Source organism: Mobula birostris, chromosome 4, assembly GCF_030028105.1.
Source record: "Mobula birostris isolate sMobBir1 chromosome 4, sMobBir1.hap1, whole genome shotgun sequence".
NCBI classification, from domain to species: Eukaryota; Metazoa; Chordata; class Chondrichthyes; order Myliobatiformes; family Myliobatidae; genus Mobula; species Mobula birostris.
Window position 1 is genome coordinate 177,913,620 of NC_092373.1, and position 144,179 is coordinate 178,057,798.

The following is a 144,179-nucleotide window of genomic DNA, read 5'->3' on the forward strand; positions in this document are numbered from 1 at the left end:
TCAGAATCAAGTTTATTATCACTGTTTTATATCACATGAAATTTGTTATGCTGGGCCTGTACTTGCTGGAGTTTAGAAGGATGGAGGGATCTCATTGAAGCCTATCGAATATTGAAAGGCCCAGCGGATGTGGAGAGATGTTCCCTATACTAGGACCAGAGGGCACAGCCTCAGAATACAAGGACGACTCTTTAGAACGGAGATGAGGAGGATTTTCCTTAGCAGGAGGTGGGGTGAATCTGTGGAATTCATTGCTACAAATGGCTGCAGACGCCGAGTCACTGGGTCTATTTAAAGCAGAGGTTGATAGGTTCCTGATCAGTAAGGGTGTCATAGATTACAATAGGAAGGCAGGAGAATGGGGCTGAAAGGGATAATAAATAAGCCATGTTGGATGGTGGAGCAGGTTCAATAGGTCAAATGGCCTAATTCTGCTCCTATATCGTGCGGTCTCATTTTGCGGCTGCAGTACAGGGCAAGTACATAAATTGCTATAAATTACAAAATAAATAGTGCAACGGAAAAGGAACAATGAGGCAGTGTTCATGACTATTCAGAAATCTGATGACAGATGGGAAGAAGCTGCTCCAGATGTATTGAGTGAGAGCCTTCAGGCTCCTGTAGCTCCTCCCTGACGATAGGAATGAGAAGAGGCCGTGTCCGGGAAGGTAAGCATCCTTAAGGATGGATGCTGCCTTCCTGAGGCACTCCCCCCTTGAAGATGACGATGATGGGGATAACTGTAAAGTCAAATTGTTAATTATGTCTCTCAATACAAACTCAACCCTGAATTGAGACTGTGAACATTTTGCAGTTAGTGTACTTTTGATAAATGGATAAGTTTACTGGATAATTTTGATGAAGGAGCTGTCAAGAATGAAAGCAAAAGCCACTGTGCTTTAATGCAGTGATTGAAATGTTTTATAGAACATTTCTGTTAAATTTAGAAAATTGCTTCTCAAACCTCTTCGCCAGTTACAAAATATCTTCTTTAGTCAGCCGTGGACTAACTAATGGTTTTCTCATCTCTGAGTCAGAAATTCATAGATTCAAGTCACACACCTCAAATTTAAGAACAAAAAGTCCAGGCCCACACTCCAGTACAATACTGATGGCGTGAAGGATTGTCTTTTAAATAAAATGCTAAACTAAAGGCTGATTTATACTTGTGCGTACAGGCTATGCCGTAGCCTACGCAAGTGGCCTACGCTGTTGTGAGCATTTATACTTGTGCGTTGGTGTGTCTGCATCACTCTGCAATTCACCGCCAAAACGCTAGTTGGCGGTGGGGTTTCTATGCCACCATGTTGAGTTTCTTCCTGTACTTCAAACAATGACAATTGAAACTGAAGTGCATCATGTTGGAGTTGCGTTCTGCTTCTCTCTTCTCTCTCAATTCTGAAATGGCGGAGAAGAAGAAACAACTGGAAATGCAATGCTACCAAGCGGACCAATCACAGTTGTTGCTGTCTGTGTCATCACGACGCGTAGTTACATTTTGAGGGAGGTGCGTGTTAGGCTACGGCATAGGGTTCGGCGTAGAGTACAGTGTAGGGTACGCGGCTACGCTGTACCTACGGCATACATTTGACGCAGAAGTATGAATTGGGCTTTAGTCCACATCTGTCTTTTCACATGGATTTAAAAGATCCCAGGATATTTTTTCTGCTGGACATCCTTGCTGATATTGGTACTCACTGAAACGACATTTGCGGGTTACCTGGTTACCGTGTGCAGTGGCTTTCTGCGTGTTGTCTGACTGTCACATTCACTACCACACACTGGTTGCAAAGCAGCTTGGGACGCGCAGAAAGGAACATGGAACGTTAAGTTTGGTTTTATTTTTGTCATCATACAGTACATGAAAAAATATTGTCCAGGAATATAGAACAGGATTAGGCCATTTGAATATACAGGTGTCCCCCGCTTTTCGAACGTTCACTTTGCAAAACCTCACTGTTATGAAAGTCCTACATTAGTACCCTGTTTTCACTTTCAGAAGGTGTTTTCACTGTTACGAAAAAAAAAATCAGCGCGCGATAAAAAATCAGCGCGCAATAAAAGGCAGCTCTCCTCCGGATTCTCGCTGGCATTGCTTAAACACGTGCCTGTGAGCAGCCATTTCCAAGATGAGTTCTAAGGCATCGGAAAAGCCTAAAAGAGCTCGTAAGGGTGTTACACTTAGCGTAAAACGAGACATAATTAAGCGTTTCGATCGTGGTGAATGAAGTAAGGACACCGTGAGTTTGGCTTGTGGAAGCTGACGAACATGATGTTGAAGAGGTTTTGGCATCCCATGACCAAGAACTGATAGATGAAGAGCTGATGCAATTGGAAGAAAAAAGGATAACAATCGAAACCGAATGAGTAATGATAAAGTACGACTTTAATTTTGAAAGGGTACGTCGGTTTAGGGGATATTTGCAGGATGGTTTGAGTCCTTACAAAGAACTGTGTGATAGAAAAATGCGCGAGGCTCAGCAGTCAAGCAAGACTTCCACATCAGCCACAGCAGATGACGAACCTCTACCTTTGACATCAAGGCGGGCAGTCATAGGAGAAGATGAGCTGCCTGCTCTAATGGAAAGAGACGACGATGAGATGACACCCCAGTGTCCCACCACCCCAACCCCCAGGCCACGGACAGATACCGATTCGCTGAGAATGCAGCGGTAGCTGGGAGGCACACAGCACATCTTTAAGAAAAAAGCTGAAATAAACATGCTAATTAATTAGGTGCCACCCGACACGTAATTGTCGGCCCAGATCAGAGACGACGCAATCAGAAATCGGCACTGATCTGGGCCAACAATTACATGTCGGCGGCACCTAATTAATCAGCATGTCCATTTCGGCTTTTTTCTTAAAGATGTGCTGTGTGCCTCCCGGCTACCGCTGGACCCCTGTGTGCCTCGCGGCAATGTATCGCTCAGCGGCTCAGAGCGTGGGGGCCACTGCACCACCCAAACTCCGACTCGGCCTAACACACCATCATCAGCGTGCTTGGCGCTGTCCCAATTCCGGTAAGTGATACTACACTGTACATACATTATTTCTACTTTATATCGGCTGTGTATTTTTACGTGTTATTTGGTATGATTTGGCAGCTTCAAGCTTAAAGGTTACTGGAGAGCACTTGCGCTGTGTTTTTGCCAACAGCACTTGCATGAAATTTTCTGCCGATGGCACTTACGTGAGATTTTCGCTACGGAGAACAGTTCAGTAATGATTGTGGAAAAGTATTTCTACTTTATATAGGCTGTGTATTTATCATACCATTCCTGCTTTTACTATATGTTACTGTTATTTTAGGTTTTATGTGTTATTTGGCATGATTTGGTAGGTTATTTTTGGGTCTGCGAACGCTCACAAAATTTTCCCATATAAATAAATGATAATTGCTTCTTCGCTTTACGACATTTCCGCTTACAAACCATTTCATAGGAACGTTCTACCTTCGGATGGCGGGGGAAACCTGTACCACTATATCACTTAATTACCTTAGTTGTATATCCTTTGAAAAACCTGTCTAACAAACATATTTCTTTCTCAGTAACTTGTGCTAACAGAGGGGATCTCTGTCAATTACAGCACCTTGATAGCTCAGTGGTTAGTGCGACACTGTTACGTTTCGGGGCGTTGGAGCCAGGAGTTTGGTTCTGGTGCCGTCAGTAAGGAGTTCGTACATTCTCTTCATGACCGTGTGGGTTTCCTCCAGGTGCTCTGGTTTCCTCCCACAGTCCAAAGACGTATGGATTAGTAGGTTAATTGGTCATTGTAAATTGTCCTGTGATTAGACTAGGGTTAAACAGGTGGGTTGCTGGGCATCACAGCTCGTTGAGCCAAAAGGGCCATAATGGCCTGTTCTACACTGTAACTCTAAATAAGTAATAAAAAAAATCTCCGGTCTTCTGAAGAAATCATTTCCAGAGTATAGAGTCGCTCCTGAATGCCCCAGCTCTAATTTTAAGATTAAATTTCCTCATTTTTGAATCTAAATGTAGCATTGTTATTATGAATAAGTCAGGTAACTGATTAGACGTTATGTGGACATATTGTTCGTATAAAAATTAAAGTTTTTGCATCAATCTCCATCCTAGCAAGTCGTGGCACTTAATTCAAATGTGAAGTCCTAATACTTTTGAAGACTTGTTTTAGATATAGCAAATTCTTGGGCTGCCACAACATAGAAAGGTTCATGTAACTTCTGTCGACAACTGCAATCCCCACCCCTGTCTGGTTTGGCTGGTGTTATGTGCTTAGGGGAAGCAGGAACGTTTTATAAATGCTGATGAGATTAGTTACATGTTGGTTATATCTCAAAAGCAAGTCAAGCATCTCACTGAAGATCATTATCCTGAGTACAACTTTCTTTCAGCACATAGCAAAGCAGAAATGAGGAGTGTGGGACCAATTGCCCAATACTAGTAACGTACAGCAGCCGAGTAAAACACTAAAGTCACAGGGTTCATATTCATACGCACATCAGTGGAGCATACTTCTGCCTCCCGACAGGGTGAATGCACACCGTCTTTTTTTGTCCTGGGGTCGGGGAATCAAGAATTAGTGGGCTTAGGTTTAAGGTGAGGAGGGGAGATTTAATATGTACCTGAGGGGCAACTTATTTAGCCAGATGGTGGTCCGTACATGGAATGGGCTGACAGATGTTGTCATTGAGGCAGATGCATTAACACTTAAAAGAAACTTTGATGGGGACGTAGATAGGAATGGTTTAGAGCAGGAGTTCCCAACCTTTTTTATGCCATGGACTGATACCATTAAGCAAGGACTGGGTCCGTGGACTGCAGTTTGGGAACCTCTGGTTTAGAGGGATATGGGCTAAACATGGGATGGGCCAAATATTGACTGGATGGGCTAATGGGCCTGTTACCGTGTTATGTTACTCCACAGCAGCCAGTCTGACCCGTAATGTACATGTACAGAGAACAACATAACATATTGAACAGTACAGCACAGGAACATTACCTTCAGCTCACAACGTTCTGTTGAAACTAATTCAATAAGCAATTAAACACCTAACTGGACCAATCCCTTCTGCTTGCTGCCCGTATTCCTCCATTTCTGTATATTCATGTGCTTCTGTAAGAGCCTCTTAAATACCTCTGTTGTATTTGTATCCACTACCACCCCTGGGAACGTATTCCAGGCACCCAATGCTCTCTGAATAACAAACTTGCCCCACACATCTCCTTTGAACTTAATCCCTTCACGTTAAGTATCTAATATTAGATATTTTGATCCTGCGATGATGGGTCTACTCTGTCTATGATCCTATAAACTTCTGTCAGCCTTCCCCGCATCCCAAGTTTGTCTAGTCTCTCCTTAGAGCAACACACACAAAGTGCCGGAGGAACTCAGCAGGCCAGCCAGCATCTATGGAGGGGAATAAACAGTTGATGATTTGGTCTGAGACCCTTCATCAGGACTGGCAAGGAAGGGTGCAGAAGCCAGAATAAGAAGGTGGGAGGGGAGGTGTATGAGCTAGCAGGGGCTAGGTGAGAACAGGTGAAGGAGAAGGTCGGGGGGGGTGTGGGTGAGGGGGTATGAAGTAAGAAGGTGGGAGGTGATAGGTGGATAAGGTAAAGGGTTAAAGAAGAATGAGAAGACATACTTCATGTGCATTGCTCAAGATTTCAACAATCTGCAGAATCTCTTGTGTTTATAATCTTCTTATCACACATGTACTCTAATCCAGCGGCAGTGATCAACATTTCTTCATACTTCAATGTAGGACCTGATTGCAAGTTTTATGCTTCATAGTTAATTTTACAGATGAGGGCTGTTAAGGCGTATTCTGGAGTTAGGGTGTATAGCAAATATTAATTTCAGCGGCAACCAATCTTCAGATTTGAATGTGGATTGTAGATTGAATTTAAAATGCAGCTCTGAACATGAGTCTCCCTGGAGTTGAAGACTGGGGTTGATTACAAATCAGGAAACACCCACTCTATTGATGCCTGAATCCAGAGAGGGAGAGAGAGAGAGAGAGAGAGAGAGAGAATGCAAGTTAACGTTCATTTTTGGTGTTTGGAGTGTAGGTGTGAAGAAGGAGGCATCTGAAAATTATAGGTAAGTCAAAGGAAGCTTTGTAGGTATATTGTAACTATATAATTGTCCTGTTGTTACCTTTGATCTTTAGCATATAAAAATGTCATGTAAATTGAGTCACTCTTCTTCCAAGAGTGTCTCGAATAGCTGCTTGTTTTGTTGAATAAACACTTCTATATCCACTAGCTTCAGTGACGTTGTTCATGGTACAACAAGGGCCATTGATGAGAGGCGGTAAATGCACTGAATGGGTAAAGCAGACCAACCTTCCTCTATTTTCCTGCGTCCCACTAATGGTTACAACTCTCCACTGGCTGTTAACCAGGGAGAGGTTTAGACAGATAGCCAAAATCCCAAGGCACTTCTCAAAGCAGAATAGTGTGTTCTTCCTGAGTCCTTGCCAACATTTCTTTCATAGCCCAAAACAACACAAAAACAGACTCACCTCTCAGTCAGAGGATTGTGGGTTTAAATATCATGACTTTAGCACAAAATTGTGGCTGATAATTTAATACAGTCTTTCAGAGTTACACACACAAAATGCTGGAGGAACTCAGTAAGTGAGGCAGCATCTATGCAGAGGGGGAAGGGGGAAGAGTCAATGTTTCAGGCTGAGACCCTTCATTAGGACTGGGTCATCAGAAAGGGTGTCAGCCTGAAACATCAACTCTTTATTCCTTTTCATAGATGCATGTCTGACCTGCTAAGTTTGTCCAGCAACCTGTGCCAGTTACTTTGTATTTCCAGCATCTGCCGAATCTCTTGTGTGCAGAATCTTTCTGATGAGGCATTAAACAAAACTGCCATCTGCTTACTTGTATTTCAAGGAATAGCAGGTCCGCTATCTCCATCATCAGGGCCAATAGTGATTCTACGATCATCACTACCAGAACAAATTACCTGGATGTTATCACATTGCTCTTTACAGGAACTTACTGTGGGAACTGGCTGCTGCATTTTCTACAACACAATAGTGACTATGCTGAAGAAGTACTTCGTTGGCAGTAAAGTGCTTTGGGACTTCCTGAAAGGGAAGTGAAAGCACCATATGACTTCGTTTGTGCTTTTCAGATTAACTGGCCGTTCATTTGACAGCTATTTATTACAACTTCACTGGTTGTCTAATGCAACTGGCGTGGTTATTACAGCACATATTACTGTGATTCAGAAATAATACACACCACTGCAAAAATTCTTCCTTTCTTCTCGGGTAACTTGTGACTCAGTAGGTATTTGGAAATCAATTAGGCATAAGTTGTGGAATGAGTGGCGAAATTTTCCTTTTTACCCATGGAACTTGGGTTTGAGTCCAATCCTGTCTGATATGATGTAAATTATTCTCTGTGAAGGATTCCAGATGAAATGAGCTTAAGCATTTACAGTCTGGCTCTCTAGTGGCACAAATCCAGGACATAAATGTTGTCCATAAATCACCACCCCCACTAGCAATAACTTGGCAGTTTTGGGCTGAGAGGCCAGAAGACCTGTGCAGAAACAGAAATGACTGATTTAAGTCGGGTTCAAGGTCTCCCTTTGCTTATTGATAGTAAAGCACATGGCTCCACGACCCATCCTCATTTGAATTTGGAAGGTCGGCTTATTTAAATAATCTTGCACATTTAAGAAAAAGAGTGGTGACATAAGCAGATAGATGAGCCGATGCTGGAATCTGGAGCAACAAGCAATCCGCTGAAGGGACTTAGTGGGCTCAGCAGCATCTGTAGGGGAGGGGGGAAGGGGAGGATTGACAGAAGTTCCACCCACATTTGCAAGAAACCAAAAATAATATGTTTAATATGTGTTAGCCTTTCCAGCAGCTGGTTATCCAAATGTGGGTGGAATATCTGTCAATCCCTTCCTCCCCCCACCCCTCATCTGCTGAAGTCATCACTCTTTTTTTAAGTTCACAGTATTATTTAAAACATTAGATGCTGAGAAGTGGCAGCTGAAATCCCAAATACTAGAGATCTGAGGAGATATGGAACTATAAAATAGAGGTAAGGTACTGATCAGCCAAGAACTGATTAAACAGTTGAACATTCTGAGAGGCTGAGTGGCCATATTCTGCTCCATTGTTTCATATTTGGCTCTGTGAACCAAGTGGATGGAAGGTTGGCTATGCTTCATTATCCAAGGCCTCTTCCAGTAAGGTGGTGCTATGTCATATCTGACACCAGCTGCTGGTCTAACTCAGCACAGTACTTGTCATCAGAAGCCAGGAGTTGATGTAATGCATGGCTTATGGAACCTGACAAATTAGGAGTACCAAACAATATAACATAACACAAGATAGTTTGCTACAAATATTACTTGTCAGCATTTATTGCTCAACATATTGTCAGCACGCTGGCACCGGAACAAGGCTCATCAGTTCACCTGCAACTCATTACTGAAAGCCTTGCCATACTCCCATATTCCAAGTGCCCAATCATGCATGGTCGCATTTAGTACCAATTGGATTGAAGCTGGACACGTGACAGAAATGCCGTAATGTGAATTTGCTACATAACTGTGCAATGCTACTGAATGCTTATAATTGCTGATTATGCAAATGAATTGATCAGTGATATTTAATATAGTCATTAATCAAATGTGTATTTGTTAAGGGTAGGTCATGAGTTGAATTTCCTGGAGGAAGCAAGCAACCTGGCCCATAATATTTACGGTGGTTGTTTGGCTGGGCTATCCAATCGATCCCATTTTCTTGTTTTGCCCAAGTATTCACCTTCATTGAATTTTATAGGTGGGGATTATGTAATCGAGATCTGTATAATTTAGTTACTGGGGTGACTCAAACTGTGCACAAAATGGCTTTTTGGATCTTAAAACTACCATTTAGATGCCTCATCCAAATTGGCTGGTTACTCACAAATCTGGCTTTGTTCCTGTACTCACCGCAGTTTAACCAGGGGTGACACACAGCACAGTTTAAAAAAAAAATCAATCATAGGAAATACCACAGACAAATCATAAAAACACAGAGAACTCCATGCATCCAAAACGTCGTAAATCTTTATGTAGGAACTGCTGTGATGTGGAATGCTAATACGTTTTCCTCAATTGTGATATATGAAATGTTGCATACTTACCTTTTCTCAAGTGAGTCCAAATGAAACTAGAAGTACACCGTTATTGACTGGACCTTTATCAGCATTGATGTACAGTACTGTGGGATTTTGGAGCGCAATCCAGCGTATGGTATGCTTGCCTTTATTGGTTGGGGCATTGAGCTCAAAAGACAGGAAGTGACGTTATACCTTTATAAAACTCTGCTTTGGCTGCATCTGCAATATTGTATTCGTTTCTGGCCGCCCCTGAATAGGAAGAATCTGGAGGCCTTGCAGAGTGTACAGAAGAGGTTTACCATGCGTTGCCTGAAATACAGGGAAGGTGCTACAAGGAGAGATTGGACAAGCTGGGGTTGTTTTCTCTGGAAAGGACTGAGAGGAACCTGATAAAAGTTTATAAAACTATGAGAGGCACAGATAGAGTAGACAGCTGGCATCTTTCTCCAATGGAGAAAATGTCTAATACTAGAGGGCATGCATTTAAGTTGAGAGAGAAAAGTTCAAAGGGGACATGAGGGGAAAGTTTTTTTTAAATAAACACAGAGCGATGGGTGTCTGGAATGTGCTGTATGAGGTGGTGTTTGCAAAAATGATAGAGGTGTTTAAGGAGCTCTTGAATAAACATGTGAATATGTAGAGAATGGAAGGATATGAAAATCATATAGGCTGAGAGACTAGTTTATGTCAGGAAATGTAGAGGGGACTTGACCCAAAAGTCAGAGCAGCGGAGACGATTTAATGGTGAGTGATAGCTTTAATAATAAACTGCAAAATATCAAGCCATGAAGGGCCACAAAACAAGAGAGATCAGGTACTAAACACCACAGGCAACAAGGTTCCTGAAGGCTAGGAGCAATTGGTTGAAGCTGGCTGGTTTTCTAGGTGAACAAGAACTGTGGATGAAAACTGGGTTCGAATAGGCTGCAGGTGATGAGTTGGAAATGAGTGGCAGGTGATTCCTGTTACTTGGGTGGAGACTGAGAGGTGCCTGCCAATGCAGGCCTGACTGGACACCTCCTGTGGCTGGCACCCAATGGCCTATGGTGATTTGGATGGGCCTGGTGGAACTCATTGATGAGCTATGATCCAAAATGAAACTGGATGCCACCCAAGAACTCTCCCCCATGCTGTACCCTTCCCAGTCGACCAGGTATAGAACAGCCCATCCACGACGATGTGAATCCATCAACCATTGAACCATGTACACTGGACCACCTTCCACCATCCTAGGTTCCAGAGATGCAGGTTCAGGTCCATGGGCATTAGACGTGAGTCAGGACACATAGAAGGTAGGTGTGATCCTGGGGAATGGTGACAGCTGGGGATGGTAAGTGACTGGATTGATGCAATGGGACCAGTGAACCGGGGTGATAGCTTATGAGAGTTGGTGCATAGGGGCAGATCTTGAATGTATAGCCAGACATGGTCCCCAGACTGGAGTTGTCTGGCTGGGCACCTCCAGCAGTTGGTCTGACAACAGTTGGTGCAGTTGTCCACTAGGACGGCCTTCCATGCCCTCTTCTAAGCTTCTGGCACCAGTGAACCAAAACCCTGGTGGACAGGACCTCCACCAGGGCTCCGTGGGGAACAATGGGGTGTTGGTAGCCATGAAGCACTTCAAAGGGTGACGTACCCATGGCAGAGGTGTGAAGGAGGGAGCAGAAAGCTTGCCAGAAGCAGGAGGCGAATCATGGGTCCTGTTCAGACACAATGTGCTGAGGCAAGCTGTGGAAGCGAACTACATATTGGAGAACCAGGTCCGCCATCTCAGTGACTGATGGATGCTTGGGAAGGGCAATGAAGTGGGCCACCTTGGAGAACTAGTCCACCACTGTCATCGTCGCCGTAGCCCTGATGGAAGGTGAGAAACTCATAATGAAATCCATGGTGATGTGGATTCATGGGCATTGAGGGACCAGTAGGGGCCACAAGAGCTCAGAGGGCTTCTGGTAGGAACAATTGGACATGGCACATTGAGGGCAGGCAGCAATGAACTGATGTGCATCCGTGATCATGGTAGAGCACCAGAACCACCATTGCAGAAAATTCAGAGTTCATCGTGCACCTAGTGAGGCTGGAGAGGGGTGAGGAGTATGCCCGCTGGAGTGTTTCAGAGTACATGGCTGCTGGCACGTACAGCTGGAGCAGTCTCATGCTGTAGGGTCTGGTTATGAAGGTCCCAGATGATTGGGTTGAGTATCTGAGAGGGTGGAATGATGGGCTGAGGGTCAATCTCCAGTTCAGCTGGGTCAAACTGTCATGACAGGGTCTCCTCCTGAGTGGTCTTGGAACCAGGTCGGTAGGAGATGGTGTTGAATTGCTCGAAGATGAGGGCCCAGTGAGCTTCATATGGGTCAAGATGGTGGATATGAAGCTCTGGTGGTCAGCCCAGATCAGGAAGGGCCCAATGTTTGCCATCAGCCAATGTCTCCATTCCTCCAAGGCCCACTTGATGGCAAGTAGCTCCCTGTCTCCTTTTCAAAACAGTGCTGTATGGAGTTGAACTTGTACAAGAAGAAGGCATAAGTTTGTGTCTTCTCATCTGGTCCTCACTGGGATCCATGTCAGATGCGCCCACCTCAACCACAAAAGGTCCAGAGGACTTTGGATGGTGGAGAATGGGAGCAGTGGTGAAGTGTCTCCTGAGCTCCTCAAAGGTGTGGTTTGTAGCAGCAGACCAGGTTATCCATGAGGTAGGTGGGAGGAATGGCAGTCTGGCTGTAGCTCCTGACGAAATGTTGGTAGGTGTTGGAGAAGTCCAAGAAGCGCTGCAGATGTATGAGAGAACGTAGTCTGGGCCATTCATCGATGGTGTACTTTCTCTGAGTCCATGGTTATGCCTTTGGGTGAAAGGATGTAACCCAGGAAGGAAATGACTTGGGTGTGAAGCTGACATTTTACTAACTTGCCAAACAGTTGGTTTTCGAGGAGGCACAACTGATGGACATGATAGTCATCGTCTTGGGAGGATGTTGTGAGGTAGACAAATAAATATCCGTACAACAGGATCTCGTTGATGAAGGCTTGGAAAGTGGCCAGACTGTTGGAAAGTCTGAAAGATCTCACCAAATATTTGTAATGGAAGATGTAGTGGCCATCTTCCACTCATCCGCTTGGCAGATGTGCATCGGGTTGTACGCACTTTGTAGATCTAGTTTGGTGAAGACCTGGGCCCCAGGGGGTGTTTCAAATACATTATCCATCAAGGGGAGGGTATCGGTTCTCAATGATTTTGTTGAGTTTGGGGAGTGAATGCAGGGACATTTTTCTTCTTGACAAAGAGGAATCCTGCTCAGATGAGGCCATGGTATAGCACTTTGGCAATGCAGCCATTCATGACTTGGGTCTCAGAAGTGGACAGAGATTGCAGACAAACTCAGGGAGGGGTGGTGCTCAGGAGGAGGTTGACCATGCAGTTGTGCTGTCTGTGAGGCGGAAGGGTGCTGGCCTCCCTTTTACTGAGAGCAATGGCTAAGTCGTGGTATTCCCACAGGAGACTGGTTTCCTCCGTATCCATGGATTCATGGGGTCAAATCAATTTACGTCGTTAGCAGGTGGGTCCCCAACAGAGCGTGAACCGGATGACCAGGCTCTCTGATGCTCAGGTGTGTCCTCTGGCCATCCAAGACCCCAAGAGACGTCCGTCAATGACCATGATCCAGGACAGTTGAGATGTAGACTTGGTAGTAAGTCCATGCTGCATACACAGAGACCAGTCCAGAAAATTGCCTGTTGCACCAGAATCCACAGAGCCTCCTGTGCACATAGAACTATCAGGGTGTAGAGGAGGACAGAAAGAGTGAGTTGAGCTGTGGAGTTGGAATGAGGGACCAGGGGCAGCTTATCAGATAGAAGGGCACTTGTCTGTCCCTTGTGGTGCTGTTTCCCAACACAGTGGGTGTTTGATGCGTGTGTGATTGTCTGCTCTGCGGTGAGCACACAGGTTGTTTTTCCACCAACACTCACTCTCTTGGAGCTGTCCATAATTGCATGGGCTCTGCAGACGTTTCTGTTGGGGGCCCAGCAGCCTGAAATGGTTCTGCGAACAGAACTGGCGCTCTGGCTGCTGACATGGGGGAGGCTGCTGTTCCATAAGATGTTTGTCAATATGGAGGGACAGAGTGATGAGGTTGCTGGTCATCTCCCTGGTAGACAGCTTATCTTTCAAGCACTCTGAAAGGCCCTGATGGGAATGAAACAACAGTGCTTCAGCATTTCAACCGCTCTCCATCACGGGGGTCCTGAATTCCACGGTGTAATCCAGCACCAAGCGTGAGCCTTGACACGGGCGAAGTATATGATCTGCTGCCTCCCTTGCATTTCCCGGATGGTCACAAACCTGGGGCATCTCAGCAGGGAAATCCTCATATTTGTTGCAAATGGGAGTCTTATTGACCCATTTCGCGGCAGCCCAGGTCAGAGCTCACCCAGTCAAGAGGGAGATAGCAAAGGCAATCTTGGCTTGGTCCATAAAAACATGATGGCTGGAAGTGCAAGATGCACTGGGGCAGGACGTTGTGGCATCCGTTGGGGATCAATTGAAGCGTTTGGGCATCAGAATCCGGGGCTCTGAGGGAGGAGGCTGACTGGCACAGGGTTGCTGTATTGAGACAGAGAGGTAGTTGAGAGTGTTGAGCAGATAGTCAATAGTTTCTTACTGCTTCTGGATCGTGTAGCCATGACAATGGATAACTTTTATTAGGCAAGCAAACTCTCCCGGCACAATTGCTGGTTCACTAATCCTGTCAGGAAGTGTAGAGAAGGCTTGACCCAAAAGCTGAGCTGTGGAGATGATTTAGTGGTGAGTGTTAGCTTTAACGATGATCTGCAAAATAACAGGCCACAAGGAGCCACAAAACACAAGAGAACAGGTACTAAAGGCCACAGGCAACAAGGTTACAGAAAGCCAGGAGCAACTGGTTTGGGCAGGCTGGTTCGATGAGTGAGTAAATACTGTGGAAGAGAGCTGGGTTTAAATAGACTGCAGGTGATGGGTTGGAAATGAGTGACAGGTGATTCCTGTTAGCTCTGTGCAGGCCCAACAGTTTAGTTAGATGTTTAATTGCTAGTTTAATCAGTGCAGCACAATATTGTGGACTGAAGGGCCTGTCCCAGTGCAGTACTGATCTATGTTCGATGCTCTAAATGCTAACAGCTCAGGTTCTCCTGGGACAACGCAGTTCAGCTAACTACTGATTAACTTGGTAACCCATTCGATCTGACACAAGAATCTGAAATGATTCAGGTAAAATGGCATCTGTTCTGGTGGGAATCTTGCTTCTTCTTATCCTGGCCATGGCCCAAGAAAAGAAGACAGATTTAGATTTGAGCTAAGAGAGTTTTGTCTTTATACAATACAGGCTCCAATGTAAATTTACGCGTTGCTTACAGCCTGATCCAGGGCTGGTATGGAAAGTCTGCTGCATTTGTAATATACAGTACCCTTTGTTAGCAGGCAGCACAAAAAAAAATGGGCAAGACACTGATAATTACTAACAGAATGGGACTTAGAATAACTTGAGGGAAATAAAATCAGATTTATTATCTGACTGTACGACAAGGTTTCATAATTTTAAACAAACCTTGGCATACCTCCATGCATCCTCCTCCATTTATCACCAGAGAGCAATTTATCTGCACGGCCTGAGGTAAATGTTGATTTTTATCTCATGCTGTGAGGATCCCAGCCGCATAGTGGGATGGTGTCTACAATGCCAGATCTATTTGGGCTAATCCCTTCAAGGTCAGGTTGAAGGTCAGGTAACTTGAAAGATCGTAAGCTAATACAAAGAAGACCACTCGGCCCATCTTAGCTAAACCTGCAGTAATGCCTGCATCCAGTACAGCAGGCTTTTAATTTTTAGATTATGAGAACACTCAGTCCTCTTTTATTGTCATTTAGAAATGCATACATGCATTAAGAAATGATACAATGGTTCTCCGGCGTGATATCACAGAAAACAAGACAGACCAAAGACTAACACTGACAAAACCACATAATTATACCATATAGTTATAGCAGTGCAAAGCAATACCATAATTTGATGAAGAACAGTCCATAGGCACAGTAAAAAGAAATAGTCTCAAAGTCCCCGAGTCGATCGACTCCTGAGTCCTCGATAGCGGCGGCAAAAGGGAAAAATTCCCTGCCATAAACCTCCAGGCACCATCAACTTGCCGATACCTTGGAAGTAGCCGACCACAGCCGACCCCCAGTCCATCCGTCCGAAAACTCCGAACTTCCCAGCAGCCTCTCCGATACAGCCTCCCGAGCACCATCCTCTGCCGAGCGCCTTTGACCTCTCCCCGGTCGCTGAAACACGCAAAGCTGAGGATTTCGAGGCCTTCAGCTCCAGAGATTCCAGAGATAAATTAAAAGTTATATTTTAATGTGCATTTTATCCAGTGGGACTTGGTAGGTGAGTCTCAGATAAGCAAGGATTTAATGAGATAAATAGTGGATGGTAATAAAAAAAAATAGGATAATTGAGATACCAAAATGCATTTATCTAGCATTTTCAATACTGTCAGTTGAGCTGAAGAACTTCATAGTAGGGACATAAAACAAAATTTTTTGACAAGGCAACCAAGAGCATTGATGACGACAGCATGATAGCTAAAGTCAATGAGAACTTTAGACTTTAAGACCATGAGACCATAAGACATAGGAGCAGATTAGGCCATTCAGCCCATCGAGCCTACTCCACCATTCCATCATGGCTGATTCCAAATCCCATTCAACCCCATACACCTGCCTTCTCACCATATCCTTTGATACCTTGACTGACAATGAAACAGTGAACTTCCATCTTAAATATATGCGTAGACTTGGCCTCCACCTCATTCTGTGGCAGTGCATTCCACAGATTCACTACTCTCTGGCTAAAAAGTTCTTTCTTACTTTTGTTCTAAAAGGTCACCCCTCAATTTTGAGGCTGAGGCTGTACCCTTTAGTTCTGGATATCTCCACCATTGGAAACATCCTCCCCACATCCACCCTATCTAGTCCTTTCAATATTTGTTAGGTTTCAATGAGATTTCCCCCCGCCCCCCACATTCTTCTAAATTCCTGTGAGTACAGGCTCAAAACAGCCAAACACTCCTCAAATGTTAACTCCTTCGTTCCCAGAATCATCCTTGTGAGCTTCCTTTGGACTCTCCCCAATGATAACACATCCATTCTGAGATATGAAGCCCAAAACTGTTGAAAATAATCCAAGTGCATTCTGACTAGTGTCTTATAAAGGCTCAGCAATATCTCCTTGCTTTTAAATTCTTTTCCCCTGGAAATAAATGCCAACATTGAATTTGCCTTCTTTAGACCATAAGACCATAAGTCAAAGGAGCAGAATTAGGCCATCTGGCCCATTGAGTCTGCTCCGCCATTCAATCATGGCTGATCCTTTTTTTTAAATCTCCTCCTCAACCCCAGTTCCCAGCCTTCCTCCCGTAACTATTGATGCCTTGTCCAATCAAGAACTTATCAATCTCTGCCTTAAACACACCCATTGACTTGGCCTCCACAGCTGCCTGTGGCAACAAATTCCACAAATTCACCATCCTTTGGCTAAAGAAATTTCTCCGCAGCTCTGTTTTGAAAGGGCATCCGTCTATCCTGAGGCTGTGCCCTCTTGTCCTAGACTATCCCACCACGGGAAACATCCTTTCCACATCTACTCTGTCTAGGTCTTCCGACATTCGAAAGGTTTTAATGAGATTCCCCCTCATCTTTCTGAATTCCAGTGAGTACAGACCCAGAGCTATCAAATGTTCCTCATATGATAACCCTTTCATTCCTGGAATCATCTTTGTGAACCTCCTCTGGGCCCTCTCCAATGCCAGCACATCTTTTCTAAGATGAGGGACCAAAAACTGTTCACAATACTCAAGGTGAGGCCTCACCAGTGCCTTATAAAGCCTCAGCATCACATCCCTTCTCTTGTATTCTAGACCTCTTGAAATGAATGCTAACATGGCATTTACCTTTCTCACCACCAACGCAAACTGCAAGTCAAACTTCAGGGTTTTCTGCACAAGGACTCCCAAGTCCCTCTGCATCTCAGATTCCTGGATTTTCTCCTCATTCAGAAAATAGTTCGCACATTTATTTCTACTACCAAAGTGCATGACCATGCATTTTCCAACATTGTATTTCATTTGCCACTTTCTTGCCCATTCTCCTAATCTGTTTAAGACCTTCTGCATTCTACTTGTTTCCTCAACGCTACCTGCCCCTCCACCAATCATTGTATTATCTGCAAACTTGGCAACAAAGCCATCTATTCCATCATCTAAATCACTGATATACAGCATAAAAAGAAGTGGTCCCAACACCAACCGCTGTGGAACACCACTAGTCACTGGCAGCCAACCAGAAAAGTATACTTTTATTCCCACTCGCTGCCTCTTACCAATCAGCCAATGCTCTAACCATGTTAGTAACTTTCCTGTAATACCATGGGCTCTTAACTTGGTAAGCAGCCTCATGTGTGGCACCTTGTCAAAACCCTTTTGAAAGTCCAAATATACAACATCTAGTGCATTCTCTTTATCTATCTTACTTGTAATCTCCTCAAAGACGCAGCCTATAAATAAACCTTCTGGGAGCCTTGCACGAGGACTCCTAAGTCTCTCTGCACCTCCGATATTTCAACCTTCTCCCCATTTAGATAATATTCCACACTATTGTTCCTTTTACCAAAATGCATTATCGTACATTTCCCATCACTGTATTCATTCTGCCACTTTCCTGCCCCTTCTTCCAATTTGTTTAGGTACTGCTGCAATCACATTGCTTCCTTAGCACTATCAACCCCTCCACCTCTCTATGTATCATCCACAAGCTTTGCCACAAAGCCATCAATTCCATTATCCAAATCATTGACAAACAATGTGTAAAGTAGTGGTTCCAATACTGACCCCTGAGGAACACCACTAGTCACTGGCAGCCAACCAGAAAAGACCCCTTTATTCCCGCTCACTACCTCCTGCCTGTCAGCCATTCCTCTATCCATGCCAATAATTTTTGCGTAAAACCACATGATTTTATCTCGTTAAGCAACTTCATGAGTGGTACCTTATCAAATGCCTTCTGAAAATCCGAGTAAATGACATTCACGGTCTCTCCTTTGTCCTCCCTGCTTGTTATTTCCTTGAAGAACTCTAACAGATTCGTCAGGCATGATTTCCCTTTACAGAAACCATGCTGACTTGGACTATTTAATCATTAGTCTCCAAGTACCCCGAAACCTCATCCTTAATATAGACTCCAACACTTTCCCAACCACTGAGGTTAGGCTAACTGGCCTATAATTTCCTTTCATTTGCCTTCATCCCTTCTTAAAGAGTGGAGTGATATTTGCAATCTTCCAGTCCTCCGGAAGCATGCCAGAATCAAGTGATTCTTGAAAGATCATGATCAATGCATCTGTTATCTCTTCAGCAATCTCCCTCTGGACTCTAGGATGTAGTCTATCTGGTCCAGGCGACTTATCCACCTTAAGATCTTTGTGTTTGCCGAGCACTTTTTCCTTTGTGATAGCAATGGCACTCACTCCTGCTCTCTGACACTCACGGACCTCTGGTACACTACTAGTGTCTTCCACAGTGAAGACTGATGCAAGTACCCATTAAGTTCATCTGCCATGTTCTCCATCACTACCTCACCAGCATCATTTTCCAGTGGTCCAATACCAACTCTGACTTCCCTTTTACTCTTTATATAACTGAAAAGACTTTTAGTATCTTGCTTTATATTATTGGCTGTTTTGCCCTCATAGTTCATCTTTTTCTCTTTTATAGTTGTTTTAGTTGTCTTTTGTTGGATTTTAATAGCTTCCCAATCATCCAACTTCCCACTCACTTTTGCTACTTTATATGCCCTTTCATAGAAACATAGAATCATAGAAACATAGAAAATAGGTGCAGGAGTAGGCCATTCAGCCCTTCGAGCCTGCACCGCCATTCAGTACGATCATGGCTGATCACCCATAAACAACTTTTTATAATACTGTTTACATTGTAAATGCATGCTGGTATTTACAGTGCCCATAACAAGTAATTACCACCATTGGAAGCTTTCATGTTTTATTGTTAACTCTGAATCATAGTGGACTTAATTTGGCTGTTATTTTTACACTGACCAACAGAAAAAGATTCTTTTCACATTGACACAAAACAGATCTCTACAAAGTGATCTAAATTAATTACAAATATGAAACACAAAATACTTTCCTTGGCTTTTATGCAGTACTTAACTTCCTTTGTCAGCCATGGCTGCCTACCTCTGCCATTTGAGAACTTCTTCTGTGGGACATATTTATTCTGCACCTTGTGAACTATTCTGAGAAACTTCAACCATATCTGCTCTGCCATCATCCCCACCAGTGATGTCCTCCAATCTACTTGGCAAGCTCCTCTCTCGTGCCTCTGTAATTCTCTTTATTCCATTGTGATACTGATATATGTGACTTATGCTTCTCTCTCTTAAATTGCAGTATGAATTCATTCATATTATGATCACTGCCTCCTAAGGGTTCCTTTACATTAATCTCCCTAATAAGATCTGGGTTATTATGCACCACCCAATCTAAGATAGCCTTTCCCCAAGTACGATCAAGCACAAGCTGCTCTAAAAAGCTCTCTTGTAGCCATTCAACAAATTCTCTCTCTTGTGATCCCACACAAACCTAATATTCCCGATCCCCTTTCATATTGAAGTCCCCCATTTTAATTGTATTACTACCCTTATCCATGCCTTTTCCAGCTTCCTTTGCAAACCCAGCCCCACATCTTGGCTACTATTTGGAGGCCTATATATGATTTCCATAATGGTTTTTTGACCCTTGCAGTTTCTTAACTCCACCCACAAAGATTCGATGTTCCCTGACTCTATGTCACCTCTTCCTAAACATGTAATTCCATCTCTTAGCAAAAGAGCCACACCACTGCCTGTGTTGTCCTTAAGGCATTTATTTGATTTCGTTGGGTGTACGTTTTAAATGATTTGTTGTAACTATTTTCTGGTTAAAGTTAAAGGTTGATAATTAAGTTACAGTTTAACAAAGGTAAATTCATTGTCTACGGTATATCGCGGCATGTGATGACGTCACCTCCGGTTTTTGCCGCGTCTTGTGTGTAACCTCTGGCTCGGGAAGGTGTGAAGGTGGGTGCCATGCACGCAGCATGATTGTGAAGGGCTCCGTTTCTACCCACAAAGAAACACTATAGAAGCAACGCCGTAAGTTCATAAGAATGTATTTGAAGCAAAAATATTAACGCGGTTTCTGTTAAGGAAGCGGCGGTTGGGGCGGCGTGCGTGCCGGCTTTTCAATTTCAACCATGGGGTCGGCTCAAGCCCGATGGCGGTTTGATGCGACCCCCCCCCCCCCGTGCGCTGCTCGGGGCGGCTGGAGACACTCACTAAAAGAAAAGAGAGCGTGTGGTCTCCAGAATGAAACAGACGCTGTATTTTTTTGTCAACAGTTTTCACCATACGATGTTAATGTGGAAGAGTGAACAGTAAATGGTTAACCTTACTACGACTCTGTCTTCATTGACTCCGGTTTAACTTGGTGTTTAGTCAGAGTTTCAACACACTGCACGAGAACACTACACTGCCTATGCCTTCTTGCCTGTCCTTTTGATACAAAGTATATCCTTTGATGTTATGGCCTTCTTTCAGCCATGACTCAGTGATGTCCACGTTGTATTGACCAATCTGTAATTGCACCCTGAGCTTGTCCACTTTATTCCAAGTGCTACATGCATTTAAATACAGCACCTGCAGTCCTGCGTTCTTTGCCCTTTTGAATTTTACCTCTGTGGTACAATTTAACTCTTTGCTCTTAATGCATTTGTACTCAATCATTGACTTGTCCTTCCTTACATTCATGTTACACCCATCATCCACTCATAATCCTGCTGGCTCATCCTCAGCTCTATCATACTGGTTCCCATCCCCCTGCCATATTAGACTTTGACAAGGCCTCTCATGGAAGACTAGATTGCGTGGGATCCATGGAAAGTAGTTAAGTGGATGCAAAGTTCAAAGTACATTTATTATCAAAGTATGTATACTATATACAACCTTGAGACTTGTCTCCTTACAAAAAACAAAACAAAGAAACATAATAGAACCCATTTATAAAAAGACCATCATATACCCAATGTGCAGAAGAAAACAACAAATCATGCAAACAATAAAAGCAACCAAATAACATTCAGAACTGAAGCACGAAAGTGAGTCTACTGCCATGAAGCCACTCATCACTGTAGCCAATTCAGGAGCCCAGTAGTTGCAGCCCACAGCCTCAGTTCAGTGTAGAGACGAGTAAACCTCGAGCAGAACCAGACCATCCCTTGCTTCTGGCCCCAACGCCCTGTCCTTTTCAACTTGGCCCGGTGCTTAAATTGTCCAAATCTCGGGCCATTCCTCGCTCTTGAACCTGAGCCCCACTGCTTTGATATGCTCTCGGGCCTGGGCCCCACCACCCCGATTCAGGCCTGGGCCCCACCACCCCGATTCAGGCCTGGGCCCCACCACCCCGATTCAGGCCTGGGCCCCATCACTCCGATTCGGGCCTGGGCCCCACCACCTTGATTCGGGCCTGGGCCCCACCACCCCAATTCGGGCCTGGGCCCCACCACCCCGATTCGGGCCTGGGCCCCACCACCTCGATTCGGGCCTTACACACCACACTGCAATCGTCCTGCACCTTCGAGACTTCAGTTCACACCACAAAAATGGCAGGTCATACAGGTGGTTCAAAAGCTCAACTCCAAACAAAAAGTTACAGGCTGTTGATTTCAGTGATCATATCTGAGAAAAAGTGTGATTAATACAGTAATTATTTGTTTTGTTTGCTACCAGCAAGTGGTCGTTGTACTTGACCAGCACCATCTTAAACCCGAAGATATATAACTGGCTTAATGTGGGAAGCAGACGGTGATGGAGGAAGGATGTTTTCAGAGTGGAGGCTTGTGACTAGTAGTGTGCCACAGGGATCAGTTCTGGGACCATTGTTGCTTGTTATTTATATCAACAATTCAATTGAGAATGTGCAAGGCATGATTAGTAAGTTTAGAGATGATACTAAAGGAGGTGGTATTACAGACGGTGAAAAAGGTTTCACCAGCCATTTTTATGTGTGTTGCTTGAAATTCCAGCATCTGCAGTTTTCCTCGTGTTTAAGCATTCCTATATCAGCTCGGTAAGTGAGCTGAGAAATGGGAAATGACTTTTCGATTTATATAAGTGTGAGGTGTTGTATTTTGGGAAGTCAAACAAAGATAGGTCTTACAGAATCAGAATCAGGTTTAATATATTGTGAAATTTGTTGTTTTGCAGCAATGATGCAGGGCAATACACTATAAATCACAATGGGATACAGTGTATATGTCTAAAGTAAACAAAACAAGTAGTGCATAAAGAGAGCACAAATAGTGTTCATGCATTGGCTCATTGCTCAGCCTGTTCAGGAATCTGCTGGCGGAGGAGTAGAAAGCTGAGTGTGTGTTGTCAGGCTCCCGTACCTCCTCCCTGGTGGCTGTAATAAGAAGAGAACACATCCTTGCAGACGGGGGTCCTCAATCTTTTAGATTATGAGGACACGCAGTCCTCTTTTATTGTCATTTAGTAATGCATGCATTAGGAAATGATACAATGTTCCTCCAGAATGATATTACAGAAACACAAGACAAACCAAGACTGAAAAACTGACAAAAACCACATAATTATAACATATACTTACAACAGTGCAAAGCAATACCATAATTTGATAAAGAACAGACCATGGGCACGATAAAAAAAAGTCTCAAAGTCTCTCGAAAGTCCCATCATCTCACGCAGACGGTAGAAGGAAGAGAAACTCTCTTCCTGCCATGAACCTCCAGCGCCGCAAACTTGCCGATACAGCACCCTGGAAGTACCCGACCACAGCCGACTCTTGAGTCCGTCCGAAAACTTCGAGCCTCCGACCAGCCCTCCGACACTGAGCACCAAGCACCACCTCTGCCGAGCACTTCGACCCCGGCCCCGGCAACAGGCAATAGGCAAAGCCGAGAATTTGGGGCCTTCCCCTCCGGAGATTCTCGATTGCAAGTTTTGCTAACAAGAGTACAAGGAAGATGCATGAGGATGGTGCCAGGATTTAAGGACCTGAGTTATGGAGACAGATCGGGCAGCCTAGGACTTTATTCCTCAGAACTCAGGGGTAACTTATGGATGTGTAGAAAATTATCAGGAGCAATGATGGAGTGAATGTTTACAGGTCTTTCCTAGGGAAAGCGACTGAAAAGGCTTGACATAGGTTTAACATGAGAGAGGTAAGATTCAAAAGAGATCTGAGTGGCAATTTCTTCATCCAGAGGGTGATGTGGACTGTATATGGAACTAGTTGAGGCAGGTACAATAACAACATTTTAAAGATATTTGGACTGATTTATGGATTGGAAAGGTTTATAGGGATATGGGCCAAATGCAGGCAAATGGGACTGGCTTGCTTGGCGTGGATGGGAAGGGCAGAGGTACCTGTTTCTGTGCGGTACCACACTATGGCTCTAAATTCGACCCCAGGATAGAAAAAGAAATATATGATATCATCGGAGTGGCATGATAGAGTAATGGCTAGCATAACATCACTACAGTGCCAGTGACCTGGGTTCAATTCCTGTCACTGTCTGTAAGGAGTTTGTATGTTCTCTCCGTAACCATGTGGGTTTCCTCTGGGTGCTCTGGTTTCCTCCCACATTCCATGGATTAATTGGTCACATGAGCGTAATTGGGCTGTACGAGCTGGAGGGCCAAAAAGGCCTGTTACTGTGCTGTATTTCTAAAATAAAATGAAATGCTGGAGGAACTCAGCAGGTCAGGCAGCATCCATGGGGTTGAGTAAGCAGTCAAAATATCAGGAAGAGACCCTTCATTGGGACTGGAAAAAAAAATAAGAAGCTTCTTGCTCTGAGTTTTCATCTATTTTCCCAGTCCTGAAGTAGGGCCTCAGCCTGAAATGTTGGCTGTTTATTCATTTCCATAGATGCTGCCTGACCTGCTGAGATCCTCCAGCATTTTGTGTGTTTTGCCTTGAATTTCCAGCGTCTGCAGATTTTCTTGTGTTTGTTAAAAAAATGTAACGGTAGGAGCATCTTGGAGGAGGAGTGGGATGAAGAATGGTGGAGGGATACAGGAAGGAAGTCCCGCAGCCGATGGTCAGCAAAGTTGCAGGCATCTCTGCCAATGGGAAAGCGATGAAATTAGGAATGCGGAAGAGAGAGAACGCGTGTAGAAGCTTCAGCAGCAGCAAAAGGGAAGGGGTTAGGATTAGACAGAAAGGTCAGGGTGCTAATGGGTGGACAATTAGATGACAGACACTAGGTACACAGGGTCACCCTGGAGGACTGGATGGAGGCATTCTGCAAAATGCTGGAGAAACTCAGCAGGCTGTGCAGCATCCGAGGAGGGAGAAGCAACTAACATTTCAGATCTGAGGCCCATCATCAAAACTGGAAATAGAGAATGACAACGTTAGTCCACATCGTAGGGAAAGTGAGGGAGGGTGGAATTGCCCTGAAAAGGCGCCAAAGTTGGCTGTTTGGGTGCTGTTAAATTTCTTTTTCTGTGCAATTTGTTGCTAAGGTTGTGGAGACTGGGTAATGTTCTACAATTTATCCCTCTGGAACACGTACAAGAGAGCAGACTATACAAATGAAAAGTAACGGGAAAGGTAGGTGGTGATGGGTTAGAGTGTGGAGAGGGAATCGTCATTTCTGATCAGAGAGTTTTATTTCAGATTTCCACCATTTGAGTTCATGTGATTTCCCTGCACTTCTGCTTATACTCCTCTCCTGCTTACTGATGCCCTGACTGTGTTCTCCTGACCCTGATCTTCTCCCCACCAGCTTTCATATTCAATTTGGAAACCATAGAAAAGGTGCAGAGGAGATTTACAAGGATGTTGCCTGGATTGGGGAGCATACCTTATGAGAATAGGTTGAGTGAACTCGGCCTTTTCTCCTTGGAGTGATAGAGGATGAGAGGTGTATAAGATGATGAGAGGCATTGATTGCGCGCGTAGCCAGAGGCTTTTTCCCAGGGCTGAAATGGCTAACATGAGAGGGCACAGTTTTAAGGTGCTTGGAAGTGGGTACAGAGGAGATGTCAAGGGTAAGTTTTTTTTATGCAGAGAGTGGTGAGTGCGTGGAATGGGCTGCCGACGGCGGTGGTGGAGGTGGAAACGATAGGGTATTTTAAGAGAATCCTGGATAAGTATATTGAGCTTAGAAAAATAGAGGGCTATGGGTAACCCCAGGCAATTTCTAAGGTAAGGACATATTCGGCACAGCTTTGTGGGCTGAAGGGCCTGTATTGTGCTGTAGGTTTTCTATGTTTCAGTGGATTGTTCTCCAGCATTTCCACCAGGATCCCATCACCTGGCACAGGTTCCTTGTCCTTTTCCTCTTTCTCCGTTCCAAAGGGATCATTCCCTCCAAAGCTTTTCTATCTTCACCTACCATCTTGGGGGACACTTGTGGGCAGCCCCCAGCATATCCTTGGGTGTGTTGTTTGCTAACGCAAATGATGTGTTTCACTGTATATTTCGATGTACTGAACATGTGATAAATAAATCTGGATCACCTCACTTCCTACCACTTGCCCTTACAACCACAACAGATGCATCGCCTATTTTGGCTTATCTCTTCTCTTTCCACCACCCGGAGCCATTCCAGCTTCTACCTTATAGCGTATCCATTGCTATTGACATTCAGATAAATTTTTTGCAGACCATGGGCCCTTTGAATGTTAATTGGGCCAACAACCACAGTCCACAGCTTCAAGGTAATTGCCAGAAGATCCCAAAGAGAAAGAAGCGTTGAGGTGAGACCTTTGTTTAATGCAGTAAGCTATTATGATCTAAAATGTCCTGCCTGAAAAGAGGGAGGAAGCACATTTAATAGAAACTTTTGAAAGGGGATTGAATATGCACTTGAGGGTGTGACAAATGAAGGGCTGCCCAAATAAAGCTGAGGCATGGGACTAATTGGGAATCTCTTTCAAGGAGTTAACACAAAACCGATAGACCGAATGACCTTCTTTGCTGCATGATTCTATGAGTTTATTTTTTCGAGGGTCAAATGAAAATTCAGATCTAAACAAAGGGACTTCATCATAAAAAATATTTTTAAGCACTGTAGCATGAAATGCAGGAAGGCCAAATTATCCTTTTCAGAATGGTAAAAATGGCAAGTTAGAAGTACCCAATCAATCTTACAGTGATGCCTCCGCTTTCAAAAACCGTAATAAGAATCAATGGACATATAACAAACAGCAATCATTTTCACAGAATTATTTAGACACATTGCCTAGCAACACTTAATAGAAATCTTTTTCTAGACAATGATATAGAAGCCTCTGAACTCAGGTCAGATGAAGAGGGGAACTTTGTGTCTGACACTGAAAGAATTTCACTGTCGATAGTTCTAATTAATTCTTTGAGCTCCTTTGAAGAACCTCACTTTTAGTAATGACCTCAGCCTTGTGGCCCAGACTGGCATCTATTAAATTTTGTCTGTTGGCTGGGGAAAAAAAAATCGGCTGATTTCTTAAGCAGTGTCAAACACACTGGGATGGGTCTCCAGATTCTCACATTACTTTGTGAGGATTACACCATTCTACATCGGCGGGGCCAATTAAACGTGAGCACCAGATTGAGCAGGCCAATCAGAGTAATTAGTTAAATCAGACCCTGTCGTTTGCTCGAGCTGGATGGGGAGAGGCGAAAGAAAGAAGCGTGGTGGTGTTTAGGTTGTGCTGAGATAATTAAGAGTACAATCTCTTGTGAAATCCCAAAGCAAGTACAAGAAGACAACGTTATTTAATGAGCATGACATGTGAACGTGAATAGGGTCAGTGAGTGGATATATGGTAAACAAATTTACTGATGTCACCCTCTCCCTCTTGAAATCCTTTAAACTACATTAATCAAGTGCTGAAGGGAAGAAAAGTCTGGCAGGAGTATCCAGCAGGCTCAACTTCCTCTTCCCAGGTGTAGACCGGATTCTCCACATCCTTTATGCTTCTGTTTCATGGTCAAATTAGTCAAAGAGGGACTTCCCACTGCTTTCATTCCCTTCCAAATTAAAGAAACATGATTCTTTTCTGTCCTTCCTGTCCTCAAATACAATGCCAACGTCTAGGACGCACTGTTTGAAAAGGGGACATGAAAGGTAAGGTAGAAAAGGACAGCTCCTAATGAGCAATTAGGAAATGGAGATTCCCCCCCTCTCTCCCCTGCAACCCAGCCCCCACCCTTTTTGTTTCCACTTGTTCCTTACTTACCATCTCTGCTCTTCGCTCGGGCAGCTTTATCTCATAGCTCTTCCTGCCAGTGAAGGGGTAATGCTAGCCAGTATCACACTCCCATTCAAATCCAGCCCTGTCTCCTCCAAAGACTGCTGGAGCAGCTGAATAAATGAACCGCACAGTCTCGGCTTTAGTACGGATCACCAGCCCATAACACCCAGGCCGTCAAAGGTTACAGGGAGAAAGCAGGAGATTGGGGATGAGAGAATTAGTTATGATCAAATGGCAGAGCATACTCGATGGGCAGAATGGCTACTTCTTCTCCCATGTCTTGTGGGTGCTTCACGGCTTCAGCTGCCGAATGAGAACTTGAACGTACAATAACCAACGGGGGAGCTTTGATAACTGTTGCACTTTCAATAGTCACCATGTGTCGTTGTCCTTGAGATTTGAGCCACAACACAGCAGACAACGTAGCTGGATGTGAGGTTTCACCACCGTCACTGAGCCTCGCAGAACCTTAACTCTGTTGACAGTTGGTGGTTGTTGTGGGATTTAATTCAGGGTGCAACACATTGCCAAGGGAAGTAATGGAAGCAATGTTTAAGAGGCTTTTGGACAGGCCCATGAACAGGGAGGGAATAGAGGGATATTGACCATGTGCAGGGTGCTGTGGGTGTCATTTCAGGTACATTCCCTTATTATGAAGTAGGTTTCCTTGGATCATGCTCTATTTTCCTTTCTACAGTGAAACTGTCTATTGGCAAAGATTCCTTTGTCAGTGGTGCCCTTTGCTCGCAGGTGGAACTGCACCTTCAGAGACCAGTTGTCATTTAGACCGTCTCCATGTGATGGGGAGGCTGTAGTGTGGTCCCTGACTTGTTTTCCACCAAAGACAAATATAACTCCAGATATATCTACTGTTCAGCTGCCTCACTCCACCCAGTATTTTGATAGCCAGTTTATTGCATGTGGCAAGAGGGTGGAGTTGGGTTGGAGGAGGGAGAGTGGCAAATGGGTGAGGGTCATTACTTACAGGACTCAATGTGCTTCTCAAACTGCAGCTTAGCTTTTGTTAAATTTGTTCACAGCATATGAGTATTGCTGACTATTGTTACCCAGACCATTTGGTTCTTGAATAGTTTACTCTAACCATGACAGGCATCAGTTCAGAGGTCATCACTTTAATCAGATGTGGAGTCCCAAATATGATGCAAGTTTGTATTCCAGGTTTTTGAAGTACTTCTTGACACCTTTCAAATCATTGTTGAGGACTTCAATTAGGCTTTCTTGAAGAAATCTCTGGCCAATTATCAACATATCACCTCCAGCACCAGGTGTCCTGACACACCCGACCACTGCTATACTACCATAAGGAATGGCCATCCTTCTATCCCTAGACCACAGTTCAGGAAATCTGATCATCTGGCCGTCTTCCTCCTACCTGCCTTACAGGCAGAGGCTGAACAGCAAGGCTCCAAATGTGAGGACAATGAAGAGGTGGCTCCGGGAAGCAGTGGAGTGGCTACAGGATTGCTTTGAGTTAGGGGACTGGGCCATATTCAAGGGCTCATCAGAGGATCTGAACGAATACCCCATGGTTGTCACAGACTTCATAAACTTAGTCATGGAGGAATGTGCCCTCACAAAATCACTTAGAGTCTTCCCCAACCAGACACCCTGGATGAACCAAGAGATCCGCAATCTTCTGAGGGCCAGATCAGTGGTGTTCAGGTCTGGTGACCAAGTAAAATACACAAGGTTCAAGTATGACCTCCGGAAAGACAGCTGGCATCAAACTGGCAATCCTGGACAAAGCTGGAATCACAGAAGGATACTCGAAAGCTGTGGCAGGGTTTGAATGCCATCATCTCCCACAAAGTGAAACCAAGCAACATAGGTGGCTACAAGGTTTGGCTCCCACATGAGCTCAATGCCTTTTATGCTCGCTTTGACCATCAAAACATGGAGGCACCATCACAAGCTCACACGACCACTGATGAACCTGTGATTTCAGTCTCTGAGGCCGATGTGAGAGCATCCTTCAGCAGGGTGAACCCACAGAAAGCACCTGGTCCAGATGGGGTACCTGGCCAAGTACTGAGTCCTGTGCTGATCAAATGGCTGCAGTATCTTTAACCTCTCACTTTGGCAGTCTGAGGCACCCACCTGCATCAAGCAGGCTTTAATTATACTTGAGTCGAAAAAGAACGTGGTAACTTACCTCAATGACTATCATCTGGCAGCACTTACATCCACAGTGATGAAGAGCTTTGAGAGGTTCGTGATGAAACATATAAACTCCTGCTTGAGGAACGACTTAGATCTGCTCCAATTTGCCGATGGTCACAACAGGTCCACAGCAGATGTTATTTGATTGGATCTTCACTCAACCCTGGAACTTCTGGACAGTGAAGATGCATGCGTCAGGATGCTCTTCATTGACTACAGATTGGTAAGTTCCAAGACCTGGGTCTCAATACGTTTCCTCACTTGCAGGTCGCAGTCAGTTCGGATTGACAACATCTGCTCCACAATTATCATCAGCACAGGTGCACCACAAGGCTGCGTGCTTAGCCCCCTTGCTCTTCTTGCTTTGTTCTTATGATTGTGTGGCTAAGGACAACTTCAATGCCACATTTAAGCTTGTTGACCACACCACCGTCATTGGACGAATCAAAGGTGGTGACGAATTGGCACATAGGAGGGAGATTGAAAACCTGGCTGAGTGGTAGTAACAAAAACTTCTCACTCAATGTCAGAAAGACCAAGGAGATGATTATTGACTTTAGGAGGAGGAAACCAGGGGTCCATGAGCCAGTCCTCATCGGGGATCAGAAGTGAAGAGGGTTAGCAACTTTAAATTCTTCAGACTTGTCATTTCAGAGGATCTGTCCTGCACAGAAGTGCCATTATAAAGAAAGCACTGCAGTGCTCTACTTTTTTAGAAGTCTGTGAAGATCTATTATACCTTCTAAAACTTTGACAAACTTCTGTTAATGTGTGGTGGAGAGTGTACTGACTGGCTGCATGATGGATACACCAATGTCCTTGAATGGATAAGCCTGCAAAGAGTAGAGAAAAAGCTGAGTCCATCATGGGAAAAGCCCTACCCACCACTGAGCACATCTACAAGGAGCTCTGCTGCAATACTACTGAGAACCTTCACCATCCAGGCCATGCACTGTTCTCACCGCTGCCATGAGGCAGGAGGTACAGGAGCCTTAGGACCCACACCAACAAGGTTCAGGACTTAAAGTGCTACAGTCTACACCATTAGTGAGTTGCTCGTTGGTGGAGAAACTGAAGGAGCGGAACTTGGTGCGGCTCGTGCTACAGCCTGTGTCAGAGAGGCGTCAGAAGCATCGGTGGGCGAAGGCTGTGTGCAGTCTAACAGCGAATGATCGTCTTTGTCACCTTTCTTGTGATTTCAAGACCCCGTTGGGCATTGTAAATGTGGAAGTCTGCAAGTCTGATTCCCTAATTTATTGGCAGGCAGAGGGGGAGCTTGCACCTAGAGAGGACAGACCTCAAGCTGTGATGTTGCCTGTTACAGCCGCCCAGGAGAGAGGTGTTGGAGTCGATGCACTCCACCGGAGTGACGGGGTAGTGTGGCACGGTGTCGAAGCTGGAGTCGGTGCTTCCCTGTTTGGCAGAAGACAAGCCATATTGTTTTCAACTGCAGACTGCTGCAACAATCATGGACTCAGAACTTGACTATATTTTCTTTGTGTGACTGTATTTTACTGCTGTCTTATATATGCTATATGTACCTTGTGCTGTGTGTGACTGTTGGTGCTGCATTTTGCCCCTTGGCCCCAGGGTAATGCTGTTTTGTTTGGCTGTATTCATGTGTGTTCATGGAGGGGTGAACGGCTATTAAACTTGAACAGTTATTATCCTTCAACTATCAGGCTCTTGACCAGAGGAGATAACTTCACTCAGCTTTACTCACCCCAACACTAAACTTTTCCCACAACCTATAGATTCACTTTCAAGGACCTGTCATCTCATTTTCACAATATTTATTGACTACTTATTTATTATTATTATTTTGCTTTTGTTTCTTTTGTTGTCTTTTGCACAATAGCTGTTTGTCTGTCTTGTTGTGCGTGGTTTTTCATTGATTCTATTGTGTTTCTTTGTATTTACTGTGAATGCCCACAAGAAAATGCATATCAGAGTTGTACGTGGTGACAGACATGTACTTTGCTGATAAATTTACCTTGAACTTTTGAACTTTGAAATTGCACAATAGTCATGGTGGGCTTCGGGTTCATACCTCCAGGATAATAATGGAAAACCCAAAAAAACTACAGCAGTAATTATGCTTTTCAATCTTTTCCGGTCTCCACCCTATGACAGACATTTGTCCTCTCCACTTCCTCCTGACTTTCAACATAAAACACATTTGATTTCCAACTTTTCCTACTTCTGATGGAACTTCAAATGACCGGAAACGTCAGGTCTTTTTTTTTTGATTTAGAGATACTGTACACCACAGTAGCGGGCCCTTCTGGCCCAAAGAGTCTGTGCTGCCCAATTACACCCACATGACCAATGAACCTGTCAAGCCCTATGTCTTTGGAACGTGGGAGGAAACCAGAGCACCTGGATAAACCGGGTGAATGTACAAACACCTGACAGGCAGCGGCAGAGTTGAAACTGGTCACTGGCACTGTAATAGCGTTAGGCTAATGGCTACCCTGCCCTGCCTCCCATTACTCTCTCTGAGTTCCTGCTTTCCTAGCTCCCCAGATTGTCTCTTCAGGACCTCATCCCTTTCCCTACCTACTTCATTGGGACCAATACTATTTCATAACAGAAAAAATGTCCCCATCAATTTGATTTTCCAGTACAACCTCCACCCTGCACAGATCTCCCTCCGTAGATTCTGTCTGCCCCATTGAACATTTACTGTCCTTATTTCAAAGATTTTTGCCCTTATAGATATCACCTTTACAGGCTGATGTATCTTTAACCTACGTTGCTTCGTCCTTCATGCAAGTTGCCTGTCCTACTTTGTAAGCTTCTTGTTTCTGGCCCAATATTGGTGATACTTTGCCGCTGAATTCCTGTGCTGGGAGGATCTGACCAGCTTGAAGTTACCGTATATTAAGTTGTCAGGTCTTTTTCTGAATAGCGTAAAATCAGTCCTTTCATCCAAAGACAACGTGCTTTTACAAAGAACAAAAACATTAGAATTTCTGGTTTGCAAGACAGAAATCCTTGAATGTAAAGCAGGCTGTTTGACAGCAAGGGTGGCGTGGATGGGAGCCTGCTGTGAAATTAACTATTTAAAAAAGATATCACTGCCTGTGTTTTCCTAAGGTTCTCTTTATCTTCGCTTTGGTTTAAAACAACTTGAAACTACCCAAGGAGTGGGAGGTTTGATTGAACTGAATGTAGAGACTGGTGTTTCAGTCTTCTGAATTGGGTACTGTTTGTACACAAGAGAAGTTTTTGAGCACTGTACTTCTTTAATATACAGAACACGTGGAGGTGCCAAAAGTGGTCATTCAGTTCCCATTGAAAATAATGGAGAGTGCTGAAAGCAATGTAAGGGAGTTAGTTCAGTGCTCACATTAGAACGTAGCAGGCCAGGCCAATTCACAAACAGAGATTAATTCACACAGTTTGGAACTGAAATCCTTTACCCTAGGATGTTGTTTATTTGTTTTCATCTAAAAGAATTGCAAACATTGAGAAAATTGGGGAAATTGCAGAATTATGCATATTACTTGCATTACTTAATAAGTCTGAAACACCAAAGAGCTGGTTGAAGCCTGTCAGTGGCAAGGATCAAAGACCCTCTCCTTGTCGCTGCCAAAACAGTCAATCAGGGCTCAGAGGCCTGGGAAATTCCACCCCTGCTGTCACCCCCACCTACACTGCCAAGAAGATTATACTGTGAATGTGGAACACAGTCTCTCTGCAGCAACTCTCCTTCTGCATTACTGCTTCAGGCTCCGGCTCCCAGAAGGAGCAGCAAAGGAGTGAGCAATGATTCTCTCTGAAATTTACTGGAAGGGGAAGAGACCAAGACACTGAAATGTCTTTTTCTCCTTTGGAAAACTGAATTTATTCCATAGTGGCTTACAGAGATGCCTGTTGAGAACTTCACAGAACATAGAATGCTAGGAACAGGAACATGCCCTTCGGCTCAAAGTGGTGAATCACAGTCAGCTTTATTATCACTGACATATGGTATGTTGTGAAATTTGTGGGTTTGTGGCAACAGTACAAAGCAAAACATAAAATACACAATAAGTTACAAAAAGAAATATATATTTAATTAAATAAGTAGTGCAAAAGGAGCAAAACTGGTGAGATAGTGACCATGGGTTGACTGTCAGTTCAGAAATATTCAAGAAATTAGTAACCAAGTGCCCACTAAATTAAGCCCTTCTACCTACACAATGTCCATATCCTTCCTTTCATGTACATTTACTTATTTCAGAGGCACTTGAATGTGCTTACCTCCACTACCACCTCAGGCAGCACATTCCGGACATCCACCACTCTCCGTGTTAAAAATAAACTCGCCACCTCGCACCTCCTTTGATGTCAACTCCACTCATCTTAAATGCACGCCCTCTTGTATGAAGCATTTCAACCCTGGGAGAAAGATACCAGCTGTCTTAGGACATCATTTGCTCCGCCAACATGGGAACGATGTGCAGCAAAGGCCAACTGTTTCGATAGGCCAGGATTGAGTGGATATGGAGAAGGTGTTTCCATTAATTGTCGGGTCTAGGATCTGTGTGTCCAGCATCTGGGCATAGGGATGTCTCTTTAGAACTAAGGTGAAAAGGAATGTCTTCATTCAGGGTATGGTGAATCTGTGGAATTTGTTGCCACGGAGGACAGTAGAGAGGAGCGGTCAAGCCGTTGGGTGTACTTAAGGTAGAGGTTGACAGGTCTTGATTGATAAGAAAGTTTAGTGTTATGGATAGAAGGAAGGAGAATAGGGTTGGGAAAAATAGTCAGATATGATTGAATGGGGGAGCAGGCTTGATGGGCTAAATAGCCTAATTCTGCTCCTATATCTTACGGTTTATTGTGTAATGAACCAGAAGTGATTAGAGAGATCGAGGTGAAGGAACCTTTGGGAGGCAGTGATCATAACATGATTGAGTTCACTGTGAAATTTGAGAAAGAGAAGCCGAAATCTGATGTGTCGGTATTTCAGTGGAGTAAAGGAAATTACAGTGGCATGAGAGAGGAACTGGCCAAAGTTGACTGGAAAGGGACACTGGTGGGAAGGACGGCAGAGCAGCAGTGGCTGGAGTTTATGCGAGAAGTGAGGAAGGTGCTAGACAGATATATACCAAAAAAGAGGAAATTTTCGAATGGAAAAAGGATGCAACCATGGCTGACAAGAGAAGTCAAAGCCAAAGTTAAAGCAAAGGAGAGGGCATACAAGGAAGCAAAAATTAGTGGGAAGACAGAGGATTGGGAAGTTTTTAAAAGCTTACAAAAGGAAACTAAAAAGGTTATTAAGAGGGAAAAGATGAACTATGAAAGAAAACTAGCAAATAATATCAAAGAGGATACTGAAAGCTTTTTTCCAAGTATATAAAGAGTAAAAGACAGGTGAGAGTATATATGGGACCAATAGAAAATGATGCTGGGGAAATTGTAGTGGGAGATAAGGAGATGGCGGAGGAACTGACCGAGTATTTTGCATCAGTCTTCACTAAGGAAGACATCAGCAGTATATTGGACACTCAAGGGTGTCAGAGAAGAGAAGTGTGCGCAGTCACAATTACGACAGAGAAAGTACTCCGGAAGCTGAATAGTCTAAAGGTAGATAAATCTCCCGGACTAGATGGAATGCCCCCTCGCATTCTGAAGGAAGTAGCTGTGGAGATTGCGGAGCCATTAGCAATGATCTTTCAAAAGTCAATAGATTCTGACATGGTTCCGGAGGACTGGAAGATTGCAAACGTCACTCCGCTATTTAAGAAGGGGGCAAGGAAGCAAAAAGGAAATTATAGACATGTTAGCTTGATATCGGTGGTTGGGAAGTTGTTGGAGTTGATTGTCAAGGATGAGGTTACGGAGTACCTGGAGGCATATGACAAGATAGGCAGAACTCAGCATGGTTTCCTTAAAGGAAAATCCTACCTGACAAACCTATTGCAATTTTTTGAGAAAATTACAAGTAGGCTAGACAAGGGAGATGCAGTGGATGTTGTATATTTGGATTTTCAGAAGGCCTTTGACAAGGTGCTATACATGAGGCTGCTAAACAAGATAAGAGCCCAAGGAATTATAGGAAAGTTACATTCGTGGATAGGGCGTTGGCTGATTGGCAGGAAACAGAGAGTGGGAATAAAGGGATCTTATTCTGGTTGGCTGCTGGTTACCAGTGGTGTTCCACAGGGGTCCGTGTTGGGGCCACTTCTTTTAACGTTGTACATCAATGATTTGGATTATGGAATAGATGGCTTTGTGGCTAAGTTTGCTGATGATACAAAGATAGGTGGAGGGCCCAGTAGTGCTGAGGAAACAGAGAGTCTGCAGAAAGACTTGGATAGATTGGGAGAATGAGCAAATGAAATACAAAATTGGAAAGTGTATGGTTATGCACTTCGGTAGAAGAAATAAACGGGCAGACTATTATTTAAATGGGGAGAGAATTCAAAGTTCTGAGATGCAACGTGACTTGGGAGTCCTCATGCAGGATACCCTTAAGGTTAACCTCCAGGTTGAGTCGGTGGTGAAGAAGGCGAATGCAATGTTGGCATTCATTTCTAGAGGAATAGAGTATAGGAGCAGGGATGTGATGTTGAGGCTCTATAAGGCACTGGTAAGACCTCACTTGGAGTACTGTGTGCAGTTTTGGGCTCCTTATTTAAGAAAGGATGTGCTGACGTTGGAGAGGGTTCAGAGAAGATTCACTAGAATGATTCCAGGAATGAAAGGGCTAACATATGAGGAACGTTCGTCCGCCCTTGGACTGTACTCCTTGGAGTTTAGGAGAATGATGGGAGACCTCATAGAAACATTTCAAATGTTGAAAGGCCTGGACAGATTGGATGTGGCAAAATTGTTTCCCATGGATAGGGGGAATCTAGTACGAGAGGGCATGACTTAAAGATTGAAGGGCGCCCATTCAGAACAGAGATGCGAAGAAATTTTTTTAGCCAGAGGATGGTGAATCTGTGGAATTTGTTGCCACGGGTGGCAGTGGAGGCTAAATCTCTGGCCAAGGCGGGGGAGTGGGACTAAGTGGGAGAATGGATCAGCTCATGATAAAATGGCGGAGCAGACTCGATGGATCGAATGGCTGACTTCTGCTCCTTTGTCTTATGATCTTATGGTCTAATAGGTCTAGCTCACACACAAAATATCTGGAATAAGATAGCAAGATTGTTACTACCTTTTCTCCCTTTGCCAAATAATCTCCTGGGAGAGAAAAATATATTGAAGAAGATCACTGGAGCAATTAGAAAACAAAACGCTCTTGTAAATTCCTCCCAGAGGGATCGAATGAGATAAAACAAAGACAAACTTACATTTAAAGGGAGTCTTTGCGATGGGCAATAAATGCTGGCCAACATATTGAATAGATAATAAGGACATGTATCCCCGTGAAGATGTCCAAAAGAGATTTACAACCATGAGGTACTGTTTGAGGCAACCATTCAGACATACATGCAAACATCAAATAGGAGAAGAGGAGGCCAACCTGCCCTTCAAAACTGCTCTGTTGTTTCATAAAAGCTTAGCAGTAGGTATAAAATCAAGAGGGCAAAGACTAAAACTGAGAGGTGGGAATTTTATGAGGGACCTTATAGAGGTAAGGTGCTTAGACAGAGAATGGTTGATATCTGGAATTCACCGCCAGTGGAAATGGCGGAATTAGATGAAGTTACAACGTTTAAGAGACATTTAAAAAGGCATAGTGTGGCGACCCACTTTCTACACAAGCTAATCGGCTCACAAAATAGCCCGCGCGCGGGGAGAGACTTTGTAATGCACCTCTGACGTCATTTCCGCCTGGAGAGGGCTGGAAGGGAACTGCTTAAAAGCCAGTGCTGCGAAGTTTGAATAAACGAGTCTCGAGTGCGACTTACAGACTGCGTGTCGTTATTTCTAGCTCTGTGTGTAGCACATCGCTACAATAGCAGCTTTATGCCATCTGCACAGCTTCCTTTTCTATCAATGTCAGTGACAAAGTTAATAATATCTTTGTTTCCTTTATGTTTATGTACTTTGTAGAACTGTAGTGCTATTCCTTTCTTATTGGGAAAAAATACCTGAGGACCAGTGAAGATCACTGCAGTATATCAGAGAGGGAAATCTACTAGAATGCTTCTTGGATTAGAGAGCATGTCTTATGAGGAGAGGTTGAGCAAGTCAGGGCTTTTCTCTTTGGAGCTAAGGTGAAAAAGAGGCAGCTGGATAGATGTCAACAAGATGATAGCAGAGACTTTTCCCAGGGCAGAAATAACTAATACAAGGGGTCATAATCTTAAGATGATTGGAGAAAAGTTTTTGGGGAGGATGTCGGGGGTAAGATTTTTTACACAGAGGGTAGTGGGTGTTTGGAATGCTCTGGCCGAGTGGCAGAAGCAGATACATTAGGGACACTTAATCACCTCTTACATAGACACAGGGATGATAGAAAAATGAAGGGCCACATGACAGAGAAGGGTTAGCTTGATCTTCGAGTAGGTTAAAAGGTCAGCACAACATCGTGGGCTAAAGGGCTTATACTATGCTGTAGTGTCCCATGTCCTATTACTGGTTGCATCTTTTCAATTAGAAAAATACCCGATTATATCCAGTCTCTAGATTATATTAGATTAGATTCAACTTTATTGTCATTGTGCCGAGTATAGGTACAAAGCCAATGAAATGCAGTTAGCGTCTAACCAGAAATGCAAAGAATAGTGTTATTTGCAAAATAACTGCGAATAAAAAGGAAGTGCTACAGCACACAAATGTAAAAGTACCGAGACAGTACAATATGGGTGCAAGCCCTGCAAATATGTATTACTTATGCCATAAGATTTTATTTTCCACAGTAATACTTGATGGGATGCATTAACAAATGTCTTCAGGAGCATCTGTTATTTCTTCAACGTACTGTTAATGTTAAACTTGTCTGATTATCTTAAACTTAGTAAACTAATCTGCCATACCATCTTGAATAGTAGCGTCCAATACTTTCCCTATGAAAGATGCTAAATCAGCTGACCTCTGATTCCTGTTTTAAATCTCTATTCCTCTTAATAAAGCAGCTGAATTCACTATTTTCTAATCCAGGGGTTCCAACCTTTTTAATGCCATGGACCCCTACCATTAACCAAGGGGTCTGTGGACACCAGGTTAGGAGCCCTTGTTCTAATCTAATAGAACCTTCCACAAATCAGGTCATTGACCTAAAATGTTGGTTCTGTTTTTGCTTCTCTCTTCAGGGGTGTTTCTGTGACTCTTCTGACTGGGTGTCACACTCCCACATTTATTGAAGGTGGTGATGACTCTGTCCAGTATGTTTCAATGTTTCGATGTACATGTAACAAATAAAGCTAATCTTTAAGAAGGGATGGTGTATATGGGAGACACAAGAGACTGCAGATGCTGAAATCTGGAGCAACACACAAGATGCTAGAGGAACTCAGCAGTTCAAGTAGTGTCTATGGAGGGAAATGGTCAGTTGATGTTTCAGGTTGAGATTTTGTTCAGTCCAGGTGAAGTGTCTTGACATGAAACATTGACTGTCCCTTTCCACCCATAGATGCTGCCTGATTCACTGACACAGCATATAATTTGGAAAGGAACTTGGGAGACTGTCTGTGTGGGTGTGTGGGTATGTGGAAGGGAAGAAAGGGGCTTGTTTTGCTGTCGTTGTTTTGTTGCCTGGTATGTTCTGGTTTGTTGTGTTCTGTGCTGAGCATTGTGGGTATGTAATGTAGCTGCTGGAATGTGTGACAGCACTTGTGGGCTTCCTCCATCACACGCTTAGGTTGTGCTGGTTGTTAATTTAAATGGCACATTCTACTGTATGTTTCAATGTGATAATTGAATGAATCTGATCTGAAAAGTGTGAAGTGGTGCAATTTGGAAAGTGAGACCACAACAGGACATCCCCAGTGAATGAAAGCATCCTGGGGAGTGTTGTCGAACAGACTGACTGAGGGATACAGGCACATAATTCCCGGAAAGTGGCAACACAGATGGAAAAGGTGGTGATGGATATATAAACTATGCTTACCTTGTGTATAAGAGATAGGACGTCATGTTGCAGCTCTATATATTGTTGGTGAGACTGCGCCTGGAGTACTATATGTAGGTATGGTTGCCAATTTGGAAGGATGTTATTAAGCTGGAGATGATGCAGAAGTAAGTCACAAGGATGTGGCCCAGAACGGAACTGCACAGGAAGAGTTATTGGAAGAGATGAAATAATAGATTGGGATGGTTTGCCTGGCATGATGGAGGCTGTGGGGCGACTTTACAGATGCTTACAGTCTTTTTCTCAGGATAAGGGAGTTTAAAGGTGATGAGGAAAGATTTAAAAGGCATCTGAGAGGCAAGTATTATTTTCTCTCACCAAGGTTTGGAAGCATACAGAAGGGTTTGGTTGAGTGCTGCTCAGTAAACCATGATATCTGTGCTGGGTCTGAGATCTTGATCTTCAAACACTCTTTGATTTACATCGTCAAAGGGTGTGCTGATATATTGAATATTGAAGGTGATGGTTAAAATCATTGTCAATCTCTTCATCACTGAAAGGTGAAAAGTAGTCCATCTCTTTGCACATTCTCAATGTGGACCTCAATATATGTCAGCTGCCAGCAAGAATCAATCAAATTATGTATGAAGGAATAGATACAAAGGAATTTCTTTTCTGATCACAAAATTATGGGTACCGGCTTTCCTGGGGCAAATCCCAGAGTTTGAAAAGTTTCCATCACCAAGTTTTGTAAAAGAGCCCAGAAAAGATCAGAAGATTTTGTAAACTAGCTTTATGCATGGAATAGTTAAAATGTGTGGGATATTGTCTTGGTGAATTTGCTTAAAATAGATACATATATATAGCAGGCTATCCTGCCATCTGTAAGATCTTGAAACACACCTTTATAATAGAGCCATCATTCTGCATAGACTGCCTATCACCCTGCTTGAGAAACATATTAGTATCCTTTTGATGAATAATATATTGTCAGTATTTCATTGTCCTGTTTCTAAGCAAAGATCAATTTCTATGAATTCACTTCCTCCTTTTCAGCTTTTCTTTTCAGGGTCCCTATTCCATTTACTGACAGAAATCAAAGGAGTGGCCACTGGCACAGGCTGACTTCAATCAAAATACCTCTGTAGTCTGTAAGCTTCATGCGAACCTCATTATACCTTGGTGTATATGCCAATAAGCTACGCAGTTACCTGCCTTAACCACTTCTGCTGGAAGCTCATTCCACACAGCTACCACTCTCTGAGTAAAGAAGTTCCCCCTCATGTTACCCCTAAACTTTTGCCCTCTAACTCTCAACCCATGTCCTCTTGTTTGAATCTGCCCCACTCTCAATGGAGAAAGTCTAACCACATCAACTCTATCAATCCCCCTCATAATTTTAAATACCTCTATCAAGTCCCCCCTCAACCTTCTACGCTCCAAATAATAAAGTCCTAACTTGTTCAACCTTTCTCTGTAACTTAGGAGATGAAACCCAGGCAACATTTTAGTAAACCTCCTCTGTACTCTCTCAATTTTATTAACATCTTTCCTATAATTCGGTGACCAGAACTGTACACAATACTCCAGATTTGGCCTTACCAATGCCTTATACAAATTCAACATTACATCCCAACTCCTATACTCAATGCTCTGATTAATAAAGGCCAGCAAATCAAAAGCTTTCTTCACCACCCTATCCACATGAGATTCCATCTTCAGAGCACTATGCACCATTATTTCCAAATCCCTCTGTTCTGCAGCATCCTTCAATGCCCTACCATTTACCATGTATGTCCTATTTTGATTAGTCCTACTAAAATGTAGCACCTCATATTTTTCAGCATTAAACTCCATCTGCCATCTTGCAGCCCACTCTTCTAACTGTTCTAAATCTCTCTGCAAGTTTTCAAAACCTTCCTCATCATCCACAACTCCACCTATCTTAATATCATCTGCATACTTACTCATCCAATATGCAAAAGAAGACAAACTGTACAAATGCAAAAAAGTTAATAAATAATACTGAGAACATGAGTTATAGAGTCCTTGAAAGTGAGTCCATAGGTTGTGAAATCAATTCAGAGTTGAGCTGAGTGAAGCTGGTTCAGGAGCATGATGGTTGAAGAGCAATAATTGTTCCTGAATCTGGTGGTGTGGGTTCTAAGGCTCCTACACCCCCTTCTCAATGGCAGCAGCGAGAAGAGATCATATCCTTGATGACGGATGCTTCTTTCTTGTGCTAGCATTCCTTGTAAATGTGCTCAAAGGTGGGGAGGGCTTTGCCTGTGATGGACTGGACTGTATCCACTACCTTGTGTAGGCTTTTCTGTTCATAGGCACCGGTGTTTCTGTGTCAGGCCATGATGCAACCAATCACTGTAGACCCTAGATGTTTGTCTAAGTTTCAGATAACATGCCGATCCTGTGCAAACTTCTAAGACTTCTGCTTTGTAATAGCACTTACATGCTGGTATCAGAGTAGATCCTTTGAACTGCTAACAACAAGGAACTTAAAGTTACTGACCCTTTCTGTCTCCAATCCCCTAATGTGGGCTGGCTCATGGACCTCCAATTTTTTCCTCCTGTAGTCAATAATCATCTCATTGGTTTAGCTGACACTGAGCGAGAGGTTGTCATTGTGGCACTATTCAACCAGATTTTCAGTCTCCCTCCTAAATGCCAATTTGTCAGCACCTTTGTTTTGGCCAGCATCAGAGATGCCATCAGCAAACCACTGATCTACCTAGGTTAGCTCTTCTGGTCTGCTACACATTGTGGAACATTTGTGATGTTCTACCCATGGCTTGACTCTTCCGAGCTTAAATTGAGATGGGGTCCATGCACAGGCGGGTACCTGAGTGTGAACACAGATGAACTTTGTTTGCCTGCAGAAATAACTACTGAGCCCTGGGAACTGTATGTAATTGTCACCAAAGTTTGTGGTTGCTTTAGAAACTTTCTGGTTTTCCTTCACAGCAACTGGGCCCCAGAAATGTTAGTGTCAGAGTGGTGACACGTTCAGGAAAGAAAATGTACAATGTGAAACGAGTGGAGAATAGAATCAGTTGCTCAGAACACTCTGCCTCAGCAGAGTTGTATATTAAGGGGATTAACTGAGAAAAGTCCTAGTGACGCCGTTATTTAAATAGCCAATTAAACCGCATCAGTGAATGCCTTGTTAGTTGAAACCATTATTTAATGTGAAGTAATTACAGGGTAATTATTCCCCTCAGCTATTACCCAATCTCTAACTAAATGTTACCTTGCCAGACCTGTGAGATCATATGTCTGTCCCTTGATGTGAGAAAATGTACCATATTTTGGATATACTGTATATTTCCCTCACAGTGTTTAGGAAGCGTCCTTTGTAACTTGACACAACAGGAACTAATCCTTCATAAATGGTAGTTTGATGTAAGGAAACAAAATACAGAAAAATTAAGCAGGATTGCTTACTTCAGGATATCTTTATCAGAATATACTGTGATTATTTTCTTAAATTGCATTGACTTCAAGGGATCTGTGTGAACAGCTGAGAGGATTGTAGGCATCTCCCTACCATCCATCGGGGACATTTATCAGGAGGGCTGTGTACGCAGGGCCCTTAGTATTATTAAGGATCCCACCCATCCATCCAGCATCCACTTTGATTTTCCGCCATCAGGCACGAGGCTCCCATGCATAAAAACAAGAACGGTCAGGATGAGAAACAGTTTCTCCCCCCAGGCTTCCGAACTGCCTACCGCATCATATTCAAAATGTCACCAGTTAATCTGTTCCGTACTTTAGAATATTTAAAGTTAATGCACTTTAGTTTGTTATTTATGCGTGATTCATCTGTAGATTATGTCCATACCTTCATAAATTATTATGTGCTATGTGTGTTATGTGTACTACTGCGCTTTACACCCTGGTTCGGAGAAATGTTGTCTTGTTTCTATATACATTATACGATTATATACATTATATACATGTATGTAGTTAAATGATAACAAACTTGACTTGACTTGATCTGTTTTGATTTGGACTTCATGAATGATGGAACTACTGGGCTCAGTGAACGTTGGAACAGGGGATCAAATGACATTGACTCTGGCAGTTTTGCAAAGTGCGGACAAAGGTGGCAAAACCAATTCAGAAACTAAAAGTAAAACTCAAAAGTAAACTGCTCAGAGTTAAGAAAGTTTTCAGTTTATATAGTGCCTTTCAGAGCCCTGGTGACATCCTGAAGCACCTCGGAATACTGGTCAACTGGGAAAGTGGACTCAGGAATGGCGGGTAGAATTGAACTCTGCCAAGTGAGAAGTGGCACATCTTGGAAAGTTCAACCAGGGCAGGAGGTAGGCACTGAATGACGGGGCTCCGGGAATGTTGTTGAACAGAGGGCTGGGGTACTTGTACATAATTCCCTGAGAGTAGCAACACAGGCAGGCAGAGTGGTGAAGATGCATGGAATGTTTACCTTCATTTTTTTGACACATTTAGTAGAAGAGTTGAGATGTCATGTTACATTTGTAGAAAACTTGTGTAGGTCGCACTTGGAGCATTGTGTACAGTTCTGGTCACCAGGATAGGTGTGATTAAGCTAGACAGGGTGCAGAAAGCACTCTTTAGGATATTGTCTGGATTGGAGGGCTTGAGTTTTAAAGAGAGATTAGATAAATTGAGGTTGTTTTGTCTGGAGTAAACAATGCTGAGAGGTAATATGATCAGAATCAGAATCAGATTTAATATCACCAGCATGTATTGTGAAATTTGTTAACTTTATGGCAGCAGTACAATGAAATACATGATAAATAAATATGGAGAGAAAAACACATAAAGTGCATATATGTCTATTAAAAAGTTCAGTTAAAATAAGCAGTGCAAAGTAACAGAAATAAAAAGGTAGTGAGGTAGTGTTCATGGGTTCAACGTCCATTTAGAAATTGGATGGCAGAGGGGGAGAAGCTGCTCTTCTTGGGCACTGGTATAACTGTTGCCCTTTTGAAGCAGGTGGGAATTTCCGACTGTGGCAGTGAGAGATTGGAAATGTCTTTGAATATTCCCGGCAGTTGGTTGGCACAGGTTTTCAGAGCCCTATCAGGTACCCCAGCAGGCCCTGCTGCCTTGAGAGGGTTCACCCTCTTGAAAGACAGCCTGACGCCGGCCTCCAAGACAGAGATCACAGGGTCACCAGATCCTGGGATCCTCATGGCTGTGGTTTTATTCGCACTTTCAAAGCGAGCATTGAAGGCGTTGAGCTCGTGTGGTAGTGAAGCTCCCCTGACATTCATGATGTTGATGTAGGCATATACGTGAGAGGCAGTGTTAGGGTAGACAGTGAGAATCCCATGGTGGGAGTGTCTAAAACTAGACAGCAATCAGATTCAGTTTCATTCATGTACATTGAAACATAGAGTGAAATGCATCATTTGCATTAACAACCAACACGGCCCAAGGATGCGCTGGGGGCTGCCCACAAGTATCGCCACACATTCCGGTGCCAACTCAGCATGTCCACAATGCTTGGCAGAACAAAGCAGCCCCCGGCCTCCGGGAGGTTTGCATATTCACAGACATCGGCCCTTCAGCTCTCCCAGTGGACTCGCAGATGCAGGCCTCGACTTCCAGACTTCCGACCAATCTTTGGGCTTAGATCTTCAATATTGACCCTGGAACTTGTTGATGATGATGAATGAGGAACCTGGATGAGGACCTCAAACTCCAGGCCTCATCAAGTGACCAGAAAGAGGTTTAAAAGGGATATGAAGTGTGATTTTTTCACACAAACGGTAACTGATATCTGGAATCAGAACATAAACCAAGAAGGCGGAGCTTAGGAGGGTTAATGGTGCCTAATGACGACTCCTTTGCTTGAATCTTTGGAAACAGCTCTATTTCCATCTTTAACATCTCTATTTTTCCCTTTCAGGGTTCTTTTGAAGACCCTGACCTGGAGTTACATGCTGACTATGGTTCTTTGCGTGAATGGGACCTGCTCTTGGGGTTTCATAACTGGCCGTTGTTTGGCACACCAAGGGCTCAGCCTAAGAGCTCCACTCGCCTTTGGAGGACCGAGTTTTTGTGCCTCTGGAGACAGGCGGATCAGATGTCGGTGCCTCTGCAGGAGATCGGTGTGTCATGGGAGATGGAAGATCTAAGGCTGTGTGCCCGGAGACCCGAGATCTTTGGGCACAGAGCTCGGAAAAAGCGATGCAATGGATTTTAACATCATAAATCAGCGAGTTGCTTGTTATGTCTCCCCTCTGACTGTGAAAGTGGAGATACCTCTTTCTCCCTTATTGGGGGGGGAGGAGGAGATAGAGATAGAGATAGGGAGATAGAGAGATAGAGATAGACAGACAGACGCAGACTGTGGTATGTCGAATACCGGATGAACAATGTAGCCTTTGGACTATTGCAAGTCAGGGGCAGTGCCAAGGTGGTGCTAGCTTGTGCTATAACCCCAGCAGAAATTACAATAGCACCAGCGTAGCACCACCAAGAAATTAACTGAAATTTCACATACAAATTGCAGCTGCTTTGCTTTCTCTGTATAGTTTTGAATACAGCTTGTTTCTCCAGTTGATTAATGAAACGGCGTCCCCAATTACCATAGCACCCACACAGCAATAAAGTTATAAACTCTGTCAGATCCACTCTACACTTCGTTGGTTGTCAATGTCTTTCCGTTGCTGTCCTCAGATCGGTTAAGCTGATCTACGATCACTTAAGGTGGTGATGTCACTCACTCTCACTCACGCGAGAGATTGATAATATACATCCAGGTGCAAATCCATGGTCTTGCGAGAGTAACGGATGCCACACACACGCACACACACGTTGTGCTAGCCTGTGCACCTGGCGCGTGCATTATTTTGGCCGGCGTGAAAAATGGATCGATTTTTAGTGAGAAAATGACCTCATCCAGAGGAATCAGTGGTGTCTCAACCTGAGCCTGTCTTAATTGAAAGTGACATGCAGAAAGAAGTAAGTGGGGATGGGGACGACGGCAGTTCATCGAAGGAGTGTGAGGGCGAAGTAGAGGAACAAGAAATGGAGCGGGATTCGGAAGAGAATGTGGATGAAGCTGCTCTTAGTGCTAGTGGGAATACTGTTAACGCTGTTAGCCAGCAGCCTGAGGAAGGATCCCGTCGGTCAGCATTGAAAAAGTACCCTTCGCAACAGTTTGGCAATCAGCAAAGAAGTTTTATTTGTGGCTGGTTTGACTGACTGGAATATTTGATCACGAAAGATACTACGTTCTGCTTTGCATGCAGGCGTTTACTGTGTGGAGGACATGGGTTCCATTCTGAGTCTACCTTCACTGTCACCGGTTACTGCAACTGGCGTAAAGCTACAACATCTTTCAAAACCCACCATCTAAGTGCAGCTCATAATTTTGCTATGCAGGCACGGGCCGAATTCAGATTGAGAAAACAAGACGGTTCAAGATTGGGAAATATGCTTGACAAAGGACAAGCACAGATTGTCCAAGAGAATCGTGAGTATATGAGAGCTGTGATTGAGTCTCTAGCAAGGACAGACAGTGAATGACACAGTGGAATTTCTAGCTCCAATGGCTCCAATGAGACCCTACCGTGATGCATTTATAGATTTATACAAACTAATCTGCATATCACTGACTCTACCTGTGACATCTGCCTCATGCAAACAGAGTTTCTCTTGCCTCAGACGCCTCAAAAACTACCTAAAGAATAGCAGTGGCGATGCTCGGAACAGCAACTTGGCCCTGTTGGCCATAAACAGCCAGAGGACCAAAGCACTTGACATCCAGAAAATCATTGATGCTTTCGCCACCAATCACAACAACAGACAGATTGTGCTTCTCTGAAAACAGCAATGGTGAGTGCAGTTGATTTCTTTTTAAAATTTGGGCCGAGACTAATGCTGATTATTATTATATTTTGTGGTGGATACCCCATAGTCCTTATGTTTCCTGCAAATCCTAAACTATTACATTTACTGCTATTAAGTCTACTGGTTTTGCTTAGACTTCCAAGTGGTGGTTGTGTTGATTTTTGTTTTAAATTCAGTAGCCGAATTAATTGAGGTATTGCATGGTCAGAGTATAATTTGTCCAACTCCTGGTAAAGCCTTGCATCTGTCATTTGCCTGATTTGACTTTAATAACAGTGTATCTTTTGGCATTTTCTGTCTATGTAATGCGAATAGCAGTGGACATTGTGGGTTAGTCTTGTGTTTTTCAGTTGAAAAGCACGCATTTGATGCTGATTGCGGGATTGGTGCGTGGTTCACGTTGTGCGCTGTGGGTCGGATGCTCTGTTGGTTTGTTTGTGCTCTGTGTAGCCCGGGTTGTCTCCGATGCTGTTGACACTGTCACAGTTCACTTCTATATTATATTTATCAATTGCTGTTGCTTGTGAATCAACAGAGGCATTTATAGTAGGCACATAATGCTTGAAACTGACTTTTGAACGCCACGCGTCTGGCCTTGCGAATACATATTACCATACGGTACATCCCTCAGCACCATCACTGAATAATTCAGCCCCACTGTAGCACCAGCAAGAAAAAAATCTCTGGCGCCATCACTGCTGCAAGTCTGTGTCTTTGTTGTTGCCTTGCTCATACTTGAGTGCTCGGTGGTGGGTGCCAATGCTTTTTTTTGCTGGGGGGGGGTGTTGTTGTTTGCTGCCACTTATGCGCGGCAGGGAGAGGAGCTGGTGGGCACTTTGGGGTTCTAACATTTAACAGTCACTCATTCTTTGGGGCACTCCTCTGTTTTCGTGGATGGTTGCGAAGAAAAAGCATTTCAGGATGTATATTGTATACATTTCTCTGACATTAAATGTACCTTTGAAACCTTTGAATGAGCTACCAGAATCAGGAAGAGTAACAAAGTTTACGAGACTTGAATGAGCCAGGCGCAGGGATGGTGGGCTGAAGGGCTTGTTTCTGATTTGTACCACACAATGACTCTAAAGTTGTCTATTTGTGTGTAAATAATATGTAAAGAAGCATAAAGGATCAGGGAAACCTGATAATGTTGCATACAAGTGTGACGTGAAATTTCTTCATTGTTTGTGATTTCCAGCAGAAATCTTGTCCATTTCTGTGGTCACATGACCTCCTGAAAAGCTCTGGACAGTTTCTGTGTGTTCCGTCTCTGCTAACCCATGAGCTTGGATCCTCAGTGCTATTACTGACTCCCTATTACTGTACTTCAGAGAGCAAAACGCCCCGAGCTCTGTTATTACAGCCTTTCTTCATGTTGACCTAGGCCTGGTGGCTTAAACCATAGACAATAGATTCCCCTTCCAGAACCTTGTTTCTGTAGTGTGTGTGGTCCTCCTTTCCTTTTATTAAATGGCTGACAAGGTATATTGAATATCGTGTGCACAGATGCCAACAACAGCCTTCAGAGACTTTCCAGCTATTTTGCTCTGACATATGTTTTTGAGTAGAAACAGGAGGCAGATGCTTTGCTGAAGCTTGATGGTCAAGCTGTTGAGGATGTTTCATCTGATGTCAATGTCAGTAGCACAGCTAAATATCTAGTAAGAGTACCTGAGACATTCAGCCCTGATGTCAGGTATTGTCATCAGGTATCTCAGGTAGAGTCTTGGCCCAAAACATTGACTGGTCGCTCTTTTCCATAGATGCTGCCTGACCTGCTGAGTTCCTCCAGCATTTTGTGTGTGGCGCTTTGGATTTTCAGCATCTGCTGGTTTTCTTGTGCTCAGGTGTTGCCTGTGGTCTGTGACCACATGTGTTCCCGCCAGTTTCCTACTACACCACACACTTGTGCATTAGTATATTAAGTCGCCACAGTAAAGTTCTCTTATTGCAGAGGTGAATGGTAGAATAGGGGGGTGAGTTGATAGGGAGTTGAATAATTGTTGCCCTCAAAAATTTCTATAGATGTGCTGTGGAGAGCATTCTAACTGGCTGCATCACTGTCTAGAACAGGAGTGGTGGGGTGGGGGTTACTGCACAGGATCGATGTAAACTGCAGAGAGTTGTAAAATCAGTCATCTCCATCACGAGCACTAGCCTCCAGGATATCTTCACGGAGTGATGCCTCAAAAAGGTGACGTCTATCATTAAGGACCCCATCACCCAGGTCATGTTCTCATTGTTACCGTCAGGAAGGAGGTGCAGAAGCCTGAAGGTACACATTGAGCGATTTAGGAGCAGCTTCTTCCTCTCTGCCATCCAATTTCTGAATGGACATTGAACCCTTGGACACCAACCCACTACTTTTTTATTTCTTCTTTTGCACTTCTTTAATTTAACTATTTTATATATACTTACTGCAATTCACAGTTTTTTTAACCATTATTATGTTTTGCATTGCTGCAAAGGCAACAAATTTCACGATATATGCCGGTGATGTTAAACCTGAGTTCGATTCTGAATAGAATAGGATTAATTGGCTTCAGGGGGGTGGTGCAGGGGGTGATACATTACTGTTTGTCATCTATATCAACAATTTGCGTAAGAGTGGACACGCTATGACTATTAAGTTTGCAGATGCCACTAAAGTACAAGGTATAGTGAGCAGTAAGGTAGGTTATCAAAAGGTTATGGATCAGCTGAGCAAGTGAGCCGAGGAATTGCAAATGGAGCTGAAGTGAAATCAAGGTAGGACTTGTTATGGCCCTGAGGATTGTTGTAGAACAGAGGAACCTGGGAGTACAAGTACACAGTTTCCTGAAAGTGGAGTCACGGGTAGACAGGATGGTGAAAAGGCTTTTGGCACACTGACCTTCATCAGTCAGGACACCGAAGATAGGAGTTGGGAGGTCATAATGTGGTTCTACAAGTTGGTGGAATGGCTACGCTTGGCGTTATGGTTGCCCTGCAATAGGATTGATGTTATTAAACTGGAAAGAGTACAGGAAAGATTTACAAGGATGCTGCTGGGACTTGAGGGACTGAATTATAAGGAAAGGTTGGACATGCTGGGACTTTATTCCTTAGAGTATAGGAGATGGAGAGACATTGATGTGTGGATAGCCAGAGGCTTTCTCCCAGGGCTGAAATGGCTAACATGAGGGGAGATCGTTTTAAGGTGCTTGGGAGTAGGTACAGAGGGGATGTCAGGGGTAAGTTTTTCACACAGAGAGTGGTGGGTGCATGGAATGCACTGCCAGCGATGGTGGTGGAGGTGGATACAACAGGGTCTTTTAAGAGACTCTTAGATAGGTACATGGAGCTTAGGTGAATAGAGGGCTATGCGGTAGGGTAATTCTAGGCAATTTCTAGAGTAGGTTACATGGTCAGCACAACATTGTGGGCCGAAGGGCCTGTAATGTGCTGTAGAATCCTATGTGCTATGTTCTATGAGAGCACAGATAGGGTGAATGTACTCAGTCTTTTCCCCAGGGTTGGGGAATAAAGAACTAGAAGGAATAAGTTTAAGGTGAGAGGAGAAAGATCTAATAATAACTCGAGAGGCACTTTTTAAAAAAAAGAGTGATACGTATGTGGAACGAAATGTCCAAGGAAGTGGTTGAAGCACGTACAATAACAACTTTTAAAAGACAGTTGGACAGGTGCTGTATATGGATAGTGAATCAAATGCTAACCAGTGGGACTACTTTGGGTCAACATGGACCATTTGGGCTGAAGAGCCTGTTTGTTCCGTCTAACTCTGACTCCCACGTAGGACGAATGTAAATGGGTGGTTGTTAGTTGCAGTAGACTTGCTGGACCCAAGGCCTGTTTCTGAGCTGTATCTCTCACTCTCTGACAATGACCTTCACCTGAGCCTTCATCCAGCAGCTCTTACAAACAGCTACATAGCAAAAGAAGACTGCAGATATAACTAACACAGCATTTACAAGAACATTTACAGTTTATAAAGTAGTCAGTCAGGGGAAGTTGAGACCAAAGTTGAGAGGTTGTTACTGATTTCTAAACTGCTGAAGTTAATGAGACGAAAGCTAGTAATTGATTTATTATTGTTACATGTACCAAAATAAACTGAAAAACGTTTTGCGTGCCATCCAGTCAGATAATTTCACAACAGAAGTACGTTGAAGTAGTACAAAGGAAAAAACAATGACAGAATGCATTATATTGAACATTCTGTATATACGGTATGTATAGCAAAATATATGGTACCAGAGAAAGTGCAGAGCAGGACATTACGGTACAAGGGCCACGAAGAGGTGGATTATGAGGTCAAGAGTTCACCTTCACTTTGCCAGTAAATCCATGATGAGTAAATCATCCCGAATGAGTAATTCCATGTTGGTTTGTCCTGGGGTTGGTGCTGCTAAATGGAGCATTTGTGTCTGAAATTCAGTTCCACTAAACTCGATGGAGATGAGTCGGAATCAGAATCAGAATCAGGTTTAATATCACCAGCATATGTCGTGAAATTTGTTGCCTTTGTGGCTGCAGTACAATGCAATACATAGTAATAAAAAACCTGTGAGTTACAGTAAACATATATATAAATTAAGTAGAAAGAAGTAGTGAGGTCATGTTCATGGGTTCAATGTCCATTCAGAAATCGGATGGCAGAGAAGCTGTCCCTGCATCACTGAGTACTTCAGGCTCCTGTACCTCCTTCCTGATGGTAGCAGTGAGAACAAGGCATGACCTGGGCAATGGGGTCCTTAATGGAGGACGTCGTCTTTTTGAGGCATCGCCCCTTGAAGATGTTCTTGATACTACAGAGACCAGTGCCCATGAAGGAACTGATGAAGTTTATGACTCTCTGAAGCTTATTTTGATCCTGTGCAGTAGCACCCCACCCCCCATACCAGGTGGTGATGCATCCAGCCAGAATGCTCTCCACAACACATCTATAGACATTTGCGAGTTTCTTTGGTGACGCACCAAATCTCCTCAAACTTCCAATGAAATAGAATATTTGTTGTTCCTGTTTTGTAGCTGCATCAATATGTTGGATCCAGGTTAGGTCCTCAGAGATATTGACACCATGGATCTTGAACTTTGGGATGAGAGTACATTCCAAAGATGACTCTTCGTTTTAAGTTGGGCAATATTGATAATTGACCCTATAAAATAAAATGGAGTAACCATGTCTCAATTTTATACGCAGAATTTAATGTCAAAAAATATTGGAACAGAGTCACTAATCCCCTGGTATGTGGCTGTTAGACCCAATGGCCAAAAGAGCCTGTTTCCACACTCCGTGTTTTCCCAGCTTTCCAACATATCCCTTCTGTGCTGTTTCTGTCAGCTTGTCCTGAGTTCCCATTTTGCACAGCCGAGTCTTATTTTAGTTTCAAAGAATATCTCCTGCTTCGCCATGCCCTCTTCTCATTGCTGCCAGCAGGGAAGAGGTACAGGAGCCTGAAATACACACTTAATGTTTTAGGAGCAGCTTCCTGAGCTGGCTGGTGGTGTAGTGGCATCAGCACTGGATTCAAGACAGATAGTCCTGAGTTCAAACCCCAGCAGGGTCACATCGCAGTATCTGTGTATCTGGAAGAAAGGCCTGGCAACCTGCTTCTGTATCTTGCCATAAGAACCCTATGAGGTCAGACACGTGAAAAACAATAATCTTTCTTTTTATGGAGCTTGGAAAAATAGGGGGCTATGGGTAACCCTAGGTAATTTCTAAAGTAAGTACATGTTCGGCACAGCATTGTGGGCCGAAGGGCCTGCATTGTGCTGTAGGTTTTCTATGTTTCTTCCTCTCTGCCATCCAATTTCTGAATGGACCATTAACCCATGAACACTACCTCACCCTTTTTTGCTCTATTTTTGCACTACTTTGTATTTCTTTTTGTAACTTGTAGCAATTTTTTATGTATTGTATGTTGCCGCAAAACACCAAATTTCACGACATTGGCACATGATTGATTAGAAAAATAGAGAGCTATGTGGGACCGAAGGATTACATTGATCCTAGAATAGGTTAAAAGATTGGCCCAACATCAGGGCTTTAGGGGCTGGACTGTGCTGTAATGTTTGAACTTTTAAGACTTACACTCAGTGGCCACTTTATTAGCTACACCTAGTTATTAATCAGCCAATCATGTGGCGGCAGCTCAATGCATAAAAGCATGCAGACATGGTCAAGAGGTTCAGTTGCTATTTAGGGCAAACATCAGAACAAACGCACTGAGATACTGTAGTGTGCTGCCGCCTCACACAGTGCACAGTGTGACTGTGGGTCTCTGGGCACAGTGAGAATGGGGAGAAAATGTGATATTAGTGACTTTGACTGTGGAATGATTGGTGGTGCCAGATAGGGTGGTTTGAGTATCTCAGTCACTGCTGATCTCCTGGGATTTTCACACACAACAGTTTTGAGAGTTTACAGGAAATGGAGTGAAAACCAAAAACCATCACATTGAATGGGCTACAGAAGCAGAAGACCACATTGGGTTCTAGTCCTTATTAAAGTGGAAACTGAACATGAGACAGTGATAATAAAACCTGATTTTGATTCTGATTCAAAATGCTTTTGCAAATTTGCAAACTCACTCAGTTAATTTATTCATCAGAGTAATTTGCACATCCCCACATCAATGCTAGAGTACTGAATTGTGGATCACTGACACTCATTTACTCATCTAGACATAAGAGTTTCAAGTAGTCAACACAACTTGTGTTTGTAACATTTGAACTTCAACTGAACTATAGCACGCTATAAACAGTGTTATGAGGCACAGCCGTGTGTCACGGGGTCTTAAGGTTAAAGAAACCCAATAAACTTGAGGGAGTGAAAATAAGAACAAAGATAAAAAGCAAATGCTGATAACCTGAAAAAAAAATCAGAAAATGTTGAAAACACTTGGCGGGTCAGGCAGCATCTGTGGAAAGAAAAATTGATCACCTTCCAGGTTGAGATCCTTCTGCAGAACTGGGAGGGAAAGAAAGCTAATTAGATTGCAGTAGCAGAGAAAGTGAGGAACACATGAGCAGAACAACGGAAATATCTCTGATAGGTTGAGACCAAATGAGCTTATATACAGTTAGAATCAGATTATGCCTTTTTTTGTGTGTTATCTATGGGAAATGTACTGTCTGGTGTTCTTTTGTGTTGGTCTTGTCTTGTCCTCGCCTCCGTGGGGTAAGTCTGGCCATCTTGCTGTTGTCCCGCAGGGGGTCATGTCTTGTCTTGTCTTGTCCTCGCCTCCGTGGGGTAAGTCTGGCCATCTTGCTGTTGTCCCGCAGGGGGTTATGTCTTGTCTTGTCTTGTCCTTGTCTCCGTGGGGTAAGTCAGGCCGTCTTGCCATTGCCCTGTGGGGGGTCATGAGTCCCGGCCCTATGTCCTGTACCCAAGGAGGGGTCCCGGCTCTCTGTTCTGTGTGTGAGCCCGGCCCTATGTCCTGTACCCAAGGAGGAGTCCCGACTCTGTGTATGTGTCCATGGTTTCATGTGCCTGCTCTCCCAAGACCGAGGCTCTGTGTTCCCATGTTCCTCCTCTCCCTAGCCCATGTCATGTCCTTGCCTGGTTCTGGGGTCTGAGCCCGAGGCAAGACCCAGGTGCTGGGTCCTTGCCCAGTCTCTGGCTCGGAGTCCATACCATAGCCTCTTCATGTCTCCTCTAGTTCTGGGATCCAATTCCGAGTCCTGGCCCAGATCCCTAGTCCCAGCCTAGTCGTAGTCCTGAGTCCTTGTCCAGTTTGCTTTTCCCGCTTCTGCTTTGCTCTCCTGGTATCAAACAATAAACCTCAATTTAATTAACCTCACAAGATGTGTCTTGCATTTGGATCCACCCTTGCTCCCAATGTCTCCCATTGTGACACTCCCTTATTCAAGAAAGGGAGTAGAGATAGTCTAGGAAATTATAGACCAGTGAGTCTTACTTCAGTGGTTGGTAAGTTAATGGAGAAGATCCTGAGAGGCAGGATTTATGAACATTTGGAGAGGTATGATATGATTAGGAATAGTCAGCATGGCTTTGTCAAGCACAGGTCGTGCCTTACGAACCTGATTGAATTTTCTGAGGATGTGACTAAACACATTGATGAAGAAAGAGCAGTAGATGTAGTGTATATGGATTTCAACAAGGCATTTGATAAGGTACCCCTTGCCAGGCTTATTGAGAAAGTAAGGAGGCATGGGATCCAAGGGGCACATTGCTTTGTGGCTCCAGAACTGGCTTGTCCACAGAAAACAAAGAGTGGTTGTAGATGGGTCATATTCTGCGTGGAGGTTGGTCACTAGTGGTGTGCCTCAGGGACCTTTACTCTTTGTGATTTTTATAAATGACCTGGATGAGGAAGTGGAGGGATGGGATAGTAAATTTGCTGATGACACAAATGTTGGGGGTGTTGTGGATAGTGTGGAGGGCTGTCAGAGGTTACAGCGGGACACTGATAGGATGCAAAACTGGGCTGAGAAATGGCAGATGGAGTTCAACCCAGATAAGTGTGAGGTGGTTCATTTTGGTAGGTCAAATATGATGGCAGAATATAGCATTAATGGTAAGACTCCTGGCAGTGCGGAGGATCAGAGGGATCCTGGGGTCTGAGTCTATAGGTTGACTCTGCGCAGATTGACTCTGTGGTTAAGAAGGCCTACGGTGTATTGGCCTTCATCAATCGTGGAATTGAATTTAGGAGCTGAGAGGTAATGTTGCAGCTATCTGGGACCCTGGTCAGACCCCACTTGGAGAACTGTGCACAGTACTGGTCTCACTACAGGAAGGATGTGGAAACCATAGAAAGGGTGCAGAGGAGATTTACAAGGATGTTGCCTGGATTGGGAAGCATGCCTTATAAGAACAGGTTGAGTGAACTCGGCCTTTTCTCCTTGGAGTGATGGAGGATGAGAGGTGACCTGATAGAGGTGTATAAGATGATGAGAGGCATTGATCGTGTGGATAGTCAGAGGCTTTTTCCCAGGGCTGAAATGGCTGCCACAAGAGAGCACAGGTTTAAGGTGCTTGGAAGTAGGTACAGAGGAGATGTCAGGGGTAAGTTTTTTACTCAGAGAGCGGTGAGTGCATGGAATAGGCTGCCGGCAATGGTGGTGGAGGTGGATACGATAGGGTCTTTTAAGAGACTTTTGGAAAGGTACATGTGGCTTAGAAAAATAGAGGGCAATGGGTAACCCTAGTAATTTCTATGGTAGGGACATATTCCGGTAGGGACATAACTTTGTGGGCCAAAGGGCCTGTATTGTGCTGTAGGTTTTCTATGTTTCTACGTTTCATATTTAAAATATTTAAATGAGGAACCCTTGCCCGTCCACACGTATCTCACCTTTCCTTTCCTGCAGACTTACATCTTCCTCAATCCTCTATGGGTTGAGATAGAATAGATTTCTCAGAATGGAATTTTGAATTCTATCCCCCACCAACTCCTCGTCCACACCCAAACACCCTTCAACACCTGCCACGCAGTGTTGTAACGTAACTCTCGTGACTGCATCAGATCTCCCAAAACAGACATCAACTATTGGCCATTTTAAGTATCTCCAATCACATCGTTACCTTGATGAGTCAGAATCAGAATCAGCTTTATTTTCACCGACGTGTTGCGAAATTTGTTGTTTTGTAGCAGCAGTACAATGCAATATATTAAAAAATCATATAAATTCCAAGAATATATTTTAAAAATTGTACAAAAAAAGATCAAAATAGTGAGGTAGAGTTCATGGACCATTCGGAAATCTGGTGGTGAAGGAGAATAAACTGCTCCTAAAACATTCAGTGAGCATCTCCAGATTCCTCTTTCCTAAACCCATGAATACCACCTCACTACTTTTTAAAATTTCTGCTTTTGCATTACTTATTTTAATTTAACTATTTAATATACATAAATGTACTTACTGCAGTTCAGATTTTTTCCCTATATTTATTATCTATTGCATTGTACTGCTGCCACAACGCTATCAAATTTCACGACATATGCCGTTGATATGAATCTGATTCTGATTCTGAAAGGGCACGTGCAGGACGGTAAGGGTCCTTCATAATGGACGCTGCCTTCTCAATGGAGCCGGCTGAGCTGACAACCCTTTACAGCTTTTTCCCGATCCTGTGCATTGGCGCCTTCATGACAGTGATGTCCTCAGGTAAAATGTTACTTGATAGACATTGTGAGTTATTTCCTTGTGTTGAGGGTGCTGTAATAACGCATGTCATTGTCAATTCTTGGCAGGAACCTATGGGATTAAAATTACTCCGTTTACTTTCTCAACCCAGAGTTGGTGGTTCCAATTTGAGGCCATACTACTGCACCATTGGGTCTACTCTTCCATAGTGAACATTGCTGTGTCTGGATTTAATTGCAGTGGGGTGAGTTGTGCTGGAAACTGTAATGGCAGTCCCTTAGGATGGCTGTCACCTCCAACGTCCTCCTCAGTTGCAATAAGCCCACCGACGGTTCAGAAGAACCGATCCTGGGACCCACTCGGAGGCTCTACCCTTTATATCATCTTCCTGCAACGGCCCCAGTCAGAAGGCCTGTGGAAGGAAAATTAACTCATCAGCACGGCCTCCCACTGGCGGCTCCATTCTCAGCTGACAGGCTTGTTATAGAGTTATAAATATCAGCAGTGAACGAGCTGCAAAGCCAAGCGGTCCTTTGATTCAAGCCAGAGATATCCAGTCAGCAGGCAAAGCCTCACCACACAAGCTTCATTCTCACAAACGTTTACTTCAAATGTAACCTTAACGGGTCAAATCTGTTTTGCTTCTGCTAGGTGGAAAGGTGAGAGTTTAACCTGAAATTATTAAACCATGCTAATTCTGAGCCATAAAACGTCAAATCAGAGAATAATTGTCTGATCAAAATAATCCAGCAAAAATGATCCATCTGCCTTTGCTCTGAATGAGTATTCTGGGCTGGAGAGCCGAGGCACAGGCTGATGTTATGACAGGTTTGTATGACTTGTATGACCACTGCACAAATTAGTGAAAGCAGGAGTCAGAATTGTAGACCTACCTCATGCACGATGATGAAAGACCTGTGTGAATTCTCAGCCTATGGAATGTCTTGAATTTAACGGGGTGGTTTTAGAGTCAGAGAGACGTACAACATGCATCTGCACTGGCATCAGGCATCTTCACTAATCCCATCTTTCAGTTCTCAGTCTGTTGTCTTCTATGTATTAGTTTTTCAAGTGCTCATCAAAATGCACTCAGTGGCCACTTTATTAGGTACCTCCTATACCTCATCAAATAGCCACTGAGAGTATGTTCGTGGTCTTCTGCTGCTGTAGCCCATCCACTTCGTTTCAACGTTTTGTGCATTCGGAGATGCTCTTCTGCAAGCCACCATTGTAACAAGAGAATTACTTTGAATTGCTGTTGCCTTCCTGTCAGCTTTAACTAGTCTGGCCATTCTCCTCTGGCCTATCTCATTAACAAGGCATTCTCACTCCCAGACTGCTTCTCACAGGATGATCCTTCCGTTTTCACACCAGTCCTCTGTAATCTCTAGAGGCTGTTGTGCACGAACATCCCTGGAGATCCGCCGTTTCTGAGACACTCAAGCCATCCTGTTTGGCACCAACAATCATTCCACAGTCAAAGTCACTTTGATCACGTTTCTTCCCCATTCTGACGTTTGGTCTGAACAACAACTGAATCTTGTGACCGTGCCTGTATGCGTTTATGAGTTGCTGCCACGTGACTGGGTGATTAGATATTTGCATTAACGAGCAGGTGCACAGGTGTGCCTAATTTTGTGGCCACTAAGTGTATTTCTTAAATGTTGTGAGGGTCTCCACCGTTCCCTCAGGCAGTGTGTTCCAGATTTCAAGGAGTTCATTAAGTCCCCTTTAAATCTCCTACCTTTTAACTTAGACTGCTTGTTTTTGGAGTACAGGGCACTGTGATCATGTGACACTCAGGAAAAGTAATGCAATATGTATATAACTGTTTTTGAAGAGACAACATCGGCAATGTCTTTCTTCAAGACAAATCAGAGAAACTATTACCATAGAAACCATAGAAAACTACAGCACAGAAACAAGCCTTTTGGCCCTTCTTGGCTGTGCCGAACCATTTTCTGCCTAGTCCCACTGACCTGCACACGGACCATATCCCTCCATACACCTCCCATCCATGTATCTGTCCAATTTATTCTTAAATGTTAAAAAAGAACCCACATTTACCACCTCATCTGGCAGCTCATTCCATACTCCCACCACTCTCTGTGTGAAGAAGCCCCCCTAATGTTCCCGTTAAACTTTTCCCCCCTCACCCTTAACCCATGTCCTTTGGTTTCTTTCTCCCCTTGCCTCAGTGGAAAAAGCCTGCTTGCATTCACTCTGTCTATACCCGTCATAATTTTATATACCTCTATCAAATCTCCCCTCATTCTTCTATGCTCCAGGGAATGAAGTCCTAACCTATTCAACCTTTCTCTGTAACTGAGTTTCTCAAGTCCTGGCAACATCCTTGTAAACCTTCTCTGCACTCTTTCAACCTTATTTATATCCTTCCTGTAATTTGGTGACCAAAACTGAACGCAATACTCCAGATTCGGACTCACCAATGCCTTATACAACCTCATCATAACATTCCAGCTCTTATACTCAATACTTTGATTAATAAAGGCCAATGTACCAAAAGCTCTCTTTACGACCCTATCTACCTGTGACGCCACTTTTAGGGAATTTTGTATCTGTATTCCCAGATCCCTCTGTTCTACTGCACTCCTCAGTGCCTTACCATTAACCCTATATGTTCTACGTTGGTTTGTCCTTCCAACGTGCAATACCTCACACTTGTCTGCATTAAACTCCATCTGCCATTTTTCAGCCCATTTTTCCAGCTGGTCCAAGTCCCTCTGCAGGCTCTGAAAACCTTCCTCGCTGTCTACTACACCTCCAATCTTTGTATCATCAGCAAATTTGCTGATCCAATTTACCACATTATCATCCAGATCATTGATATAGATGACAAATAACAATGGACCCAGCACTGATCCCTGTGGCACACCACTAGTCACAGGCCTCCACTCGGAGAAGCAATTCTCTACTACCACTCTTTGGCTTCTTCCATTGAGCCAATGTCTAATCCAATTTACCACCTCTCCATGTATACCTAGCGACTGAATTTTCCTAACTAACCTCCCATGCGGGACCTTGTCAAAGGCCTTACTGAAGTCCATGTAGACAATATCCACTGCCTTCCCTTCATCCACTTTCCTGGTAACCTCCTCAAAAAACTCCAACAGATTGGTTAAACATGACCTACCACCCACAAAGCCATGTTGACTCTCCCTAATAAGTCCCTGTCTATCCAAATGCTTGTAGATTCTGTCTCTTAGTACTCCCTCCAATAACTTACCTACTACCGACGTTAAACTCACTGGCCTATAATTTCCCGGATTACTTTTCGATCCTTTTTTAAACAACGGAACAACATGAGCCACTCTCCAATCCTCCGGCACCTCACCTGTAGACAGCATTATTATTATCACCCGTATTGTTACTTCATTAATGTTGGGGCGGACCGACTGTAGCCTGCAGTCAGTGAACGATACAACGTGAAATTGAACTGAATTAAACTAAAATGAACATTCCTACACTGGTTTGCTGTTATATATATTCTGTGTTTTCTGCTCAATTTTGGCCATTGTGTGATTTGTTCTTTTTTTTTGCACGTTAGATGTTTGATGTTTTCTTTGAACAGGTTCCAAGGTGTCTCTTTGTTTCTTGGCTGTTTGTGGAAAGACAGATCTTAGGGTTCTATACTGCAGACATGCTTTGATAAAAAAATGTACTTTGAATCTCTTGAATCTTTGAATGTCAGGTATACTGAGATACAGTTGTGAGGTATGGAATTGGGAGAAATGTACATAAATGCCAACATTGAGTTGGGGTTTCACTTTAAGGGGCTGCTGTGATGTGATGACGTTATTATGTGAAGATTTTTAGCAGCTTTTGTGCTTAGATTTTGGAGATCAATAAAATGTGTTACGGGTTTCATTAAACATAAAATGCCTCACTTTGTTTTATTTGTGAAAACCTACACAGTGAAGTGCGTTTGTTTGTATGCCATCAACACAGATCATTCCACACATAAGTATGATGAATACTGAGATGGAAGACAATGCATAATATAACGTAATAGTTACAGGGAAAATGCAGTGCATGTGGACAATAAGATGCAAGGACCACTGCAAGGCAGACTGGGAGATGAACAATTTACCTTTTAGCATTGGTGATGCCCATTCAAGAATCAGATAACAGCAGGATAACGGCTGTCTTTCAGCCGGCTGCTCTGTGCTCTTTTGTGCCTTCTTCCGGACGGAAGTGGTGGGGGAGTGGGGTGGAGAAGAGAGTATGACTAGGGGAGGAGGGGTCTTTGATTATGTTGTCTGTTTTCCTAAGGCAGCGGGAAGTGTATGGCAAGTCAACGGAGGGAGGCTGGATTGTGTGATGGACTGGGTTGTGTTCATAGCCCTCTGCAGTCTGTTGTTCTCTTGGACAGAGCAATTGCCGCACCAAACTTTCTCTAGCGTTTACTGGAGTTTTCATTGAGAATTTCTGATAATGGTTCAGGCTGACATCCTTTCAACAGCACTAATGGTCAGAGATCTGAAATATTATTTTTTCTCCTCTCCACAATGGTTTTCCACCCTTTTCCATTTTTATTTGGGATTTCCAGAAACTGCAATATTTGCTTTTGTTTCCAATTAATTATGCACTTTCTCCTATTTCTACCTGCTCCACACTTTCTTTGCTTCCTTTCTCGTCCCATTAGCGTCCGTTTTTGTCACTTCACGTCTCTTGCTTCTCACAAGTTAGCCGACCTCCTTTATCTCTCATCCCCTCCCCACCTCTTTTCCTGCATCTACTACCCAGTTGATATGCAACATTATCAATATTCTGAGGAAGTGTCATTATTTCTGTTTCTATCATTGCGGATATTGCCTGTCCAGCTTTTCTGGTCATTGTATGTAGAATCCGGCTACTTTCTAAAGGGTACATTAAAACCACAAGTTATGCATGGCTAGGTTTAATGTACTTATTCATTACAGAGATACGAGAGTGCCATGTGGTCTTACCTGACCCCACCCCACTGACTCCCCACTACACGTACTCCTGCATATGAAGGATTTTAACCCGTCACTCTGACATCTTGTCAGAACACTGCCAAATAATTCACACATCACTCTGTTGGTAATACTTTCTTGACTGCAAATGTTGCTCATGTGGATTTAATGGAAAGCTGTATCCAAGAATGTGTCCGTCTAACCCGTCTGTGCAGTCCCTGCTGCTGCTCTGACACATTCCTGAATGCAACTATGTTTTTACTTGAATACAGATCGCTGAGGACTGCAAGGATGCCTTTTGCAAATTATGCATTATTTTCCATTAGTGCCAAATATAGAACATAGAATAATACAGCACAGTACAGGCACTTCGGCCCACAATGTTGTGCCGACCCTCAAACCCTGTCTCCCATATAAGCCTCCACCTTAAATTCCTCCATATACCTGTCTAGTAGTCTCTTAAATTTCACTCGTGTATCTGCCTCCACCACTGACTCAGGCAGTGCATTCCACGCACCAACCACTCTCTGAGTAAAAAACCTTCCTCTGATATCCCCCTTGAACTTCCCACCCCTTACCTTAAAGCCATGTCCTTTTGTATTGAGCAGTTGTGCCCTGGGGAAGAGGCGCTGGCTATCCACTCTATCTATTCCTCTTATTATCTTGTACACCTCTATCATGTCTCCTCTCATCCTCCTTCTCTCCAAAGAGTAAAGCCCTTGCTCCCTTAACCTCTGATCATAATGCATACTTTCTAAACCAGGCAGCATCCTGGTAAATCTCCTCTGTACCCTTTCCAATGCTTCCACATCCTTCCGATAGTGAGGTGACCAGAACTGGACACAGTACACCAAGTGTGGCCTAACCAGAGTTTTATAGAGCTGCATCATTACATCGCGACTCTTAAACTCTATCCCTCGACTTATGAAAGCTAACACCCCATAAGCTTTCTTAACTACCCTATCCACCTGTGAGGCAACTTTCAGGGATCTGTGGACATAAATATTTTCTACAACATAAAAAGGCGAGAAGGAAGAGCGGTGGACATTGAAGGATGGCATTCATTGTAGTTTTCCTAAGTTATCAGAGAGCTAAACGAACAGAAAGGTTAACTGTTTTTCTTTTTTTGACTCACCCATTCATCTTGAAATTTCATACAGTTCGCTGACTGAGTGACAGATGACCTGGCTAATTAACAACCCCCTCTTCACTTATTGGGCCATTCTATTTCAGATTCCGCTTGTTGTAGGTGATGGTATCAAGATCCAATTCAGGGTCTTGAGAACAACAGTACTTTCTTTCCCCTTTTCTCCTTTCCCTTTGGGCAGAAAGTACAAAAACTTGAAAGCACGTACTACTAGGCTGAAGGACAAAGTTTATCCCACTATTATAAGACCCATGAATGGGCACCTCATATGATAAAGATGAATACTTAACCTCCCAGTTCACCCCAATATAACTCTTGCACCTTGTCTCTCTTGACTGTGCTTTCTCTGAAACCGTGAGACTATATTCTGCATTCTATTTTCCATCTTACTACGTTGATGTGGGGTGTGGATGAAGATATGTCTCTACCAAAGGAGGTGTTAGGTGCTTCTTCTCTCTGCTAGCCTGCAGGTCACCCTTAGTCAAGGTGTAGCACCTGCCTAGCCCCCCTGATCAGGGTCTCATTAAGCCATGGGAGCAGGTGGTGGATGGTCGTATGAGTCGTGGAAACGTATCACAAGTCCAGTGATACCCGGTAGACAATTTCTGAAGAGTCATACGCACAAAATGCTGGAGGAACTCAGCAGACCAGAGTCGCCGTTGCGGGCCGAGACTCTTCACCAGTCATGTTCACTCTTTTCCACAGATGCTGCCTGACCTGCATTTTGTGTGTGTTTCTCATAACTCTCTGGAGAGTATTGGTGATGGCTGGGGGGTGGTCACCTGTCCTGTAAAGACACTGTCCAGAAGAAGGCAATGGCAATTCATTTCTGTAGAAAAATTTGCCTAGGACAATCAGGCCAACCGTGACCACCCATGTCATATGACACGGCATATAATGATGAAGATGAAGACCTCAATGCACTGATGTACGATGTATGGAGTGTCTGTCTGGATGGGATGCAAACAAAAATTTATAGAATATAGAACATAAAAATCTACAGAACATTACAGGTCCTTCAGCCAACCATGTATTCTACTCTAGAAATTGCCTAGAATCTCCCAACTGTACAGCCCTCTATTTTTCTAAGCTCCATGTACCTATCTAAAAGTCTCTTAAAAGACCCTATTGTATCTGCCTTTACCACTGTCGCTGGCAGAGCATTCCACGCACCCACCACTCTCCGTGTGAAAAATTTACCTCTGATATCTCCCTTGTGCCTACTTCCAAGCACCTTAAAGCAATGACCCCTTGTGTTAGCCATTTCAGCCCTGGGGGAAAAGCCTCTGGCTAGCCACACGATCAATGCCTCTCATCATATTATACACCTCTATCAGGTCACCTCTCATCCTCTGTTGCTCCAAGGAGAAAAGGCTGAGTTTGCTCAACCTGTTTTCATAAGGTATGCTCCCCAAATCCAGGCAACATCCTTGTAGATCTCCTCTGCACTTTCTCTATCACAGTATCTTGGTATATGTGACAATAATAAATGAATAATAATAAAAACACTAATTTGCAATGGAAGAGAAACTGCTGGAATTCACATGATATAAAATTGTTGGACTCAAGTGTTGAGCAATGAAGTGGAGCTGCTTATACTGAGCTGCTATTCAAAACTGTAGGAAGTTGAGGACTTGGTGTACAGTGAGGGACACATTCCTCTTCCATAAACCCTTCCCATACAACGTCTTGTGAGAATCAGAATCAGAATCAGGTTTATTATCACCGGCATGTTACGTGAAATTTGTTAACTTGGCAGCATCAGTTCAATGCAATACATAATTTAGCTGAGAGAAAAAAAACATAATAGTAATAAATAAACCAGTAAATCAATTACATATATTGAATAGATTTTTTAAAATGTGCAAAAACAGAAATACTGTGTATTTTAAAAAAAGTCAGGTAGTGTTCAAAGCTTCAATATGCCTTTAGAAATCAGATAGCGGAGGGGAAGAAGCTGAGTGTGTGCCTTCAGGCTTCTGTACCTCCTATCTGATGGTAACAGTGAGAAAAGGGCATGCCCTGGGTGCTGGATGTCCTTAATAATGGACGCTACCTTTCTGAGACACTGCTCCCTAAAGATGTCCTGGCTACTTTGTAGGCTAGTACCCAAGATGGAGCTGACTAGACTTACAACCATCTGCAGCTTCTTTCGGTCCTGTGCAGTAACCTTTCCATACCAGACAGTGATGCAGCCTGTCAGAATGCTCTCCACGGTACAAATATAGAAGTTTTTGAGTGTACTTGTTGACATGCCAAATCTCTTCAAACTCCTAATAAGTATAACCGTTGTCTTAACTTCTTTATAACTACATCATTATTTTTGGACCAGGTTAGATCAGATCTTGACACCCAGGAACTTGAAGCTGCTCACTCTCTCCACTTCTGATCCCTCTCTGAGCATTTATATGTGTTCCTTCATCTTACCCTTCCGGAAGTCCACAATCAGCTCTTTCTTCTTACTGACGTTGAGTGCCAGGTTGTTGCTGCAGCACCACTAAACTAGTTGGCATATCTCACTCCTGTATGTCCTCTCATCACCACCTGAGACTCTACCAACAGTGGTTGTATCGTCAGCAAATTTATAGATGGTATTTGAGCTATGCCTAGCCACACAGCCATGTGCATATAGAGAGTAGTGCAGTGGGCTAAGCACACACCCCTGAGGTACGCTAGTGTTGATTGTCAGTGAGGACGAGATGTTATCACGAATCCACACAGACCGTGGTCTTCCAGTTAGGAAGTTGAGGATCCAATTGCAGAGGGGGGTAGAGAGGCCCAGAGTCTGCAGCTTCTTCAACAGATGACACAGAGGTGCAGAAGTTAGCACTGCTGCCTCACAGTTCTAATGACCTGTGTTTGATCCTGACCCAGCAATGCATTGAATTTGCATGTTATCCCCATGGCAGTTTGCATTTCCTCCGGGTGCTCTGCCTTCCTCCCAGATTCCAAAGACATGCTGATAGGTTTATTGCTATGGCAACTGGCTCCTAGTTTAAATGGATGTCATTTGTGAATCAGGACGAATTGACAGACATGTAATAGAGGAGAGGTTACAGAGGCTGGAGGATGGGGGGAATTAGGGGGTGAAATGAAAAGGATGAGATTGTTTTGCTAGAAGCTGTCTCAAGCTTGTTTAGACCTTCTATGTTGTAATAAGTGATTCAGTAACGTGTGCAGGACATGTAAACCTTTCCTTCCTTTCATTTAATTCCAAGTGAAGCAATGATTTACCTATGTTTCTTTCCATTCACTGTGCTGTATTCAATGCCCTTAGTGTGGTGTCATCTACGCTGATGAGACCAGAAACAAACTGGATGTCTGCTTTGTTAAATAGCTTCCTTCCAAGTTCTCACTTCCAGCTGAGAGCCTGTTTGCCAGTCACTTGGGTCTCTCTCCCACCTCTACTCTGCCTTGTTCCAATGAAGCTGAGTATAGGCTGGAGGAATGACTCCCATCTTCCAGTGAGGCACATTGCAGCTCCCACCCGAATACAACTCCTCCCGTTTGTCCTGGCACTCAGATTGATCAAGGCTGATCTGCACTTTTCTTGACGTCTATCCCAAGTAAACGTCTTTTCATCTCATTCTCAAGCACGTTGATGGGAAGAGAGGATTTGCAAATTCTAGACTGCTCTTTGAAGGGACCATAAGACATATGAGTAGGATCAGGCCATTTGGCCCTTTGAGTTTGCACTGTCATTCAGTCATGGCCAATTTATTTTCCCTTTCTATCTCATTCTCCTGCCTTCTCCTAAACTTTTGATGCCGTTATTAATCAAGAATCTATCAACCTCCACTTTAAATATACCCAATGACTTGGCCTCCACTGGCATCTGTGGCAATGAATTCCACAGATTCACCACCTTCTAGCTAAGGAAATTCCTCATCTCTGTTCTAAAGGGATGTCCTTCCATTCTGAGGCTGTGCCCTCTGATGGTAGGCCCTCCCACTATTAGAAGCATTCTCTTTATGTCCACTCTATCTAGGCTTTCAATATTTGGTAGGTTTAATTGAGATCTCCCCACATTCTTCTAAACTGAAATGAGAAAAGGCCCAGAGTCAACAAACACTCCTCTTATGTTAACTCTTTCATTCCCAGTATCTTTCTTGTAATCCTGCTCTGGACTTCACCAATGCCAGCCAATTCCTTTTTAGCCACAGGGTCCAAAACTGTTCACAATGCTCCATGATCTGATCAATGCTTTATGAAGTCTCAGCATTACATTGTTGCTTTTATATTCTAGTCCTCTAGTGAGGGGAAAGCAATTCAGATTTCTCTTAACCATAACAACATAACACATAAGAGAAGAATTAGGCCATTTGGTCCATCGAGTCTGCTCCGCCATTCAATCATGGATGATCCTTTTCTTCCCCTCCTCAGCCCCACTCCCCGGCATTCTCCTTGTAACCTTTGGTCCCATGTCCAATCAAGAACCTACCAAACTCTGCCTTAAATACACCCAACAGCCTGACCTCCACTGCCGCCCGTGGTAACAAATTCCACAAATTTACCACCCTCTGGCTAAAGAAATTTCTCCTCATCTCTGTTTTAAATTGATGCTCCTCTCTCCTGAGGCTGTGCCATCTTGTCCTAGACTCTCCCACCATGGGAAACATCCTTTCCACATCTACTCTCTATAGGCTTTTCAACATTCGAAAGGTTTCAATGAGATTGTGACTCATCCTTCTAAATTCCAGTGAGTACAAATTCAAAGCTATCAACTGTTCCTCATATGATAACCCTTTCATTCCTGCAATCATCTTTGTGAACCTCCTCTGGATCCTCTCCAATACCAGCACATCTTTTCTAAGATGAGGAACCCAAAACTGTTCACAATCCTCAAGGTGAGGCCTCACCAGTGCCTTAAAGCCTCAGCATTATATCCCTGCTCTTGTATTCTAGACCCCTTGAAATGAATGCTAATATTGCATTTGCCTTCCTCACCACCGACTCTACCTGCAAGTTAACCCTTAGGGTGTTCTGCACAAGGACTCCCAAGTCCCTCTGCATCTCAGATTTTTGGATTTTCTCCCCATTTAGAAAATAGTCTGCACATTTATTTCTACTACCAAAGTGCATGACCATACATTTTCCAACATTGTATTTCATTTGCCACTTTCTTGCCCATTCTCCTAATCTGTCTAAGTCCTTCCGCAGCCTACCTGTTTCCTCAACACTACCTGCTCCTCCACCAATTTTTGTGTCATCTGCAAACTATCTACTCCATCACCTACATCATTGATATAAAAAGAAGTGGTCCCAACACCGACCCCTGTGGAACACCACTAGTCACTGGCAGCCAAGCAGACAAGGATCCTTTTATTCCCACTCGCTGCCTCCTAGTAATCAGCCAATGTTCTAGCCATGCCAGTAACTTTCCTGTAATACTCTTAACTTGGTTAGCTGCATCATGTGTGGGAGCTTGTCAAAGGCCTTTTGAAACTCCAAATATATAACATCCAGTGCATCCCTTTATCTATCCTACTTGTAATCTCCTCAAAGAATTCCAACAAGTTTGTCAGGCAAGATGTTCCCTTAAGGAAACCATGCTGATTTTGTCTTTACTTGTCCTGTGTCAGCAAGTACTCCATAATCTCATCCTTAACAATTGACTCCAACATCTTCCCAACCACTGAGGTCACGCTAACTGGTCTATAATTTCCTTTCTGCTGCCTTCTTCCTTTCTTAAAGAGTGAAGTGATATTTGCAGTTTCCCAGTCCTCTGGCACCATGCCGGAGTCCAATGATTTTTGAAAGATTATTACTAATGCTTCCCCAGTCTCTCCCACTACCTCTTTCAGAACCCTAGAGTGCAGTTCATCTGGTCCGGGTGACTTGTGCACCCTTATGTCTTTCAGCTTTTTGAACACCTTCTCCCTTGTAATAGTAACTGCTCTCACTTCTCTTCCCTCACACTCTTCAACACCTGGCACACTGCTAGTGTCTTCCACAGTGAAGACTGATGTAAACATAGAAACATAGAAAATAGGTGCAGGAGTAGGCCATTTGGCCCTTCGAGCCTGCACCGCCATTCAATATGATCATGGCTGATCATGCAACTCAGAACTCTGCCCCAGCCTTCCCTCCATACCCCCTGATCCCTTTAGCCACAAGGGCCATACCTAACTCCCTCTTAAATATAGCCAATGAACTGGTCTCAACTGTTTCCTGTGGCAGAGAATTCCACAGATTCACCACTCTCTGTGTGAAGAAATTTTTCCTCATCTCGGTCCTAAAAGGCTTCCCCTTTATCCTTAAACTGTGACCCCTCGTTCTGGACTTCCCCAACATCGGGAACAATTTTCCTGCATCTAGCCTGTCCAATCCCTTTAGGATCTTATACATTTCAATAAGATCCCCCCGCAATCTTCTAAATTCCAGCGAGTATAAGCCTAGTTGATCCAGTCTTTCATCATATGAAAGTCCTGCCATCCCAGGAATCAACCTGGTGAACCTTCTTTGTACTCCCTCTATGGCATGAATGTCTTTCCTCAGATTAGGGGACCAAAACTGTATAAAATACTTCATCTCCTTGTCCTCTGTTATTATTTCTCTGGCCTCATTTTCTTGCAGTCCTATATCCACTCTCAGCTCTCTTTTACTTTTTAAATACTTGAAAAAGCTTTTACTATCCACTTTGATGCAGTTTGCTAGCTTGCTTTCATATTTCATCTTTTCCCTCCTAATGATTCTTTTATTTGCTCTCTGTAGGTTTTAAAAGCTTCCCAATCCTCTGTCTTCTTGCTAATTTTTGCTTTTTCATATACCCTCTCTTTGCTTTTACACTAACTTTGACTTCCCTTGACAGCCATGGTTGTCCTATTAACATTCTGAGCCTCAGTCGGAACACCTCAATATTTTGTACAAGCCAAGACCTATTCACCACTTATGATTTACTTTCTCTTAATGACCCCCACACAGTGTCTACCATTACAAAATGCACTGTATTTTCTCATCCAGGCCTTTCTGCTAGCACCTTACCAACACAAGAACTCTACTATCCAGAGGACAAGTGCAGAGGTGCACAACTATGTCCAAGTGCTCCAAATTGTATACCAACACGACTTGGAAATATGTCAGCAAACTTTTGTCATCTATCATACTCTTGTGTGGACCTCTTGTTTGATAAGGTGAACTCCTGACCTTGTTATAATTTTGCACTTTATTGTCTATTGCACTGCATCTTCTCTGTAGCTTTGACACTTATTCTGAATTGTTAGTGATTTACCTTGTTCTGCCTGTATGAGCTTTTCACTGTATCTTGGTACATTGACAATAACAAACCAATACCAATACCAAACTCTAAATCACTCCACATCCAACAGCACTGTGCAAGTACCTTTAACAGAGGGACTGTAGCAGTGAACAACTCACCAACACCTTCTCAAGCAGGATTTGGGACGGCCAAGAAAGGCTGTGTATGCTCTTAATATCCAGAACCCCTGTCCCCGCCTCCCCAAAAAAGGAGACTGTCCTAATTTACTTTGATAAATTCTTATTCTGTTGAGGCTTACTGGGATGTCTTTTCAGGCCAATTACATACTGTGTGAGGTCAGGATCCCAAAGTGAAAGCACAATTCCAGTATGGTATTTGGGCCTTTGAAATATAACATTGTCTTCTTTGTATTCCAGTTCCTTAAATGGAGGCCATTATCACATTAATCTTTCCCATTTATTTTGTAGCTTCCAACCTGACGGGATGAACATTGAATTCTCTAAAATCCGGTAATTTCTCCCCCTCCCCCCTCTCTGTTTATTCATTCCCATCTGGCTCCTCTCTTTTCCCTTCTTTTCTCCTCAGCTGCCCATCACCTCACTCCGGTGTCCCTTCTCCTTCCCTTTCTCCCATAGTCCACTCTCCTCCATCGGATTCCTTCTTCTTCAGCCCTTTACCTTTTCCACCTATCAACTCCCAGCTTCTCACTTCATCCCCCTTCCCACGCCCATCCACCTTCCTCCTCACCTATTACCTACCACTTTGCATTCCTTCCCCTTCCCCCACCGTCCTATTCTCGCTTCTTCCTCATTCCTTTCCAGTCCTGATGGAGGGTCTCGGCCTGAAGCTTTGTTTATTCCCCACCATGGACGCTGCCTGACCTGCTAGGTTTTTCCAGCACTTTGTGTGTGTGAATTTGGGCCCCCAGAAGCCTTGGCTCACCCATTTGCCAAGGTTTAGGTCAGCCACTGTCTTTTTAGACTTGTCCCTAACCACATCGCCTCGCATCAAAAACCAAATTAGTGTTATGTGTAAATATCTCTACATGTTTCATTAATACTTTATCCAAATTATTGACCAAAACTTTCGGTCCAGGATTCACCCCAGGAAACACCACTTGTCATGTGTCATTAAACAGAGGAGTGCCTGTTGAGAAAGCTTTAAATAAATGATGATGTAGGGAATAAAGGTTTATCCAGGTCAACATTAATCCTTTCACTTCAGCAGACGAGTGGTTGTTTATTTACTGTTTGTGGGATTCCGCTGCACACATATTGGCTGCTCCACGTGTTTAGATAACATTACTTCATTGGAAAGTGCAAAATTGGGGACCTGCCCCACGTGTTTAGATAACAGCACTTCGTTTGAAAGTGAAAGAGGGTGGACCTGCTCCATGTGAAATGGGCTCAGGTGCACTTGGAACAGACACTCGGGCATGCTGCAATACATACACACTGCTCATTTACACTTTGCTTTTTAGGTCTTTAAATACGAATTAAATCAAGGGATTTGGGATGACTCAAGAATCTGCTGCTGAGATAAGAGATTGGCCATTATTTTATTGAATGGCAGAGTAGGCATAAGGGGCCAACATAATAAAGATTGCCTCTTACCCCGGTCATTATCTCTTCCGCACCCCCACCATCAGGCAGAAGACACAAAAGCTTGAGAGTACCTACCACCAGGCTCAAGGACAGCTCGCTTTCAAGGACTTTTTACAACTTCTGTTCTCAGTATTATTTTTATTTGCAAAGTTTGTTTTCTTTCGCACATCAATTCTTTATCTGTTTATGTTTATCTGCTGCATCAGAGCCCTTCCACTTTGGAAGTGTAGAGGTTAGTACACTGTTTCACGATACTTGTGCCCGGATGCAAGAAAGGCACTTTCTCTCAGACTTCAAAGGAATTGTTTAGCAGGTTGAGGGAGGACAGAGAGCTCCCAGTGGAAGTGAGTAGCAGAATTAAAGTGAGAGGTAACTAAAAGGGGCGACACAGTAGTGGCCAGCACTACACTTTACAGTACCAGCGACACGGGTTCATTTCCCACTTCTGTCTGTAAGGAGTTCTCCCTGTGACCGCGTGGGTTTCCTCCGGGTGCTCCAGTTTCCTCCCACAGTCCAAAGACGTACCAGATGGTAGGTTAACTGGTCATTGTAAATTTTCCTGTGATTGGACTAAGGTTAAATCGGGTTTGAAGAGCCCACGCTGTATTTCAATAAATAAAATAAATAAATTTTACTTGTCTGCCTGCCCTGTGATTTCTTAGTAACTGTGGAACTATTTTCTGCTCTTTGCTTTCCCTTTTACTACCTTGCTGTACCTTATGTATGAAATGATCTGTGTGGATGACAGACAAACAAAGATTTGTCACTGTATATCAGTATGCTAGACAAGAATAAACCAATATAGGGAAGTAATGTTAAAGCTGCATTGCAGCCCAATATAGCTGGATTAACATGATCACCCGGGGAATCTTAAACATCCCAGGACAGAAAATCACCCCTGACTTCAGTCATTGTGCTTCAGTTAGCAGTCAATGCCTGCATGTGTGTGCATTCAAGGGCTCAACTCCAAGTTATTAAAGACAATTTCATATTTCATATTGTCATAATTCCATGTCCTCTGTTCCCAATTATAACATCAAAATTTCTTGCTATTTTCTTATTAATGGATTTCAGGTGCTAGGCCAGATGTTCCCAAGATTCCTACTTTCTGTCTCCCACCTTTTTTGAATTGTCACATTGCTTTGCTGATCCTTTCGGATCTCTCCAGAATCTAGGAATTTTTGGTAGGTTACAGCCAGTGCATGCAGGAAGCCATATAGCATATCAGGGGCTAATTACAATGATTTATTAATGGTGTCAAATGATTGTCGTGATAAGTCTAGTGAGGTAGAATAGTGGGTAGTGTTTGTCGCTCCCACTTTTAGCTTCCACCGCTGGCTAGCAGTCTTGCGGAAAGGAGAGCTGAATGTGTAAGTCTCTCCCTGCCAGTACATAACCTCTCCAACAGCAAGCCTCATGTAGTGTCTCTTCGCTGGTGACAACTGAACTCCTTTCGGACTCAGGCTGAACTACAGAGGACAGGGAGGAGGTTTGGCCCCTGCACATGTAGCATGCTGGCCCACTGGTGTGTGGACACGCCCTGGTGCTCATGAACCAGATCCCCAGCTATGGGTAAATAGCCCCACTGCCTTGCGGGCAGCCTTAGGAGAGACGAAGGCTACGGGAGTAAACCCAGACAGCAAATCCGGAGTAGAGCCCCTAAGGCGGATGGACTTCATTGAACATCTTTCCAGCAGCTCCTGCAGCCAAGCTGGTGCCATACATATCGCTCCATAAACTTTTCTTGGACTACACTGGAGAGGGGAATCTTGACAACTGGACATTTCAGGATCTCCGTACCTTCCGCTCAGGCTTTGCTCTGTTGCAAAAGAAGAGATTTCACATCATATAAGACAGCAATAATAAACTTGATTCTGACTCTGAGGCATTTAATTACTAGTTTAATTAATTTGGCACAACGTATGGGCCAAAGAGCCTTTTCATGCACGGTACTGTTCTATGTTCTAACCTACCAACAGACGCATCTTCAGGATGCGGTGGGAAAATGGAGAACCCGGAGCAATCCCATGAAATCCCAGGGAAAAGAAGCAAACTCCACGTAGACATCACCCAAGGACAGGATTAAAAATTGGTCGCTGGAGTTATGAGGCAACAGCCCTATTAATTGTGTCGCTGTGTCTCACTATTTGTTCCACTTCTTCCTCGAAAGCAGGTCATCACGTCCAGTGGACTTGTTGATCAATAGTTCCATGAGTTTGTCTCGAACTGTTCTCTAGAGATGATTTTTAAATTCCTTTCTTTCTATAGCCCTCTTATTACCTTCTATTATCAGAATCTATTTAGCATCTTTTCCATTGGAGACTGATCCAAAATAATTATTTAGGATTTCTGCCATTTATCTATTTCCCATTTTTAAATCCACAATCTCACCTTCTATTGACTAGTTTAGCTACCCTCCTGATTTTTGTAGAACCTCTTACTATTTGTATATTATTTACAAGTTTATTCATAAACTATCTTTTACTCTCTTTATAATTCTTTTAGCCATCCATTGCTAATTTCTAAAAATTTCCCAATCCTCTGACCGACCACTAAGCTTTGCAAGACTGGAGGAAATTTCTTCTAATTTGATGCTGTCATTATTTTCCTTCAGATAGCGCTCCCTTCTTAAAGTGCATCCATTTCTCACTGACTATACCTTTGCTGAGGTTTAGGAATGATTCATAAATATCTACCACTGCTACTTTATCGTCTTCCTAATATCTTACCAAATGTCAGCATTCTGTCCCAAGCCAGCAACCCAGTGTGGTGACCCAGGTAACCCTGTGTCAGCTACACTGGGCAACACAATTCCAACACCAGACTCCCTCAACGGACACTCTCTTCAGGGTTCTGTCATCGGAGGAGATTGGTGTTGGTATTGACATTGGTTCATTATTGTCACCTGTACTGAGGTATAGTGAAAAACTTGTCTTCATACTGTTCATACAGACCAAATCAATACACTGTGTATTGAGGTAGAACAAGGTAAAGCAATTAGAATGCAGAATGAAGTGTAAAAGCTACTGAAAAAGTACAGTGCATGTAAACAAGATTATAATGAGGTAGACTGTGAGGTCAAGTGTCTATCTTGTCATACAGGAGGTCCATTCAATAGTCTAGTAACAGTAGAATTGAAACCCATGTGCTTTTGTATCTTCTGCCCAGTAGGAGAGGAGTGAAGAGAGAATGTCTGGAGAGGGTGAAGTCTTCTTTTCTGAGGCAGCAAGAAGCATAGGTAGAGTCCATGGAGCGGAGGCTCATTCTCATGGTGTGCTGAGCTGTGTCCACATCTCTCTGCGTTTTGGACACTGTTCCACACACATAGGAACTAACCTCTCCTTTATGACTCCATCTATGCTTCTTATTGTCTCAGTAAAGCAGCTAGCATAGTTAAAGACCCTACCCATTCTAGACATTACCAGTTAAATAGAGAACAAAGGTTCTAGGACAGGGACTCCTAACCAGAGGTCCATGGACCTCTCAGTTAATGGTAGGGGTCCACGGCATAAAAAAGATTGGGAAGTCTAGGATGAGCTCAAAGCTTCATTGAAGAGGTTCAACACCCTGACTGACTGGTGAGAACCTTTGGCTCATGACTGCTCAAAGTAGAGAAGGAACATTTGGGATGGTGTTGAGATCATTGAGGTTATCCATTGGGATTGCACAGAAACCTTGCACATATGGCAGGAAGAGCACAAAAGATCACAAACTATCCACCTCCATCAGCCACCTCCTCCCCGAATATGTCATTCCCACATTGGCTCGTCAGCCACCTCACAAACCACTGAATGGTTGTGGAAACAAGTTGTCCTTAATTCTAACCTTCCTTATCAATTCTATCCTTTTACCTTAAATTTCCCTTCAATTAAATTTGAAATATTGGATTAAGACCCAAGTTTCTTGACCTCAAACTGAATTGAAGTTTCTGCCATGTTGTAATCATACTTTGTTATGGGATCCTTTACCATAAGATCATTAATTTAACCCTGTCTCATTACACAATACTAGATTGAAGCTAGCCTGTTTGCTGATTGCTTCAAGTTGCTGCTCTAAGAAACGAGAATACGTACAATGAAGTCAAGTACAAGATGATCCTTGCCAATTATATTTGGTCCAGTTTATACAATGATGAAAGTGGCCCAGTTATTTCTTGATCTATCACGTCCTATAGTACAGCTGCTGCTAAGGAACCGATATATTACTTCCACTATCTCATAATTTATTAACTGAACCACTTCATCTTCTTTTCCTTTCTATCTATCCTTTTGAAATGACAAATACCTCTGAATGTTCAGTTCCCGGCTTTGGTCACCTTGCAACCACATCTTTGTATTACTTACCAGATCATTCCCATAAATTTCTATTTGGGCTGCCAACTCATCTATCTTGTTATGAATGCTGTGTTCATTAAGATAAAGAGTCTTTAATTTTATCTTATCGTTTCTCTCTGTACTCTGACTGTTTGCAGATGCACTCTCGTGTTTGTCTGCTTTGCCCCTTCCTAATATACTCTGAGTTATTGTTACCCTGCTGTTGCCCTACGTTTTACCTTCTCCTTTCTCTTTGCCTTTCTAAATACCATTCAGCTGACCCCTTTTGTCTATTTACAGGTCAGTTTTTCTCTCTTCTGATTCCAACTTCAGGTACCCATTCTCCTGCCAGGCTAGTTTCAACCTTCCCCCAATTGCATGGTATTACATGAGGATATTGGTCCTGTTTCCAAAGAATTGCAAACCCGACCCCCCCTCTGACTTACAGAGGTCCCACGCCCCTCACCAATTGGCCCCATCCCTCAGATACCTATAGCCCTCTGTGGTGAAAGCTCACAAATCAATCATTCGCAAATCAATTGGCATCCATTTTTTATGATGTACTCTTTGTAAAATAGTAATTTTTTTTGCTGGTTTAGCTTGAGAATGTTTTAAAAGTCGAGAATGTTGGTATCTATTCTTTGTGGTGTACTCTTTGTAAAATAGGAAATATTTTTGCCAACTTAGGCTGAGAAATTATTTTAGTTGAGTATGTTTGTTTCGATTTTTGTGATGTACTCTTTGTAAATAGTATATAATTGTTGCCAGTTTAGCTTGAGAAGTTATTATAAGACGGACTATACCTCCTCATTTTCAAAAGTCACATCATTTTGTAAGATTTTATTTAGACTAATGGAATCATTGATTCAGTGATCAGAATAAGATAAAGTTTAGAAGATTGATAAAGAGTTTATGGATCAGTTTAAGGTAAAAATAATCATCAGGAATAGAGCCTGTTTAACTTGGATGAGTGCAGATCTGGGCTGAGTAAATTGGACCGCAAGACTGGTAGGCAAAACTGCAGATGGACAGTGGACATCCTTTCAGGAGGTGATGGCTCAGATACGCACTTGGTGGATTTCCACAAGGAAGAAGGTCAGAGCACTTAAGGCTGGATAAACAAAAAGAAACTAAAGTAACGATAACATCAAGGCAAAGTTAAATTAAATTTAAAGAGAGGTTAAAAATTAAATTAAAACTAATGTTAAAGTAAAATAATGTAAAAGTAAAACCAACTTAAAATAAAGCAAAGTTAAAGAAAAGTTAAAATAAAATAAAGTCAATATAAAGAAAAGTAAGAAAAAAGTTGACTGAAGTACAAACCAGGTTGATTAAAGAAAATTTAGAGGGGAAGTTAAAAAGGAAATAGGAGGGACAATGAGGAGGGAATATGAAAATCTTCTCTTGGCATGTTAATAGTAAAAGAATAGTCGGCTGAGTAATTAGGCTGTCCAGGGATTTAAACAGATCTAGTCATGGAGGTATAGTATATGAGTATTTTACACAGGTCTTTGCCAGGGAAAGTGTGATGGGAGACCTTGATGAGAATGGTTTGGATCCAAGTGCTGGAGCATCCGAGGCTGGGATCGAGACACAGTATAAAGCTGGAATGAGAACTGAGCAAAAGCAAAACATTTGATGATATCTCTAACAGGAGGAAATCTGCAGATGCTGGAAATCCGCGCAACTCACACAAAGTGCTGAAGGAACTTAGCAGGCCAGGCAGCATCCATGGAAAAAGTACAGTCGATGTTTTGGGCAGGACTGGAGAAAAAAAATTGAAGAGTAGATTTGAAAGGTGGGGGGGGGGTGGGGGAGAGGAGACAGAAATGCCAGGTGATAGGCGAAATTTGGACGGGGAAGGATGAAGCAAAGAGCTGGGAAGTTGATTGGTGAAAGAGACAGAAGGCCATGGAATGAAGGAAAAGGGGGGAAGAGCTAGTTAGGTTTATGATTGAGCATGGAACCTCAGTTCAGGTGCTCTTTAAATACTCAATTCTTGGTGCCCAAAACATGATTGCCAATTAGCGGGATGGTTCTGAACCCTTTAAAGGGGCTGCCCCAGCTATCCATATTCCAGAGATTTAGAGCGCCTAAGAGATAGAATCTAGCACGGTCGGGTGCGTGTCGTAACAAAAAAGCTGCTGCTGAAGTTTCAAAAAAAGGAAGAGGTAGCTGAGTGGGCAAGATATTGGTAAAAAGGTGCTACTAAAAAGTGAGTTGTACTTTAGATCACTTGGTTCAGCTGAGATGCATATCTCAAGTTCCCGAGAGAGTAAGGGTAGAGGTTGTGGAGGTATTGTTTATGAGCTTGCACACGTTTTTAGATAAGTAGTGGTATTGCCTAAAGAAGGGGGATTTGCAAAATACGCAATACTGTTAAAAAGGAGTGTAAGGATAAATTTAAGACAAAGATGAGAAAACTTTTTTATAAACTCTAGCCAGTAAAGAATTAATAGTCATTCAGAGCCATGTGGATTTTTTTTAGGGAAAACCAACACAAATCTGTAAAAGGCAGATTTTGCTTAATTTGAGAATGTTTATTGAGGTGATAACAGTGTCAGTATGGATAGGTAGGTAGTTAGTTGATAATGCGGTGTGTATGTATGGAAATGGTGATCCTGAATTTGAAAAGGTGCTTGATAAAATAGGACATAAATAGAATTGTATTCAAAATTACAGCTAATAGAACATGAAAGGCTTGTTGGATCTGGGGATGTTATGATTCAGAAGGTTGTTTGGAAGTTGAGAATGAGGGGTAAATATTATGGTTACAGCCATTTTAGTAAATGTTCATAACAAAAAAAACAGTAACTGACTCACTCTACTGCGAGGAAAAGAGAAGACAAAGGGAAAGAACAATGAAGTTGTGGTCATATACTAAAATCTAATTCCAATTAAACAGGTACAATTCGTTCCATTGATAAGATTAGATTAGATTGAACTTTATTGTCATTGTGCTGAGTACAGATACAAAGCCAATGAAATGCATTTAGCATCTGACCAGAAATGCAAAGAATAGTGTTATTTACAAAATAACTGCGAATAAAAAAGTGCTACAGCACACAAAGTAAAAGTACTGAGACAGTACAATACGGATGCAATACTGCTTAGCGCTGTGATGTGAGGTTCAGCAGTGTCACAGCCTCAGGGAGGAAGCTCTTCCTGAGCCTGCTGGTGCGGGAGCGGAGGCTCCTGTAGTGCCTACCGGATGGGAGGAGAGTAAAATGTCCATGGTTAGGGTGAGATACATCCCTGATAATGCTTTTTGCCCTGCCCAGGCAGCGGGTTATGGTAGATGTTCTCAATGGTAGGCAATTGGGTGCCGATAATCCGCTGGGCAGTTTTCACCACACACTGGAGTGCTTTGCTGTCCAATACAGGACAATTGCCATACCACACTGAGATGCAGTTGGTGAGTATGCTCTCAGTGGTACAGCGGTAAAAGTCCGTCAGTATCCTGGGACAGAGGTGAGCTTTCTTCATGCTCCGCAGGAAATAAAGGCGCTGTTGCGCCTTTTTGAACAGGATGGAGAAGTTCAGGGACCAGGTGAGATCCTCGGAAATGTGGACACCAAGGAATTTGAAGCTTCATACACACTCCACTACAGTTCCGTTGACGTAGATGGGGATGTGAGTGTGACTCCTAGCATGCCTGAAGTCCACAATGATCTCCTTGGTCTTCTGGGTGTTAAGGACCAGGTTGCTGTCAGCACACCACGTGGCCAGGTGCTGGACCTCGTCCCTGTAGGCCGTCTTGTCATCCTCTTTAAGGAACAACTTATGAGACAATCCAGTTCAAAGGGGTGATATAGGCTGCAGAGAAACTACAGGAAAAATACAGAGCCTGCTATGTTACAATTACTGAAAATTCACTGAACAAGTACAGGTAAACTGGTGATTACATAAGGAAAGTTGAACTACAACAAAAATAGCAATTTAAACTCCAATCCAGCAGGTTGTAGCAGATTAGTTAGAAAGTTGGGCAAGTAAGAGGAAATAATGAATAGAGCCGAACGGTTCAGAATAGGGTTTGTTATCACTGACTTACATGATGTGAAATTTGTTGCTTTGTGACAGCAGTACAGTACAAAGACATAAAAGTTACCATAAAATACAAAATAAATAAATAGAGCAAAAAATAAGGTCGTGCTCATGGATTCATGGACTGATCAGAAATCTAGGTGCAGGGAAGAGGATGTTCCTAAATCATTGAGCGTGAGTCTTCAGGCTCCTGTACCTCCTGCTCAATGCCTGTGATGAAACTAGCTGAGTCTACAGAACGCTGTAGTTTTTTCTGATCCTGTGCACTGGAGCCTCCGCACCAGATGGTGATGCAGCCGGTTGGAATGCTCCCCAAATTTCCATAGAAATTTGTTAGAGTGTTTGATGGCATACCGAATCACTTCAAACATCTCATGGCTTGCCTTCTTCATGATTACATTAATGCGTTGGGTCTAGATAAATCCTCTGAAATACTGATGGGCAGGATCCTGAAGCTGCTCAGCCTTTCCCAGCACTGAATGACAAGTGGTGCATGCTCCACTCTTTACCCCTTCCTTAATCAACTCCTTGGTCTCGCTGATGTTAGGTGCCAATCTAGCTCCCTCTTGTATGCCTCCTCATTGCCATCTAGGATTTTGCCACCAACAGCGATAGCGTCTGTGAATTTATAGATGGCATTTGAGCTGTGCGTAGCCACACAGTTGTTTATTGAACTAGATCGAGAAGTAGAGAGGAAAGCCCCAGGGGTTAGTACGAGGGCCATTGTTTTGCTTAATATGTTTTAATGAAGTGGGGTTGGCTACAGAGTGTACAATTTCCAGATGTGCAGGTAACAGAAACTAGGAGGTGTTGTGTACTGTGAGAAGGATAGTAATAGACTTAAGGAGAATAAATACAGCTGGTGAAATGACCAGGTTTCTAGCAGATTGAGCAGACTTTAGGCAGATGAAATTTAATGCAGGATAAATGCAAGGTTGTGTATTTTTATAGGAAGAAATAACAAGAGGCAGTCTAAGTTGGAGGATACATTTCTGAGAGGGATACAGGAACAGAGAGCTGTAGGAGTATAAATGCATAAGTAGTTAAACGTTTTCTGGGCAGGCTGAGGGATGATTGAAAAAGAATGCGGGAGTTGGGTTTATACAGAGGCCAGGAGTACAAATGCAAGGAAATGATGATGAATCTTTCATGAAATAAGATGGTTTGTTGCATTTTACACAACTTGGTAATGTATGGAACATTGGAGAAGGGTAAGCCACTCCCACAATGCGAGGAAGAGACTTAGTGAAATTAGGAAGCATTGGCTACAGGCACTGAAGAATGTCAAGAGGATAGCTAGACCAATACTGGGACATAACCTAAAAATCAGAGACCCAGATTTCAGAAGCACTTCTACACACAAATTTCAAATTCTCTTTAGCAAAAAGGTAATTAATGCAACATTAGTTGTTAACTTTGAACCTGAGATGACAGGATTTCTGTGAATCAGGGAATGAGGAAAGTTGAGCAAGTGGAGTTAAATCTGAATCAAAAACAGAATCAGAATCAGGTTTTATATCACTGGCATATGATATGAAATGTGTTGTCTTTGTGGCAGCAGTACAATGCAACGCATAGTAATAGAAAAATACTGTGAATTACAGTGTGTAAATATATATGTTTTAGGTAAATGAAATAAGTAGAGCAAAATAAAATTAAAATAAAAAGTAGTGAGGTAGTGTGCGTGGATTCAATGTCCATTCAGATATTGGATGGCAGAGGGGAGGAAGCAGTTCCTGAATCTTTGAATGTGTGCCTTCAGGATCCTGTACCTCCTTCCTGACAGTAACCATGAGAAGAAGGCTGATGGGGATCCTTAATGATGGATGTTGCCTTCTTGAGGCATCACTTCCTGAAGATGTTCTTCATACTATGGAAGCTAGTGCCATGATGGAGCTGACTAAGTTTACAACTCTCTGCACCTTATTTTGATCCTATACCCAGCACACCACCACCCCCACCGTACCAGACAGTGATGCATCCATTCAGGATGCTCTCCACAGTACATCTGTAGAAATTTGTGAGTGTCTTTGATGACATACGAAATCTCCACAAACTACTAATGAAATATAGCTGCTGTCTTCCTCCTTTGTAGCTGCATCGATATGTTGGGTCTAGGATAGATATTGACACCCAGGAACTTGAAATTGCTCACTCTTTCCACTTCTGATCCCTCTATGAGGACTGGTATACATTCCCTTGTCCTACCTTTCTGAGGTCTACAATCGGTTCTTTGGTCCTAATGAGACTGAGAGCAAGGTTGTTGTTGTGACACCACTCAACTATCTGATATAGCTCACTCCTATATGCCCTCTCGTCACCATCTGACATTCTGCCAACAATAGTTGTATCATCAGCAAATTTATATAGATGGCATTTGAGCTACACCTAGCCACACAGTCATGGGTATAGAGAGATTAGAGCAGTGGGCTAAGCATGCATCCCTGAGGTGCGCCATTGTTGATTGTCCATGAGCGGGAGATATTCTTTCCGATTGTGGTCTTCTGGTTGGAGATTCAGTGATCTTGTTGCAGAGGTAGGTACAGAGGCCCAGATTTTGGATTTTTTTCAGTCAGGACTATAAGAATGATTGTGTTAAATGTTGAGCTGTAGTCAATAAACAGCATCCTGACATAGGTATTTGTGTTCTCCAGGTAATCCAAGGCTGTGAAAAGAGCTTATGAGGTTGCATCTACTGTCGACCTATTGTGGCGATAGGCAAATTGCAGTGGGTCCAGATCCTTGCTGAGACAGGAGTTAATTCTAGCCATAAAGAAACTCTCTGTAGATGTGAGTGCTACTGGTCAATAGTCATTACGGCAGCTCTCCCTGCTCTTCCTGGGCACTGGTATAACTGTTGTCCTTTTGAAGCAATGGGTGGGGGGGAGCTTCCAGCCATAGTAGTGAGAGATTGAAGATGTTTTGAATGCCCCCGCCAGCTGGTTGGCACAAACTTTCAGAGCCTTACCAGGTACTCCATCGGGGCCTGTCCCCTTACGAAGTTTCACCTTCTTGACAGACAGAGATCACCAGGTCACTGGGTGCAACAGGGATCCTCACAGCTGTAGTTATATTCTCCCTTTCAAAGTGAGCATAAAAGGTGTTGGACTCACCTGGGAGTGAAGCATCACTGCCATTCATGATGGGTTTGGATTTGTAGGAAGTAAATGGTGTGCAGACCCTGCCAGAGCTGATGTGCATCCAAATCTGCCCCTGACCTCTTTCGGAACTGTCTCTTCACTCTTGAGATAGCCCTCCTCAAGTTTTACCTGGTTTTCTTGTAGATACCTGGGTCGCCAGACCAAAATATCACAGATCTGGCCCTCAGCAGACTACGGACCTCCTGGTTCACCCATGGCTTTTGATTTGGGTATGTATGGTGTGTTCTCATAAGCACACGATCATCCACACAGGTTTTAATGAAGTCAGTGACAGCTGCGGCGTACTCATTCAGACTCGAAGATGAATGCTGGAATACAGCAAGTCCGCCAGTTCAAAGCAGTCCTGTGAGCGCTCCTGCACTTCCCTTCTCCATACCTTCTTGGTCTTCACTACTGGTGCTGCCTATACTCCGGGAGTAGGAATACAGCCAGCTGATCAGACTTCCCAAAGTGTGGGTGTGCGATACCACGGTAAGTGCTCTTGATGGTGGTGTAACAGTGTGTTGGTTCCTCTGGTACTGCAAGTGATTTGTTTGTAATAATTATTTAGAGACTTTTTTTTATCTAGCTGGCCTGGTTAAAATTGCCCAAAATGATAAGCAAGGGATCAGGATGTGTTGATCGTAGCTGTTAATTACATCACTCAGTTCGTCTAGAGCCTGTTTTACACAGGCCTGAGATGGGATGTTTTGATTCCATGAAACAAAAAACGCAACAGCTTTTAATGTCCCTCTGGTTCAACAAATCCTAGATCAACCAAGATCTCACTGGACGTGGTAACTGGGAGCACGGGTGAAATAGATTGGGTCTATGTTCATATTCATTGCCATGAGTCTGACCAAGGAACAGATGACAGAGCAATTGCCTCCTTACCTTAAAAATGATGTAAATCCTCTCGGAATGAACAGACCTTTATTCTCTCTTCCCACTACTGAGCCTCTGCATGACAGAACATCACAACTGTTCAGCAGCCTTTATATCCTTCATTTTCTGACAAACCAGAAGTGAAATTGGAAGAAATTACAGGCAAAAGTAAGTTGAAAATGTGGATTATAATTCTCTAGAGTTAAGATGACTCCCTTTGACACATAACTAGTCAAACTATAATGTTTTTCTTGAATATTTTACTATTTCTCTTACCCCCCCCCCCCCCAGTATACTCTCACCGGAGCTTCAGTAGAGTTGACGAAAAGCTTCTGTTACCACCGTGAGGTTCCTTGAAATGTTGTGGCCAGTGATAAGGAATATTGTGTGAATAAAAATCCCTTCTGTTGCCAGATCTATTCCTGGTCTCCTGATAGCTACTCCAGGGATCAGGTCACAGCTTAAAGTCCTTGTGCTCACTTGTTCTGGGCGTTGGAATCCATCCAAACATGGAGAAAGCCAGTTTGGCCTGGCAGGCAGGCAAGGTACTGGAGACCTGCTTTATGCATCTGTGCACCACAGACTGCGATATTCATATGGTGTTTCCTTTAGCAGCCTGGAAGGCGTCTGTGGTGAGAAAACTTAGAACCATGTACGATGCATTCACTGAAGTTAGCTGGCTCTTCTGTACAAGTCAATGTGAAGTAGAAGCAGGGTGTTATAAAGTAGTTTCCCTAAGCCAGTTCTGGTAATGTCTTCAGCTGTGACTGTTTAAACAAAGGTGAGGCCTATTTTTGGGATCAGTGGGTGTAAAGATTCTTTTGGCAGCAACTGTTTCCATTCATCCTCCAGGTCTTTAAATACACTCGTAAGGATGTCCTGTCAAGTTCCAGCGGAAAAATGGGCTCCTTATTGCTTTTCTCTTTTTATGATATTACCTTCAGGAGAATGGTTCTTGCTCTGGCAGGTTCGACACAGTGAGAACATTTGCGATCCACTTTCAGAGTTAATGACTAAAAGTATGAACTTTGTGGTTAAAGGAAGGGCAATGGAGGGATTTGGGAAAAGCGTGAACCCGTGGGATTAAGACCTAACGCCTAAGCACTAACACAGCCTATTTTCATCTTTTAATTTCCATGGAATTGTATCTAGTCATTGAACATTGCATCAGAGGAACAACTTACACAGAAGTAAGAATATTTGACGTGTCCCGTATAATTTCAGGGGCTTCTCAAGACTGCAGATGCAGCAGGATAATAGAGCCCCGGTGCCACAAGACTCCTCCAAGAGAAAATGCCAAAGCAGATGGGATTGCCAGCAGTGAACAATTTACTCAGGATCAAGCACCTGGTTCCTATTTAATTAATGGGAGGGACAACTACCCCTTCAGCCACCACTCATGAATGTAATTTTGCAGAAAATGTGTTTCTTTTCATGCAGTCCTGTTTACAGCGAAATGGAAACAGCTGATCAGCAATGTCACGCTGGGATTCTTTGTTGATTTGCTCCAGGACACAGCAATGCAATTAGAATTCAGCTGCCTTGCAAATTCAGATAGACAAGCCGCTTGTACAAATTAGCAGTTGCTCTATGTTTCCTACCTGACTGCTTCCCGTTAGTGTAACATCTAACATGGGTTAGGTCACTGTAGCTTCAGCTGCTTGGCTCACCAGTAGGGACTGAGACAATAACCGTCAAGTTATTTTACAGGAGGCAGTGCACATGGCTTCACAAGGACTGGCAGAGCTCCAGAAATTCAGTCAATTGACCACTGTTCAATTGGCAGCATTGTCACTGAGCCAGTTCCATTCCTCTCCTGAGGTCTACGTGCATATGGACATCCACAGGAGCCTCTTGAAGAGTGGAAATGTTGTCCGGTGGGCAGATTGATGAAGCATTGTTCAACTCAACTGATACTGAAAAGACTAGAACTCCAGTTTCACTGATTACTTCCCAGTACAACTTCACATTATGTAGTTAACCTACAAGTCTTACTACTCTACAGATGCTGGAAGTCCAGAGTAACACATACAGAATGCTGGTGGAACTCAGCAGGGCAGGCAGCATTTATGGAGAGGAATAAAAAGTTGGACCAAGACCCTTAATCAGTACTAAATATTCTACAGTATTGGACACCACTGTCTTATCTTACCTGCTCTTAAAGTTCTTGTGTTTTAGTTTCCTTCAGATGTGGCTGCTTCATTGGATGCTGTGCATTCTCCCACCATCTACATTTGATAAACTTAATCTCCGATGCTCATATCTAACTCCTGCCAGGTTTTGCCCAGCCATTGCCCCAGAGCTCACTGGCTCGTTGATTTCACACTGGCTTTTGGTTCAGTAACTACTCCCTTTGAATATTCTCAACCTCATCTCTGAATGTTTGTTTTCTTGCCCATTCCTGCCTCTGCTGTCTTCTCCGGCCCTACAGATCCCTAGCAAGCCTGATTGCTTCCCTTCAACTCTAGACACCTATGGACTTCTGTCCCACCATTGACAGCCATGCCTTCAGCTATCCAGGCGCTAAGCTTATGAATTGTCACTTACATACATTCACGTAGCATCTTTCAGAAGCCAAAAAAACCTCAGAACCCTTTACTGTTAATGAAACAGTTTTCTGTAATGAAAGCAAAACCCCAGTTCCCCAAACGGTAATAAGGCAACATTGACTAGATTGTGTTTGTTAAGTTTGTTAGCTGAGTGATCCACACAAGGGGGAATTCTTCTCAACTTTAGTGGTATTCGTTTATTGCCATCACATTTACCGACATATAGTGAAATGTATTTGTTTTGCATGCCATCCAGACAGATCATGCCGTATATAATTGCATCATGGTCGTAAAAAGAAAACAGAATGCAGAATATAGTGTTAGACAGAAAGTGCAGTAGAGGTAGACAAGGAAAATGCAAGGTCCATGATCAGCTATGCTGGGAAAGCAGAAGTTCGAGACTTCATCCTTTAGGATTTGTGAGGTCTATTCAAGAACGTGATAACAGTGAGATAGAAAGTGATCTTGAGTCTGATGGTACCCACTCAGGGGCTTTAAAAAGTATTATGAAATTGCGTAAATCTACCTGAATGGAAGAGATTTCTATTCTAATGCTGAATCAAAATCCCACAGACCTTATTAATCTTTGCAAAATGTAATTGGTATTTCCAGTTTTATAACTGTGCCTGGATATCTCCCTGTATGTGTACGTGATGCTCACATTTCTTACTTCAAACTTACATTTGGTCATAAGACATTGAAAATATTCTGCGGGGTGTATGTTACCTGTGGAAACATATCCAACAGATGCTTGAGAACTTCCAGTCCTTGGTCTTTGGTTACTTATTTATGCCCGGATTTCCATTTGGGAAGTACACAGTTCATGGTGTGATTTACTTCCATTAAATTTCGCACACTGCCTGGAAGTATGCATTTGACACTTGAGCAGAGTAGCGTATATTACAGAGCAGTTCAAACAAAGCCGATTATACAAAAGGCAGCATTTCTTAATGCAGTCTAGCTTGTGTGCAAGTGATGACATTTAAAATTTATGGAATGATTATTTTCTCTTACTTTCATAATGTTGAAACGCAATCTCGATAATAGCCTGACCTTTTTTGAGAAAAGGCAGCAGAACCACTGTGTCAGGAAGTTTATTGAACTTGCGTGTTGCGTGGCCTATTTGAACACTCCACAGTAAAACAGCTGGTAAATGGGCATGTCAAACAAGTATAAAAAAATTAATATTAAATTTTACTGTAAAATTTATGTTCTCATTCAGACATAAATAATCAACAAAGGACATAGCATCTACAAATATTTATCTGATCTGTACCTTTGGATAGGTCACAGCTGACTACACTTGCTTCTGCAGGGTGTGAGTGTGGAAGTGCCAAACTTCCTGGCAGGTAGTTGCTAGGGTTTTGCTGTTAATGGTCTGTTGCCTCATAGACTCCTCATTTCAAGGTTCAAATGTTCAAGTTCAAAGTAAATTTATTATCAAAGTACAAATATGACACCATATACAACCCTGAGATTCATTTTCTTGTGGGCATTCACAGTAAAAACCAAGAAGTACAATTGAATCAGTGAGAAACTACACACAACAAACAGTGACAAACAATCAGTGTGCAAAATAAGACAAACTGTGCAAATAAAAAGTAAGTACAAAACAGAGAGGTAAGTATTGCTGAGAATGAGTTGCAGAGCCCTTGAAAGTGAAGCAATAGGTTGTGGAATCAGTTCGGAGTTGAGGTGAGTGAGTGATCTTCAGTGGAGAGGATTAGTAGGGGAAGATCTAAAACGAGATTAGATTAGATTTATTATTTTCAGATACATAAGAGTACAATGAAGTGATTTGCTTGCATAGGCACACTGGAGACTGCCCGTGGTGGAATCTGGAGCATCGAACAATCTGTTGGGGGATCAAGCTGCATCTATGGAAGGAAAGGAATTGTTGCCATTTTGGGCTAAAACTGGAGGTCCTGATTCAGGGTTTTGATCCAAAACATTGACAATTTCTTTCCTCTTACAGATGACGCTTGGCTCATTGTGTTCCTCCAGTAAACCATCATTTGTTTGCATGTAGTTTCACTTTAAAAAAAATTGAGTCCAGAATTGAGCAACCCACACAACATTCTGGAGGAACTCAGCAAATTGGGAAGCATCTGTGGAGGGGAATAAACAGTTGACATTTGGAGCAAAGGCCCTGTCTGACTTGCTGAGTTCTTCCAGCATTTTGTGTGTGTTGCTTAAGATTTCCCACATCTGCGGAATCTCTTACGTTTTTGAGTTCATAATTGTTTCTTTCTTTAAGTTTGTTTTGAATGAAAACTTTCAGCAATTTATAATAAGTCTTCATGGTTTGTTTATTTTTAACAGTTTTTGGACGTCTCTGAATGGGAGAAGATTAGTGCATCAGAGTGGGCTGGTGGGTGGATGACACGTCCTGCAGGCTGCTGCCAAAAACTCCAGGTCACTGTCTTTGGAAGCCATAAGTCCTCAACGTACAAACAATGAAAATGAATTTATGTGCTTGTATCTGAGATTAATCCAGGTATTGACAGAATGTACAAAAGCAATCTGTACAGAAGTAGGGGACATACACCTCTGCATTTTAAACCATTCCAATTTATTATCAAGCACTGAATATTTTCAGAGTAAATTGATGGCATCCCGAGCACAATCAGCCATTCTGCATCATTTGTACATGATGTGTTTCAATATATTAAGACAATGTTTAAATAAAATGCTTTTGTCTTCTGTGTGCAATTCTTGATGTGGATTCTAAATGTAAAGTTGAACGAAAATATATGGCTAACTCTCTGTTTCTTAGTTTGTGTGCATCTGTACTTCTGTGGAGTGAGTTAGTAGCTTTGAAGTCTTTGGAATTGCATATCAAAGGAAATACCCTGGGACCACACTTAAGTGTCTTCATAAAGAAGGCACAACAGCACCCTTCCTTTCTTAGAAGTTTGCGCAGATTTAGCATGTCATCTAAAACTTTGACAAACTTCTATAGATGAACAGTGGTTGCATCACAGCCTGGTATGAAACACTAATGCCCAGGAACAAACAAAGCCTACAAAGGTGGTGGATGCAGCCCAGTCCATCAGATGTAAAGCACCCACCACGTCACCACCATCGGAACATTTACATGGAGCACTGCTACAAGAATGCAGCATCCATCATCAAGGATTCCCCACCACCCAGGCCATGCTCCCTTCCCAGTACTGTACCATCATTGAGCAGGAGCGACAGGAGCCTTAGGTCCCACACCTCCTGATTCAGGAGCAGTTCTTGACCTATCACCATCGGGCTCCTGAACCAGCATAGATAACTTCACTCACCTGGTTCTATTACATACAAACTCACTTTCAGGGACCCTTCACAACTCATGTTCTCAATATTACATTTACTTACACAGTTTGTCTTTTTTTTTGTACATTGGTTGTTTGTCAATCTTTGACTGATTATGGATAGTTTTTGTAAAATTCATTTGTACTTCTTTTTTCCTGTAAGTGCCTGCAGGGAAAGGAACTATATGGTAACATATGCAGACTTTGATAATAAATTTACTCTGACCTTTGAACTTTGTTCCTTTAAATATATAGCTACATTCATTTACTAATAGTGCACATCAAAGTTGCTGGTGAACACAGCAGGCCAGGCAGCATCTCTAGGAAGAGGTACAGTCGACGTTTCAGGCCGAGACCTGAAACTTTGATGTGTGTTGCTTGAATTTCCAGCATCTGCAGAATTCTTCGTGTTTTCATTTACTAATGATCTGTATAGGCACACTCATACATGTGCCCTTGTGTGCATCAAGGTGAGATCCACAATGGCTCTACCTGTCATAGGTGATGTTCTTCCTATTTTGCTGACAATTATTCATAAGGGTGCTTTGGAAATGAGAACTTAACACGACCACTTACACCAGGAAACATTTTGAAGCATTGACTAGCTTTGAATAAGAGTTCAGAATCGGAATCAGATTTAATATCACTGGCATATGTCATGAAGAGGCAGGACTGGCAGCTTAATATTCCAGGGTTCCAATGTTTCAGATGTGATCGAGGCAGAGGAATGAAAGGTGGGGGAGTAGCATTGCTTGTTCGGGAAAATATTACAGCAGTGCTCAGGCAGGACAGATTAGAGGGCTTGTCTACTGAGTCTTTATGGGTGGAGCTGAGAAACAGGAAAGGTATGGCCACATTAGTGGGATTGTATTACAGACCACCCAATAGTCAACGAGACTTGGAAGAGCAAATCTGCAGAGAGATAGCAGACAACTGCAGGAAACATAAAGTTGTGGTGGTAGGGGATTTTAATTTTCCATACATTGATTGGGACTCCCATACTGTTAGGGGTCTAGATGGTTTAGAGTTTGTAAAATGTGTTCAAGAAAGTTTTCTAAATCAGTATATAGAGGGACCAACTAGAGGGGATGCAATATTGGATCTCCTGTTAGGAAACGAATTAGGGCAAGTGACGGAAGTCTGTGTAGGGCAGCACTTTGGTTCCAGTGATCATAACGCCATTAGTTTCAATTTGATCATGGACAAGGATAGATCTGGTCCTAGGGTTGAGGTTCTGAACTGGAAGAAGGCCAAATTTGAAGAAATGAGAAAGGATCTAAAAAGCGTAGATTGGGACAGGTTGTTCTCTGGCAAAGATGTGATTGGTAGGTGGGAAGCCTTCAAAGGGGAAATTTTGAGAGTGCAGAGTTTGTATGTTCCTGTCAGGATTAAAGGCAAATTAAATAGGAATAAGGAACCTTGGTTCTCAAGGGATATTGCAACTCTGATAAAGAAGAAGAGGGAGTTGTATGAAATGTATAGGAAACAGGGGGTAAATCAGGTGCTTGAGGAGTATAAGAAGTGCAAGAAAATACTTAAGAAAGAAATCAGGAGGGCAAAAAGAAGACATGAGGTTGCCTTGGCAGTCAAAGTGAAGGATAATCCAAAGAGCTTTTACAAGTATATTAAGAGCAAAAGGATTGTAAGGGATAAAGTTGGTCCTCTTGAAGATCAGAGTGGTCGGCTTTGTGCGGAACCAAAGGAAATGGGGGAGATCTTAAATAGGTTTTTTGCGTCTGTATTTACTAAGGAAGCTGGCATGAAATCTATGGAATTGAGGGAATCAAGTAGTGAGATCATGGAAACTGTACAGATTGAAAAGGAGGAGGTGCTTGCTGTCTTGAGGAAAATTAAAGTGGATAAATCCCCGGGACCTGACAGAGTGTTCCCTCGGACCTTGAAGGAGACTAGTGCTGAAATTGCGGGGGCCCTGGCAGAAATATTTAAAATGTCGCTGTCTACGGGTGAGGTGCCGGAGGATTGGAGAGTGGCTCATGTTGTTCCATTGTTTAAAAAAGGATCGAAAAGTAATCCGGGAAATTATAGGCCGGTGAGTTTAACGTCAGTAGTAGGTAAGTTATTGGAGGGAGTACTAAGAGACAGAATCTACAAGCATTTGGATAGACAGGGACTTATTAGGGAGAGTCAACATGGCCTTGTGTGTGGTAGGTCATGTTTGACCAATCTGTTGGAGTTTTTCGAGGAGGTTACCAGGAAAGTGGATGAAGGGAAGGCAGTGGATATTGTCTACATGGACTTCAGTAAGGCCTTTGACAAGGTCCCGCATGGGAGGTTAGTTAGGAAAATTCAGTCGCTAGGTATACATAGAAAGGTGGTAAATTGGATTAGACATTGGCTCGATGGAAGAAGCCAGAGAGTGGTGGTAGAGAATTGCTTCTCTGAGTGGAGGCCTGTGACTAGTGGTGTGCCACAGGGATCAGTGCTGGGTCCATTGTTATTTGTCATCTATATCAATGATCTGGATGATAATGTGGTAAATTGGATCAGCAAGTTTGCTGATGATACAAAGATTGGAGGTGTAGTAGACAGTGAGGAAGGTTTTCAGAGCCTGCAGAGGGACTTGGACCAGCTGGAAAAATGGGCTGAAAAATGGCAGATGGAGTTTAATACTGACAAGTGTGAGGTATTGCACGTTGGAAGGACAAACCAACGTAGAACATACAGGGTTAATGGTAAGGCACTGAGGAGTGCAGTGGAACAGAGGGATCTGGGAATACAGATACAAAATTCCCTAAAAGTGTCATCACAGGTAGATAGGGTCGTAAAGAGAGCTTTTGGTACATTGGCCTTTATTAATCGAAGTATTGAGTATAAGAGCTGGAATGTTATGCTGAGGTTGTATAAGGCATTGGTGAGGCCGAATCTGGAGTATTGTGTTCAGTTTTGGTCACCAAATTACAGGAAGGATATAAATAAGGTTGAAAGAGTGCAGAGAAGGTTTACAAGGATGTTGCCGGGACTTAAGAAACTCAGTTACAGAGAAAGGTTGAATAGGTTAGGACTTTATTCCCTGGAGCGTAGAAGAATGAGGGGAGATTTGATAGAGGTATATAAAATTATGATGGGTATAGATAGAGTGAATGCAAGCAGGCTTTTTCTACTGAGGCAAGGGGAGAAAAAAAACCGGAGGACATGGGTTAAGGGTGAGGGGGGAAAAGTTTAAAGGGAACATTGGGGGGGGCTTCTTCACACAGAGAGTGGTGGGAGTATGGAATGAGCTACCAGACTAGGTGGTAAGTGCGGGTTCTTTTTTAACATTTAAGAATAAATTGGACAGATACATGGATGGGAGGTGTATGGAAGGATATGGTCCGTGTGCAGGTCAGTGGGACTAGGCAGAAAATGGTTCGGCACAGCCAAGAAGGGCCAAAGGGCCTGTTTCTGTGCTGTAGTTTCTATGGTTCTATGGTTCTATGAAATCTGTTATTTTGCGGTAGCAGTATATTACAATACATAATAATAAAAACTATAAATTACAATACCAGGTATATATAAAAAAGATATTTAAATTAAATAACTAATGCAAAAAGCAAGGAAAAAATACTGAGGTAGTGTTCAAGAGTTCATTGTCCATTCAGAAATCTGATGGCGGAGGGGAAGAAGCTGTTCCTGAAACGTTGAGTGTGTGTCTTCAGGCTCCTGTACCTCCTCCTTGACGGCAGCAATGAGAAGAGGGCATGACCTGAGTGATGGGGGTCTTTGATGATGGGTGTGCCTCTCCAAGGCACTGTCTTTTGAAGGTGTCCTGCATGCTGGGGAGGCTAGTGCCCATGATGGAGCTGACTGAGGTTTTCTGATCCTGTGCAGTCGCCCCTCCATACCAGATGGAGATGCAACCGGTTAGAGTGCCCTCCATCTGTAGAAATCTGCGAGACTCTTGGGTGGCAGACCAAGTCTCCTCAAACTCCCTAATGAAACATAGCAGCAGTTGTGCTTTTTTTTGTAATTGCATCAACATGTTGGTTCCAGGTTAGATCCTCAGAGATGCTGACACCCAGGAATCTGAAACTGCTCACTCTCTCCACTTCTGATACCGCGAAGAGGACTGGTGTGTGTTCCCTCGATGTCCCCTCCCTGAAGTCCACAATCAATTCCTTGGTCTCGCTGATGTTGAGTGCTAGGTTGTTGCTGCGACACCACAGAAGGAGCTGATCTATCTCTCGCCTGTGTGCCTCCTTGTCATCATTTGAAATTCTGCCAAATATAGTTGGGTCATCAGCGGATTTATAGGTGGTGTTTGAGCTGTGTGGAGTCACACAGCCGTGGGTGTAGGGAGTAGAGCAGTGGGCTAAGTACACATCCTTGAGGTGTGTCAGTTGATCGTCAGTGACGAGGAGATGTTGGTCTCCTGGTGAGGTAGTCAAGGATTCAGTTGCAGAGGGCAGTACAGAGGCCCAGATTTTGGAGTTGTTGATTAGAATTGAGGGTATGATTGTGTTGAATGCTAAGCTGTAGTCAATAAACAGCCGTAAGTATTACTATTGTCCAGGTCATCCAAGGCTGAGTGGAGAAACAGTGAGATTATATCCACTGCAGACCTGTTGTGGAGATGGGCAAGGACCGGACCCTCTGCAATTTGCCTAAGCAGCAGCTGATTCTGGCCATGACCAACCTCTCAGAGTACTTCAACATAGTAGCACACAGCTGTCACTGTCGGTCTTTTAAAATAGGTGGGAGCCACCAAGTACAGCAGTGAGAGACTGAAGGAGTCTGGAACACTCCTGCCAGTTGCCTGGCACAGATCTTCAGAGTTGCAGGCTGTAACCCCATAGTGACCTCCCTGATGGCGGTGGTGGTGGTGGCATCCGTTAGTCTCGCGAGACCATGGATCTGCGCCTGGAAAGTCTTGCTTCAGTCTGTGTTAGAGCAGCATCTGTTGTGGCTGTAGAGGCCCACACGGGAGTGACAGTCTCGGCTGCAGCGACTGCACTTGAAGGCGCTGTCCTCCAGTGTTGTCTTGGTGCTGTTTTTCCGACGAGTGCGTTTTTCTTCAGCAGCAAGCCTCAGCTTCTCTTCTCCTCTTTTTAGACCTCTGCATAGTTCCAGCCTCCAGTGAGACCTCCCTGATAGCCACCATAATGATGGTCATTTCAAATTTAACATGCAGGACCTCAAAAAACTGTGATGGGGAATCTGAGTACCTGCTGCTTTAGGCTTTGAGCTGTACGGGTACATCCCCATTGTCCATAATCAACCCAGGGCACACGTGGAGGTACCAGGAAATTGCTCCTATTTAGCCTTAATTACTAAGTGTCCAGGCCTCTGGTTTAGCACTTCCAGGCATGTTTACATTATGGTATTTATACCCTCGCTGCAAACTAAAACCAGTGTTAGGAACACACACTTTTTATTAACTTTGGACCCAACTGTTGCCTGTTCTCACTGTCCTGCTGGCCTTAAATGAGTAAATTGGCACCTTCACACCTCACCTAGTTTGTTTCAATGAATAAGAAATGCAAAACAGGTCCGAGAAAAGCTGCAAAGTACACTTACTGGCGTAATTCCAGGGCTGAGAGCCATTACTTATGGTGATAAACTGGAGAAGCCCAGGCTGGGACAGAACAGGATGAGAGGAGATTTGATGGCAGCATTTAAATCAGAGAAGAGCGACAGAAGGGTTAAGAACGAGGCAACACAGAATGAAGATAATTTAGAAAAGAGGCAAAGTTAAAGGGAAAAATATGATTACACAGTGAATGATTAGAAGGGGGAGTACACTGCCAGAAAATGGGAGCTTCGTGGAGGCTGATCTGATTGTGGTGCTCAAAGGGAACTGGGCACGTTGCTAAAAGAAAATTAAAATCAGCAGGGCTGTAAGGAGAGGATGCAGAGTAGGGATGGCTGAATTAATCTTGCACAGCAGTACGTGAAGGAGCTAGAGGAACTCAGCATGTCAGGCAGCATCTATGGAGGGAAATGAATAGCTGCCGCTTTGGGTCTCAACCCAAAATGTCGACTGATAATTTCTCTCCATAGATGCTGCTGGTTCACTGAGTTTCATGTGTTGCTCCGGATCGCAGTATCTGCAATCTATTCTGTCTCTGTCTCAATCTTACTCAGAGCCAGCACGGACACAAGGAGCCAACTGGCCTCCTTCTATGTTATAACCAGACTTGAGTCCTTATTCCACATTGTGAGTGGCTACACATAGCCACCACATCTCTCTCTGTGTTTTAGTTTGCAATTTCACAGATTCTTATTTCTGGTTACATAGTTTAACAAGGCTTACTCTTAGCTTCCTGAAAGATAGGATTAAATACTGCTTGTGATTGGAATTAGTGACTTTAACATTATAGATGCGATGCTTATTATCTATAAGGCTGTATAAAACGGCTCCTCCCGGCCTCTGGTCAGCTTGGGAAGAAGATGGGCTTATGGCATCTAATCCAGTTTGAAAATTGTGCATGGTTGCACCCAGCACTTGAATGCGTCTCTTCTTAAATACACAAGGAAGTGGCGTCTGTCGTTAAGGGACCCACCATCAAGCCATGTCCTTCTCTCACTCCTACCATTGGGCAGGAGGTACAGGAGTCCGAAGTTCCTCACAGTGAGGGTCAAGAACAGTAACTTTCCTACAGCCTCCACGTTCTTGAACCGCCCGGCGCTACCCAAACCCTACCTCAGCGATGGAACTACACTGACCAACTCTTCCACTGGTCCTGATAGGATGCATCCCAGGATACCGAAAGAAATGGCAGAGGTTATAGTTGAGGCTTTGGTGATAATTTACTAAAATTCTCTGGACTTTGGTCAGGCCCTGGCGGATTGGAAGAAGGCGAATGTCACATTACAGTTCAAAAATGGATGTAGGCAAAAGACAGGAACTAGAGGCCAGTTAGTTTAACATCTGTAGTTGGGAAAATGTTTGAAACTATCATTAAAGAAGAAATAGTGAGGCATCTGGAAAGAAATGGATTCATCAGGCAGACGCAGCATGGATTCAGCAAAGGCAGGTCCTGTTTGACAAACTTACTGAAGTTCTTCGAGGCTATAACAAGCGCAGTGGATAGAGGGGAACAAATGGACGTTATTTACTTGGATTTCCAGAAGGTATTCGATAAGGTGTCACATAAAAGACTTACCAATAAGATAAGAATGTATAGTGTTGGGGATAGTGTATTAGTATGGATACAGGATTGGTTAACCAATAAAAAGCAGAGAGTTGGGTGTTTCACTGGTTGGCAAACAGTGGTGTGCAGAGTGCTGCGGGGGTCGGTGCTGGGCCTGCAACTGTTTACGATACAGATTAACGATCTGGAAGAGGGGATCGAGTGTAGTATACCTAAGTTTGCTGATGATACTAAATTGAGTGGAAAAGCAAATTGTGCAGGGGATACAGAGAGTACGCAGAGAGATATAAATAGGTTAAATGAATGGGCAAGGGTCTGGCAGATGGAGTACACTGTTGGTAAATGCCAGGTCATCCACTTTGGAAGGAAAAATGAAAGGTCAGATTATTATTTAAATGGTAAAAGACTGCAGCATGCTGCTGTGCTGCTGCGCAGAAGGACTTAGGAGTGCTTGTGCGTGAGTTGCAAAGGGTTGGTTTGCAGGTGCAGCAGGCTTTCAAGAAGGCAAATGGAATGTTGGCCATCATTGCTAGAGAGATTGAATTTAAGAGCAGGGAGGATAAGCTGCAACTGTACAGGGTACTGGTGAGACCGCTCCTGGAGTACTATGTGCAGTTCTGGTCTCCTTACTTGAGGAAGGATATACTGTCTTTGGAGGCGGTGCAGAAGAGGTTCACCAGGTTGATTCCAGAGATGAGGGGGTTAGACTATGAGGAGAGACTGAGTTACCTGGGACTGTACTTGCTGGAATTCAGAAAGATGAGAGGAGATCTTATAGAAACATATAAAATTATGAAAGGGGTAGATAAGATAGAGGCAAGAAAGTTGTTTCCATTGGTAGGTGAGACTAGAACTAGGGGACATAGCCTCAAGATTTGGGGGAGTAAGTTTAGGATGGAGATGAGGAGGAACTGCCCTTCCCAAAGAGTTGTGAATCTGTGGAATTCTCTTCCTAATGAAGCTGTGGAGGCTACCTCAGTAAATATACTTAACACAAGATTGGATAGATTTTTGCATAGTTGGGGAATTAAGGGCTATGGGGGAAAGGCAGGTAGGTGGAGGTGAGTCCATGGCCAGATCAGCCATGATCTTATTGAATGGTGGAGCAGGTTCGACGGGTCAGATAGCCTACTCCTACTCCTATTTCTATGTTCTTATGTATACTATCACGGAATTGTCACTGAATATATTTTTCTGCACAAATGCCACTTTGGACATGATTTTCTTCTCTGTATTGTTTAATTCATACATATATAATATATATTCTGTGTGTTGGCTGTGATGTGCTGCAAACAGTTTTTAAGAATGCCAGCTAATACTCCTCCCCGTAGCACCACCTTCTTACTCTGGCTCCCGACCCGTTCCTTTCTAGTTCCAAGGAAGGGTCTTGGCACGAAACGGTGTTCTTCTCTCCATAGGTGCTGTCTTCTCACCACTGCCATCGGGCAGGAGGTATAGGAGCACCCGCAGCTTCAGGAACAATTACCCTACAACCATCAGGCTCCTGAACCACTATGGGTAACTTCACTCACCTCAACACTGAACCGAGTCTACAACCTATAGACTCCCTTTGAAAGACTCTACAACTCATGTTCCTTGCATTATTTTTTAAAATTTATTTTTAATTTGCACAATCTGTCTTCTTTTGCATATTGTTTGTTTGTCAGTCTCTGTTTTTGTAAAGTTTTCATAAATTCTATTGTAATTTTTAATTTTCCTGTAAATGCCTGCAAAAAAATCTTAATGTAGTATTTAGTGACATATACATATTTCGATAATAAATGTACTTTGACTTTGACCTGCTGAGTTCCTCCAGCACTTTGTGTGTGTTTTTCATTATAGCTGGATCTTATTATCACTGTACTGTGCACGGGACAATAACGTTGATTTGACTTCTCTTTATGGTAGTGATGTCTGTTCCTCAGAGGGCCTGCACTAATCTGTTTCCTCTTCATCTATGCCCACAAGCTAGGCTGTCAGCATGGCTGCTTCAGAAATAAAAGTGGTTGGGATCTTAAATGGACCGAACCACAATTTCAAAGCAGAGCAAGACAATATCCTTGGTGCCCTAGCCAATGTTCATCAGTCATCATTACTTGAAAGGTGAAGGGGTCATTATCATGTTGTTGTTTGTGTGTAATTAGCTGCTGCTTGTCATGTTTTATGGTGCCAGTTGCACTCCACAGTAGGTGACACAGTGGTGTGCAGCTAGTAGACTGTTCCTGCAACCTGGATTTGACCCTGACCTCCAGTGCTGACTGTGTGCGACTGCATGGGTTTCCTCTGGGTGATCCTGCATGTGAAAGACATGCAGGTTGTCAGACCTAGTGCCTGAGTGGCAGGAAGAACTTGGAGAAGGTGAGGGGAAGGGTGGTTGGAAGATGGTGATAGTTGATGTGAATATGAGGAGATAAATTATGGTTAGTGCAGATTAGGCATAAAAGGGTGCCTGATGGTTGTGCATACCCAGTAGGCCAAAATGTTCAAGACTGTTTAATGTCATTTTCAGTACACAAGTGTAAAGGAGAACAAATTGTTACCCTGGATTAGGTGCAACACAAGAAAACACAATAGTAATAAAAGCACAATAAGAAAGGAAAGGTATGTCGCACCCAGAGTTTCTCCAGTTAACGGACGATTTCCCTCCACGCCTCTCTGACGTACTGGGGAACCGCGTACGAGGCAAGTTACAGCAGTGGTTTGCCATTGCCTTCTGCCGGGTGAGTTTCCAAAGAGATCACCAGCTCGTAACCCTGCATGGATGGAAAGCGTGCAGGGGAGCCGGCTGGATTCGAACTCGGGACCTTTCGTCCTGAAGTCCGGCACTGATGCTACCACGCCACCAGCTGGGTCATAAAAACACAATAGTAATAAAAAAACACTATATATATATGTATGTATATATATATAAGATAGCATATATACATTGACTGATTGTATGTCTTTAAAGTGACCCAAGGCACAGGAGTGTTTGTACATGACAGGAAATGATGAAGTAGTGGTGTTTGGGGGTGGGTTAATGTGTGAGCAAAGTAACTGGTTTTCAGTCTGATGGTCCTGATGTGGATGCTACATAGCCTCCTCCCTGATTGGAATGGGACTAACAATCCATGAGCAGGGTGGGTGAGATCCTTCATGATGTTTCTGGCACCTTTCTATATATGGCGGGTCGGCTGGTGCTGGTGATGCATTGGGCAGTTTTGACTACCCGTTATAGAGCCTTCCTATCCGCCACAGGGCATTTTCTGTACCACGCAGTGATGCAGTTTGCTTGGATGCTCTCTGCTGCTCATCTGTAGAATGTAGAAGGCTTGTTCTGTGTTCTTAATTCTATGAATATAAAACTGTGAAGTGTTCAGATTGACAGGAAAGGGTAGAATCTAAATGGAAGTCTTCTTATTGAGAAAATCTTCAGGATCTACCTATTTGATGAAAGTTTACACCATTCTTGATGATCTCTACTTGCCTGGCTCTTCAGTCGTCTTTGGCACTTTCTTTCATTAAAGGGCTTCATTAATACAGATGGTTGCTGCTACATTCATGCAGAGTTTTCTGTCCCCTCTCTCACTCTCTGGGTACAAGAGAAAGTGCCAGGAGCGATCTGAACCTCAACCTGGCCTTCTTACTCTGCAGCTGTTTTTAACCTTTCTCTGCCCATTCGTTCCCAAAACCACACACAATTAATGGCACGGCCTTTGACTTAGTCCGCGAGGTTGGAGAGTTCAGGGCCAAGGACTGGAGGCCCTGTCCTGGCGGTGGAGGCCTGTCTGCGTGTGTGAGCGGGAGGGAGAAAGAGGCTTGTTTGTCTGTCCTTGTCATTGTGGTTGCTTGTGTTGTTCTGTAAACATGCTGGGCCATGCTATTGGTGCCGGAATGTGTGACGACACTTACGGGCTTTCCCACCCCCACCCCGCCATCCCCGCTAGCATATCCTTGGGTTGTGCTGGTTGTTAATACAAATGACACATTTTTTTTTAGATTATGAGGACACTCAGTCCTCTTTTATTGTCATTCAGTAATGCATGCATTAAGAAATGATACAATGTTCCTCCAGTGTGATATCACAGAAACACAAGACAGACCAAGACTGAAAGACTGACAAAAACCACATAATTATAACATATAGTTACAACAGTGCAAGCAATTCTGTAATTTGATAGAAGAACAGACCATGGACATGGTAAAAAATGTCTCAAAGTCTCTCGAAATCCCAACATCTCATGCAAGTGATAGAAGGAAGAAAACTCTCCCTGCCATGAGCTTCCTGCGCCGCAAACTTGCTGATGCAGCATCCTGGAAGCACCCAACCACAGTCCGACTCTCAGTCCATCCGAAAACTTCGAGCCTCCGACCAGCCCTCTGACACCGAGCACTGAGCACCATCTCTGCCGAGCGCTTCGACCCCAGCTCCGGCCACCAGCAACAGGCAAAGCCAAGGACTCAGGGCCTTCCCCTCCGGAGATTCTCGATCGCACAGTAGCAGCGGCAGCGAACCAGGCATTTCAGAAGTTTCTCCAGATGTTCCTCCGTGCTCTCACGTCTGTCTCCATCAAATCAGAATTGTGCACAGCCCCCTATTTAACAAATACAATAATATTTCGCCGGAGAGGCTGCGTGCGCTGCGTCGTGCCGCCATCTTCTCCTCCCTCCCATTTCAATGTACATGTGATAAATAAATCTGAATCTTAGCAGCATGGACATGCAGAGGGAGCTTGGGGAAACAAGTCCATAACTGTCTGAAAGCGGCAACACAAGATGATACTGTGCTGAAGGCATATGGCTTGTTTGCCTTTCTTTGACAAGGCATTGCGTTCAAATGACAGGACGTAACGTTGCAGCTTTAGTAAACCTGTGGAGCATTTCTTCCCATCATAGGAAGGACACAGAGGCTTTGGAGTGGGTGCAGAAGAGGTTTACCCAATGCTGCCTGGATTAGAGGGCATGTGATGCAAGGAGAGGGTGGACAAATTGGAGTTGTTTTCTTTGAAGCAGCTGAGGATGAGGGGCGACCTGATAGAAGGTTGTAAAAGTTATGAGAGCCACAGATAAAGTAGACAGCCAGTATCTGCTTTTTAAAAAAATTATTTTTTATTTAGTGATACAGCACGGATCTCTGACCTAATCACAGGACAATTTAAGTGACTGTTAACCTCCTAACTGGTACGTCTTTGGAATGTGGGAGGAAACCCACGCGCTTACAAGAAGGACAAGCAAACTTACAGGTAGCTCTGGAATTGACCTCTGAACTCTGACACCCCGAGCCGTAATAATGTCACACTCACCGCTACACTGCCGCGGTGCCCTGCCTAGGACTGAAATGCCTAACACAGCATGCCATGTATTTAAGGCAAGAGGAAGAAAGTTCGACGGAGATGTGTAGGGCAAGTTTTGTTTGCCCAGAGAGAAGTGGGTGCGTTGAATGCGCTGTCAGGGGTGGTGGTGGAGGCAGATCCAATGGAGGCTCTTAGATGGGCAGATGAACGTGCAGAGAATGAAGGGATATGGGCAGTGTGTAGGCAGGAGAGATTAGTTTAGTTAGGCGTTTAATTGGTTGGCAGAACATTATGAGCCGAAGGTACTCTTCCTCTGCTGTAGTGTTCTGTGTTCTGTGTCCTACTATACAACACTGAAATTGCTGCTCAATTAGTTGTGGCATCTTACAGTTAAAAGCTTTTTTTTAAAAAAAAATCAACTATGATCCTGAATAATTACTGAGTCCTAAATCACTTCCATTTTGGTTCTGGTGGCAGTTCGTGTTTGGCCTTGAGTGGCCTGTGGTTCACCCTGGTTACTTGGTAACCAAAAGCATCAGCGATAAGCCATCTCAGGGGTATTATTGATATACTTAAATACAGTGAAGCCCACCTAAAGAGAAGCATTTAAAAACAAGCAGCAGGAGCAAGGCATTCGGTTGCCGTGGGTAGCAGAACTCGCACTGGGTCACAAAGGGGGAAACTCAGCTCACTGACCGTAGGAGGGAGAACGTAAAGAAATTAAACATGTTCAGCAAAGCTCCATTACACTTTCACAATACTAATTTCAAAATGACATTTTAATGAATTCTGGCGTGCAAATCTAAATCAAGTCATCCAGATGGTCAGGCAAATGCTAAGGGCATTATTATTGCCGGGGACTTCGAGGGAAATCACCAGATGTTTGATGGAGTAACCAAGTGAGCCTCTGTTGCTCAACACTATCTAATAAAAAAATGTTTTCTGCTTGTTAATGGAGACTATGAGCAGCGTGGTCAGTACTTGCACTCAGTAGCTATCTCCTGGACTTAACAGTGTGGCCACTGAGTCTATGTTCATTTTCTTCTGCTACTGTAGCCCATCCACTTCAAGGTTTGACATGTTGTGCTTTCAGAGATGCTCTCCTGCTTATCACTGTTGTAACATGTGGTTATCTGAGTTACTGTTGCCTTCCTGTCAGCTTGAGCCAGTCTGGCCATTCTCCTCTGACCTCTCATTAACCCTCAGAACTGGCGCTCACTGGATGTTTTGTTTTGTTTTTCACACCATTCGCTGTAAACTCTACAGACTGTTGTGCATGCAAGTCCCAGGGGATCAGCAATTTCCAAAATACTCAAGCGCCCTGTCTGGCCTCAACAATTATTCCACAGTCAAAGTCACTTAGATCACATTTCTTCCACACTCTGATGTTTGGCCTGAACAACAGCCGAACCTCTTGACCATGTCTGCATGCTTTAATGCATTGAGTTGCAGCCACATGATTGGCTGATTAGATGTTCACATTAGTGAGCACTGAACCTAAAACGGTAGACACTGAGTGAGTGTGGAGGGAATACACACCTAGTAAAGTGCGTGAAGGAGACCGTGACCAGCTGCATATATTCACTTACTGTTTGCAGAGTCATGTGTAGTACGGATTCAGCTGATGACTGTAATTTTGTAACCTATAGTCTTCTGCAAATGCAGCTCCTTACACTTAACAACCTTAATTTATGACAGTAATCCGCTGGAGGAACTCAGCGGGTCGAGCAGCATCCGCAGTGGCTACGAAATTGCTGGCATTTCAGCTGAAAACCCTGCTGAAAGTGAAGGGGAAACATAATCAGCATAGAGGGGAGAGAGGGAGCAATAGGTGATTGGTGGATCAAGGAGGAGTGAAGAATGGTGGGCAGGTGAAACCAGGTGGGGGAGGGGTGGAGCTTAGAGACCAAGACAGGTGGATGATAGCTGGAAGCGGACAAAATGGAGCCAGGTGAGGGGAGAAGACAGTGAAGGTGGAGGCATGTGCTGGAGGTTAATAAGCAGGAACACAAAAGGCTGCCAATCCTAGAATACGATAGGTAGGGTAATAATGAGAACCATCTGGGGAGTGGTGAAGGATGAAATGGAATCAGATGGGGTTGGGATCCAGTGGGTGAAATGTGCAGTTAAGTCCATAGGACTATAAGAGCAGAATTAGGCCATTCAGCCCATTGGGTCTGCTCTGCTATTTGATCATGGCTGACTTATTATCTCTCTCAACCTCACTCTCCAGCCTTCTCCACGTAACCTTTGATGCCCTTACTAATCAGGGACCTATCAACCTCTGCTTTAAATACACCAGATGACGTGGCCTCCACGGGCATCTGTGGCAATGAATTTCCCAAATTCAGTACCCTCTGGGCTGAAGAAATTCCTCCTCATCTCTGTTTTAAACTGTCAGATCACTGACATCTAATTTCATCCCCTTTCCATTTAGATTGTGTTTTGATAAACTGGAGATCATTGGTGAGAGTGCTGAAAAGATGAAATGGCGGTAAAGGATTTATAAGTTGGTCCTGCATTTTCTGAACAATTCCCTTTGGACTGTCCATCTACATGGGGAAAGGGAGGCTACCACGTAGTTTCAATTTTTCCTAAGTTACTCTGCCGAAAGTGTTGGTGTCTGTTGTTGCTCCATGGGCATTGTTCCATGATCGAAGCCTTCTTTGGAGACATTCACTAAAATTTGAAACTCTCCCTGAAAACCTGAGTGATATTGCGAACAATAGATATTCAAATATCTATTACTGTCAGAATCCAACCGATTGAATGATTGTAAAACTACTGTGAATAAATGGACTGTTATTCACAGTCAGAATCGGGTTTATTGTCACTGACTTATGTCATGAAATTTGTTGTTTTGTGACAGCAGTACAGTGTAAGACATAAAAAATGTTAAAATAAATAAATGTGGTATAAGTTAAATGATGAAATAAACAAGTAAATAGTCAGATCAACAAACAGTACAAAGGAGGCAAAGTGAGGTAGTGTTCTTGGGTCCATGGACAGTTCAGAAATCTGATGGCAGAAGGGAAGAAGCTGTTTGTAAAACCATATCTCCCTAGATACAATACCGCAAGCCATGGTGCTTTTAATTTATTTGTGGGATGTTGCATAACTGGTAAAGCTAGCATTTATCATCCAGCCCTAACTGTGCTTAAACAGCTAGGGCAGCCCAGTCTGAGAGGGCAGAACCACGTCATTGTGGTCTTGAGTGCAGAAGCACAATATGAGGTCTTCACCAAAGATTGTTTGTTCCTGTCTCGGGATTTGTAGTACACTAACAAAATAACTCAGGCACCAACCCACATTTATAAGCTGTCCCTGGGTACACTGATTTATGGACACCCCTAAATATGAACGAGCTCCCATAATATTATTCAATTCCAAAGTCCAACACACATGCCTACATTTGTTCCCTAGGTTCCTCCTTCTCCCTCTCTCCTTTTCATAAATGTTCTTTCTAAAGCTAGCAAATAATATCAAAGAGGATACTGAAAGCTTTTTCAAGTATATAAAGAGTAAAAGACAGATGAGAGTAGATATAGGACCGATAGAAAATGATGCTGGAGAAATTGTAATGGGAGATAAGGAGATGGTAGAGGAACTGAACGAGTATTTTGCATCAGTCTTCACTGAGGAAGACATAAGCAGTATATCGGACACTCAAGGGTGGCAGGGAAGGGAAGTGTGCGCAGTCACAATTACGACAGAGAAAGTACTCAGGAAGCTGAATAGTCTAACGGTAGATAAATCTCCCAGACCAGCTGGAATGCACCCTCGTGTTCTGAAGGAAGTAGCTGTGGAGATTGCGGAGGCATTAGCGATGATCTTTCAAAAGTCGATAGATTCTGGCATGGTTCCGGAGGACTGGAAGATTGCAAATGTCACTCCGCTATTTAAGAAGGGGGCAAGGAAGCAAAATGGAAATTATAGACCTGTTAGCTTGGCATCGGTGGTTGGGAAGTTGTTGGAGTCAGTTGTCAGGGATAAGGTTACAGAGTACCTGGAGGCATATGACAAGATAGGCAAAACTCAGCATGGATTCCTTAAAGGAAAATCCTGCCTGACAAACCTATTACAATTTTTTGAGGAAATTACAAGTAGGCTAGACAAAGGAGATGCAGTGGATGTTGTATATTTGGATTTTCAGAAGGCCTTTGACAAGGTGCCACACATGAGGCTACTTAACAAGATAAGAGCCCATGGAATTACGGGAAAGTTACATATGTGGATAGAGCGTTGGCTGATTGGCAGGAAACAGAGAGTGGGAATAAAGGGATCTTATTCTGGTTGGCTGCCGGTTACCAGTGGTGTTCCACAGGGGTCTGTGTTGGGGCCGCTTTTTTTTACATTGTACATCAACGATTTGGATTATGGAATAGATGGCTTTGTGGCTAAGTTTGCTGATGATACGAAGATAGGTGGAGGGGCCAGTAGTGCTGAGGAAACAGAGAGTCTGCAGAGAGACTTGGATAGATTGGAAGAATGGGCAAAGAAGTGGCAAATGAAATACAATGTTCGAAAGTGTGTGGTTATGCACTTCGGCAGAAGAAATAAACTGGCAGACTATTATTTAAATGGGGAGAGAATTCAAAGTTCTGAGATGCAACGGGACTTGGGAGTCCTCGTACAGGATACCCTTAAGGTTAACCTCCAGAATGAGCTGGTGGTGAAGAAGGCGAATGCAATGTTGGCATTCATTTCTAGAAGAATAGAGTATAGGAGCAGGGATGTGATGTTGAGGCTTTATAAGGCGCTGGTGAGACGTCATTTGGAGTACTGTGGGCAGTTTTGGTCTCCTTATTTAAGAAAGGATGTGCTGACGTTGGAGAGGGTACAGAGAAGATTCACTAGAATGATTCCGGGAATGAGAGGGTTAACATATGAGGAACGTTTGTCCGCTCTTGGACTGTATTCCTTGGAGTTTAGAAGAATGAGGGGAGACCTCATAGAAACATTTTGAATGTTGAAAGGCATGGACAGAGTGAATGTGGCAAAGTTGTTTCCCATGATGGGGCAGTCTAGTATGAGAGGGCATGACTTAAGGATTGAAGGCGCCCATTCAGAACAGAAATGCGAAGAAATATTTTTAGCCAGAGGGTGGTGAATCTATGGAATTTGTTGCCACGGGCAGCAGTGGAAGCCAAGTCATTGGGTGTATTTAAGGCAGAGATTGATAGGTATCTGAGTAGCCAGGGCACCAAACGTTATGGTGAGAAGGTGGGGGAGTGGGAATAAATGGGAGAATGGATCAGCTCATGATAAAATGGTGGAGCAGACTCGATGGGCCGAATGGCTGACTTCTGCTCTTTTGTCTTATGGTCTTATGGTCTAATTCTTATGTCCTTTGCATAACATTCATTACAATACTGTGGAGGTATGGTTACCATATTGAGAGATTTTCTGCATTTTCCAATTTATGGAAAAAATTAACATTTGTTTGATACCTGAGGATAATCTGTAGGGTTGATATTATGGTTGATGGTTGATATGAAGAATACTATACCTTTAAGTGCATTTGCGAGACTCCAAAGGTATATTGCTATTTATCATATCCAAGTGAAAACTTGCAGCTGCTCCCACTTCCAACACAATTAGTTATGGACTTGAATGGTGCCTGATATCTGCTGTTACACCTTCTTGGCTTCCATAAGACCAGAAGATATAGGAGCATAAGTAGGCTATTTGGCCCATCGAGTCTGCTCCATCATTCAATCATGGGCTGATCAAATTCTTCCAGTCATCCCTACTCCCCTGCTTTCACCCCATACCCTTTGATGCCCTGGCTAATCAAGAACCTATCCATCTCTGACTTAAATACACTCAATGACTTGGACTCCACAGCCGCTCGTGGCAACAAATTCCACAGATTTACCACCCTCTGACTAAAATAATTTCTCTGCATCTCTGTTCTAAATGGACATCCTTCAATCCTGAAGTTGTGCCTCTTGTCCTAGACTCCCCTACCATGGGAAATAACTTTGCCATATCTAATCTGTTCAGGCCTTTTAACACTCGGAATGGTTCTGTGGGACTCCCCCCCTCATTCTCCTGAACTCCAGGGAATACAGCCCAAGAGCTGCCAGATGTTCCTCATACGGTAACCCTTTCATTCCTGGAATCATTCTCGTGAATCTTCTCTGAACCCTCTCCAATGTCAGTATATACAACTAGAGAGCAGGCTATTCTGGACTGGGTTTTGAGCAATGAGGAAGGGTTAATTAGCAATCTTGTCGTGAGAGGCCCCTTGGGTAAGAGTGACCATAATATGGTGGAATTCTTCATTAAGATGGAGAGTGACATAGTTAATTCAGAAACAAAGGTTCTGAACTTAAAGAGGGGTAACTTTGAAGGTATGAGACATGAATTAGCTAAGATAGACTGGCAAATGACACTTTAAAGATTGACGGTGGATATGCAATGGCAAACATTTAAAGGTTGCATGGATGAACTACAACAATTGTTCATCCCAGTTTGGCAAAAGAATAAATCAAGGAAGGTAGTGCACCCGTGGCTGACAAGAGAAATTAGGGATAGTATCAATTCCAAAGAAGAAGCATACAAATTAGCCAGAGAAAGTGGCTCACCTGAGGACTGGGAGAAATTCAGAGTTCAGCAGAGGAGGACAAAGGGCTTAATTAGGAAGGGGAAAAAAGATTATGAGAGAAAACTGGCAGGGAACATAAAAACTGACTGTAAAAGCTTTTATAGATATGTAAAAAGGAAAAGACTGGTAAAGACAAATGTAGGTCCCCTACAGACAGAAACAGGTGAATTGATTATGGGGAGCAAGGACATGGCAGACCAATTGAATAATTACTTTGGTTCTGTCTTCACTAAGGAGGACATAAATAATCTTCCAGAAATAGTAGGGGACAGAGGGTCCAGTGAGATGGAGGAACTGAGCGAAATACATGTTAGTAGGGAAGTGGTGTTAGGTAAATTGAAGGGATTGAAGGGCAGATAAATCCCCAGGGCCAGATGGTCTGCATCCTAGAGTGCTTAAGGAAGTAGCCCAAGAAATAGTGGATGCATTAGTGATAATTTTTGAAAACTTGTTAGATTCTGGACTAGTTCCTGAGGATTGGAGGGTGGCTAATGTAACCCCACTTTTTAAAAAAGGAGGGAGAGAGAAACCGGGGAATTATAGACCAGTTAGCCTAACGTCGGTGGTGGGGAAACTGCTGGAGTCAGTTATCAAAGATGTGATAACAGCACATTTGGAAAGCGGTGGAATCATCGGACAAAGTCAGCATGGATTTGTGAAAGGAAAATCATGTCTGACGAATCTCATAGAATTTTTTGAGGATGTAACTAGTAGAGTGGATAGGGGAGAACCAGTGGATGTGGTATATTTGGATTTTCAAAAGGTTTTTGACAAGGTCCCACACAGGAGATTAGTGTGCAAACTTAAAGCACACGGTATTGGGGGTAAGGTATTGATGTGGATGGAGAATTGGTTAGCAGGCAGGAAGCAAAGAGTGGGAATAAACGAGACCTTTTCAGAATGGCAGGCAGTGACTAGTGGGGTACCGCAAGGCTCAGTGCTGGGACCCCAGTTGTTTACAATATATATTAATGACTTGGATGAGGGAATTAAATGCAGCATCTCCAAGTTTGTGGATGACACGAAGCTGGGTGGCAGTGTTAGCTGTGAGGAGGATGCTAAGAGGATGCAGAGTGACTTGGATAGGTTGGGTGAGTGGGCAAATTCATGGCAGATGCAATTTAATGTGGATAAATGTGAAGTTATCCACTTTGGTGGCAAAAATAGGAAAACAGATTATTATCTGAATGGTGGCCGATTAGGAAAAGGGGAGGTGCAACGCGACCTGGGTGTCATTATACACCAGTCATTGAAAGTGGGCATGCAGGTACAGCAGGCGGTGAAAAAGGCGAATGGTATGCTGGCATTTATAGCGAGAGGATTCGAGTACAGGAGCAGGGAGGTACTACTGCAGTTGTACAAGGCCTTGGTGAGACCATACCTGGAGTATTGTGTGCAGTTTTGGTCCCCTAATCTGAGGAAAGACATCCTTGCCATAGAGGGAGTACAAAGAAGGTTCACCAGATTGATTCCTGGGATGGCAGGACTTTCATATGAAGAATGACTGGATGAACTAGGCTTGTACTGGTTGGAATTTAGAAGATTGAGGGGGTATCTGATTGAAACGTATAAAATCCTAAAGGGATTGGACAGGCTAGATGCAGGAAGATTGTTCCCGATGTTGGGGAAGTCCAGAACAAGGGGCCACAGTCTGAGGATAAAGGGGAAGCCTTTTAGGACCGAGATTAGGAAAAACTTCTTCACACAGAGAGTGGTGAATCTGTGGAATTCTCTGCCACAGGAAACAGTTGAGGCCAGTTCATTGGCTATATTTAAGAGGGAGTTAGATATGGCCCTTGTGGTTACGGGGATCAGGGGGTATGGAGGGAAGGCTGGGACGAGGTTCTGAGTTGGATGATCAGCCATGATCATAATAAATGGCAGTGCAGGCTCGAAGGGCCGAATGGCCTACTCCTGCACCTATTTTCTATGTTTCTATCCTTTCTAAAATAAGGTAGCCAAAACTGCACACAATACTCCAAATGTGGTCTCACGAGTGCCTTACAGAGCCTCAACATCATATCCCTGCTCTTATATTCTACACCTCTAGAAATGAATGCCAACATTGCATTTGCCTTCTTCACAACCGACTCAACCTGGGGGTTAACTTTTAAGGTATCTTGCGTGTGGACTCCCAAGTCCCTTTGCATCTCTGCATTTTGAATTCTTTCCCCATCTAAATAATAGTCTGCCCGTTTATTTCTTCCACCAACTTCATGACCATACACTTTCCAACATTGTATTTCATTTGCCACTTCTTTGCCCATTCCCCTAAATTATCTAAGTCTCTCTGCAGGCTCTCTGTTTCCTCAACACTACCCGCTCCTCCACTTATAAATCCATTAATACCGTAGTCCAAATCATTGACATGCTTTGTAAAAAGCAGCGGTCCCAACTGGTAACCGGCAACCAGCCAGAATAAGATCCCTTTATTCCCACTCACTGTTTTCTGCCGACCAACTACATTAGTAAAACTTCCCTGTAATTCCATGGGCTTTTATCTTGCTAAGTAGCCTCATGTGCAGCACCTTGTCAAAGGGCTTCTGATAATCCATGTATACCACGTCTACTGCATCTCCTTTGTCTTCCCTGCTTGTAATTTCCTCAAAGAATTGCAGTAGGTTTGTCAGGCAGAATTTTCCTTTCAGGAAACCATGCTGGCTTTGGCCTATCTTGTCATGTGCCTTCAGGTACTCCATAATCTCATCCCTAACAATTGATTCCAACAACTTCCCAACCACTGATGTCAGGCTAACAGGTCTATAGTTTTATTTCTGCTGCCTCCCCCCCACCCTTCTTAAATAGCGGAGTAACATTTACAATTTTCCAGTCATCCGGTACAATGCCAGAATCTATTGATTCTTGAAAGATCATCGTTAATGCCTCTGCAATCTCTTCAGCTACTTCCTTCAGAACCCAAGGGTGCACTCTATCAGGTCCTGGAGATTTATCCACCCTCAGACCATTAAGCTTCCCGAGCACCTTCTCAGTTGTAACTTTTACTGCACAAACTTCACTTCCCTGACACTCTTGAATGTCCGGTATATTGCAGACGTCTTCCACTGAGAAGAGTGATTCAAAATATGCATTCAGTTCCTCTTCCAACTCTGCATCTCTCATTACAATATCTCCAATGTCATTTTGTATTGGTCCTATATCTACCCTTGACTCTCTTTTACCCTTTATATACTTAAAAAAAGCTTCTTGTATTTTCTTTGATATTGGTCTCCAGCTTCCTCTCATCATTCATCTTTTCCTTCCAAATGACCTTCTTAGTTTCCTTCTGCACGCTCCCCGATCCTCTATCTTCTCATTAACTCTGGCTTCCTTGTATGCCCTCTCTTTTACTTTTACTTTGGTCCTGACTTCACTTGTCAGCCATGGTAGTGTCCTTCTTCCATTCAAAAATTTCTTCTTATTTGGAATATATCTGTTTTGCACTTCTGTCATTTTTCGCAGAAACTCCAGTCATTGCTGCTCTGCTGTCTTTCCTGCAAATGTCCCTTTCCAGTCAACCTCGACCAGTTCCCCTTTCATGCCATTGTAATTTCCTTTATTCCACTGAAATAGTGACACATTGGATTTTATTTTTTCCCTCTCAAATTTCAATGTAAACTCGATCATATTGTGATCACTATTCCCTGAGGGTTCCTTATCACCTTCCAGTTACACTCTTCATCTTCTGCCGGCCAGATTATTGCTGGTGCAATGTTGGGGCAATCTGGACCCAAGAGCTGCTCGCCATATATAATTTAAATAGTTGCAGGAGACCTCCAACTTGCTCTACTTTGCCTCACCTGTGACTTTACTACTCACAATGCAAGCCATCCCTCTGGCCTGAGCTTTCCAAAATGTCTCTGGTATTCCAGGCAGTTTGTTGCAGTGGGTTTCTACCTGCTGGGCCTCACTGCAGTACTGTAAACATCCAAAGGGATAGCTTTTCTTCTATCAGACCAGGTTGACTTCAAAATCAAGTCCCAGAAGTAATATAACCTGATCAAGCAGAAACTAAAGGTAAGTAAATGCTCCCTGAAGCTGAACACTCCTCTTAGCGATAAGCTCAGTAAGCAGGGTGCATTGGGCATTAGAAACCTATTTCAGGTACCCTTTTTATTATAGTGACAATGTTTGCTGTTGTTATCTCTTCAGCCAGCTTGGTTCAATAATATAACAGCTTAGCAATTGTAGTTTATGATATAATGTGCTCATTAAATGAATACACTTGGAAGGGAAAGATAAAATAACAGGCAAACTATCAAAGGATGGGAGAATAACATTGTGCCAAGAAATACTGTATGTGCCTGACTTTGGGAAGAGAAAGCCAGTATCACATTTTGACAGAGGGAGTGTTATATTTTCAGATTCAAAATCTCTCCCTATTGTATAATTTCCTTGACATACAATAATATTGTTGTCAGCCTATGACTGTAGCTCAGTTGATCACTCTCTCACTCCTGCCAAAAGGTTGAATTTAAATTCCCTTTAAAAATCTGAGAATGAAACCTAGATTGACAATCCACTGCTGTTCTGGAGTACTGCTCAAAGGTGCCAATATTCAGGTTAGTCTTTAAATTGAATCCTCTTCACCTTCAGATATAGAAAGAAAATCCTGAGAAAAAAGTCAAAAAGAACTTGGAGATATTTCCTGCTTCTCTGACCAATACTGTATCTGTCTCACAACCATCAAAACCGACTATCTATTCGCATAACTCCATGCTGTTCACAGGAGCTTACACAGACTGTGTGTGCGAGTGCACATGAGAGTGTGTGTGAGGGTGTATGTGAAAGTGTGTACACGACTGTGTGTGTACGTGGGTAAGTGTGACTGTGTGTACCTGGGGTAAAAGTTTAGTGTTAATGTGAGACCACAAAGTCTTAAATTTGAACCAGTGTTTTCAGGTTTAAAAACACATCTTGCTTGAGTTTGTTTTGGTGACAGCAGGAGGCCTGTTTGTGAGGTATCCAAGGTAATGCCAATTTTTAAACCCACAAAGTGCCAATTTGTGGAAACTAATCGACTCCAGACTTAATGGTTACCAGAAGCACTACTGAAATGCTAAAAAAAAAGTCAGGGAGGGTGAGATTAAATGCGTGTATCTCTGAAAACGAAGGAGGGACCAGCTTTTCAGGTAACAGTACAATCATGATAAGCTAATAAGCTTTGTAACTTAGTACATAAAACAGTACTGCACAGGAACCCATAATGTTGTGCCAAATTAATTAAATTAGTAATCAAATGCCCCACTGAACTAATTTCTTCTGCCTACACAATGTCCACATCCTTCCATTTAATGTACATTCTTGTGCTTGAGAGCATCTTGAAGCTTCTATTGTACTTGCCCCCTCCACCACTGCAGGCTGTCCATACCAGGTATCCACCACTTTCTGTGTAAAAGAAATTGCCCTGCACATCTCTCTTGTAATTAGCCCCTCTCACCTTAAAGGCATGCCTTCTACTACATTTAAACCCTGGGAACGTGCACTGTCTCTCTACTCCATATATACCTCTCATAATCTTATAAACCTCTGCCAGGTCTCCTCTCAGTCTCCAGCACTCCAGAGAAAACAACCCAGATTTGTCTAACCTCTCCTTATATCTCACGCCTTTTAATTCAGGCAGCACCTTGGTGAGTTTTTCTGCATCTACTCCAAAGCCTCAGTATTCTGCCTCTAATGGGTGACCAGAACTGAATGCAATAGTCCAAATGCAGTTTAACTAGAGTTTTAGTAAGCTGCAACATAACTTCCCAACTCTTGAGTTCAACTGCTCATCTAATAAAGACAAGCATACCATATGCCTTCTTTACCACCCCATCAACCTGTGTAGCCACTTTGGACTGGGATCCCAATATCTCTCTGCACATCAACACTGCTAAGGGTCTTGCCATTAACAGTGTACTGTCTCTTTAATTTAATATCCCAAAGAACAACATTTCACATTTGGCAGGGTAAAGCTCCATCTGCCATTTCTCTGCCCTATATACTTCTGTATCCTTTGCCAGTATTCACAAAATACTCTATTCACAAAACCAAACTTGGTATTATCTGCAAAATTACTAACTCGCACAACTATCTTTTCATCCAGGTCATTTATATACATCACAAATGGTTTATGATTCAGTAGGGATCCCTGTGGAACACCACTGGTTACAGACCTGTAGCCAGAATAAGTTGCATCAACCACTACATTCTGTCTTCTCTGGCTGAGCTAATACTGAATCCAAGTGGATAATTCACCATGGATCCCATGCATCTTAATCTCCTGGATGAATCTTCAATGATGAACCTTGTCAGATGCCTTACTAAAATCCATGTGGACAACATGCACAGCTCAACCTTCATCAATCACCTTTGCCACCTCGAAAAACTTATTTGAGTTAGTCAAACGTAACTTGTCCTGTACAAAGCCATGCTGACTGTGTCACAATGGCGGGGGCATTGGAAGCAAGGGTGGACCCAAATGCAAGACACATCTAGTGAGGTTACTTAGATTCAGTTTATTGTTCGATACCAAGAGAGCAAAGCAGAAGCAGGAATAGCGAACAGGATAAGGACTCAGGACTACGACTAGGCTGGGACCAAGGGTCTGGACTTGGACTCGGAATCGGCTCCCAGAACTAGAGGAGACATGAAGAGGCTAGGGTATGGACTCCAAGCCCGAGACTGGGCAAGGACCCAGTGCCTGGGTCTTGCCTCGGGCTCGGACCCCAGAACCAGGCATGGACATGACATGGGCTAGGGAGAGGAGGAACATGGGAACACAGAGCCTCGGTCTCGGGAGAGCAGGTACATGGAACCATGGACACATACACAGAACACAGAGTCAGGACTCCTCCTTGGGTACAGGACATAGGGCCGGGACTCACACACAGAACAGAGAGCCGGAACCCCTCCTTGGGTACAGGACATAGGGCTGGGACTCACACACAGAACAGAGAGCCGGGACCCCTCCTTGGGTACAGGACATAGGGCCGGGACTCACACACAGAACAGAGAGCTGGGACCCCTCCTTGGGTACAGGACATAGGGCCGGGACTCACACACAGAACAGAGAGCCAGGACTCATGACCCTCCGCGGGAAAACGGCAAGACGGCCTGACTTACCCCATGGAGGCGAGGACAAGACACGACATGACCCCCCCGTGGGGCAACGGCAAGATGGCCTGACTTACCCCACGGAGGCGAGGACAAGACAAGACATGACTCCCCGCGGGGCAATGGCAAGACAGCCTGACTTGCCCCACAGAGGCGAGGGCAAGACAAGACAAGACCAACATGAATGAACACCAGACAGTACCTATCTAGCTCCAGTGATGGAACTAGACCGAAGTACAGGCAAGGGCTGCAGACGAGGGCTAGAGATGAGAGGGGCAGAGAAGGGATTCAGACAAGGGGGGGTAGGGCAAGAATCACAGACCGCCAGGGCCAGGACTTGACTCGGAACTGGGAAGTCGCCAGGGCCAGGACTTGACGTGACTTGAATACCGCCAGGACCAGGACATGACTTGGTGCTAGAATGCCGCCAGGGCCAGGACTTGACTTGGTGCTAAAATGCCACCAGGGCCAGGACTTGACTTGGTGCTTGAATGCCGCCAGGGCCAGGACTTGACTTGGAGTCTCCAGGTAGTGGCGAACTCTCGACTTGGCCCGGGAACAGTAGACAGCGGTTCTTGATTCCCTCTGGCGGATTAACTGACGGACCCACCTCGGTGAGGAAACTTTGCAGGCTCGCTTTGGCGAGATAACTGGACAGGGTTGCTCTGATGAGGAAAAGGCGAATTACTGGCACTCGCTTCGGCATAGACTAGGCTTGCTCCGGCCAGATGACATCGGCACGCCATACCTTAGATGACTTTGCAGATGCTCCCGCACCGAACAGCTGAAAGCCGGAGACTATAAACTACCGGTTCAGCCCAGTGTTAATTGCCTCTAGTCACCAAAGTCGAAGGACACAGGAAAACAGGGAATCAACGGTCCGGATCATAACACAAACAAGGTAAATTTAAAGGGACCCTGATCCAGACCATGACAGACTGCCCCTAATTAGGCCATGGTTTTAGAATTGTTCGTTAACCCTATCCCTATGAATCTTATCCAGCAACTTCTCTGCCACTGATTGGAGTCTTACCAGTATATAGTTTCCATTGTTACCCTATTTCCCTTCCAGAATAATGGAAGAGATGGTAGTGGAAGCAGATGGGATCTCAATATTTAAGAGGCAGGCATCTGAAGATGCAGGTAATGGAGGGATATAGGCCCCATGCTGGTAGATGGGAGTAGTTTAATTTGGCATCATGGGCCAAAAGCCTGTTCCTGTGCTGTACTCTTCTATGCTGTATATTCACTAGACAGCACAACACTATTTGCATTATGCATGAATGGGGCCACTTGCTAACTACATTTGATAACACTGCTGGTTCATCTTAATGTCCTTCTTAAAATGGACATTAGACTTCCAACATGATGTTCAAACCAGACCATTTTGGGTTGTTTGGAGGTGTCAGTTGTATTTTCTTTCATCAACACCCCTGGTTTTCTGTATTTCATGGCTATCTGGAGAAGACAAATATTAGAGTTGTATTGTGCATACATACTTTGACAATAAAAAAGTCAAAGTATGACTCGTTTATTAACGCGCAACCCTTGTCAATGGAAACTTAGATTGGGTGAGACGGTCAGCCAGTTTAGGAGCTGGCGTCTTACTCTACTATGTAACATTAGGTCTACAGTTTAAACTAAAAAGTGGCTGCATTCATGTCGAGACTAACTGAACCTGACAGTGCCGCACTCCAGGCGTTTCTCGTTGCAAATGACGTCAGCGCTCAGTTTAACACTTCACCTTTGTCTAATTGCCCTGAAATTATTACCGAAAATGGATATCTACTTTTAGATCCCAGCCAAACGGCGGTAGTTTTTTTTTACTTAGAGAATAAGTGCAAATATTTCGAATAAAATGAAGGAGCAGAAAGCAGAAAGTCGTCATCTTCCGGGGGGGGGGCGGGGGGCTGGGGTTTAGGCGATGGATCGATATTTGGAGCAACCATCTCCTCCACAGCTCGCTTCGAGTGAATTCCTGTGTCGCGCCAGAATTGCTGCAATTCGCTTTATTTTCACTTTGTGCAGATTCTCGGTGACATTACTAGTACACTGTTTCCCTTTACCAGCATACTTCCGATGTGGCGGCGGAACTGCAGTAACGAGAGCGCAGTGACAGTGCCCCAATAGTTCCAAGCACTGCTTATCTGAACGGTGAAACAAAAAGAACAGGCTCGAGAGAAAATTTAGGTCGAGGAAATCTTGACTTTCATTCACCGAGATCTCATAATTCTGAAGATTACGTGGCTCTCCTTGTTAAGGCCCTGAATGGATTCAATTTTAACACAGTGAGCGGGGAATGCCGGGCACACGGAGATTTAGTGCGCGGCATGTGAACCACTTGTGATCGGCAAACATTCCTCCCGTTGCTTGGGCCTTCTCTTGGATTCACAGACCCGGCATTGTAATTAGAGATTAGGTTGATACCGGGAAGAGCCCGGACAAAAATTTAAAGCCGCCAGCACAAAGCATCTTACAACTCCGTTATGAGAAGCCCTTCACTGCAATGAGATCTCACTTATGCCACTCTTAGACTTGATGGTGTCCTCTATGTTGAAACAGCTGCATCTCGGCCTTATCCATTAGCTTAGCTGAATAAATAGTGCCGGGCTGAAACCTATCATAAAGGCCTTTAGATATTTTACTGCCTAACAAAGGGGCTACAGAAAGTAAGACAGAGCTGAATACCAGACTAATATCCCGTAATCCGTGTCGGCTATTCAGGTGTGAGGATCGCAGTGGAGGCCTAATTAATTCTGTTTTTAACCACTATAAAAGGGGAGAAGTCAGATATAAAATTATTATGTTTGTGGCAACAGTCCTGAAAACCCAGTAGCCTACAGCAGGGAAAAACCAGAAGCCCGATTAAAGATTCCGTCTTGCAACGACATACCACTCTGCACAACGTACTAACATTGCACAGGATCGCAAGACGCTGCAGAAAGTTGTGAACTTAGCCCCGTCATGAGAATTAGCTTCCGAAGCATCCAAGTCATCTTCAAGGAGCGATGCCTCAAAAAGGCGGCATCCATCAGTAAGGAACACTATCTATCACCCAGGATATGCCCTCTTCTCACTGCTACCATCAGAGAGGGGTAGAAGAACCTGAAGCCACACACTCAGCGATTCCGGAACACCTTCTTCCCCTCTGCCATCCAATTTATGAATGGACGTTGAACCCATGAACTCACTACCTTTTTATTTTTATTTTTGCTCTAATTATTTAATTTAACTATTTTATATACTCACTGCAATTCACGTTTCCCCCCTCTATTATTATGTGTTGCATTGCGCTACTGCCGCAAAGACAACAAATTTCACGACACATGCCGGTGATATTAATTCTGATTCTGAACCCAGGTTTCCTCCCTGGGGTCCACAGGCGCCTCGATTAGTGGTAAGGCTCCATGGCACAAAAAAAAGGGTTGGGAACCGTGACTTGTACTGTACGAATCAGTCAGTGACAGGGAGATTGTACCTGCCAACGGAGAGAGGCTGTGCGTGAAAAGCGCTCCCGGCGCTCTAGCCCGAGTGCTTCTACTCACCCCCGTATTTCCTCCCACCTCAATGCCTCATTAAGAGGAAAGGAATAAAGAAGGCGAAAGAAAACCTAAAGCATTAACATAATAACTGCCTGTTTGGATACTCCGCTGTGCCAGGAAAGCATGAATACCGCGAGTGTGTGTGGTGTTGCCTTTAATCTGAGTGTCCCACTGTACCCTCACCTCTTCAGAGGGGTGTACGAGTGGGTTGTTGGAACCATAGTTCCTTCTCCTCGCCCGCCTTCCAGTTATCTGCCGCTCACGGAAAGCCGGGTGTTCTCCTGTGAAGTACCGAGAGCTTTAACCTGCTGCCCCGTGACAGCGGCGGGGAATAAGATCCCAACTATTTGAGACATAGGTTAAGCTTTAGCAGACAGGTCAGGAGACAATAAAAGAGAGCCTGTTGAAGCTGCATAACGCACCCAATTGCTTCGGCCCGATTCTCAATGTAGTACAGTCTCCAGGATTTAATTGTCTCAGCTGCTTCCAGCTAAGAGTCTGCTCGACTTGACTCAGCTCGGCTGTCTCCACTAAGTAACCTTTACGGTTTCGTAGCTTTTGAACAAAATAAGTTCAAAAGACCGCGGCAAGAATATCTTTAGAATATTTTAAGTAGATAAACCCAATACCAGAAGGAATCGGGAGCCGTATTTGTAACAGAATCTCCCTTTAATGAGTCAGCCTTGCTTCATTACTGTCTTAGGCCCAGATAAAGGAGGGGGGGGTCACAGTTTGGCCCCTTGCCCAGAACTCAGCAGGTCAAGCAGTATCTATGAAGAAAAATGTTTGGGGCTGATGCCCTTCACCAGAACTGAAAAGGGTGGGAGCAGAAGCCAGATAAAAATGTGAAGCAACCAGCAGGAGCATGAGCTGCTGGAGATAGGTGAGAGTAGGTGAGCAAGGAAGTGGGTGTTAGGGCGTATCCTTGAGTTAGGTTATATAACAAAATATTAACTTCAGCAATCAATCTTTAGACCTGAATGTGGACTGTAGATTAAATTTAAAATGCAGCCCTAGACAATAGTTTCCTGGAGCTGTGGACACCAGTTAATTGAAAACCAGACAATGCCGATTAACATTCATTTTGGGGTGTCTGAAGTGTGGGGGTGAAGAAAGAGGTGTGAAGATTATATGTAATTCAAAGGAAGCATTATAAATACGTTATAACTATAGAATTGTCCTGCTGCTGCCTTTGATCTTTAATGTCATGTAATATTGGGTCAAACAGTCTCTTTCTCTAAGGGCGTCTCATTTTGTTGAATAAAACACTAGCTTCATGTCTCTCTGGTACTTTGTTCACAGGTGGGTGGGGGGGATGAAGTGAAAAGCTGGGAGGTGATAGTTGGAAAAAGTAAAGGGCTGCGGAAGAGGAAATCTGTTGGGACTGTGGAACTATAGAATGATAGGAATAAAACCATTGGCTGTAGAGTGCACATTCAGGAGGTAGCATTTGCTGAGTTGTAGGGGGAGTGATGTCCAATGGCTGCATCAATGATTCCTAAACTTTGAAAACTGATTGGAAGATTAAAGATTTACCTTAAATGCCTTTACAATGAGTTTTCTCTTGTGCCAATCCCCGCTGTGACTGTTACAGCAACACCACTCAGCATCTACCCAACCAATGCCTTGACCTCCCTTTCCCAGTAGGCTACCTTCTCCCATCCAATTGCTTCCCATTCAGTGTATTTAGGGGATACTGCTGCTTGGTGACAGCCCAAGTCCGAGAGGCACTTCACCAAGAGGCCAACCCATAGCTGTTCACAGCTCACCAGTCAGTAAGTCCAATACTGGCTGCTCCTCGGCCGCTCCATTCTCATCCAGGGATGAAACCCTAAGCCCATTCTGAGCATGTTCACTGAGTTCCAGGCCAGAGTCTTTCCAAGCTCTCTATTGCCCTCAAGTAACTCCAGGAACTTTAAATGCGACGATATCAAAATTGAAAACAAAACGTCTAATCAGCCAGCCAAGGAGATGGTATCATTTCAGTTCTGTGACAGTATAGCTGAGAGTCATGTAGTTATTACTTTATTAGCTAATAAAGCACAGAACACAGCAATGTGCATTCAGTATCACAGGCAGTCTATTCTTGATTGCATCTGATTAATAATTACAGGAATTATCACAGTTGAAAATAAGCTTTATTTCACTTAGTTCTGTGGCAATATTTTGAGTCTTTTTATTTAAAATTCTGTCTATCAGTTGCTTTGGGAATCTCTCAGGTCAGTGTCATTTCAAAACACCGAGGTCATATTTTCTAATAAAACGTCAAGTGTAAGTTCAGTTGCCTCTGCGTGACAAAGAGCCTCTTTTTCCTTTCGGCTTGGCCCCAAACTGCTCTCCAGCACAAATGTTGTGATTGCATTAGTTAATTAGCAAGAACAGCAAACAAAATTCTCCAGTTGCTTGATAGCCTGGGATTCACAAGCTGGCTAGAAGCATCAGATGATGTTAATCTGCAAGGAGGTATGAGCTACTCAGCAAAAAACAAACTGGCCTCATATTGGATCTTCCAACATCAGTGAATAAACATTATATATGTTACATTTTGCATAATCAGAAACAGCAGCCTCAGCTAACGAAGCAACATTGATCTGATACATGTTCGGTACGGGAAATTTAATTCTGCGTTGCTGCTTTGATTACACCATTCCAACATGACATCAACGGGAACTTAGACTTAGGTTTTGGCACAAACTTTGTGTGGACCTATCAGACTGTGGTTATGCTGATCTTGCTTCCATTGACTTCCAATAACAGTTGGGAGGTGAGCAGTCACCCTCTAGTTGAGCACAATAACCACATTTCTCTCTTAGATGTTATTTAGATTTTTTAAAAATTCGGCCAGTAGTAGACATTATAAGAGACATACATATACTGTAACATAACACTATAGATAATATACTAATTGTTGAGTTCCCTCAAGTTGCCAATGACTCATGGTGACCTAATGGATAGTGTAGTTGGGACCTGTCCGGATTCAAACTCTGGATCATCTGACTCGAAGTCCAGTGCTGAAGCCACTACACCATTGGGCGACCTTCAACATATACTAATGCTGGGGGTTAGGAGGGGGGCTAAATAATTTTAGTTGGTTTATGGAGTCAAAGTCAATGGAACTGAATATTGGGTCTCACTCTAAGTTCAATTTTCAAAGTAAATTTATTATCAAAGTATGTATATGTCACCATATACCACACTGGCATACATTTTCTTGTAGACCTTCACAATAGAACACAGAAATATGATAGAACTAATGAAAGACTCACAAAGATGGACAAACGACCAATGTGCATAAGAAGCCAAACAATGCAAATATAAGAAAAATGAATTAATGAAAACAAATAAATAAATAGACAAATAGATAGACAGATAAATAGATAGTTAGTTAATCAGAGAACACGAGTGGCAGAGTACTTGAAAGTGAGTCCAAAGGTTATGGGTTCAGTTCAGTGCTGGAGTGAGTGAAGTTATCCACATTGCATTGATTGAGCAGCCTGATGGTTGAGGGTTAAAACCTGTTCCTAAACCTGGTGGCATTTGGAGTATTGTGAACAGGTTGGAGCCCCTTATCTAAGAACAGATGTGGTGGCATTGGAGAGAGTCCAGAGGAGGTTCAAAAAGAATGATCCTTGGAATGAAAGGATGGCACTGGGCCTGTACTCACTGGACTTCAGAAAAAAGAGGGTGAATCTCTTTGAAACCTATCGAACACTAAAAGGCCTAGATAGAGTGGATGTGAAGAGGATGTTTCCTATAGTGGGGGGAGTAAGGTCATAATATGACCAGAAGATGCAGGAGCAGAATTAGGCCATTCACCCTACAGAGTCTGCCCCACTTCCATCATGGCTGATTTTTTATCCCTCTCAATCTTATTCTCCTGCCATAGAAACATCAAAACCTACAGCACAATACAAGCGCTTTGGCCCACAAAGCTGTGCCGAACATGTACTTACTTTAGAAATTACCTAGGTTTACCCATAGCCCTCTATTGTCTAAGCTCCATGTACCTGTCCAGGAAACTCTTAAAAGACCCTATTGTATCCACCTCCACCACTGTCGCTGGCAGCCCATTCCACGCACTCACTACTCTCTGCATAAAAAACTTGCCCCCGACATATCCTCTGTACCTACTTCCAAGCACCTTAAAACTGTGCCCTCTTGTGTTAGCTATTTCAAACCTGGGAAAAAGCCTCTGACTATCCACATGATCAATGCCTCTCATCAACTTATACACCTCTATCAGGTCACCTCTCATCCTCCGCTGTTCCAAGAAGAAAAGGCCGAGTTCACTCAACCTATTCTCATAAGGCATGCTCCCCTATACAGTCAACATCCTTGTAAATCTCCTGTCCTCTATAGTTTCCACATCCTTCCTGTAGTGAGGTGACCAGAACTGAGCACAGTACTCCAAGTGGTGTCTGAACAGGGTCCTATATAGCTGTAACGTTACCACTCAGCTCTTAAACTCAATCCCATGGACGATGAAGGCCCATGCACTGTATGCCTTCTTAACCACAGAGTCAACCTGTGCAGCAGCTTTGAGTGTCCCGTGGACTCGGAACCCAAGATCTCTCTGATCCTCCACACTGCCAAGAGCCTTATCATTAATACTATATTCTGCCATCATATTTGACCTACCAAAATGAACAATCTCACACTTATCTGGGTTGAACTCCATCTGCCATTTCTCATCCCAGTCCTGCATCCTATCAGTGTCCCGCTGTAACCTCTGACAGCCCTCCACACTATCCACAACACCCCCAACCTTTGTGTCATCAGCAGATTTACTAACCCATCCCTCCACTTACTCATCCAGGTCATTTATAAAAATCACAAAGAGTAGGGGTCTCAGAACAGATCCCTGAGGCACACCACCGGTCACTGACCTCCATGCAGAATATGATCTGTCTACAACCACTCTTTGCCTTCTGTGGGCAAGCCAATTCTGGATCCACAAAGCAAGAACCCCTTGGATTCCTTGCCTCCTTACATTCTCAATAAGCCTTGCATGGGGTACCTTATCAAATACCTTGCTGAAATCCATATACACTACATCTACTGCTCTTCCTTCGTCAACATATCCTCAAAAAATTCAATCAGGCTCGTAAGGCATGACCTGCCTTTGACAAAGCCATTCTCACTATTCCGAATCGTATTATGCTTCTCTAAATGTTCATAAATCCTGCCTCTCAGGATCTTTTCCATCACTAAAGTAAAACTTGCTGGTCTATAATTTACTGCAGCGGTCCCCAACCACCGGGCCGCAAAGCATGCGCTACCAGGCCGTGAGGAAGCGATATGATTTGGTGATATGAGTAAGCTGCACCTTTCCTCATTCCCTGTCACGCCCACTGTTGAGCTTGAACGCACGCGAGGTTATTACCCGCGTGTCATCCGTGTCAGCGCGGGAAGGAGATCAACTCCTCGAGCTTGCAAATGACAGCGGGCTGAAAAGTATGTTTGACATAACATCTCTGCCGGCATTCTGGATCAAAGTCAAGGCTAAATATCCTGAGATAGCTAGGAAAGCACTGAAAACATTGCTTCCATTTCTAACATATCTCTGCAATGAATGCAACGAAAACTAAATTGCGGAGCAGACTGGACATAAGGAACCCCGCTTGACTATCGCTGTCTCCTGTCACCCCTCAATGGCACCGTGATGTTGCAGGAAAACCATCCCAGGGCTTCCACTGGTTCAGCGATATTGGTGTGTTGCAATGATTTTATATATTCATACGGGGAAAATATGTGCTGTGTGTTTAACATCCAAACGTTACTTAAAATGTTATGATGCTATTGACTTATAAGTGACTTACATAACCATATAACAATTACAGCACGAAAATAGGCCATCTCTGCCCTTCTAGTCTGTGCCGAATACTACTCTCACCTAGTCCCACCGACCTGCACTCAGCCCATAACCTTCCATTCCTTTCCTGTCCATATACCGATCCAATTTTTCTTTAAATGATAATATCGAACCTGCTTCTGCCACTTCTACTGAAAGTTCGTTCAACACTTACTTCAAGCTCCCCTGATAATTGACCTAACACTATATTCATGTGAGGAAAGTATGCGCTGTGTGTTTAATATTAAATTTGTTAGATAAACCCTTTTAGAAAGGAAATTGAGTGTATTAGCCACTTATCACCGATATTCCGGTCATGATTAACACCCCCCCCGAACAGAATCGCCAAAAACGATTTGTAGAAAAAAATCGTACACACGTGCACAAGTCAAGCATGCGCACTGGTGCCCGCGCAAGGCTTTATGGTCATTGTAGTCTTTTTTCGGGGTAAACCCAGCATATTTCACTGCTACTCTCGTCCGTTGGCAACCCTACCGCCACCACCACCTTCCCCCCCCACCACCCCCGGTCGGTCAGTCCGCAAGAATATTGTCAATATGAAACCGGTCCGCAGTGCGAAAAAGGTTGGGGATGCCTGATTTACAGGGCTATCTCTTCACCCTTTCTTGAATAAGGGAACAACATCTGCAACCCTCCAATCCTCCGGAACCTCTCCCGTCCCCATTGATGATGCAAAGATCATCGCCAGAGGCTCAGCAATCTCCTCCCTCACCTCCCACAGTAGCCCTATAACCTTTGAGGTCCTAACTGATCAAGCACTTATCAATCTCCACTTTAAATATACCCAGTTACTTGGCCTCCACTGCCATTTTTAGCAATGAATTCCACAGATTCACTACCTTTTGGCTATAACACCATAAGACCACAAGATATGGGAGCAGAATTAGGCTGCTTGGCCCATCGAGTCTGCTCCACAACTTCATGATGGCTGATCCATTCTTCTTCTCAGCCCCAATCTCCTTGTATCCCTTCATGCCCTGACCAATGAAAAATCAATCAGCCTCAGCCTTAAATATACATAAAGACTTGGTCACCACAGCTGCCTGTGGCAAAGAATTCCACAGGTTCACTACTCTCTGGTAAGAGAAATTCCTCCTCATATCCATTCTAAAAGGATGCCCCTCTATTCTGAGGCTGTGTCCTCTGGTCTTAGACTCTCCCACCATAGGGAACATCTTCTCCACATCCACTCTAAAAAAGCCTTTCTCTATTCATTAGGTTTCAATTAGATCACTCCTCATTCTTCTGAATTCTAGTGAATAAATGTCCAGAGCCATCTAAATGTGAGGTTATCCACTTTGGTGGCAAAAACAGGAAAACAGATTATTATCTGAATGGTGGCCGATTAGGAAAAGGGGAGGTGCAACGAGACCTGGGTGTCATTATACACCAGTCATTGAAAGTGGGCATGCAGGTACAGCAGGCGGTGAAAAAGGCGAATGGTATGCTGGCATTTATAGCAAGAGGATTCAAGTACAGGAGCAGGGAGGTACTACTGCAGTTGTACAAGGCTTTGGTGAGACCACACCTGGAGTATTGTGTGCAGTTTTGGTCCCCTAATCTGAGGAAAGACATCCTTGCCATAGAGGGAGTACAAAGAAGGTTCACCAGATTGATTCCTGGGATGGCAGGACTTTCATATGATGGAAAACTGGATGAACTGGGCTTATACTCGTTGGAATTTAGAAGATTGAGGGGGGGGATCTGATTGAAACGTATAAAATCCTAAAGGGATTGGACAGGCTAGATGCAGGAAGATTGTTCCCGATATTGGGGAAGTCCAGAACGAGGGGTCACAGTTTGAGGATAAAGGGTAAGCCTTTTAGGACCGAGATTAGGAAAAACTTCTTCACACAAAGAGTGGTGAATCTGTGGAATTCTCTGCCACAGGAAACAGTTGAGGCCAGTTCATTGGCTATATTTAAGAGGGACTTAGATAAGGCCCTTGTGGCTAAAGGGATCAGGGGGTATGGAGGGAAGGCTGCTACAGGGTTCTGAGTTGGATGATCAGCCATGATCATACTGAATGGCGGTGCAGGCTCGAAGGGCCGAATGGCCTACTCCTGCACCTATTTTCTATGTTTCTAAATGCACTTCATATGACAAGCCGGTTAATCCTAGAATAATTTTTCTGAATCTCCTTTGAGTTTTGTGTTTCTTTCCTCTCAAATACTGAAGGTACACTGGTTTAGTGGGTTCTTTGGTTAGAAGAGGCTATGGTAGGAAGGAATATGTGTTGCGGGCAACTGAGTCTGCTCTGAAAGATAGTGTAGATGTGAGGGGCTGAATGTCCTCCTTCTATGTCAGGAGAAATAGAAGATTCTTTGATGTGCAGCCCTGAAGTCATGGAGTCCTAGAATTTTACAGCACACAAATGGTCCTTTGGCCCACCTTGACCTTTCTGATCTTTTTTGCCCATCTCCCCTAAACCGCATTAGGTCCATTTTAACTTAGTTATTTTTGATAGCCATGGTCAGGATGGACTGAAGGGTTTCTTAAATGGGCCACAGGTATTTCTGATTCTGTTAGTTCAGAGAGGGGTAGTTCCTAGCAGCTCCGCATACTGTTACGTCATTCTAACTCAGGGGTTCCCAATCTGGGGTCCATGAACCCCTTGCTTAATGATATTGGTCCATGGCGTCAAAAAAGGTTGGGAACCCCTGCTCTAACTATTGGAATCCAGTGGATTCTGAGGCTTGTTCTCCTGTGTACAGCCATTTATCTCAGAGTTAACAATCTTATAATGTTGCTTCACTACTTGTGGATGTTGCTAAAGTACTTATGTGCAATTGTGGTTTGGATCTTGCTGCAGATAAGAATGCATTTTAATATAGAAGTATATTTGAGATCCTAATTGATGATACTCTGGTCTGTTGGAACCAAAATTAAATCAAAGCCTTATCACTCTCTCTTAACCTGCCTATGATTTGTTTTATTAAGTAGAGCACGTTACAGCTTTAGTAAAAATGAATTCACTCTTAATTATAAGAGGTGAGCAGAGATCAAGTGGCATTAAAATCCCTGCGAAGCCTTTAAGGTGTCATCACCTCAAATTAATCATTTGACGTCGTTCACACGCGGAATGTTTTATCAATGAATTGAGCCTACAGCACAGATTTGAAAATCATTTTTCTCCTAACTTGTTCAAGCCTGTGATTTTTTTTTCGATCCAAACAATTCCGAGGTAGAGCCCAAGGGATGAGAAACAGCTGTTTTGGGACTAAGTGCCTCCAGATTTATAAACAAAAGCTTTGGGGCATGCTTTTTCCCAGAGTTTCAGGAATTTCCTGATTGGAAAATTGGTCTTAGTCACAAAACCTCTGCGAGAAACACAGTTCTGCAATAATTGCTACAAGGTAGAGTAAAAATGGTATGCAAAATAGTGTACAAACTAGGCATCAAATACAGACAGCTACAATATAGACTCAGCATTATCCAGGACACATCTGGCATCATCATTGGAAAGAATATCTAGTCCCTCTTCCCCTCACACATTTAGTTTACAATTCACCAAAATATGTTATGTATTATCCCTCACCAGTGTGGTATTTTCTTTTTGCCACAATGGGCAAAAAAATGAGCGCTGTGGTGCTCAGATGTGGCAGTTTTGTTGTACTCTTGTTCCCCCAATCTGGAATATCTAACAATTAGGTAGCGACTGTTGTACTTACCAAGAAAGTTCTCCTTCGTGACCCTGACCGCAGCTTACTGTACAAACCACCAAAAACCGATGGTAATCAGGCACTCGTGATATTGGATGCTGCCACCACCAAACAAGAAGAGGTCCATCCTGAAGCATTTTAAATCATAGTTCGGGACTCCATTCAGGCTTGTTTGAAGAAAACTCTGCCCAGTTACCATCAGTATATAACATGCAGCACCAGGGGTCCCAGCACACTAGACCACTGCTATACTATGATTAGGAATACTCACCATTCCATGCCCAGACTGCATTTTGGGAAATCTCATCATTTGGCTGTCCTTCTCCTAGTTGCACACAGGCAGAGGCTAAAGAGAAAGGCTCCAGTGACTACGGTAACAAAGAGGTGAGCACCGGAGGCAAGAGAAAGGCTATGGGATTGCTTTGAGTGGTGGACTTGGCTGGGTTTAGGGACTCATCAAATGATCTGAATGAATTCATCACAGCCGTCACACACTTTATAAAAGCAGTTGTAGATGAGTGTGTGTCCACAAAATCATTCAGAGTCTTCTACAACTAGAAGTCCTGGATGAACCATGAGATCCTCAGTCTGCTGAGGGCCTGATCAGTGCATTTAGATCTGGTGACCAAGAAAGTTACAGGGGGTCCAGGTACGATCTTCAGAAAGCCATCTTAAGGGTGAAGTGACAATTCCAGAATAAACTTAAATCCCTGCAGGAGGATTGCCAGATGTGGCAGGGCTTGAATGCTATTACGTCTTACCAAGTGAAACCAAGCAACATGGGTGATGACAAGGCTTCACTCCCAGATGAGCTCCATGGCTTCTATGCTCACTTTGACCATCAAAACATGGAGGAACCTTCATCAACATCGCCCTCAATGACCCCTCTAATTTCAGTCTCTGAGGCCGATGTGAGAGCATCCTCCAGGAGGTGACCCCACAGGAAGTATCCAGCCCAGATAGAGTACCGAGCTGAGTACTAAAGACCTGTGCTAATCAACTGACAGGAGTGTCACCGATATCTTTAACCTCTCCCTTCAGGAGTTTGAGGTACCCACATGCTTCAAGCAGGCTTCAATTATACCAGTGCCTAAGAAGAACATGGTGACCTGCCTCAGTAACAATGGTCCAGCAGCACTCACATAAACTGTGATGAAGTGTTTTGAGAGGTTGGTGATGAAGCATATTAAGTCCTACCTGAGAAGCGACTTGGATCCACTTCAATTTACCTACCAGCCCAATAGGTCTGCAGTAGATGCCATTTCATTGGCTCTTCACTCATCCATGGAGCATCTGGACAGCCAAGATGCATACACCGGCATTCTCTTATCGATCACAGCTCAGCATTCAACACTATCATCCTCTCAAAACTAATCAATAAGCTTCAAGACCTTGGCCGCAATACCTGCTTGTGCAATTGGATCCTCGATTTTCTCACTGTCAGTTTGGATTGGCAACGACATCTCCACAATCTCTGTCAGCACAGGTGCACCAGAAGCCTGTGTGCTTAGCTCCCTGCCCTACTCGCTTTATGCTTATGAGTGTGAGGATAAGTACAGCTTCAACGTCATATTTAAGTTTGCTGATGACAATACTGTCATTGGCCGAATCAAAATTGGTGCTGAATCAACTTATAGGAGGGAGATTGAAAATCTGGCTGAGTGGTGTCACAACAACAACCTCTCACTAAATGTTAACACGGTGAAAGAGCTGGTTATTGACTTCAGGAGGAGAAAAATGGAGGTCTGTGAGGGGATCAGAGGTGGAAAGGGTCAACAAATTCCTCGGTGTTATCATTTCAGTGGATCTCTCCTGGGCCCAGCATGTAAGAGCCTTTATGAAGAAAGCACAGCAGTGCCCCTTCTTCCTTAGAAGTTTGTGAAGATGCAGCATGACATCTGCCAGCTGACTGCGCTTATGCCGGCCGGTTTAGCGAGCAGAGCGGCAGACACCCCTGCTGAAATCTGGAGGAAAACACGCAGAGGATGCAGAGGGGGATCACAAAGGCGAGGAAAGAGGACTGGGTCGAGACAACAGAGACCTATGGAGAAGAGGAGTTTGGTGGGTAATAAAATGGACGAGTTGACGGCGCTAGCCAGGTGTCAGAGAACATTTCAGGAGAGCAATGTTATGTGTTTTACTGAAACGTGGCTGCACAAGGACATACCCGATCAAAACTTTTCCATGGATGGCTTCCAGACCGTTCGGGCTGACCGGAAGTGCACTGAGAGCGGTAAGCGTAAAGGAGTTGGGGGCTTGCTGTTCTGGTTAATAACGGATGGTGCAATCCGGGTCATATTATGATCGAGGAACGTGTTTGTAGACCGGATATTGAACTTTTTGCTGTTGGACTCTGGCCATATTCCACCGAGATACAACACTGGGTATCACGGGAGGTTGTTCCTGCCTGTGGCCATCAAACTTTGCAGCTCCTCCCGTGGAGGGTCTGACACCCTGAGCCAATAGGCTGGTCCTGGACTTATTTCCATCTGGCATAGTTTGTATTTTGTTGTTTGATTGTTTGTGGTTTTTGTATTGCTATATTTATGCTCTGTTCTTGGTTGGTGCGGCTGTAACGAAACCCAATTTCCCTCGGGATCAATAAAGTATATCTATCTATCTATCTATCTACAACTTTGACAAACTTTGATAGATATGTGGTGGTGATTATATTGACTGTGCATCACAGCCTGGTATGGAAACACTAATATCCTTGAGCGGAAAAAATCCTACAGAATATACCTTAGTCCACCACGGTTAAAGCCCTCTCCACCACTGAGCACATCTACATGGAGCACTGTTATAGGAAAGCAGCATCCATTATCAAGGACCCCCATTACACAGTCGTGCTCCCTTCTTGCTGCTGCCTTCAGGAGAAGGTACAGGAGCCTTAGGACCTACACTACCAGGTTCAGGAACAGTTATTACCTCTCAACCATCAGGCTCTTGAACCAGTGGAGATTACTTCACTCAACCTCACTCACCCCATACTGAAAAGATTCCACAACCTATGGACTCGCTTTCAAGTTCTCTTCATGTCAAGTTCTCAATATTTGTTGCTTATTTATTTAATATTATTATTATTTTCTTTTGTATTTGCACAGTTTGTTGTCTTTTGCACACTGATTGTTTGTCCGTCCTGTTGGGTGCAGTCTTTCATTGATTCTGTTATGTTCCTTGGATTTACTGAGTATTGTCACGTAACCCGTGATGGGTTAAAGAACCAGCAGAAATGGAAAATATTTTGGAATCCAGTATTGCTATTAACTAATGGTATTTATTAGTAACTACGCAATACAGTAATATAAATGCAGATATATCAAACAGGTTAGCAATGATTATATATAAGTAAGTGTGGAAATATATGAAAACCAAGCTTCTTCAAGTCTGGGGGTAAATAGATAGTCTTACAATGATGAGTAAAGTTCAGTTCAGTTTGTGGTATTGCGTTGAGTAGTGATGGAGAGAGAGAGAGTTTTGAGTCTTCAGGTGAGGTGACGCCGTCGATCTTCCCGTTGTCCTTCGAAATCATTTAGAAGTCACCGACTGTGACCACAGCAAAGGGACTGTTCTTCTGTGGTGGAATTATCAACCCAGGCGAGGGCTGGGCACACGAATAACTCCCCACCAATCACACCCTTTTCACACTGTGAGAGCCACTGATCGATCCTCCAAAACTCAGCTTTTCTGTGGGCACAACAAAGCTCATTCAGTGTCCAAAAAACCATATGTCTGTAGGTCTAACAGCTGACCTCCTTTTTATCTCACCGTGCAGAACACCAACTGTCCATCAAGCAGCTCCTCCCTTCTCTCTCTCTGTAAGAATTTGGAAGCTGCTAGTGTCCTTGCAAAAGTGTAAACATGCTGCCGATAAACTATACTATCTCAAAGCAATCTTTGCCTCTCTGTCTCTTTCTTTCTCTCTCTTTTAACAAGGTGTCTGTGTTGGACACCTCTCTCTCTCTCTCTCTTTCCAAAAGCATAGTTCATAGGGGTAATTCAGGACCCCGTCACAGTATGCCTGCAGGAAAATGAACCTTAGGATTGTATAGGGTGACACATATGTACTTTGATAATAAACTTACTTTGAACTTTAAACTTTGAGAATTGATGTCCTGAGTACATGATCAATGTCAGATTAACTTTTGTCTTAAATTATAATCATCCTGATTTGGAAGAGCCTCAACATTTTTGGAATTCCTTTGCTAATGCCATCACTATCAAAGTTCAAAGTAAATATATTATCAAAGTACATGTATGTTACCATATACAATCCTGAGATTTGCTTTCTTGGAGGAACTTGCAGGAAAAATAAAATACAATTCAATTTTATGACAAAAGCTATACGTAAACAGACAAAGACCGGCAAACAATCAATGTGAAAAGGAAGGAAAACTGTGCAAATAAAAACTAATATTGAGATGAATTGTAAAGAGTCCTAGAAAGTGAGTCTGTAGGTTGCAGAATCAGTTGAGAGTAGAGATAAATGGAGTTACCTATCTTGGCTCAGGAGCCTGATAGTTGAAGGGTAATAACCTGGTGGTGTGAGTCCTGAGGCTTTTATACTCATGCAAGAAGAGGGAAGGACGGGATGGCAAATAATGTGTTCCAGGAGAAAGGCTCTCACATGAATTTGGCATCTTGCCTTCAGTAGCAATCCTAGTCTGTCCAATTTAAGTTAAACATGTAACCATGGTAACAGCTGACTGTATAGTAAATGGTATCCGAGTCAACCGTAGGAGAATCCTATTGCTTTACGATCTGAGACGGAATCTGCTGCCTTTGCACATTTTCTACAAGAGAGCTGAGAATTCAATTTCATGAAAATTTATTCCTGCTTCTCTGTGATATCGAGGAAGGAATGCACAACAGCATAAAAATATTGTACAGTTTGTGATCATCACTCAAAGAAGAAATGAAGAAATCTTCACTCTCTATTCAATCCACAATAGATTTCCGTCCATATTCTATTCTGCAGCTTATTTGCTGCTGTTCAGTTTGTGTTTAATGATTGAACCAGTTATCAGTGAGAGAATGTGTTAATAATAAAACAGTCATTTGGCAGAAGTACACTTTAAATGACCTCTTTCAGCAGCCAACTGCAATCATTAATAACAAATTTGGCAAGGGACTTTAATTATGGAGAGAATTGTTACCACTCCCATTATTGCCAGTAACTGTGTAGTTCATTTCAGACACTAGAGTGTAGCATTCATAAATTGGATAGCTGGTCTTTCCACTGCTGCCAAATTGCAATCAAGATTTATATAATTATATAATTATTCAAAACATTTGGTGTTGATGCAAAGAACATAAAGAATTGAATTGTAAAACTGCAGTTATTGCTCTGGCTAATCGGCTAGAACACAAAACAATTATTTCATATTATGTTGCGCCATCAGTTTAACTGGTGCCATTTTAATGTTTAAATTAGCATAACTGATACTCTGATTTATTTCCTGCCTGCAGTGTAAGGGGAGGAATGTTGTTTTTTTTAAAAAATGAGTTGTATTTCAGCAACAGAGTGATGCATCTCAGCTGCTTCACATTTTATGCATGTGGGGAAGAAAGGAGTGGATCATCTAATGGTGAGGCACACCAAAAGATAATTGCCCTTGGGGCACCTTTGATTACAAGTCAAAAGTTATTACCCTTCAACCATCAGGCTCTTGAACCAACATGGATAACTTCACTCACCTTATCACTGAATTGATTCCATAGCCTATGGACTCACTTTCAATGACTCCACAACTCATGTTCTCAATATTATTTATTTATGTCATTTTATTTGTATCTGCACAGCTTGTTTTCATTTGCACTTTGTGTTTTTGTCAATCTTTGTTTGTGTGTAGTTTTTAATTGGCTCTATTGTATTTCTTTGTTCTACTGTGAATGGCTGCAAGAAAACGAATCTCAGGGTTGTATATGGTGATATACATGTACTTCAAGGGTAGTGAGGGAAGAAATTGTGAAGTGCTGAGAAAGTGGTGAAGAAGGAGATATTGGGCATTGAAAGGCTCAAAGAACTTTGCACGGGTGAGGGTTCAGGCTGAAATGTTCTGAATAAAGCACAAGCACAAAACCCCTTTGAAGAGCAGAATTAAAAATGAAATTGTGATCGTAATAGAATTTCACAATATGATGGGGAAATGACAGTGTGTAACACAGCTGGTAGGCAGTGCAGGATCATGAGATATAATTAAAATTAGGGCCAGATTAGAACATTGGTGGAAATCATTGGCGCTTGCAGCTATTGGTGCTGGAATAATTAGTCATTTTAAAGCTGAGATTGATAGCACTTGTTAACTGAGGGTATTAAAGGATAATTGGAAAATGCTCGCTATCTGGAATTGGGGCAGTAATTGACCATGAACTTGTCAAATGGTTTGATGGTCTAAATAGTTTCCTCCTGTTCTGACTCTCTTTTGTTCCTGGAATCTGAAAATAGGAGAGGGGAGAAAGTGAAATGAAGCTCTTATCACTGTGGATGTAGGAGAGGATGACACTCGGTCTGTTCCTCTCTGCTCCACCATTGATGGACAAAATAAAGAATGTTCTCTTTAAGGCATAGCTGGATACAGAGAGGAACAACTGGTAAGAGTGATTACATACGTTCAGTGGAGCTTGCCCGATATCTATCTAAGGGCCTGATCTTCAGAGCTTATGGCATTACAGAAGAGCTAAGCTTATCTGAGTCAATTCTAGGTGCTTGAATGAGAAGTGCTCAAAAACTGTGGAGGGTATTCTGACAGTCTGGTATTGGGGCTACTGCAAGGACTGAAAGAAGCTACACGAAGTTGTAAAATTAGTCAGTTCCATCTTGGGTACTAGCCTCCGTAGTATCCAAGATATCTTTGAGGAGCGGTGCCTCAGAAAAGCCAAAAAGGCCCCCCCCCCACCACTTCACCCAGGGCATGGCCTCTTCACATTGTTACCATCAGGTAGGAGGTACAGAAGCCTGAAGGCACACACTCAGTGAATCAGGAACAGTTTCTTCCCTTTCGCCATCTGACTCCCAAATGGACATTGAACACATAAACACTACCTCACTTTTAAAAAATATATATTATTTCTGTTTTTGCACTATTTTTCAATCTATTCAATACACATATATGTACTTTTACTTTTTTTCCTTTCTATGTTATCATGCATTGCATTGAACTACTGCTGCTAAGTTAACAAGTTTAATGATACATTCCTGTGATAATAAATCTGATTCTGATTCTGATGTATTTCTTTCTCTAGCACTTAAGAGTACAAAAATCCCCGAGTTCATTTCAATAAAAGAAATCATGGAAACATATACACTAATAGTGTTATAAACAGACAAGAACACAATTATGTAGCTGAATGAATGCAAATACAAGGACTACATTGTAACTGGCAAAGCCACATCATATGTTGTGCCAAATTACCCAAGGATACTTCCACAGTTGATACTAAATCAAGATCTGAAAACTATACTAACTTCTACTGAAAAGCTGGCAATTTGCTAACGAAAGCATTATGAATGACGACATGACATCCTGAATCAGCCTGAGGCTTAAACCATTTAGCACCAACATTGTGTAACCATTGTCCCTTCAAAGTAACATACTGTAGCTACCTATAGTTATACTGTACTGGGTTCCTCCTATACAGGATAATCTCTCAGAGCACCCTACAGTAAGGATGAAGGGGATTTGATGCCTCTGAGTATGGGCAAAGGGAAACAAATGAAAAGGCTGGCCTGGGAATCAAAGATACAGAGTATTTGAGGAAGAACTGAGAATCCATGTAGGAAAGATAAGAACATAAGCAGAACAGAAGAAAATAGGAGCCTGGGTATGTCATTTGGCCCCTCAAGCATGCTTTCACATTCAATATGATCGTGACCAATCTGCCCCAGACCTTATCTCCTCTTCTGTGCTAGGTTCCCATGCTCCCAGTTCCCTGAGTTTCAAAATTTTATCCACGAACTTGATCCAACCTCTCCCGCCTCCCATTCCCCCATGGGAAAAAGATTCTATGCAGCTTAGTTTTAAACGACTGCCCCTGAATCTTATAACTATGTCCCCTCCTGTGAGATTCTTCCACCAATGAAAACATCCTGACATTTATTCTGCTGTGTGTTTCAGTAAGATCACCCCCATTCTTCCAAACTCCCTTGTTAGTGAGAGAGAGAGAGAGAGAGAGAGAGAGAAAGAGAGAGAGAGAGAGACTGAGATGTCAAAGTGTTGGGATGGACAGGAGTTTTTGATGGACTCTAGATTATTGTCTCTGGGGGCTTTGCTATTGCTTGCATGGTGGGTGGTGGGGGGGGCTGATGCTTTCGCTGGAGCAACTGGGGGGGTGGGAGGGGGGAGGGTTCATGCTTTTGCTTCTGCTTGTGTGTGGGAGAGGGGAGGGGGCCTTTGGGGTTCTAATGTTTTCTGTAATTCATTCTTTGTTTTTTTTCTGTTTTGTAGATGTCTGCAGAGAGTACACTATATACATCCGCTGGTATTAAGTTGAACCATTGAGAGAATTGTTCAGCAGTGATAACTGTCTGGGAGTCCCAAAGTGAAGGAAGACACCCGGTGAGTGAAAATGTTGCTAAGAAGGAAGCCAGGTGTCTGGACAAGTCAAAGGTTAGAATAGTGGGAGCATGTGAGTTGGGAATGAGGCAAGGTAGAGATTTGAAAATGGCATTGGAGAATCCAATAGTTTGCTGGAATATGGATTGGCTTGTAGTTAGAGGACAGTGTATGTGCATTTTTGGGAGGGAGGATGGGGGCATGTTTTACTTTCTTTGTTTTGTTCCGTTTTGTTGTACCCTGTGTTGTTCTCCCAATCACTGTGGGCCTGCTATTTTGCTGCTGGATTGTGTGGCGACACTTGCGTGCTGCGTCCAGCACATCCTCGGCTGTTAACACAAACGATGCGAATCAGCTTTACCAATACCAGCCAAATCTTGTCAAATTTGCAGTTCAATGCAATACATAATATAGAAGAAGAAAAAAATAATACATTTACAGTATACATATACTGAATAGATTAAAATCATGCAAAAAACAGAAATAATTGTTTTTAAAAAGTAAGGTAGTGTTCACGGGTTCAATGTCCATTTAGGAAACGGATGGCAGAGGGGAAGAAGCTGTATGTTTCGCTGTATGTTCACAGTATACTTTGATGTTCATATGACAAATAAATTTGAATTTTGAATGTACTTAGATGATTGGAACAGTGACAGAAATACTAAATGCTGGGAATACCCAGTAGGCCAGATATTATCAACTTAAGAGAAGCAAATATAATATTTGCAGTGAATGACCTTTCAGCTTTTGCTTTTCAGCATTTTCCATATTTATTTCAGATTTATGGCATCTGCAATACTTCACCTTACAAAGCAATATGTGAAGGTATATCAGAACAACTAACCTTTTTGATGTTTGATAGAACAAGGTTAATTTGAAGGGTAATAGGAGAGGTGAGATGGGGATGTAATATTGTGTCAGTAGAAGGGAGATACAAGTAAAGTTACAAAGGTATCAATCATATAATCCAATTTGAGACTTCAGGCAATTATTCCCTAACGCATAAGTATCAATAATTTATTGTCAATGTCAATAGCTTATTTACTTCTTGGAGATTTTTACTTACTCTAAAAATTTCTTTCTTGTCTCTCTAGATTGTGAATGCTCCAATCATATTTTATTTTACACAAGACAACTTTTCCACCTCTGAATGGTCCATGAGCACATGAGCTCTACCTCTTATGCACTCTTTAGAATCAGAATCAGGTTTATGAATGATGGGTCAGTCTGTTGGTGGTATCGGTTTTAAATAAAGTTGGTGATTTATTGATTGTATCTCTATTAAATAGAAATGAATCTGAACCAGGATGAGATAAATATCACTGTTGTACTGTATGGCATGTTATGTGTGGGCATGTGGCCAAGTGGTGAAGGCATTCGACTAGCGATCTGAAGGTCGTGAGTTCGAGCCCCAGCCGAGGCAGCGTGTTGTGTCCTTGATCAAGGCACTTAACCACACAGCGCTCTGCGACGGCACTGCTGCCAAGCTGTATCGGCTCTTGCCCTTCTCTTGGACAACATCGGTGTCATGGAGAGGGGAGACTTGCAGCATGGGCAACTGCCAGTCTTCCGTACAACCTTGGCCAAGCCTGTGCCCTGGAGAGTGAAGACTTTCCAGGTGCAGCTCCATGGTCTCGCAAGAGTAACGGATGCCTTTATATTTTTTTTACTGTATGGCATGATATTTGTTATCCTGCAGCAGCAGTACAAAGCAATACATAACAATTACTATAAATTACTAAATTACTAGAGGTATATTAAGTAGATTGCATTATATAAGTAGTGCAAAAAGAGAACAAAAATTTTATTTTTATTGTACCTTATATTAATTTTTTAATGTCTTATACTATCTAAATAATGTCATCTAAATTAATAACTAACTTTATTTAAAGCCTATAGCACCAATGGACTGATTCATCATTCTTATTAGGAACGAATGATTTTGTTTTGAGGGCCATTTTTTGGATTATGCTGAAGTAGTTTTATCAAATTGTACATTTGGCATCAAAAGGATTAGTATTTGAATTGCTGGCCTTCTAAGTGAGCTGATTCTAGACTTCTGGGCACCAACTTGTACCTAGACCCACCTCAGGTGGCGGTTCCTTTTGTGTAAATGGAGCTTATTTCCAAAGGAAACTTTCTGTTTGCCTGCAGCAGTTCCAATGGTAAAGTAATGAACAGCCAACCAGCCTTCCAAAATTGAGCAAGCACTTTTAACACCATTTTCCTAGGATTTCTGCCCACTTGCCACAACAACAAACTCTCACTCAATGTCAGCAAAATGAAAGAGCTAATTATTGACCACAGGAGGAGAAAATGTATTTTTATTTATTTAGCGATACAGTGAGGAATAGGCCTATCCAGCCCTTCGAGCCATGTTGCCCCAGCAACCCCCAACAACTCCGATTTAACCCTAACCTAATCACAATGCCCAGTCAACATACCTGGTAAGTCTTTGGGCTATGGGAGAAAACTAGAGCACCCTGGGGAAAACCCAAGCATTCCACAGGAAGGATGTACACATTCCTTACAGGATGGTGCTGGAATTGAACTCCAAACTCTGGAATGCCCTGAACTGCAATAGCCTCGTGCTAACTGTCAGGTAACTGTGGCACCCATGGGATGACCTATCGAAGGTCCATGAGCCAGTCTCATTTGGGGATCGGAGGTCGAGAGTGTGGGTAACTTTAAATTCATTCGTGTTATCCTTTCAGAGGATCTGTCCTGGGTAAGTGCCATTACAAAGAAGGCATGGCAGTGCCTCTAATTTCTTAGAAGTTTAAGCAGATTGGGTATGTCGTCTAAAACTTTCACAACATGACTGATTGTATTGGGGCCTGGTATGGAAACAGCAATGCTCAAGACCAGAAAAGCCTACAAAACATAGTGGATACAGCCCAGTCCATCATAGGAAAAGTCCTTCTCACCATTGAGCACATCTACAAGGAGTACTGCCAGAAGAAAGCAGCATCTATCATCAAGGACCCACTTCGTCCAGGCCATGCTCTCTTCTCGCTGCTGCCATCAGGAAGGAGAACAGGAGCAATAGATCCCACAATACCAGGTTCAGGGACAGATTACCTCTCAACCATCAGGTTCCTGAACCAGTGTGGATAACTTAACCCAACTCAACACCAAACTGATTCCACTATGGACTGACTTGCAAGGACTCTTCAACTCATTGGAGGTCGTTGAGCTACAGCTCCAGTTCCTTAATACGTTCTCTCAGGAGCTGCAGCTCAGTGCACCTAGTGCAGATGTGTTTATCCGGGACACTGGAGGTCTCTCAGACACCCCCACACACAGTACAAAACACCACCCCCGGAACCTTTCTCACTAATCTACTCTGCCCTAACAGTTGCAGAATGAACCAATAATAACAGAGAGAGAGTAACTTACAAGGCAGTCTACCTCACCCAAGCCTGATGAACCAAAGCAACTCAAAGGAATGGCCAACCCACACAAAATGCTGGAGGAACTCAGCAGGCCTGAAACATCGACTGTACTACTTTCCATCGAAGCTGCCTGGCCTGCTGAGTTCCTCCAGCATTTTGTGTGTGTTGCTCAGATTTCCAGCATCTGCAGATTTTCTCTTGTTTGTCAAAGGAATGGCCACCCTGCTTGCACTTGAATTATTCTTATTGGCGCTTTCTAATCAATCCCTCTTGCTGATTGGTTCCTCCTCAAATCAGAAAAACTGCTGTGAAACTCTGCCTTCAAAATCTTGATCGCCACCCTAATTAAAAAGTAGCCCTTTTCATGTACCCCTAGTATGGATTGTCCAACTCAGAGTATTGTAGTAATGTTACGTATTGCACTGTACTGCTATTGCTCAAAAACAAACGTCATGGCACTTATGAGTGACGATAAACCTGATTCTGATATGGGTCGCTATTGTGAACTGAGAATGGGAAGGGAGCAGGGGGAGGTGAATCAGGGTTTGGAAGGGGAAGATGGGGAGGGACAGGGGAGGGAGAGGGAGGGAGTGGGAAGCAAAAGGGAGACATTCTGTAATGATCAATAAACCAATCGTTTGGAATCAAATGACCTTGCTTGGTGTCTCAGGCCGGATGTGCCACCCCCGCCCGGCACCACTTCTCTGCCATTTGTTCCACATCCCTCCCACAGCTCTTCACCCTTGCCATTCCCAACATCTTTTGCTCCCGGCAGATCTACAGACTTGCTCTCCACACCATGTTGATAAATACAGTACTGTGCTCAGAAAATAAATTTACTTTGAACTTTACCCCCTCCCTACATTTATCAAGAGTAGAGAAAAACAGTGCAAATTCCTCTCTTCTTCGAGTTATACTCATAGAGTTGTACAACACAAAAATGGGCCCTACAACCACCATGCCTGTACTGACCTCTTTGCCCATCTGCACCAATCCCATTTGCCTGATTGTGGACCTCAATGCCTTGCCTACTTATCTGTCTGTTGAACTGGCTGTTAAATGTACTTTGTAATAGATCTGATTCCATTACCTCCCCCAGGAGCTCATTTCAGAGAAATAGGGCAGTGTGTTCTTTAGGAAGTTTTCAGAATCAGGAGATGTAGAGTCAGTATGGACAGAACAGAGAAATTGTAAGGGCAAAAAGACCCTAATGGGGGTTATCTACAGGCCCCCAAACAGTAGCCTGGATATAGGGTGCAAGTTGAATCAAGAGTTAAAATTGGCATGTTGCAAATGTAATGCTACGGTTATTATGGGGGATTTTAACATGTAGGTATACTGGGAAAATCAGGTTGGTACTGGACCCCAAGAAAGGGAGTTTGTGGAGTGCCTCTGAAATGGATTCTTAGAGCAGCTTGTACTGGAGCCTACCAGGGAGAAGGCAATTCTGGATTTAGTGTTGTGTAATGAACCGGATTTGATAAGGGAACTCGAGGTAAAGGAGGTAGTTGATAAGTCTTAAACTACAATTTGAGAGGGAGAAGGGAAAATCGGAAGTGTCAGTATTGCAGTTGAACAAAGGGGTCTATGGAGCCATAAGAGAGGAGCTGGCCAAAGTTGACTGGAAAGATACTCTAGCAGGGATGACAGTGGAACAACAATGACAGGTATTTCTGGGAATAATACAGAAGGTGCAGAATCAGTTCATTCCAAAGAGGAAGAAAGATTCTAAGGGGAGTAAGAGGCGACCGTGGCTGACAAGGGAAGTCAAGGACAGTATAAAAATAAAAGAGAAGAAATATAACATAGCAAAGATGAGTGGGAAGCCAGAGGATTGGGAAACTTTTAAAGAGCAATAGAGAATAACTTAAAAGGCAATATGGGAAGAAAAGATGAGATATGAAGGCAAGCTAGCCAAGAATGTAAAGGAAGATAGTAAAAGCTTCTTTAGATATGTGAAGAGGAAAAAATTAGTTAAGACCAAAGTTGGGCCCTTGAAGACAGAAACGGGTGAATTTATTAGATAGATAGATAGATAGATAGATGGATATACTTTATTAATCCCGAGGGAAATTGGGTTTCGTTACAGCTGCACCAACCAAGAATAGAGCGTAAATATAGCAATACAAAAAACCCCAACAGTCAAACAACAAAATACAAACTATGCCAGATGGAGAATAAGTCCAGGACCAGTCTATTGGCTCAGGGTGTCTGACCCTCCACGGGAGGAGCTGCACATTCGATGGCCACAGGCAGGAACGACCTCCCGTGCCGCCAGTGTTGTATCACAGTGGAATGTGGCCGAAGTCCAACAGTAATAAGTTCAGTATCCAGTCT

General features: G+C 43.3%; 1 long non-coding RNA gene across 1 annotated transcript; it reads left to right on the plus strand.

The window, feature by feature from the left end:
* The first annotated feature begins 5,983 nt into the window (after positions 1 to 5,983).
* On the plus strand, positions 5,984 to 90,864 carry LOC140196084 (uncharacterized). Its single transcript, XR_011885610.1, has 3 exons — positions 5,984 to 6,090; positions 84,288 to 84,506; positions 89,771 to 90,864. It is a non-coding gene; the product is annotated as an uncharacterized lncRNA (long non-coding RNA).
* Positions 90,865 to 144,179: the final 53,315 nt, after the last annotated feature.